Below are 144,179 nucleotides of genomic sequence, written 5' to 3' on the forward strand. Positions count from 1 at the left end.
TGTTAAATTTGGATGTTCTAGGGGACCTTAAGGATCGATTGACTGCTTATCTATGAGATGTTTTGTATCTCCCATTCAATTAGTATTATGAAACTCGAAACAACCACAGTCGTTCTTGTTCGAATAGGAGATGCATCTTCATCATACATATTGCATTAACATAGGTCATATCAAAAATTTATTGTTTCCACATGAATTCTATAGATTATCATGTCATATAGGTCTACATACTGGGGGCATAGGTGAAAAAATCCTAAAAATCATAAAATGTCTTGGACAAAATCCTAAAAATAAAAAATTCACAAAATCGGAAACTAAAAAATCAAAGCAAGAAAGCATAAACCATCCATCAAACTAAATCAACAATAGACAAACTCTCAAAGTCTACAATAAAACTCATCACATGTCTTGTTAATAAGTCTATCAAGTTCTATCAAACATCAACATGTCTTATACAAGGAAGGGTACACACGAAACTAGATAGGTTGGTCTTATACGAGGTCCTTACTCTTTGAAACTAGACATTCCTATCAATGATCACAAATCAAAACAATGACATAGATCATTATGGCTGTTGGATTTTGTCTAGTTTGGTCTTATTTACTGTGGTAAAATTGTGCATCTTCGCTTTAGCTTATATATATCCTTCAGTCGCTTTCATGACACCTTGGTTCTCCTTGGAACCCTCATGGCTTGAAACCCATCAACGTCCTAGTCTTAGGGAAATTAACTGGTCAATTTAAATGTCCTAAGAAGTTAAACCAGGTCATCTTTCTGTCGATAGTACCAGGTCATCTAATCTGAGTAAATCACTTGTCTCCTATCCACTACTGAGTTTTACCACTAAATAAACAAATAAATCAAGAACACTGAAAAATAATCACTGAAAATTGTTTGAGCTCTAATTGAAATTTTCTTTGAATGTTGTCTTTTAATTTGGTTTTTGATTATTATTCCCTATGAGTAACTTGAGGAAGAATATCTTGACCAAGAGGAGCAAGGACTAGGGGCATAATACTTTTCTTTGTTTTCCACTTGTAGGAATAATTCCGATGATCTGGAAACATCTCATAAGCTGGGTGTCTGTGATAAGTTCCATCACATCAAGGTGAAATCACCACACATACCTTGACTCCATTTTTTTGTATGCTATAGGGAGGTTGGAATCATTTCCTTGTCTGTTTCGAATAAATTTCTTTATTATGCAATCTGGATACATGCTTAATATGTCCTGGGATATGAACGATACAAGGGTCATTGCGAACAAGATAATCAACATTGTATATAATAAGGAAGGAACTTTTCTTTGTCTAGTGTGTTCGCATGCAGGTAACATTCAGGTCATCCTTGCTCTTTATGCCTTGATGCTTATGTTGGCTTGGTATATTAAAAATGATATGACATTCAGGTCATCTTGGTTCTTCATGCCTTGATGCTTATGTTTATTTCTGACAATGTAAAATGCTCAGTGATGATAAAAAGAAAATTAAAATACATTGACTCAATCCTAGTTTGTATACGCATTTATTTTCAATCATACTATTGCATGAAAAACAAAAAAAAATATAATTTACATTCTTATCTCATAATTGTTATCATTTATTCCATATGAAAAAGAAATAAAAACATTCATATTCATCTGCATTGCATACATACATACTAAAAAGAAATGCATTCATATAGAACAAAAGCATATAGAATAATAAATCATCTCATATAGCTCAACACAAGAACAATAAGATCAAATCAAGGACTCATATATATCTCTCATAAAAAATATCAATGTCAAAAGGGCAAAAATGATATCAACTATCATATACAATGTCTATCTAAGCAAGAAATACATCGAGTACAAAAATGGGGTACAAAATCTGGGAGACATCTCAAAAAAATCTAACTCTCTACCTCTCCCTCATCACCTAGAGGAGGAGGTGGTGGCTGCTAAATAGGGGCATCATCCTATCTAGGCTCCCTATCTCCCTATGATCGAGCCATATACTATGAATAAAGAACAACCCTCCTATCTACTGGCACCACTGCACTATAAGCTACCACATAATATGTGGTCGCGCCCACAAAAGAATATGCAAATCATAGTAAAACCTTTCCTGGGAATTGGGCATTCCAATAGGTGACCAATATCTCTCTCTTGTAGACGTTCATTTACTTGTCAAACCAGGGGACGTATACTTTAAATGGCGCAGCAAAATATATGCACTAGGAACTCATTTTGGTCAAAACTTAGCAGAAATACATACTGGAAAGAAATTCTACCTATGCTACAGGAAGGTAATGCAAAGCTCTTTAACTCAACTATGATTTGATTAAAATAGAAATCATGGTAACTACAACTGAAACACAAACTATGAACTGGCCTTATGCTGTAGGAACAGGCACAGTGATGGATTCCTTGTGCTGCAGGAGCAATGTAAAGCTGAGTTTGTATAAAAACTTTAAAGATGAAAACAAACTGAAGCTTAATAGAAAAGAACAACTAACTAACTAGCTACAGATACCTACTAAGTGGGCCCCCTTAGCAAGCATCTCCTGATTACGCAGATGCTAAACTCAGAACTTCATTGAACTTTATTCATAAAAATAGAATGATATACATTGTTTTGTTGATATGGAAACTGACAACAAATTCTGTCTTTTATTATCATATTGATTCTTACATGATAACTACTATTCTGATTCTATCTTACTCTATCTATCATCTCCTCTCTTTTCTCTCGCGCAGGAGAGAGCTTTATTTAAAAACAGGAGAGCAACTAACTAACTAACTCCATCAAAGAAAGACGTGGGAGTAAAATATATCCCCGAGTCAAGGAACAAACTTCATAAAGAAATTTATGCATTCAACCCGATCCAGAGAGAAAATCTAGCGCTCCACTCTTTCCCAATTAACTACCATTAAAATTCTTTCCCATGGTTCGATCAAAGAGTCCTTGTCGAAGCTCCCTCGAAGTCATGCAGGAAATGGACTTTACTGCAAGGCCGAGATCAGCTGCACTTGACTTGATCATTCTTCAACAACCTGCAAAACAAAAGGTAACAGGCAACAGAAAAAGGCGTATGGCACATACACGATATCTATTCATTAATCACACATTTAAATCTACTTCATCATTCAAAAACTGTATACGATATACCAGTCATTTTAAGGAGTCAATGGGGCAATAAATGCAATCAAGTCAACATAATGAGCTGCAGAAATATAAAAGTATCTTGCTATAGGATATCCCAAAAAGGTTTCAACAAAGTCTGAACATCCATGAAATAACAAAAGTAAAGGCATTTAAAAGTTTATCATAACATCCAAATTATGAGCATATTTTAAGCTCATCACTGCCCCCTACTTAGTCCAATGCTGGTCCTCCAGCATTAACTTTCCTGGTGCTTTCTCTGAAGTTTGTGGTTGCTGCATGACTTTGAAATGGATTTTTAAACTTGTAATAAAATCCTCTGAAATCCTGGCATTTTTCATACCTTTGGTCTTCTAATTCATTGTTAAGATTTGTATCCTGGTGAGGATAAAGTGGCCACATTAGCACAGGGGATCTGAATGTTAGCGGCAACCACAGTTCAAATATTGTTTGAAGTCCCAATTGAATATATCTGCTGGTTCATTTGAGAGCTGCTGTGAAATTTAGGGGACCATGTGGTTCTGATTTTCTTAACCCAACAGTTGATCTCTCCCATCTTTTCTCACTTCTGATGAATGCCAATTTCCAAAATGAATATTGTTGTGCCTGGAATTCATCATATACTTGTTTTCTGATATCAAATATTTTCTCTCTTGCTGAAACATTATTAATACCATATGTCAGATCAAACCAATCTTTCAACATTACATGGGGGTTTGAACTTTGAGAACGTAATGGAACAGGCTCTATTTTCTCAGCTTCCTCATATGTTTCCCACTGCCTGCCATAATTCGCCTCATTTGCTACCCATGACAAATGCTCTCAAATGAATATCACCAATATATGGAAGAGGATTCCATTATGTTTTAAATGGTATTAAAAAGCCATGCAAATAGAATTCACACAAGGAATTCCTTAACCAGTTAGGGGCTGCCTGGTATGCTTCATAGAATTCCTTGGCAGTATGAATTATAGGATCTTGGTTTCTGGAAATTCTCATCAATTGGAACCATAAAAACTGTTCTTTAAGGCACAGAGCATAAACTCTGGGTGGTGGTCTACATTCCATAATCTGACCAGTTACTTTTAACATTTCGTCCATTTTTGCTTTCAACTCAGCAATTTCCTGCTTCTGACTTTCAATTTTCTTTTTCAATTTCTTCTTTTCTATTCCCCATAGACTTTGTTGCATGTCAGTCTGGGCTATGTATCGGAAAGTCAGGGTTTGCAATGTAACTGTTTCCCAATTAGCTTTAACATATTCCCGAAACTCAATTAAAAACGTTCTCTTATACACAACAATGGCTTTACAAATTGCAGGGTGGAATACAACTTCACTAGGCACATTCAATTGTTCAGTCTGTTCTTGCTCTTGCTGCAAGATAAATTCTTCTTGTTGCTGCGGTGGAGAAGTTTGTGCTTCCTCCGAAAATTGCATAGCAGCAGTAGCCAAATTATCAAGATTTGGTAACCCTTGCTCATTATGCCTTGTTTCTTTTGTCTCAACTTGTTCCTCTTCAGGAACGAACGAACTCTAGGTAGCATTCTTGGACATATTCTAAGAAACATTAAATTCAGACTCAACAGACCCTTCTAAAATTACAATCACCTCTGGTTGCAGTAAAACAGGGGAGGTTTTAGATTGTTTCCTTGCGGAAACCCTTATTGGTACTGATGCGGCTGCAGGAGGTGTTCTGGTAGCTTTCCTCTTCCTTGTTTGTTCAGAGGGCTTTGCCCTACCAGAGGATGACGGTGAACTAGTAATAGCAACAAGTGTTGCTGCAAGAGAAACAGCTACAGGGGAAGGTGCTGCAGGAGAAGGGCATTGCCTTTTCTGAAAATGAGGGTCAGATTTTGGGGACCCTTCTGCCTTTGTTTTTCCCTTCTCTCTCCTAGTGGCAGACCTAGTTTGTACCCTAGTAGAGGATTCAGGTGCGAAAGTTGCAGGACCAGGTGCTACAGGAGTAGATGACCCCTGCCCTGTTTTGCTTGTAGATGCAATTTCTTTCTTCTTTTTCTGAGGTCGTGGGGTAAGTACCCTAGGGGGTTGTGGGATTTGCAAACTCTTTTGGGCAACAAATTGTTGCCAGGAGAGAGGTGAGACATCCCTCAAAAAGCACTCAATCAGTAATTTAATAAGGCCATGATGAGCGACAGAATTATCTTTCCCCTGTTGAGTTCCGTGGGCACTTTGTTCTAAAAATTTTAACAAGAAATTTGGAACATTTATAACTAACCCATGCCTCATATGGCTCAATAATTTAAAATAATGAGAATGCAGATAGGAAAAACGGCCTTCACAGGTTAAATACCTGATTATGTAAGTAGCATACTCTGAATAAGGAGGAGGCAATGATACGCGCTTGCATCCCTCTTGGAAACTTCCAGAGGTCCATCAGTAGGTATTGAAAACTCAGCCCTTGCAGCTGTAGCGTCTGAAGAAAAGTTTTCTCCAATGGCTGGAAGCCCAGTTACTTCAGCAATTCTGTTTTCGGTTGCAACAACCGTTAGACCCCATACGATGGCTCTCCCTTCAGAAAGGGTTCTCAAAAATTCTCCAGTAGTCTTTTCATCAAAATCATTTAAGCTCAAGAAATAATTTAACCACCCACAGAGGCTGAATGCGTGGACTATTTGCAGATTTTGCAATAACATTTCATGAGCTACAGGCTCATGTCGCACCAACTGACCACCCATGTTTGTAGTTTTCCTTTAGCTGAACTCAATTCCTTGCTGAAGATTCAAATTCTCTGTTTCCCTTTCTGCTCTGGGTTTTCTTCTTTCGTGCCGTTACATTTCTTTCTTTTTCCAAAAATAAACTTTTTGAACTAGCAGTCTTAATTGTAATTATGCAATAAAGAAGGACATGCGATCATATTTGGAAAGTACCAAAAAAGTATTAAAGAAAGATTATTTTGTAGTTATGGCAGCGGCGAAAAGACAGATTTTAACAGATGGATTACCCCGCCCCCTTCTTAAAGGATGACATGTGTCCTCATATGTCGTAAAGAATAGGTAGAGAGTTAGGTAATAATGACCGGTACATGCATAGCAGTAAATGAATAGAATGAAATAAATCAAATATGCGATAAGAAAAGATATGGCGTACCTTTGATAATTGCACGTACGTGTGAAGAAAGATGACGACATCTGCATGAATTGACAAGTGAGAAATATATCTTAATTAAGGTTGATGTAGATGGATGACGTGGATGGGTGAGATGGGCGGATGAAATGAATGGATGGAATAGATGGACGGAAGATAAAGAAGTGAAATGGGGGCGATAATTGAGAATGGAGAAAAAGGGGTTTCCTTTTTAAAAGAAAACCTTTATTATGAGCATGCTTGTTTTGAAAATTACGGTAACGCTGTAGGAGAAAGGCTAAAGCCTTCGAGTGCAGGAAGAGTAGCAGGAGGAACCTGAACGAACTGCTACATGAATTCTTCCTTGGAGACTAGTTTGTGGTACAACCGGAGTCGGTGGCCATTCACTAGCAATTTGAAGCGGACTGGGTCTATTGTTACCAGCTGTATAGCTCCATTGTCAAACACATTTTCAACTTCATAGGGTCCAAGCCAGCATGTTGTGAGCTTACCTTGGTTTTCTTGATATCTGGAATCATATAACAGAGCCCAATCTCCAGCAGAAAATTTCCTGGTTTTAATGTGCTGATCATGCCATTTTTCCTTTGCTGTTGGATTCCTTCTATATGCTACAGGGCGGCTTTTCTCATTTCGTCCAAAGCATTTAGCTGAAGAAGATGGTCCTTCTGTGCTTCAGATATGTCTATATTGAGTTCAAGAGTTGTCCTCAAAGTTTTGTGTTCAAATTCTATGGGTAACATGGTTGTTTTCCCATAAAACAGCTCAAAAGGTGTAAACCCAGTTGTTGTTTTCCATGTAGTTCTATAAGCCCAAACTGCTTCAGGAAGTCTATTGCTCCAATTTTTTCTATGGAGCTACACTATCTTTGTGAGGATCACCTCAATTTCTCTGTTTGTTACCTTTGCCTGACCATTGGCTTGAGGGTGATAAGGGCTGGACTTCCTATGTTTGATTTTATAGTCATTCATTAGTGCAGTGATCAGATTTAACATAAACTGAGCTCCTTGATCAGTTACAAGCTCTCTGGGAACTCCAAACCTTGTGAAAATTTGTTCATACAGAAACTCAGCAACTTTGTTATCTCGGGCATGAGTCATAGCTGTTACCTCAACCCATTTTGTTACATAGTCCGTGCAAACTAGAATGTATGACTTTCCATTTGATGGTGGATCAATTGGCCCTACAAAATCCATCCCCCATTTATCAAAAGGGGTGACTATTATCTACAGATATAGTGGCATTTCATCAGACTTAGTTGGTCTTCCCATACACTGGCATCTATCACATTTTCTTGTATAAGCCACAACATCCTTATGTAATGTTGGCCAGTAGTATCCTGTTGTAAGAACTTTCATTGATGTTCTTTTTGTTGCAAAATGTCATCCACATGGTTCATCATGGCAAGCATGCAATATGTCATAAGTTTCATCTTCTCTTACACATCTTCGCATTACTTGATCAGGTCTAGTATAGAACAAACTATTTGCAATCCAGGAAAAGTTAAAACTTTTCTCTATTAACAATTTCTTTTCTTTTGGAGAAAAGTGGTCTGGTTTTTTGTTTGCTGCTAGATAATTGGCAATGTCTGCATACCAGGGTATATGTGCAGCGATGGAAAACAAGTGTTCATCTGGGAACCTATCATCAATGATTTCATGTTCAACAGGTGCAGCTGAATGAAGTCTTGATAAAAAGTCAGCTACAACATTGGCTCTCCCTGGTTTGTCAATTATGGAAATGTCAAATTCTTGTAACAATAGGAGCCAACGTGCCAACCTACCAGAGATGGCAGGTTTGTTCATCAGATACTTGATTGCTGCATGGTCAGTATGGATGAATATCTAATAACCTGTGATATAATGCCTAAATTTATTCAAAGCATACACTACTGCAAGCAACTCCTTTTCTGTGACAGTATAGTTGAACTCAGGACCTTGAAGGTTCTTGCTGATAAAGTAAATAGCATGTTCAACTGAATTTTCTTTTTGATTCAGAACTGCTCCTATGCCAAAGTCAGAGGCATCAGCATGTATGTGAAAAGGCAAATTCTATTTTGGACCTTGAAGAATAGGGGCTTTAGTAAGCAAGTCCTTTAGTTGTAGGAAGGATTTTTCACAGGCCTCTGTCCACTCAAATTGGGAATCTTTTGTTAACAAAGCATAAAGTGGACTGGCAATTTTACTGAAATCTTTTATAAACCTTCTATAATACCCTGCATGACCAAGAAAACTTCTGACATCTTTCTGTTTTGCAGGAGTTTGTAAATTCTAAATTACTTCAATTTTAGTAGGGTTGACCTGAATTCCATTCTTTGAAACATGATGACCTAGAACAATACCTTCTTCCATCATTAGAAAACACTTCTCACTGTTTAGAGACAAATTTTGCTCTCTACACCTTTTCAATACTTTTTCTAAATTAACTAGTGTTTCTTCAAATGTGACTCCATAGGCAGTGAAATCATCCATGTAAATCTCCATACATTCATGAGATATATCAGCAAAGATACTAATTACTGCTCTTTGAAATGTTGCTGGCGCATTGCATAGGCCAAAAGGAAAGATCGAATAAGCAAATGTTCCCCATGGACAGGTAAAAATGGTCTTATCTTGATCTTCAGGGGCAATTTTTATCTGATTGTACCCACTGTAACCATCCAAAAAGGAAAAATATCTTTTGCCAGACAGTGAGTCTAGTACTTGATCTATAAAAGGTAGTGGAAAGTGATCTTTTTTAGTGGCACTGTTCAATTCTCTGTAATCTACACATACTCTCCATTTTCCACCTTTCTTGGGGACAATAACTAATGGAGAAACCCATTGATTGTCAGAGATTGGATAAATAAAACCAGCATCAATGAACTTTTGAAACTCACTTTTAACTATTTCTCTAAGTGCTGGATTTACTCTTCTTTGAAGTTGTCTAATTGGTGAACAATCTTCTTTGATATATATCCTATGAGTACAAACTCGAGGATCTATTCCTTGCATGTCCCCATATTCCCATGCAAAAGCTTTATGCTGTTCTTGTAGCATTTTTAATAGGTCAGCCTGTTGAGACTGTGACAGCTTGTTATTGATGTTCAAACAATGACCTTGAGACAATTCTATCTGCTCCATGAGATTACTCATAGACTCTACTGGTAATGTTTGTATCTCTTGTGGAAGCAAATTGTGAAAAATTGCTGGAAGTTTAGGCAGTGAATTTTCAGAATCTGGTTGCTGCAGGAAACATTGTAAATGAGTTGGATCAGATGAACTACCCATATCAGAGTTGTACTGTAGAATTTGAAACAGCAAGGCATCTTCACTCTGAAGTTGTGAGAATGGGTCATTTTGAATCATCATTAATTGAGCCAAAGAATTGGCTTCTTCAATTTCCTCCCCCACATCTGGCCAAACAGGTTGGGACAAATTTGGCTGAGGTCTAGCAGGCGGATACAAAGCCAATTTCTTTGTGGACTGCCCATCAGAAATGGTCATATCTCCAGAACGGCATCCTATAAAAGCATCAGCAGTTGCTAACCATGGTCTACCAAGAATTACAAGATATCCTCCTAAAGTTGTCTTAGCTGATAATATTGTGAAATCAGTAGAATACTCCCAAGATTCAAGAATGACAATTACATCTTCTACTATCCCATCAGGTTTAACTGTGGAGCTGTCTGCAAGCTGCAGAACTGTGGGTGTAGATCTAATGTTTAAAATGTTCAGGGAGTCCATAGTATGTTTTGTCATGACATTAATGGCAACACCTAAATCAATCAAAACATTTTTTACAACTTGGCCATTTACATTTATTTGCACTACAGGACTTCCAGGGTCAATATACTTTGGAATAACTACATTTCCCAACATTATATCAGCCAATTTTCCTAGTACATGAATTGTTTGAGGATCCTTTTTCTTTCATCCAGGCTTCTTCAAACAGGCTTCTTTAATAGCTTTTCCAAAAATAGGAATATCTTTAATAACCTGAAATAAAAGAATTTGAATCTGCACATTCTTGAGCTGATCCAGAATGTCAAAAGTGGGTTCTTCCATGGGTTTATATGCAGTACTTTGCAACCTCTGAGGAAAAGGTGGGTTGTCTTGATTTTGCAGAACAGGCTCTTTAGGAACTGTATCAGTTATGGGCATGTGCTCAGTAGGAACAACAGGTGCAGTAGATTCTTCATGGGAAGAGTCTGATATTTCAGTAATTAGAGGCAGTTTTGGAGCAGGTAAAGTAGTTCCAGATCTCAAATGGATGTCATTAACGTTTAAGGCATAAGCTTGATATTGGTTGGCTTCAACAAGATACGCAGGTTGTTGCTGCTGCTGTTGCTTATTATTGGGATTGGGCAATGGCTGGGCAAGCATAGGTGTTTGTTTTGGAGGTCCAGGATTTGTGGCAGTTACTGTAGGAGGTGACATAAGGGCCTGTGGTTGTGGCTGTGGAAGCTACAGGAATCCAGAGGACTGGTTTTTCCATTGCTGAGGGCCTCGCCATTGAGAATTTTGTTGCCAATTTCCTGAAGGTGGGGTCCATTGCCCTTGTGGCTGCTGCCATCCTCCTTGAGGGGATTGCCATTTCTGATTCTGATAACTAGGCCAATTTGGTTGAGGTGGATTCCAGGGTGGTGGTGGTCCATATGCATGTTGCCATTGGTTATTATAGCCAGAATAAGAATTACCAAAAGTTAAAGGGTCTTGAGGCATACCTTGTCTTTGGGCCCATGGTCTCCTTTGTGCAACAAAGAACACTTGATCATCATCTCCTTCTACTGGCTTGAAGTCAGTAGGTAGCTATTTAGCTTCCAAATTAGCCACCATCTTGCATCTGCAGTATGGACAAAACTCAGCCAAAACTGCGTCAGCCTCCTCATGTTTCTTTCGAGCTTGCATAGTGTCCAGTTGTGTAGCCATATTATTAATGATGTCCTGCTTGAAGTCAGATAGCAAATTTGTTATCTCCATTCGGGAAAATCCACCAGAAGAAGACTTCCCTATTGTAGCATGATGACCTCGACCTTTCTTAACTATTGCTCGAGAGTAGTTAAGACATATTTTCTTTATATCATCCCAAGGTAGCTGGGTTATATCACCTCCCCCTATCAGGTCCAGGGCATCTATACAAACATCACTGATACCCCTTAGAAACAGTATTTTTTGAGAGTCCTCGTTGAGAGTATGGTTTGAGTTCCTCTTTAGTGAAAACAAGAATCTAGAAATATAATCTTCCAGACTTTCATCGTCCTTCTGCTAAATTCGAAATATGTCATCACTTTTGCTGGCACTCTTACAATATTCCTCATACTTTTCAAGGAATTTCATCTGCATGACCTCCCAACTATCGACGACACCACTTCCCAGACTCATGAACCATCTGAGAGCTCCTTCCTTCAAGGTGGAAGGAAATAACTTTAGTTTATGAGCGTCTGTGTTGTAGTCATAACTGTGACAGAGGACATCAAATTCAAACAGAAAGGTTTTTGGGTCCTTTGTGACCAGGCCATAAAAATTTGGAAGCAAAGAAGAGGGAATGTTTTTAAGATTGTCAGTATCTCCCTGGGGAACAATGGGAAACTCAAATGCAGGAGGTGGATTATGAGGTGGATTATTTGCCATGTTTGGTTGCTGGAATAACAGAGCGAATGGATTTTCCTCAGGTTCATTGTCAGCTGGGTCAAATGGTAGTTCAATAAATAGATTTTCAGGGAGGAACCTTCCTAGGGTGTCTCTTCTTCTTCTATGCATGCAATATGATAAATAGTGGCTTGACAGATCTAGAAAATTTTACTAACAGGCTAAACTAATACTAAAAATGACTTATGATAAACTCCTAGCTAGACGCCATCCTCGGCAATAAATGTATACGATATACCAGTCATTTTAGGGAGTCAATGGGGCAATAAATGCAATCAAGTCAACACAATGAGCTGCAGGAATATAAAAGTATCTTGCTACAAGATATCCCAAAAAGGTTTCAACAAAGTCTGAACATCCATGAAATAACAAAAGTAAAGGCATTTAAAAGTTTATCATAACATCCAAATTATGAGCATATTTTAAGCTCATCAATATGTCGCCCTACTCATCTAGTATACAACCTCACATTGGAGGTTGTCATGCTCTCCTCTCATACCCTGCAGCTACTGATCTCTCTGTGATCCATCAATCTCGCTCCACTATTTGAGTCTATGCAACTCCCAACTGTGTCTGGAGAGTCGTCACTCTCCCTCTCAGTGTCCAGATCATATCCACTGGCATCTGCTCCTAAGGTATCGCCTCCTCTCCTCCCTTAGCTAGCTCTTCTCTCCATTGTTGCACTTGTCAAGGGGATGCTATCTCTCCCATCTCCCCCTCACCACCAATATCACCTCTAGTCTCTACACTCAAAGCACTCACTCCCTCACCTCCAACTGCACCTAATGAGCCACCCTCTCCTCTCGTGCTCTATTGCCCAGTCACTGGTGCCCTACTGCTACTCACACTAGGATCACCTCCTATCCACCTCGGTGGATCTACTCTCCATCCCTGGGCCTAAACCCATCCCTGTACCTGAACTGGTCCCTGTGCCTGCACTGGTGCATCCTCTCCACCCTCATCGATCTGAGGTTCTCGCTCTCCTAGGTCTATGAACCGCAGGAATGGATGTCTCAAAGAATCATCTCTGTACTCTGGGGTTACCCCTGCATCAGCAATATCCTCTAAGTAATCCCAACGCTGTGGTTGGAGGGCTATCATCTCCTATACTGCTAGAGAATAGGATAACTTTAGACCCCATCCCTTCCTCTCCTCATCTCCAAACCAAGTGTACACAATAAACTCCTGAGATATCACCTGTACTCGCCCGTACTACCTCATCACCTGACTAACAAAAAACTACTCGATCATTGTCTGTGATCTCCCAATGAGTGGACATGTCATGAACATCAATCTCCGCTCATGCCTCTAGTCATCCCACTCCTCTAACCCCCTATACGGCCTCTAGACAACTGCAATCAGATCATCAAGCTAACGTCTCTAGTAACTTTTCTTGCGCAACTGGGGCTTCGTCAAGTAACCTGTATATCAGCACACAATAGGCTGATGTGCCTCCCTTGAATCATCCACCACTAGCCTCCAGACTGGGATATTCTCTCATGCCCATATCTGTAAAACAAGCACTCCTACAGCCATGCTCTTCGCATCTTGATATGTAATCTCATGCATCTCATAGTACATGTGTGCCAACAAGAAAGATTCCCGACCTAATCTCCTAGGCTAAGCCACTAGCATCTCCAAAATCCTACCCCAACCACACAAAAATCCCTATTGACATCTGTCTGGAATAACAGAACATACTATCAACCCAACCAGCATACAAACAACGATAAATCTCCCTCCATATCTACTCATCAAGTCATCCCATGAAATAGATCGGACTATCAAGCTGTCATCCTGGAAGACCCTGTGTAATGTTATGATCCCCACCTGTGGAGATGCATCATAGTCTACTTTGTTCCCTGAAAATGGAATCCTCAGAATCCTATATACATCATCGGGATTAATAGTGATCTCCTCGATAGGCAAGTGAAATATGCTATGCTCAGAGTGAAACCTCTCTACTAATGCAATCAGTAATTCGTGATTCACACGAATATCTAGCATCTTCAATAAGTGTACAAAACCACATGCCTCAATATCAGCCCTGTGATCTTATGAGAGTTGTCTAACTAATCTAATGGTCAGTGGATAGGTACACGGAAAGTGTATGTCCGGCAAGATAACCTACAAAATTGAACAAAAAATCATCAATACGCCATAAAAATTGAGTGAGAAAGTTGTCAAAAGTGCCCATGAATTCAACTACTCCATCACAAAAATCAAAATTTCAAGTTTCAATGCTAAAAAAGGTTCACTATTTTTCATACAAGTAAACATAGAAGAGAAGCAAATCATACGAGTAAAGCCCATGAACAATACGAGTAAACTCTATGATACAAGTCATTACACAATGCAGAATGACTAAACATGCCCTGATACACATGCTCGTACGACCTAAGGGTACCTCCTGAACGACAAAATAAATGACTTTAAACGAGTAAATACTATTTAGCAGTTACTCGTACGACAAACCCTACATGGTCGAACGATGAAACGACTGACAACAAGTTCAAAATGAAATTCAAACGAGAAATTCATAAAAAAAATCACAAAATTGAAAATTTAATCAGCTCAAGATTGATCACTTAGTGCAGGGGGATAGTTTCAAGGTCGATTATGTCATCTTTGCAGCTCGAATCAATGTGTATGCTGAGGAATTGCCATTTTGCTCCAGAGAAGGTTTTTGAATTTTAAACTTTGAAAATTGAAAATGAAATGAAAATGACACTTTTCAGCCCTTATATAGAAAACCCTAATTTTTCAATTTGCTCCGATGGATGTGAAAAACTCTTATCATCTCATTTAGTTATTATTTTTTACAAGATGTTTTGAAAAACTTTGATCACCTATATAAAGATTCAATCTCTCTCCAAAGCCAATACATTTAAGTTTTTGGAACTTGAAAAATGATCTGATTAGATCATATCTCTTTTCCAAAAGAAATTACTCCTCCTTAATCAACTTGTATCTCTAGTTTGTATAGCCATTTGCAGGAAGGATAAGATCTTCATTGCATCACCATTCAAAAAGATGTAATTTTAAATAATAGTGTTTGTACAACTATGTGTTTGAAATTTTGTGAGTTTACTGATCTTCTCAAGAACATTGGCATGTCAAACATGTGGATTATATTGTGTTTCTTGTATCAAGTCATGGAAGCCTTGAATTCTACATAGCCTCACTCTCAAACCTAAAGACATACTGTGGTAAATGTTGGAGTCGTATTTTGGACTCCCATCATACATTGCACATCATTGGAGAGTCAGGAAGCCCTATGTAATATATGACCTTCTTTCTCTGCATGTGGATATGTGGCGGGCCATCAGGGAAGTAAATTTTTTCACTCGTAGGGATGTATAGAATCACAACGTGTCTTGTAGGGCCTACCACATAATAAACAAAAAGATAGCCATCCAAAAAACAAAGGTTGAAAGGCCGACCACTGTAAAAATATTTTAACTAAAGAAGCTTAAAGAATATTTTAGTAAAAGAAAATATCACACAACCTGTTCTAGCCTTACTTGATTTTGGTAAACTTTTCCAAGTGGAATGTGATACTAGTGGGTTTATTGTAGGTGTTATCCTAAGCAAGTAAGGGAACCAAATTTCTTACTATAGTGAGAACATAATGATGCCAAAAAGAAATATTCTTCATATGACAAATAGTTTTATGCTCTTGCCCAAGCCTTGAAGAAGTGGAGGCATTATTTAATGCCTAAAGAATTTATATTATATACTGATACCATGCCTTACAATTTATTACTAAACAAAATAAATTAAATCAAAGCAATGGTATTGGATTGAGTTTTAGAGTTTTTTAGATTTGATATCAAGCATACAAATGGACAAATGAACTAAGTTGTAGATCCATTAAGTAAGAGAAATATAATTATGCAATAATCTAAATTAAATATGTTAGGATTTGATGCCTTGAAAGACATGCACAAAGAGGATTAAAATTTCATAGAGGCTAATGTAGCATGTGTAGAACCTATAAGTAAAGATATAAGTCCATGGGCGGACTACATGCTTCAATAAGGACTATTGTTCAAGGGTAGAAAACCATGAATTTGTAAATGTTCAATGAGATAGAATTTGTTTAAAGAAAAACATAGTGGTAGTTTGGCAGGACATTTTTGGAAAAACAAGTCACTTTATCAATTGGGTTCATACTATTTTTGACATTAAATGCAAGTTGATGTGAAAATATTTGTTCAAAGATACAAGATATGCCAACATACTAAAGGATGAATTCAAAATATAGGACTATTTTAGCCCTTTCCTATTCCCAATAGGCCATGGGATTCAACCAATATCGATTTAGTTGATGGATTTTTTGCAATGACTCCATATTTGTTTTAGTTGATAAAGTGACTTTTTGTTTTAGTTGATGGAGTTTTTGTTTTAGTTGATGGATTTTTTGAAATGTGACATTTATATCTTGTGCTAAAACAAGTGACGCAACTCATGCTTCTACCCTATTTTTTAAGGAAGTAGTAATATTGCTTGGAATTCATAGAAGTATTGTTTCTAATAAAGAATAATTTTGGAGGACTCTTGAGAAAATGTTGGGAGAAAATCTTATTTTTACTTCAACCTACTGCCCTTAGATAAATAGGAAAGCTAAGGTGGTCAATAGAAGCCTTGAAAACATAATGAGAAGATTGGTAAGTTAATATCCTAAACAATGGGATCAAGTACTTGCACAAGAATGATTTTCTTAATGTGATTCACCAAACAAAAGAATGAATTCTAATCCATTTCGAATTATGTATGGAATGCATTGAAGAGGTGTTTATGAGTTATGAAACTTGGGTAAACAAGAGATTAGAAGTGTTGATGGAGAATATTTTATAATAGTTATGCAATAATTGCATGAGAAAGTCAAACAAGAACTTCAAGACAACACAAACAAGTACAAGAAAAGAGAAGATTTGAAGAGGAAAAGGGTAAATTTTGAAGTTGAAGATTTGGTTTTCACACATTTTGTTGGCAAGAGACACTGCATGTATGTTCAAATGATGTCATTGATGGAAATTGGAGTTAGTTATCCAATCTATAGTTAACTTTTTTATCATTCCAGAAGATTGATGGAGTATTGGTGAGGTCTGGTGAGAAGAAGAGGACATTCGGCAAAGTGTACAGCATTTTGGTTCGTAGATCATTTTGGTTGAGTATTTTTTGTTTCGAATCTTGAAGATGCATTGTGGACATGTAATATGTCTTATTCTAGGTTTGTGGCCTCTGGTGTTGATTTTTGTGTAAGTTGGAAGATCCAGTAGATAGGTTTTTGGTGAGAATAGTGTTTGTTAGCAGTAACGTGTGGAAATTTATTATGTGGATCTTGCGGATCAATTTTGGTGAGTGCTTGTCTATATGAGGATGATGAGTCGATATGTGGGAAGCATTTGGATAACCTGTTTTGGTCCGCATGGTTGTTTTGATTGGATTGAGCTGACTTGTTTAGACGTTTCAACTTTTGTGCCATGTTCTTGAAGCAGATAGAAAGAAGACCTAAATTGTTGATGCGGACATATAAGATCGATTTATATGAGAATTTTTTACGTCAGTGATTGTGTGGAAGGTGTGTATGATCTATTTAGCGCAATTTCACATGTGCAAAGTGGAGGTTTGTGCTTCGGTATGATGCATAATATCATTACAGATTAGTGTTACAGAGTTGAGTAAGATAATGTAGTTTGTGCTTAACTAGAACTTTTTGGCATTTGTAGATCCTTCTTATCAGTTTAGACATTCCAATTATTATTTGTAATCATTTTGTAAGGCAGTGTGACTGAATGCATGTGCATTCCCCCTATGCAATATTATTATACTTCTAACAAGGTATATTAATATTATGGGTTTAAATCCCACCATGTTTTTTCCCTTAACTAGGTTTCCATGTAAAAATCTTGGTGTTATGATGTTGCTAATCTTTTCTTTATGTTTTTGCACTTTCCTTTTTCTCATATGTATTAAATGGTTCAAAGTTTAGGTTAACAAAGTCAAAAATTGTAGAACACTAATTCACCCCCCCCCTTTCAATGTTCCTTGATTCCAACAATTGGTATCAGAGCCTAGTTCCTCAGAAGAAGCCTAATAGCTTGAGCTCGATCCAGTAAAGTGAATCAATGGATTCTGGTAATCTTAGACAACAACTATTTGTTGCTCTTGAGGATCTTGATCATGTATGTTGATGTTGTGATACAAGATGAGAACCAACAAGTGAAAACAAATATTAAATATGTTGAGGAATACATTAAAACATTGAAAGGCCAATTGAACAAGTCAAGGGAAAAGAGAAAGCAACTTGTTGATAAGCTAAAAGAGAAAGAAAGTCAAATCATTGATGACGAAGCCTTGAAGGAAAAGATAGAAGAATGTGGAAGACTTTCTGGAGTTAATATAGTCTAGAAAAATGAGATGGAAGCTATTGTGATGCGATTGACAAAGGAGATTGAAGAAGGAAGAAAAAAGAGGAGATGCTTGCTCAATCCCTGGAAGACAAATCTAAAGAATGCTACTAACTTGAGGATGAGAATGGATAGTTGAAGAATGACCTACAAGATACAAGAGAGCGTGAGGAAGACCTTGGAAAGAAAGTCTCACTTCTCAAATTTGATCTTGATGCTGCAAATGAGTATAAGGAGAAGTTTCAGATCAGTTGAACTAAGCTAGATGAGATGCTTGCAAGTCAAAATAATCCAAATGTCACACAAGGTTTAGGATTTGAGAAAGGTGAAAGCTCCAAGTCAGCATATAAGAAGAACAACTCAAGAAGGCCTTTGGTAAGGTAGCCTAATGCTCATAAATTCAATAGTAACTATTTTGTTTGTAATAAATTTGTTCATATGGCTAGTCAATACAAAATAGGATGAATAATAATGGTCCATATTTTACCAGTCAATGTTTCAAATGTAACAAATAGGGGACTCATAAGTCAAATGAATGAAGATGTGTGATGAATAAGCTTTGGAATAGGAGAAATTTTAGATGCTATGAATGTGATATGTTTGGACATGTTGCTAAATGATGTAGAACAAGAAGAAAATAGATGAATTTCATACCTATGCAAGGAAATATTGTTTTCTATGCTTCCAACAAATCCGGTTACATTCCTAAGTATTGCAGAAGCATAATGCGAATAGGAGAGGTCCGGAAGATAAGAACAAGAATGTTAGGCCAGATGATAAGGGTAAAGAAAAAATTGATGAGATCAAAAACAACATGAAGAATAAATGGGTTAAGAAGAGTGATTCAGAGGCAAGAAGTGGGTCCGCATCTGATTCCCGTCCTGGAACTCCATCCGATAACTAAACCTAGGCATCCAACCTTGGGGGAGTTTTCATGCAAATATTACAAACCCCCCTATTTGAGGTCTGTATTTGATTTTGGTAGGTTGAAAAACTGTATTTGATGATTGCAGATCTTATTGATGGATTTCTAGAAGAATTCAAGTAGATTTGAAGGTTCGTAGAAGATTTTTGTGGAATGCAGTATCTGAAAGAATTAGGACAAAGTGCATTTATTACAGTGAAGAATTGGGTATGCGAAGGATAAAAAGTGATTTTATTACTTCATTTCTCACTTTGTGATTAAAGAGAAGAAGTTTGAAGAGCTCTACAAAGAAGACTATTAGGAGAGATCAAGTGCTAAACTGATTTCCAAAGCATTCTCAAGCTATTTGGCAAGAAACCCTATTTGGTGACAAAGGAATTTATCGATGAAACCCCTTTTGGTTGAAGTTTGAAGTTTGAAATTTAAATTTGTAAGAATGGCTGCATCTGGTACTGTGACCCCTCTTTTCGTTAGCATCACTGAGCATGCCCATCCAAATTTGATAAATCAACCATTCATTTCCATGGAAGACAACCCGAAGAGTGCATTCTCATCGGTGCCCTACGAAGTCTTGCATATTGAAGACATAAGGGTTTACATGCAATATCCGATCAAAGAATTGGGAAGCTTGCAGATGTTGAATCTGTATAATAATCAGCTATCTGATAAGAGTTTAATATTTAAACCTGAATTCAGGGATCTAGAAAGAAAGGGTTTTGTGCAGTTCACTAGATTTCCAATGTTGTATGAACCTAAATGGATCTGATACATACTGAGTTGTATGAATGATGAATTCATGTGGATAGATAAACCACAAAATATCATAGTCTGATTCAAGCTATGATAGGGTTGTGCTCATCCGGTGAGCTGTCATCATTTAAGGCTGCAAAGAATGATATTGTGACCAATGCAACCGGTTCAAAATTTGATAAATGGGCAATGAATATTGATGACATCTTCAAGAATGATATCAGGTTTGCATCAATAAAAATTGGTTATAAAATTTATTATTCCAACAAAATAAACTCTATCTCTGGTACTGCAGTATATGTTGCATATGAAATGAGAGAAAACAAGAATTATGACTTGTGTGAGCTGGTCCGGAGTGAGCTTCTAAAAAATTTGAAGAAAATAAAGGAAAGAAAGAAGCATTTGTTCAAATACATAACACTAATAATGTGCATATTTTTCTACTTTATGAATGAGGTTCCGGGTGTTGAGAAAGTGCAGTGGGAATTTGATAGACCAGTAGGAGTGTGGATCTAGGAGTACCTATATAGGTTCAGTGACTCCAAAGCCTAGAATGCAAATATATGGGGCTTTTTTAAGAATTTTCAGTAGGAGATGCATGAGAGGGAGAGAATCACTAAGACTATTGTGGAGAAATACCAGGATACTATCTTCTTTATGGTAGATGCTGATCAATGTTTGATGGAAGTAGTGAAGCCCTAAACAATATGGATTTTACCAATGGGATATGAATTAGAAGAACAAATTTTGGAATTACATGCACAACATTTGTTGAGCCAACTAGTGGACCCCAATAAGGAGAGGTTCAGAACATACAAGGAGCAGAACCTAAAACTAGACCAGTAGTTCAAGAAGCCAATGATTGAAAAGAAGGTCCGAAATGAGGTTGAGGCTCTTGCAGAGAGCATGGGGATAATGAAGGAATATGTCCAAAAAGATAGAGAGAAGAACATTCTCTCTCAAGAGAAGATTGTGAAGGAGTATAAAATGGAAGCACCCAAGCCAAAGCCTAGAAAAACTAGAAGTGTTTCTCCTTCCTCTCGTCCTACTAAGCCTACAAGCCAACCCAAGCCATCAGTCAAGACAACCAGTAGAAGTGATAAGAAAAGGAAATTAGTCAAATTTATGACTATTTATGAAGAGGAGACTGAATCGAATGAGGTCGTGAAAAAGGTGAAGGGAAAAGTTGCTAAGGTCTCAAAGATCTCTAAAGACAAGCCATCTGATAGACCTAAAATAGGTAAGAAATTAGAATTTGAGTTTGATGAGGCAATAAAATCAAATAAATTCACTATTGTACCTTCTGTAACATTAGATTAAATTGTTAATGAGGTAGTAAAGAATGGTAATTTGAAGCCACTATCTGAGTGGTATGAAAATTTGGATGAGAATGGGAAGATAACTTTAGAGGAAGAAATTATAGAATACATGAATGTATATAGAAAATCTTTGATTGAATTAATGACTCTAATCCCAAAGAGCATATATAATTTTTTGGTAATGAGAAGAGAAACAGCTAAAGTGGAAGAAAAAAGATTGAGAGAGTATGTTTTGGTACAAATTTGTCTGGTAATAGCTAAGGAAGATATATCTAGAATCCTTAAGCTAGCTAAGCCTAAGTTTTAGAGTAAAACTAGGATAAATACGATAGTGATTGGAAAAATTGAAGAGGTTGTAAAGGATACAGAGACAATTTTGAGGAAATTTTTTCTTGAGAACTAGTATGAAGTTGTTCCTGAGAAAAACTAGGATGATTCAGAAGATAATAAGATAAAAGATGATATTCCTTCTATTCCAAGAAGTATAGGTTGACAATCCTGGTGATGTAAGTGTTCTGGTAGATCAGTCAATGGGTGACACTACCTCCATTTCAGATGTGTAGATAGTTGATCAAGGAAAGGATAATGCTCTGGAAAAGGTCATAATTGAGTATACTATAGGAGATAAGGGTGAAAAAGATGCAAGGGAAGAAGATACGAATAATGGAAAGGATCATAATCCTCCGGTCACTGAAGTGCATGTAAAAGAAATTGAAACAGAGAAGAGTGTAGAGAAGGCGGAAGTTGAGGTCAAGAAGGAAACAATTTCGGAAGCAAGAGACACTGCAAAAGAAGTGAATGGAAAACAAATTGTTGATGACCCAAAATTTGTGCAAGGCTCGATTAACCTTTACACTTTGTCCCCAATTAAGAAGCTTCAGTTAGCATCTTTCCCACAGAGGATAAAATGTTACTAACCCTAACAACCAGTGTCTTGGAGAGGTCAATGCACTCATTTCAACAATATCTATCTGACACCCCATCCCATCAATTAAAAAGATAAAATCAATTTTGTAGATTAACATTTTGAGTCCTTTGAGAAGTTATCTAAGGAGAAGGTGCAAAATGAGTTCAATGCAAAAAGGCTCTGAAGATTGAAGAAAATGATTGCAAAAGATAGAGCCACATTAGGCACTTGTATAAAGAATATGCAAGATGTTCTATCTGAAGGTGGAAACTTTGTATAAATCATCCTTATCATAGTCCAAGTTCACTGAGGACATTGAGAAAAATTTTAAGGTGCATGAGGATGAGCTAGAATGAATATCTCAGTTGGTTAATCCTTTGTTAATATCATTGAGCAGTCATGAAAATCAGGTGATATCATTACTTGAGAAAATCAGAAGCTTGAATCATGACTAAGAGAAGATAATGGGCAGGGTTGGAGAATTTAGGAGTCTCATTACTCCTAAGTTGGATATTATGCTTAGTGCTCTTAAAGATACTCAAGATGCTCTGGAAAACAATGATCCAATAGACCTTAAGACAACAAAAGCCCAAGCTTATATTTTTAGTGTGCTTATAACCATTTTAGAGAATATACAGAAGGGTTGGGAAAATCACTTGAACACATTGAAGAACACCTATGCAAATATCTTCAAGTTTTTGTGAGTTAAGTCTGCGTGTACATATGTATATAGTATTTTTTACTTGAATTTTTGGTTTCTGGGACCCTACCTTCGCTATTGATGTCAAAGGGGTCGTGTAGAGTAGTGAAAAATGTTGATTATAAGGGGAGTTCTTTGGAATCTAGAGATTAGATTTTTGGTCGCAGAGGGTACAGTACTTTGGTTTTGGTCTGACACTTAGTCATTTTTCACTAAGTGTTGCCATCAATGCCAAAGGGGGAGATTGTTGATAAGAGACACTACATGTATGTTTATATGTTGTCATTGATGGCAACTAGAGTCATTTATCCAATCCACAGTTCATGTTTTGATCATTTTGTAAGATTGATTGAGTATTGGTGAGGTCTAGTGAGAGGAATAGGACATTTGACATAGTGTACAGTATTTTTGTTGGCAGATCATTTTGGTTGAGTATTTTGTGTTCTGTATCTCGAATATGCATTATGGACATGTAATATGCCTTATTCCAAGTTTGTGGCCTTCAGTGCTGAGTTTTGTGTAAACTGGAAGATCTAATAGAGAGGTTTTTGGTAAGAACAATGTTTATCAGTAGTAACGTATGGAAATTTATCATGCGGATCTTGCGGATCAATTTTGGTGAGTGTTTGTGTGTTTGAGGATGATGAGCCAATATGTGGCAAGTATGTGGACAACCTATTTTGGTCCACATGGTTGTTTTGATTGGATTGATCAGACTTGTATACACGTTTCATCTTTTATGTTGTGTTCTTGAAGCAGACAGTAAGAACACCTAAATTGTTGTTGCGGATATATAAGCGATTTATATGAGAATTTTTGCCATCGGTGATTGTGTGGAAGGTTTGTATGATTGATTGAGCACAGTTTCACATGTGCAAGGTGATGTTTTGTGCTCTGGTATGACACAAAATATTAGAGCAGAGTAGTGTTGCAAAGTTGAGTAAGATAATGTATTTTGTGCTTAACTGGAACTATTTTTGGTATTTGTAGATGTTTTTTATCAATTCATACATTCCAATTATTATTTGTAATCATTTTGTATGGTAGTGAGCCTTCCGGGTTGTAAGCCTTATTGTAATTTAGTAGTGAGATCTAGGCAGTGTTCCTAAATGCATGTGCATTCCCCCTATGTAATATTATTATACTTCTAACAAGGTATATTAATATTGTGGGTTTGAATGTCATCATTTTTTTTTCCTTAACCGGGTTTCCACGTAAAAATCTTGGTGTTATGGTGTTCTTGACCCTTGCTTTATGTTTCTACACTTTAGTTTTTCTCATATGCATTAAGTGGTTGAAAGTTTAGGTTAACAAAGTTAAAAATTACAGAACACTGATTCACTCCCCCTCTCAGTGTTTGTTTATTCCAACATATTTAAGAAAAGAAATATTTCATAAGAAGGAATACAACGAGAAAAAATTTAAAAAAATTGATCCTTGTAAAATCTTGAGGAAGTTTTCTTAAATGCCAATGAAATAATGCTTCCAAATGACATTGGAATTTTTCATATATTCAATTTTTTATATTTTCATCCCTTCATCAGGGGAGTATGTTTAAGAAGTGCACTTAAAATTGATGATGATTACATTCTAAATTGGAAACATCAACTACCTAATAAACAACTAGTTGAGAATGAATCTATCCTAGATAGAAAGGTGGTGAAGAAAACAAAAAATAAAGAGTATCTTCAGTGATTGGTCAAGTGGAGAGATCATCGATTTGAAGATGTTGCATGGATGATACCTAGAGATATAACAAACCATGGTAATAACATTGAAAAGCTCATGGATAGGATCTAATGAACAAATGTAGGTGCATCACTTATGAGTGCACTTTATTCTAATCATAATTGTTAAAATGGTTCTAGATAATTATAGATCCATACACATAGACAACAATATGTTATTAATCTCTTGATGAACCAACAAATAAGCCATTTTATTTGTTTTAAGCTATGTATAGAAGGATTAGTTTTGATTTGAACAATATTTTCAGCTTGAGTTTGTTTTCTTGTAATATATAAGACCAAGATTTATTTGCAACATCAAAATAGGGAGAGTTTCTATGCAACATGAATAAATTATTATTTATAAAATATAATCAAGTCATACTTTCAGAGATTTGTTGTGTTATTGATTTATTTTAGATGTTGATATGTTAGTTTTTGAAAGCTAGTTTTGTAATAGAATTTGGTGCACCATTTTTGTATCGATATATTAGTTTCTAAAGGTTATAGATGAGATGTTATTAGTTCCTGTCTTTCAAGGAACTATTGTCGAGGGCATTCATTATCTTTCCAATAGTTCCTATTATCTCCTCCCAATCACATTGCAGATATAAAATGTTTAGTTCCTGGAGTTTCTTATTTTGCAATGTTTAAGTTGTTTGATTTAAACAATTTTTAACTGAAATGCATAAATGAATGAATTATATGGCTTCTCATTGGATTAAGTTTTTAGAGCGATATACTTGCCTTCACATGGAAGGAGGCGGGCTTTGGCTGGTGCATGCAGGGCTGGAATGTTTGGCATTCTGTAGATGGTGGCATTCTGTAGATGGCGGAGATGGAGACAGTGCAGAGCCCAATGCAAGAAGAACTGTAAAGCAGGGCCGTCAAAACAGGACAAGCAGTTGGCATTTGGGGCTGAGGCGATACGACATGGAGATGAGTCTGCAAACAGATGGCTATCGAGGCTTTCCTTTCGGGCATGCAGGCCAGAGCAACTGTTGTTGCGTCGGTGGGAGATGGTAATGTAAAATAATATTTATAAACACATGATGTCGTCTTTTATTAGCATTGGCATTTACGACTACACCTGTAGCTTTGGCGGGGTTTTGTGGTGATGAAAAAGGGTTGTAGACAGATGGCTCTTAGGGTTCGGCCAATAACGTGGCTTGCTTTTTGCTATGTCAAGACTACGCTCAAGTCTAATTCCCAATTTGGCAGGGATATGTGCTCGGGTGTTAACCATAGTCTGCAAGGTGGGAGCATTGGCAGCCTGTAGATGGTCGATGGGGAGGCAATGCAGAGCCCAATGCAAGAGAACGCTTGGATACAAAGGAAAGGGGTAAAAACTAGATCTCGGTTAGAATTTGTTGCACACAGTTGGCATTTACGGCTGCACACGTGCTACATGGAGGTGCAGAACGGTAGCTTTGGTGGGGTTTTGTCGCGAGGAACAAAGGCTGTAGACAGATGGCTCTTAGAGTTTCTGTTTTCTGCATGCCAGAGGACCCTTTGCTACGCTGGTGGCAGATGACAATGAAAAAATATTAATAAACGCAGGATGCAAAAATTTTAGCATTAAGCTGTTCTGGAGCATGCCTTGGCCTTTTTACCTTCAGTAATTCTTAAGCGAAATATGCTCTGTTCTGGTATTTACGGAAGCAAAATTTGCCCTTTCCTAAATCTGTTTCAATACTTCTTTAGGGCAGGATATACAATCTGTAATCTTTCAAACAGACCAGCATATGCAATGTCTACCCAGTTTTATGTAGCACTTCACAGTTATCAAACAATAAATACAAGAATTATAAGTCCACATTTATCGTTCAATGCAAACTCGAATAAACATATTGCTTACCACACCGAATTCACCCAAAAATAATGGCCCATTAGAAAATTTTCCTAGAGCATTTTTCAAATAGTCAAGAGTGGGCGATGCCATGGTTGAGGAAACAAAAGGTCAACTGACCCATTAGATTCCTTATCATATACGCAACCAAGAACATCCTATAAATTTTTCGTTGTCATTATCTCTTTTGCAAATAAATATTCTTCTTACCTGTTGCTCTACTACCTCGTTTTCTGGTTTGATCAATGCCATGAAGACGGTTTTTTGAAAAGTTTCTGAATATTTGAGTAGTTCATTTGCAGCGTCCTTTTTCTCAGCCTCTTGAATGATTCCAATGAATATCACTGTTTAAAATTCAGGTGGGAAACTTCTAAAAGTAATAAAAGGAATTTCTTGTAAGATCAGTAGAGTCGGAGTTCTACATCTCCCCTGTCTCCGTAAAATTGAATTAAATTTCTATTGTTTTACTTCTTAAGACTTTCTTAGTCATTTAGATATGGTGATTTACTTTCTAAAAATGGATGAATTAGTTACCATGAATTTTCTTACAGTTCACGTAGTATTTAAAATATTGTTGTTGGAATGGCTGTATGTTTTGATCTTTTAGAAAAGATTTTCCCAAAATTTCTTTCCACTTGCAAATTACTTTCACAATTTATTTAGTTCACATAAGCTTCCACAGCTATGCACAGAGGAGGTAATCTCGGGGTCTGTCTACAGTCAATCTATTAGTTTTAATGATCGAGTCAGCAGAAAGAATTGATTCAAACTAAACCAGATAATTAGATTAGATAGCATGAGTTCGTGAATCAACTATTATCGGCTTGAATTTTTTCAAATAAAAAAAGAGAGAGGGACCTCTCAACTACTAGTAGTACTGGCTATTGGTGTAGGTCATTCATCAATTAGTGATTCAAAATGGGTGGGTTTGCAGGCTATCTAAGCCGTTGAATATGTAGTAGTAGAGGTAGGACCACCAAATTCCTATTTCATATTGACTAGCCAAGTACGAGAACCAATGGTACTTGTGCTTATGGATGAGAGTCTCGGGATTTCCCTCCCCCAATATCGACTTGAACAATGGTAGAGTACCTTTAAGGATCAGGGTAGTATATATTTTTTTCCATGCACTTCACTAAAATATGTTATTATGCTACTAGTAATTTACTAATTCATTGATTCTCACCCAGACAGAAAAAATGACTCACAAATCTTATTAGAGTCTAAAAGATGGATTAGTTAAATGGTAAAGCCAAGTTAAATGGTAAAACCAACATACATGTTGGAGCAGTGACTATAATGTTCGAAGTTCTTCAAATATAATCTTCCATTTAGAAGTAAAACAAGTACCCATGATGTATTGCCTCCAAAATGTATGTTTCATAGATGCATCCAATAAAATCTTGGGAATGGAATAGAGCCATTCCCATGACCTAGAAAAGGCTTATGGTTCATGGATGAAGTGTTTGGGGGTTTCGCAGTGGTATACATCCCCGTTTAACATAGTACACTCTCTCTTTATAGTTTGCCTAACTTCTTAGACATTATAAATGTATAACAAGTGTAGTGCATGAAATAGGAGTCTTCAGAAACCAAATTGATCATGATTGTGGAATGAAAGGGAATACAAATGACAAGGTTTTCAAAAAAAATAAGAAGGTTTAATAATAATTTTAATAATCTGAATCTCCCATTATATAGTTATTATATAGTTACAATAGTTGAAATAAACCATGAAAATTACCTGAGTTTGATCTCCCAGATTGACAACTATAAAAGGCAAATTACCCGCTTCAATGTAAACGCATTCCATCTTTGTTGGATGTAAATTACAATTGTAAGCACCACAACAGTAACTAGAATAGCAACGTCCCCAAACTTCGAATAAAAATCTAAGCTAGGATCTGCAAATTCAAAGTCATGTTCAAAGTAAGGATTGAACACTGGGTACCTTAAGTAGTCATATAAGTGAGGTAGAAGGCACAAAACAGTGACAACAATGTCATATAGTTTCCTTAGTGGTCTGCAATCACTTGCCAAAGAACATTGCTAGCAATTGGAGGAAGCAAGAAAAAATCTTGCATCAAACTTACATACTCCTTAACCTCAGCTTCCCATTCATGCTACTTGTGCATGTTGCCTTTCTAGTCTAGATAGGTAGAAGACTGAATCGGGCATTGACTGACTTTCATAGTATGCACAATGAACACAATCAAACATGAATAGATGCACAAATGTCAAGGGCTCACTTGTCACTTGGGTTGTATTCCCAAGCATCCACTTTCAGAAATGCCATTGTGCCCCTGTTTTCTTCCCCTCTTAAGTACCTGTAATTTAAGCATTGGTTGATAGTTAGAACTTGATTATCGCAGTTCTAGAGAATCATGTACACCCAGTTTTTACAAAAAAAATTAAATGTTGTTCGGTAGTATTTTGTGCATTCTTTTCGTGACAAGACATGTAGTCTCTGTCTCTTGCTGAATTCACAACATTCATTGTACAATGGCCAATATTAGCAGGTAGTGGCCTACATAACAAAGAGCTACAAAAAAAACACAGAACATAATTTCAATAGTCTCATAAGGTAGAGGCACACATGAATGCTATAGAATCGAAGCTCCCACACACATTTAAAAAATGATACAGTCCCATAGCACATGACTGCAAATCAATGGAACACTATCATCCTTATGGATATGGAGATCTCCTTCAACTTCATCCCTTCTAGGTGCTACAGTCCAAGAAGCATCGTTACAAATCCACAACCATCTTTGCAACACTGGGCAGGAACTATGCTGCCCTGCAACCCTTGTTCACATTACTTTGGTTGCACTAAAAATATAATTTTTTTGATGCTACAAACAAGGCTTGGTTTGATATGTTAAAATAAAAATCACTCAAGCCAAAAATATTCTTCAAGTCATACTACTTTTAGACATACCTCAGAAAAAATAAATTTGGCTTATTGGTTTGTTCATTTAGAAATTATTAATGGATTGATACTTGTATGTATGGATCTACAAATATGTAGAACCCTTTTAATAATAATAATTTAAATAAAGTGCACTCATAATGGATGTGCTTGCATTAGATTAACAAGGAACCAAATATTAGCTCATGGGGTCTTATCCATGAGGTTTTCAATGTTGTAACTATGCTTTATATATATTGACACAGCCATGATTCAGAGGGTCCTCAAAGACAACAATCCAGATCATGCAAAAAGAGTAACACAATAGAAATAATCAAAATTAACCTAGAAAATAAAAAATTAGACATCTGCATCATCATATATTCATCATAGAACATCTGGTAACATCTGGGTTACATGCAAGCTAATATGCCTAGTTACAGACTACATCCCAGAATACAATCCATTTAGACTTCCAAGAGGTATCTAAATTATAGATCATACATCCTTTTCCTTGGAAAAATTCCTCTCCCCCCAAATGATTGAATACAACTACATATATACCATCCAGAACACATCTGGGTCGGCCACAAAAGATTGCATTCTCCAAGATAGGAAAAATGAAACATGTAGAATAGGTCAGCACCAAAACATGAAGATCTCATCTGCCAAGAACAAACATGAAGTGTGGACCTCATAGGGAGGTTGGCCAAGAACCCAAGAACATAGTGTGTGGTGGCAAATTGATCCGCAATCCAATAAATTGCTTTGCATGAGGATAAATCTCTAATATATAGACGATAAGATCAAAACTACTCCAGAACTAAGAACAAACACTCTAGAAGTAATAACTTGTTGGAAAAGAATCTGATTGAACTGGAAATTTTGAATGATGAGAAAGAAAAAGATTGGAAGCCAAGATCTGATTCGCAACAAAAAAGAAACAACTAATAGAACATAGAACATGAAAACTACAACATAGAACTAAACAAGAACAAAACTAAAAGCAAATATATTTTTTTGGTCGATGCAAGATTTCTCATTGATCGGGGATGCTCCCGCATCAGACACCCTAGGTAGAAAAAGATGTTCCATGAGAGGAACTCATTAACATGAAAAAGGATGCAGGATATAGATCCCATGCTCACTTTTGATCCAAAAATCTTCTTTGTCTACAAACTTCTTTCTAACCTCTCCCAGAACCTCGGCCAAATTCTCTAACTTATGTTTCTCTTCATCTATGTTTCCTTGCTTCATACCTACACACTGTCTCTGACTACTTCTCTCTTTCTTTTGAAAATTTGATTTATTTTTTCCACAAGATTTCATCTGGTCTACCATAATCACCTTAACCTTACTGCCATTTGGTACCACCTTTCTATCAGACCTATCCACTAGATCCTTCTACAAATCCATGCCACCATTCGATGTAACCTCTACAACTTGCTTCTTAGTACTCTATCTCTTCATAAGACTCAAGTTCCTCATCTCTTTCTCTTTCAAAGATGCCAAAGTAAACTTCTACCAATCCTTCTCAATAGTGACCAGGTTCTTCCTACAATCATAAATAGCTCCTCTATCAAACTACCAAGGTCTACCCAGCAATAGCCAAGACATCACACAAGAATTCATCTCTAAAAGGACCAATACTAAAGTTCACCAAGCACTGCTCTTTCATCACTACCATATCATCATCTTTTAATCAACCCACCATGTAAGGAAAAGGATGCTTAGGCCTCTTCAAACCAATTTTCTTCACCATCTCCTCTGATACTAGATTATCAGTACTTCCACTATCTACAATAACCTTACAGTAGTTACCACTTGATTTGCAAACAGTCCAGAAAAGATCCTTTCTCTGAGTAGGTCTGGTTCTTTCTTCGCTCTGCTCCATCAAGACTCTTCTAAACATAAGGGGGTGTCCTTGCTCTGGTTCTATCAATTTCTCACTACAACTCTAGTTTTTGGATCTCCACATGCTAAGAAATTCCTTACGTTAACCTTGTTACCTTGAGGACATTCATAAGCTCTATGTCTGGTTATCCCACACTTGAAACATGTACCCAAGAACTCCTTACCACTACCTCATTTCCTTTGTGTCTTCTTCTCTAGTTATTTACTCCATTTATATTTTAGTTTTTCAATAGTCTGCTTCTCCATACTACCACTCATCTGCCCTCTATCCACTGCATGTCTCTCCCTTTCCCTAAGGTTATTTTTTTGTCTTCTTTTCACTTTATCTTTAGCCTTCAAAGCATATTGACAAGCCTTCTCAACTATAGAAATCTTTAGCATACTCATTTCATCCTGGTTATTAAATCAAAGTCCATTTATGTATCTAGCCACCTTTTCCCTATCCATCCCTCGATGATTGGATTAGATCATCACCTTGGATAATTATTCAGTATACTCCTTCACACTCATATCCTTCTACTTCAAGTTCTGCAACCTTTTGAATAATTCCAATTCATAGTCTCCTGGAATGAATTTAGCCTTCAATCTTGCAACCATTTGCCTCCACCAAGTGATTTTCATCTCACAATTCTCCCCTCTATCTGTCTACAACTCTTTCCACCATAAAGTAGCATGCCCTTTCAACTTAGTTTATGCTAACTAGACCCTCCATGGGTCTTTAAAATCTTCAAATTCAAAGTAGTCCTCCAACTCTCCAATCCAAACTATCAAGTCTTCCGAATTCAACAAACCTAAAAAAGTTAGAAACCTCAACTTTATAAATTTTACTCACTTGTGCCATTGCTTTAAGAAATCTTTCTTCTCCCTCATATGTCGGTCCTTCAACCTCTTTAGCCTCAAGTTCTTCTCCTACCTCTTCATATAAATCCCCTGATTTTGGATTCCTCTGCAAACTAGCCAACGCGTTTCGGATCTCATTCCTCATCTGATTCTTAAAATTATCCATCATTTGCTCTACCCTCTGAGGGTTCATCCTTCTTAGTAGCATCTCCTCCTTTTCTTTAGTGCAACTGCCTTAGCTCAAAGATCTGACTATAAAGTCCCAATTGTCTCACACTCGGAGATCTTGAACACACTTGCACCCTGCCTCAACTCGATGATTTGTTCACCCAAAAGAATGCCTCAAGCTTCACAACCAACTCTGATACCATCTGACATAGCCATGATCCGAATGGTCATCAAAGACAACAATCTAGATAATGCAGCAAGAGTAATCCAACAGATACAATCATAATTAACATAGAAAATACAAAATCAAACATCTGCATCATCATATATTCATCATAGAACATCCAATAACATTCGGGTTACAAGCAGGCTAGCATGCCCAGTTACATACTACATCCCATGAACACAATCCATGAGGACCTCCAAGAGGTATCCACATTATAGATCATACATCCTTTTCCTTAGACAACTTCCTCTCCCCTCAAATGATCAAATACAACTATATATATACCATCTCAAACACATCTGGGTTGGCCACAAAAGATTACATTCTCCAAGACAGGAAAAATGAAATATGTAGAATAGGTCAGCACCAAAACGTGAAGATCTCATCTGCCAAGAATAAACATTAAGTGTGGACCACATAGGGAGATTAGCCAAGGGCCCAATAACACTATGTGTGGTGCCAAATTGATCCGCAATCCAAGAAATCAGTCTACACAAGGATAAATCTCCAACATAGATGATAAGCTCCAAATTACTCTGTAACCAATAACAAACACTCTAGAAGTGATGACTTGTTAGAAAAGAATCGAAATAAACAAGAAATCTAGAATGATGAGTAAGAACAAGCCTAGATGACAAAAATATGATCCGCAACGAAAAAGAAACAACTACCAGAACACAAAAACTGCAACATAGAAGGACAAGAACAAAACTAAAAGCAAATATTTTTTTTGGGTCAATGCAAGATTTCTCATTGACCAGGGATGTTGCTACATCATATATGCAGGTTACATAGAAGTAGAATCTTCAAATGGGTGCTTTCCACTTGACCATGTATTGAAGATACTCTTTATTTTTGGTTTTCTTCACTACCTTTTTATATGGGATAGAGTCTATCTCCTTTGGTTATTTTTTAGGCAGTTTATGTTCCCAATTTATAATCTAATCATCATCTAGTTTAGGTACGTTTATTAAGTCTACTTTCACCATTAAGGGATACCAACCTGAAATATGAATATAGGAGAAATTCTAGTAACATATGAAAGAATTTTTTATTTGGAATTTAATGAAAACTTCCTCAAGGTTTTACAAGATCCAATATTTTTCAATTTCATCTTGGTGTATTCCTTCTTAGGAAATATTTCTTTTCTTAAATTCATTAAACAAAAACCATTTTTAAACTTTACCTCTTTACTCTTCAAATATTCTCTTTTCTTGTATTTGCTTGTGTTGTCTTCAAGGCTTTGTTTAACTGTCTCATGTAATTCTTACATAATTGTTACAAAATCTTCTCCATGAACACTTATCATCTCTTGTTTACCCAAGTTTATCAACTCATAAATACCTCATGGATGCATGCCAACACAATCTGAAATGGACTAGAATCTATATTTTTGTTGTGTGAATCATTGTAAGCAATTTCTCCTTGTGTGTGTACTTTATCCCATTGTTTGGGATATTCAGTTACCAGGATTATAAAGATGTTGCCAAGGCTTCTATTGACCACCTTAGTTTGGCCATCTATTTTTGGGTGCCAAATTGAGTTAAAATAAGATTAGTTCCCAACATTTTCCAAAAGGTCCTTCAAAAGTAACCAACAAACTTAGTATCCTTATTAGAAATATTACTTCTAGGAAGTCCATGCAATCTTTCTACTTCCTTGAAAAAAAAGTTGGCAATGTTTGTTGCATCACTTGTTTTAGTGCATGTTATAAATTGTGCCATTTTGGAGAATCTATCAACTACAACTACTAATCATCCATTACCTTCTAGGTCTTCGATATTCTAATTATAAAATATATACTATTACCTTTTTTTGGTTTGGTGGAGGCTTTCTTTGTCCCTTTTGGGTCTTTCCTCCTATTCATTTTTGGGGGTTTCTAATGTTGGTATTTTGGTATGGTTTTGTCATTGATGTCAACACCTACTAACACTTACCAACTCTGGCACTTTGGAGAATCGGCAACATTCACCGGCAAGCAAGTGACTTATGCACAGTCACCAGTATATGGTACACCAACATGATATAATGATCACCGACACTTGGAATAGCATCGAAAACACATGATTATGTCAAAGACATCTTTTTGACACTTTTTCTTAAAGATTGGTTTATTGGAATATTTGTATTTGCATATTTGCTATTACCGGAAAATAGGTCCAGGTTATACACCGGCAGGTTTATCTTTTCCAGATCAGCATGGCACACTTTGGAGATGATTAATTATTGTTGTAAATGCATTAAGCTGACATGTTCAATCGGTTATTGCATCGGATATTGTTTTGTTTATAAAATATTTTTATTGTAATATCTTGTAGAGCCGACCTACTAAAATTCATCCTAGGTTATGGTATAAATGTAAGATCTTATTTGTAAGATCGAATGTGGAATGCGAAAAAGAATTGTGTGAAGGTATATGCGAAGATAAGCAGAGCTATACACGTAGACATCATTTGAAGATTGAAGGAGGTTTTTGTGAAGACAAACAAAACTACACCAGTACTGAATCCAACATGCAAGATGCTAATTTATGTAGTAAATTCATATTGGATTTAACCATCCAACTGTAAGTCAGTGTGACTTCCCATTTGTGATTGAGCAGTGAGCTCTAGGCGCTTGGCCTTTCTGCATGTGCAGACCCCATTTGTATACACTTACTATCTGCAGTAGTATCATCTGATTCTAGGTAAGGTTTCCCACCGTGGTTTTTCCCCTTACAGGGTTTCCACGTACAAATATTGGTGTTATGTGTTGTGGATGAATTTATCTTTCTGTTTCATGCATTAATCCTTATCGGTATTGCAATTAACTAATAAAATTGTCTACTGGCATAAAAGGTTAGGTCACTAGTATTGTGCAATAAAGATGTTTTAAGTTATTTTGGATTAAATTATTAGACAAATGATTCACCCCCCCCCCCCCCTCTCAATTGTCCCCGGGACCTAACAATTGGTATCAGAGCTGAGTCATCTTTTTGTAGAAGTTTAACAGCTTGAGGAGATCCAATGTCTAGCAACTATTTCAGGAAAGACAGTCCTAAACTTGATGGAACCAACTATGGGATATGGAAGATCAGGATGGAGACATATCTGAATTGCATTGGAAAGGACATCTGGGATGTAACAGAGAATGGCTATAATGCTCCTACTATAAGTCAGCCTAATCCACCAAATCTGACTAAAGATGAAGAGAATGATTGCAAGGAAAGAGAAGCACTCTTAAGTGCTCTATCGGATCAGCAAATCATGGGATTATCAGATAGGTCTACTGCTAAAGCTATTTGGGATCACCTGGAAACACTGAATGAAGGGAATTCCACAGTCAAAATTGCAAAACTTGAAAGCTTCTGGGTTAGGTATGAAAGTCTGAAAATGGAAGAGGATGAAAGAATTTCTACTTTTATGGAAAGAGTAAGTGAAATTGTTTTGGGTATTAAATGTTGTGGAGGAACATTAAGTGAAGATGAAATTATTTCAAAAGTTTTAAGAGGATTGCCACCGGCATATAAAATGAAAGTTACTACAATAAATGAACTAGGGATACATTGATTGGAAAACTATCAACCTTTGAAATTGAGGAATTCGGTCCTGTTGCTACTATAAAAATAGACTTGGCTTTTAAGGCATCAACATCATCTGCATCATCATTTGACAAATCTGATTGGAAAGCTTTTTATGCAAGAGAACTTGAAGAAAGTAGGAGAGAAAATGAAGAACTTGAAGAACTTGAAGCACTATTTGCAAGAAAAATGCCTAAAGGTCTAGTTGGAAGTAAGTACGAAGGTAAAGCACCCTTTAAATGTTTTAACTGCAATAAGATTGGTCATATGGCTTCAAGATGCCCTGATAGACATGCTAGGTTAAGAGAAGAAGCTAGAAGGACATACAAACCTAACCCTAAATATCAGAGATACAAATTCAAGAAGAATAAAGACAAATCTTGCTATCTTGCTAATGAAGGAGTCACTGATGATTCTGGTGAGGATCCGATAGACAATGGATGAGTTTTTGTTGCTATAACAAAAGATCAACCGGCACCTACCGTTCAACCAGTAGAACAAGCCTTGGCAGCTAGAATTGAAACTAAGGATGAATGGATTATTGATTCAGGATTCTCACATCACATGATTGGTGACAAAAGTAAATTCTTAACTTTTCAAGAGTATATGGAGGTCTAGTAAGATTTGGAGATGATAAAGCTTGTTTAATCAAAGGTAAGGGTACAATATCTCTTAATGGTAAGCATAATACTGACAATGTTTACTATGTTGAAGGTTTAAAGCATAATCTTTTGAGTGTTGGTCAATTAGTTGAAAAAGGATTTCAGTTATAGTTCAAAAATGGTAAATGCAAAATTATGACCAGAACTGGTTTGGAAATTGCAACCGGTAATCAAACTAGAGGTAATATCTTTCATTTGAATAATAGTAAAAAGACATGCTTGATTGCACATATTGATGAAAGTTGGCGATGGCATAAGAGACTCTATCATGTAAATTTTGATTGCATGGTAAAGATCAGTACTATTAAGGTAGTCAGAGATTTACCTAAGATTGTTAAGCCTCACAATGCGGTATGTAAGGAATGTCAATTTGGAAAACAAGCTAGAGCTACTTTTAAAAGTATTCCAGAAAAATCAAATAATGTTGTTGACTTAATTCATACTGACTTATGTGGTCCAGCTAGAACTAAAAGTTTACAAGGTGATAGATATTTCATGCTAATCATTGATGACTATTCTAGAATGTGTTGGGTTACCTTTCTCAGAGAAAAATCAGAAGCACTTGGAAAATTCAAACTATTCAAAGCAATGGTAGAAAATGAAACCAATAAGAAAATCAAATGTCTAAGATCAGATCAAGGAGGTGAGTTTACATCTAAGGAATTTAATACTTTCTGTGAAGTGAATGGAATCAGAAGATAGCTATCAGCACCCCGGACACCACAGCAGAATGGAGTTGTAGAAAGAAAGAACAGAACTATCTTGGATGCAGCAAAAGTATGTTGTCTAAATCAAATCTACCACATGTATATTGGAGAGAAGCAGTAAGTTCAGCAGTCTATACATTCAACAAAGTTCACATCAAAGGTGAAACCGGTAAGACCCCTCGTGAACTATGGTTTGGCATTACTCCTACTCTTAAATATTTCAGAATTTTTGGAAGTAAATGCTATATTAGAAGAGATGAGTATATTGGAAAATTTGACCCTAGAAGTGATGAAGGAATATTTCTTGGTTATTCATCTAAGAGCAAAGCATACAAATGTTTTAACAAAAGATTGTAGAAAATTGTTGAAAGCATAAATGTAAAGATTGATGAACAATTCATAGGAACTTCAAGGTATATGGATTTTGAACTGGCAATAGAAATTCTGACAAATGAATCTACATTGAACCCACCGGCACAAAATGAAGATCCAGTTACACCGGTATCATCTAAAAATTCCACAATAACTAAGGAACAACAGCAAACAAAGACACCCCAGTATGTAAGATTGAATCATTCTAAAGATCAGATAATTGGAAACAAATATAGAGGAGTTATGACAAGAGGAAGATTGGCAAATGAAGAGGTATGTCTTATTTCTCAAATTGAACTAGCATCAGTTAATGAGGCATGTGAAGATAAATTTTGGATTAAAGCTATGGAAGAAGAATTAGAACAGATTGAGAAGAATAACACTTGGACATTAGTTCCCCGGCCTAAAGATAAAAAGGTTATTGGAACCAAATGAGTATTTAGAAACAAACTTAATGAAGATGGTAAAGTAATCAGAAATAAAGAAAGACTAGTGTGTAAGGGATATTCTCAAAAGGAAGGAATTGATTATAATGAAACCTTTGCACCGGTAGCTAGAATTGAGGCAGTTAGATTATTCTTTGCTTTTGCAGCTCACAAGAACTACAAAGTATATCAGATGGATATTAAATGTGCATTTTTGAATGGAATTCTTGAAGAAGAGGTTTACATTGAACAACCTGATGGATTTTCTTTAACAGAAGACAAAGATATGGTCTGTAGGTTAAGGAAAGCTTTGTATGGGTTGAAGCAAGCTCTAAGAGCTTGTATGCAAGATTAGATAAGTATCTTTTGAAGATTGGTTTTTCTAAGGAAATGCAGACAGTAATTTATACTATAAAGTGACTAATGATGGCATCTTGGTTATATAAGTTTTTGTTGATGATATAATCTTTGGAGGAGAAGATGGATTATGTAAAGATTTTTCTATCAAAATGCAGCAAGAATTTGAAATGTCTATGATTGGAGAAATAAAAAAAAATTTAGGATTGCAGATTTCACAGACTAATAAAGATATATTCTTGAGTCAAACTAAGTACTTAAAAGAACTACAAAAGAAATTTGGGATGGAGAACTCTAAACCGATAAGCACACCTATGACTACAAATGACAAATTATCACTAAGAGATGAGTCAACACCTACTAATCAAACTAGGTACAAATCTATGATAGGAGGTTTACTGTATTTAACACAAACAAGACCACATATTATGAATGCAATATGTATTGTTTCAAGATTTCAAAGTAATCCTAGAGAAAATCATGAATCAGTAGTGAAAAGGATTTTCTGATACTTACAAGGCACTACAGATCTTGGCTTATGGTATCCTAGAGATGAAAACTTTGAATTATGTCCATACACAGATGCAAATTGGGCAGGAGATGTAGACGACAGAAAAAGCACCACTGGCAGAGCATTTTTTCTTGGAAATAGATTAATTTCTTGGTTGAGTAAGAAACAAAGTTGCACATCTTTATCAACAGCAGAATCAGAATATGTTGCAGCAACAACAAACTGTACACAGGTATTATGGCTTAAACAAATGTTAAAGGACATAAAGGTAAATTGCAAGGAACCTATAACTATCTATTGTGATAACACTGCAACAATTGATATATCCAAGAATCTGGCACTACATTCTAAAACTAAACATGTTTCTATCAAATTGAACTTTCTGAAAGAAAATGTTGAAGCAAAAGAACTCAAAATGGTTTATGTGAATACTAAAGAGCAGATTGTAGATATTTTCACTAAACCTCTACCTACGGAGACTTTTGAATATCTAAGAGATCAGCTTGGGGTCATACCCTCACCGGTAGATACTTGGATAGTTGATGTTTATCATCAACCAACAAAACTAATAGAAGAAATCTTTTACTCCAGCTTTTGATGAGGAAGCTACTTCTCAGGGGGAGTAGCTGGTATAGTAAATTGATTGGTATTATATCTGAAAATGGTTTTTATATTGCTTTGGCATTTGATGTCAAAGGGGGAAAGATGGATATGGAAAAACATATAGTAAACACATGTTACTCCTAGGGGGAGAGATTTCTAGGGGGAGATTGTTACTTTGGAAGAGATTGATTAATCTCTATGATCTTTTTGGGAGATTGTTGGTTTTTGGTATTTGGCATTTCTGTTTTGGCACTTTGATGGTTTTTCCATCTTGTATTTCCATCAATGCCAAAGGGAGAGATTGTTGGTATTTTGGTATGGTTTTGTCATTGATGTCAACACCTACTAACACTTATCTACTCTAGCACTTTGGAGAATCAGCAACATTCATCGGCAAGCAAGTGACTTATGCACAACCACCGATATATGGTACACCGGCAAGATATAATGATCACTGGCACTTGGAATAGCATGGAAAACACATGATTATGTCGAAGACATCTTTTTGACACTTTGTCTTAAAGATTGGTTTATTGGAATATTTGTATTTGCATATTTGCTATTACCGGCAAATAGGTCCAGGCTATACATTGGCAGGTTTATCTTTTCCAGATCAGCATGGCATGCTTTGGAGATGATTAATTATTGTTGTAAATGCATTAAGCCAACATGTTCAATCGGTTATTGCATCAGATATTATTTTTTTTATAAAATATTTTTTATTGTAATATCTTGTAGAGCCGACCTACTAAAATTGGTCCTAGGTTATGGTATAAATGTAAGATCTTATTTGTAAGATCGAATGTGGAATACGAAAAAGAATTGTGTGAAGGTATATGCGAAGATAAGCAGAGCTATACATGCAGACATCATTTGAAGATTGAAGGAGGTTTTTGTGAAGACAGGAAGAACTACACCGGTACTGAATCCAGCATGCAAGATGCTAATTTATGCAGTACATTCATATTGGATTTAACCATCCAACTATAAGTCAGTGTGACTTCCCTTTTGTGATTGAGCAGTGTGCTCTAGGCGCTTGGCCTTTCAACATGTGCAGATCCCATTTGTATACACTTACTATCTGTAGTAGTATCATCTGATTGTGGGTAAGGTTTCCCACCATGGTTTTTCCCCTTACAGGGTTTCCACGTACAAATATTGGTGTTATGTGTTGTGGATGAATTTATCTTTCTGTTTCATGCATTAATCCTTAGCGGTATTGCAATTAACTGATAAAACTGTCTACCGGCATAAAAGGCTAGTTCACCGATATTGTGCATTAAAGTTATTTTAAGTTATTTTGGATTAAATTATTAGACAGCTGATTCACACCCCCCCCTCTCAGTTGCCCCCAGGACCTAACATCTAATTCTATTTTATTCATCTTCTTAGACCCTTTTCAACTCTGTTTGTTGTTGCTAATTTTTAGGGGTACATTCTAGCTATCTACTTTTCCTATTTTTGGCTAAAGGATGCTTCTAGCTTTGGGGATGCACTTGGCCTTCTTACAGCCCATGAATTTTAGGTTTTCTTTATTTTCAAGTAAGATTGTTTCCCTCTTCTCTTTGTCTATTTCCATGGATCTCCTATGGTGGTGGAGTCTTCTTCTATTGAGGAAAAAAAAAAACTGGTGGCTAAGGATAGTGTTTGTCTCTTTCTAATCCTTTCCTCATCTTTAACGATTTGTACTAAGTTTATGGCAGACCTTATGGAGGTAGAGATTTGCCTTGTTGGAGAGGTGAGAATCTATTTTGTGAGGTCTTATCTTGTCTTTGGTTGCTTGGATGCAGGTTTGGATCATGTGTGGTTGTTAATCCTAATTATTTATTCCCCTATTGATCCTACTAGGTGGGTATCTCTTCTATTGAGGTGGAGAGGGGCTTTGCGGGATAGGTAAGGACTTAATGTTTAAAGCCCTTTTATTACTATTGTAGGATGGTTTTAGGAGCCATTTTAGAACCCAATGTATAGGTTTGAGGATCCTAAAAAAACCTTATGTTCCTCTTTTTCCTTCTTGTTTGGGAGGTTTAGTTCTTTCCAACTAGATTCTTATGTATTAACTTTAGATGTTTGGAAGTTAAGGTTATGCAAGAATTTTTAAAACCCATTCTTAAGGTTAAGGGAAGCCTAGAAAAAACCCTTTCCTCATGATTTTCTAAGTAGTTTGGTCTAATGGTTTTGACCTTAATTTTTATAGCTAGTTCTTTAATGATTTTGGTTGTTGTGGTTGGTTTTGGGTTATCTTCTAGTGGTCTTTGTTTGATCTTGTTGCAACATTCTATTAGTGTGTTATGGTTCCATAATTGAAAACTGGGGGTTTAAGGTCCCTTTAAAAAACCTATTGTACAAGGTTTTGGGTCCCCCTCAAAACTTGATTTTCCCTTAATCAAAAACATTTTTCTTGAAATGAGTTGTAGAAAGAGTTGGCAGAGACTAAGGTTCCAGAGCTTCATCTACATCAAACAAAAGAATTTATATTAAAAATGGGAGATGGGTAGCTCAAATAGTCTATATCTCAATAAACTGCCTTCATCTAACGGACAATATTATTGACAAAAATATTTTAGTTTCAATAATAGATTGTTGTCAATTAGAATGAACAAGAGGAGGGTATTAATAGAAGCATCATATCAAAGCTATGAATTGCTTTACTTACTCCATTTCCAAACTTCATCACTGTATTGTTTGTTTTTGGGGTTTCAATTAGACTTTATTGTGACCAATATATTGTTTTGATTATACACATATAATTTTCTAAGCACCATGTTTCTCTTCTATTTAATAGAAATGATAGAAAATTTAGAAATGCAATTCTTAGGAGCTTAAGAGTAACATGCTTCTTCCACTACATATCGCCTCCTCAATTGGAAGAGGAGAATTCATGAAGTTCTTTATGGAGGACAAGTTGTTGATGTGATTCTTTGGGGGAAAAGGGTTGTTTGTATTAGTTTACTTCTTGGTGGTGGCAGTATGTGGTACTTCTTGAAATAATTAGGATATATTTTTATTTCTATCATTTGATTAGAGCTTCCTTTGATCATCATTCTCTTGTTTGTCTAGGCAAAAACTGCTAGTATTATCTAAAGGCCACTTTCAGACTCTTCCTAATTTAACACACTCAGTAGAAATGATGACTTGAGGAGCCGCTAGACTATGTGTGCAAATTTATTATGTCTTGTAAGTTGCACATGATTTCAATGCTGGGAAAAATATAGAGCTTTTTGTAAAGGTGGCTTCCATTCTCTTACTTTCTCATATTTGTTTATATGTTTTATTTTTTGTCTCATTGATCCTACATTATACAATAATTATGAGGATCATGCGGATAGCCATGCAAAAAGAGCAGTTATGATAATTGTAAAGAAAATAGTAGAACAATGACATATTTTAAAATGTAGGTTTTGACCTGATATTGGTTGTAATATTATATTTTTCTTTTTGGGTTTGCTATTTTTGAAGACTTCTTATTCTATGATGCATTGATCAAATATTGTGATTGCTAGCCTTTATATCGGTTACTATAACCTCATGGGTCTAGTTTTTATCATGTAATGCTTTCCATTTGAATGCATTATATGGTTTTCATCTTTATTGAAAAGAAAGTGACATATTTCCATCAAATAATAAAACTAACTTTGATAATGTGACCAAATCTTTTGAATTCAACATGTGTAAAGAAATTAAATTCTATTGTATACGAGAATGGAGAACATTAAAATATACAAATTTTTAAAGTTTGAACTTAAGTTTCTAATGATTTGTTTATTTTCAAAGAAAAAGTCTCATAAAGTAGAACACACATGCAAAAATATTTTTAAAAACTGAAACAAAATCCTACATATAAATATTTTTACAAATACTAATATTCTATCTAAAATTTCTCTAAATGTTTATTTCAAGTGCATATAATATTATGATAAAACTATAAGTTTCTATTTTTGGTATTTTTTACCCTCATTACCTTTCACTCATCCTCCATACAAAACCTAAAGAAAGTGAATTAAATATTCAAAATGTTAGAGAACTACCATATTCGTGAAGGCATCAATTAGTGCAACTATGGTTATTGAAATAATTTGGTTGCCTTTGTTGATTTATCTATCTATAATGTTCTTGAGCCCCATGCCATGAGGAGATTATCTAAAATACATATGTATTGAAATTTACGTGGTACCATTTATGGAAAAATTATTTATTAAATGAGGCTCATTTATATGATTCTTATTTCTCATTTACATGTATTGTCCAAGTAAAATCTTCAATAGAACATAGCATATGTTACAATGTTAAGGATATCTAAAAGTCTATTTTAAAGCACAAGTCGGCGAAAGAAAATATAATCTACTTCTTTTGAGAGCTTCCTACTCCATAGTAAGGATATCTATAAGTAATGATTTCCTTGTTTTAACATTCAATTGTGGGACCCATATTCATACACTTTGAAGTAAATATAAAAATTCTTCAACATATAAGATTAGTAGAATACAATTAAAAATATGAAAAAAATGCAAAACAAAAACTATAGGTGATTATTGTTTAAAAGCTCTCACAATAATGTATTCTCCATTTCCAAACAATTTCTTTTAGAGACATATCTCCCATTAAATTAGATTCTTCATTGATTTTTTTTCACTCATCGCATTCAGATTCTCATCATAGAGCCCATTCAAAGTCTCATCGCAAAGCTCAAATTTAGCAAGAACCATCATTTATTCCTATAAAAAATATGTTCTTTTTAGACTTAGTGCTACCAATATAATTTATATGTGGAGGAAGATGGTGTGCCTCTATCCAAATCTTCCTTAAGAAATCAAATTCCATCACTTTATGCTCCCCAAAGGAATATATGTGTCCAAATTCAGCCACAAAAGATAATGAAGGATATTCTAGCAACTTAAATCCCTGCAACACTTTCCATTATTTCAGAGTCATTGGATTGAATTGATAAGTCCGATGAAGAATTCACATAGATGATCACTACATGAAATATCCCATGAATATAATAACTCGCCACCCAACTTGTGGGGTCTTGGATTACAAGAAGAAGCTCCCATTTGTCTTAGGGCACATCATAAATTATTGCTTGCCTTTCTTGAGCAACATAAACCAGTACTTTAGGTGAGGCACAACATGCATTTTAGTTGTGAAGTTCACGAATAGGATTTTTTTCTCCTTTTCTTCATCTAGAAGACATAAAATTAAAAACTATAATAGATGTAATTGGCTCATTTTCATATATCATACTAATCACAATTAATTTGTAATTGACCCATAAGAAGTGAAAATAGTTTGTATACTAAAATTTAGAGTGTATAGAAGTTCTTCTAGCCATTGAGATGTTGACTGGATCATAGATTGTTACTCTATTACAACCATCAAATTGGTCCAATAAACATACAAGTTTATCAAGTAATCTTAACCTAATTATTTCTTTGTATAGTTTGTTACTTTCTATAATTGTGTTCAATTTTTTCCACACCTTAGCTTATTATGAAAAACATAGGGCACACTTAGAAAAATTTCTCCCACTGTATCTTTTGGTAACCTTTGAAAGCGGTCCATCAACTCTAGAATTCGATTACTACATGGGAGCTTTGTCAGATGTCAAACAAAATGATTTATTGTCTTGTCATAGTTAATAGAATAATACAATAATTATAATCTAATAAGGATGTTCAAATAATAACTCAAACATATTTAAAAAATTTATTATTGTAATATACTAATATGAAATATGGAATATGTTAATTTATAAAATTTGTTGTAAGAATATTGATAGATATATTAGGGGTAGAGTTCAATTTAAAATTAGTAATAAATTGATAATAAATACATATTTTGTATTCAAATATATATCCAAAATTATTTATATATGTATTATGTTAAGTTTTGTTTTCAAATATTATACACAACCTTAGGCACAAATTTAATAGACTTTTCTAGTTCAATTTAATCAAATACTAATATTATTATTGTATCAATATGATATTGATATTATATTTGTATCAATGTGACGTGATTATTATGATTATTAAAAAATTTAATTATAACATAAAAAAGCTTATCTACAAAATTTGGTGATTAAATTAGGATATTAGAGGTTGTCAAGCTTGGCGTTGTACCCCTACTTTAAATACACTAATAATTGATACCAATAAAATAAATTATGACAAAGTAGACTGATTAAAAGATGACACAAGCCAACCTACAAATTTAGGGGTCAAAGCTATTACATTTATGTTTGAGCGTAAGGCCCCTCCTAGATCTAGTTGATGTGACACCTGTGATAGGCTCATCAAGTGAGCCAGGTGAGGATGCTGAGCTAGTTTTAGGATGATATGCATGTTAGTTGCCTAGTGCGACACTGTGATGCCACTCTTGAGTAAGTTAATTTATTTTGTGTTGGGATTGACCGGTTACCTATTTTTTTATGATGAATGTGATTGATATATTTGATGCTAGATCAATTATGGTTTCATTTCGTATGTAGATGATCATTGTGGATGTGGACACTATATGATTTCAATGATAGACATTATGTGATTTGATGATGTATACCTTGATGTGTAGAGATATTTGTTATTTCCTTACTTCATGATAACTTGCATTAGTGTTATTTGAGTAGGATTGTACCATTATGGTTCATAGTGAGGCCAATTCCCTAGGGGAACAATATAAATTTTGGAATGCTAATTCGCTTATATTAATAGATTTATTTGTCAAACCTTAAATGAGGAATTAACTAGAGCTAGACATTAAATGAATGTTCTCATGTTAATGTATTGATTGATAACATAGACCACACTTGGAAAAAAAAAATTATTCCCCTTTTAAGGTATCTTATAGTGAGCTTACCTAGGGTTTATTGGTGGCACTACATTGAGACTGATATTTTACTTTTTTCATCCTTATTTCAAAAATTTCAAAATTACATTGAAGCATATAATTTGAATTTGTCAAAAGTTAGAAAAGAAACATTTTATTTGAGTTAGGTGTATCAAAAGGACATATAGTGTACTCAAGACTAAGTTTTACCTTCTTTTGGGGGTGGATGTTTTATGTAAATATCTTACAATTTATAGGCTAAAGTTTGTGATAGTCATGAAATCCCTGACCATGTTGCTTCTAGTATTAGAGAAGGGCCAGTTTGATTTTTCCATTTGTTGTTGTCATGTGTCCATAATATTCATTGAATGCCAATTATTATTATAATTACGACAGGTGGTGTATAGAAATTGAAATATCTAAAAGTTAAATGTTGCAAGTTTATTAAAAAGATGAGCTCCCATTTTGTCATAAGTGGGGAGGGTGTTGGAAAAGGTTGTTGAATCTATCTTTACACATGCTAGTTGTATTTTCTTGAATGTCTATAAGAATTTTTCAACAAATCGATTTTGTGCAGTTGCAAATTTTGCATACATGTAATTCCAATTACAATATCTGAAAAAGTTCCCTCTTCTATTATGTTTTGCTAGATGTGCATATCATGTATTACCTATGTTTTTTACCATCACCCCACTTGCCTAATTATATTTGTGGTAGCGAGTGCAAGGCATAGTCACCAAAAATATGATGGGAAAGCCTTGTTTTGCATTTTGATGGCCCAAACAGGCTTCTCGTTGTGAAACGATTGTTTCTAAGTTGCCTGCCCATTTCAATCTGCAGCCAAGGAGTTTATGCAAAAAATATTTTCAACATTTTGGGATTTTCACCATCTACTCCATCCGTTTAGGCTTTTACTTGTCACTTGGATAGGTTAGCAATTTGTTTTCAATGCATATGGATTAAAAAAATTTAAATAGTAGCGTTTCACATGTGTTGATTTTATCTATGGTTAAAAAGTAGTATTGAAGCTAATATAAAGTTAATCAATTAGTTTATTTATATGAGTTTATTTATGTAAAATATTTATTGTCTCTTTAGCCTTTTGAATTTTGAGTTTTTTTAATTTTTATTTTTTTTAATAATTTAATTTTTATAGAAAATTTATTTAATGGTCGAGTGACTCTCGCAGCATGATCTTGTATCCCCCGGCCTTTTTTTGTGAATATGTACTTTAATATTTCTTATTAATAGAGAAGGTCTATTCATCAAAAAAAAATATTATTAAATTTTGTATATTAAATAATTATAAAATCAATATTAATATACTATTTCTTATGTGTAACCTTTTCAATTTGTGTTTCTCGTTGCATTGTCGTTGCTATCACATTTCACGTTTTTTGTTTCTGGTAACATAGGTGCATGGATTACTTTATCTTTTTTATAGTTAAATATCAAGGGTCACTTTCTCTAGCTTTTGGAGGATGGGAGGATATGGTTTTCTGTGGTAGCTAAGAGCCACTTAAAAATTTGCAAATTGCATACAGTTTTCCATTTTTAAAAACTACGGTGAATTGTTTATATGGTCGACGTTAGGAGTTAAAGAATTGTTGTCATTTCTATTTTGAGTGGTCATCGTATAGTCCCAACTTTTTTTCATGCCTACAAATTGACCCCACCCTTCATTTGTTTTTCTCATCACCCTTCACCATTCACTCACTTCCATTGAAGCAAAGGGAAAAATATGTTCAACCAAGATTAACTTTACCCTTGCATTTGCTTTGGTTTCTATAGATTACCTTGGAATCCATCCAAATTGTGTTGTTAATCACTGATCTTGTCCAATTTTGGAGCACAATTTTATGTTTTTCTTGAGTTTTAGGCTTTCATCTCGTAATCTAACTAGTTGTTGCATGCTTGTTTTTTGACTATGTTAATATCCAACTAGAGAACTTAAAATTACTAGATCTGGCTTGGAATGTGTGAATAAATTGAAATTTTTTGGCAATGCAAAGAAAACAAGATTTCTTGGTGACAACCGGAAACAATAGACAAATTTTGTAGTTTATTGACAACCAGAAGTTGTTTGACAATGCGACGCATTTTTTTGGTGGGGGTTACCGACCTAAAGATATCCTCTCGACTAATAATAGCATTGTTAGTAGACACCAGTAGTATTGTGCTTTGTTTAGGAAATTATACTCATCGGTTTTGGATTTCTTGTGTTAATTCAAGAGATGAAAATATCAAGATAGTGGGAGGTACTTCATAATCATACTATTTGGATCAAACTGCATAAAAAGTTACAAAGTTAACCAATTTTTTTTAAAATAATTTTAAATTTAATGTGCAAGATATCATCTATTAAAATAGATACAATATATATTTTCTATTGTAATTTATCTTTAGTTAGAAGAAAATAACCATATATCTGCAATCTAACTAGCATAGCCATGTTTATAAAAATGTATTTAAAATGTGTTAAGAGATACCCTTCTTAATATTCTTACTCTACTTATACATAAAAAAATAATTTAGAAATAAACACCTTAATAAGGATATCTCTTAGTGTATTTTAGATAGATTTTTTCAAAAATAGGTATGGTAGTAGCATCTATAATTGTATAAAGTTAACAAAATTAGTTTAATGATTCACTCTTTTTTAGAATATTAAAAAAACAATAAATTTATAAAGCATAATATTTGAATTATAAATGTGTAATGCCATAAATTACTATGCATAAGGACACAACACAAACATATCTAATATGCACAATCTTAACTAAGTTACTATTTTTTTTGGATTATACACTTACTATATCATTTAATAAAAAAATTATGTTAATAATGAATCAATTTATAATAATAAATTACTATATCTAATCTTACCCAAGTTTCTCTCACGTCTTTCCACAATGTATTTCCCTCAAATTAAATACGTATTCCTACAAGATGTCTATACAAATAGATGGACATAATAAGACTAAACTAATGGTTCATTATACGATCATCAACATATGATTCATCCTTACATTAGATAGATCAACTAGATGGTAATTTATAATTGAATTTGTAAGGAGGGATAGAGTGTTCACATTATTGAAAAGGAATAATTAATTTCAAAACAAGTCTTATAATGGTGGGACTTAAGGGGCGGACCTATTGCTTGGGGGCTCACCTATGATGGTCTTTACTATGTACATGAATAGAGGCTTCATGGTTTGACTCAAACACTTGAAATATCATATACTAGATTGGTCAATTCTCACAATAATTTATCACAATCATTCATTAATTTGTTCTCATTATGTCTTATCCATACTAAGGATAAACTGTATTTCAAGGATGGGTATCAACATAAGACACACACCTCAAATTTCCAAGGATATCCTACCTAAATAATTTTATAAAATAAATTTTTCTTAAGTTAGGAATAGTATTGATATTAATAATGACACTCATGTTAATTGATCTTAGAATTAATAACAATACTACTTGGCACAATAATCTATTTCAATGTTTCTTAATTTATGTGGTAAGTCAATTATCTACACAACCAACTTGAAATAGTTTTTCTAATAGACATAAGATTAAATCAATATAAATATTTTTTGATTTATCATTACCAAAATCTGGTTTAAATATAATTATTTTTAAGAATATAATCTTTTGAATTTTAATTTTTTTAAATAAATTAATTTCATCCTACAAAATAAGTATAGGTATAGCTTATGAATGAATTTGGTAAAACATTGAAGTACAAAAATTCTTAAAAGTATAAATGCTCAAAGAGGCACATCAAAAGTATCATTTAATTTTATGTGATTCTAGAATAATTCTAACATAAGAGATATCTCTTAGTCTTGTCAGCCAAGGGACACCATACAAGGGAATTTTCTTAATAATTATTTCCTAAATTCAATTATTATTTGGAATAATATGTGATTACAAATGGGTCTTAATTAGCCTAGCTCTAGTCTTATATTCACATGACTCATGCAAATGCGATTTATCAGCAATACGACACTACTCCCAATCATAGGAATATTTAATGAGTTAATGAGTTTTCAATGAGACCAAAATTAATCGCAACACATCGATATTCTAAAAAATAGATTTTCAAATATGTGGAAGGTACTAGGATTCGGCAAGATGATATCCCAAGAAATTAATTGGGCAAAAAAATTAGAAGGAAAAGAAGTGAAGAAAGAGAATGATGTTTATTTTCATATATGGTATTATGGTACTACCCAATGGTTAGACCCCTATTTGTTTTTGTTTTTTTTTTTGGATATTTTGAATTCCGAAATGAAATTATTTCAAATTGGTGAGTTTAATTTTTTTTTTGTCTATTTATTTTGTTCATGAGGTTATTTTTGTGAATAATATTTTGAAAGAATGTAGTACCCCTCCTCGCTCAGCTTCTATTGTATATTTTGAGCTACTTCAGTGACTGTTGTGTGGAACATTATTGTATTTTGATTCGGATATTATGCGATGTTATTTCATTCTTTATCTAGATTTATGGTGTATGATTTTATGCTATATTTCAGTGCTTATGATTAATGTTATTTTATGGATCATTATCATAGACTGACACTTTTCCCTTCTATTGCGATGCGTTATTTATATGTTGTGTGTTTGCAAGTGTATTGGGATGCGAGGGGATGATTTTCCTTCACTCACTCCGGTGAGACATGGAACGTCACGATTCTCCTTTATCGGTGTGTTTACCATGTCTGTATGTATATTGTTTTTATGCACGTGTGGTTCTTTGGTGCAGGACATTGCAGGTACTAGTACCAGGTAGATACGGGGTATTGACTCCACCTGGTTTCACAGGTCTAAGCATGTCGTATATATCCAATGGGAGTGGAGGAGATAGTTGTTGTACCCTAGCTTGACCGCAGTTACACTCGTGTGAGTGTTGTCAATCAGTTGTGTTTCCCCGTCTGGCTGTTATGCGTGTCATGGTGCCTTGGTTTGGTCATTTGAGAGTAGTCATTTGATCTGTCTTGGTTTTGCGAGTTTCCGTTTATTTAAATGGTTATTTAATTTAAATGGATGATGCTATCTTGTTTTGGCGTACTCATTTAATTAATATGCTCTGTGATTATTGTTTTATTTAAATTAATGATTGCTAGATTAAATGGTTAAATGGCTTAATTTATTGTGTAAAGTTGCATTGATATTTTTGTGAAATAAATAAATTGCCTAGCCATTTAAAAAAAAAGGTAAAATGCTTATGTTGAAGGAAATATTTATGGAAAAAGAAATTAATAAAAGCTTTCCTTTTTGTTTTTTCTTTTTCATTTTAATTGTTGGAAAGAATTATTATTTTTGGGAAAGAAATAAATTTGATTGCCTTTTAGTTTTAAAATATTTAAATTTGATTGGATGAAAAAACTTTAACCTAGAAGCTTGGGTTAAAAGATATTTTGGGTATCCATTCTAGGGATTCACGGCAGGAGAAGAAGAGAATTTTGGAGAGAAAATTCTAAAAAAACTTCCTAGAGGAACTGAAAATTCGACTTGGCTACAAGACTGGTTGTTCTTCATCTCTTTGCTCGCTAATTGCTTCAAGGTTGGAGGTTTCCTTCTTGTTTTGAATTTGTTTTGTAATTTTCAATTTGCTTCCCGTGCATGGAAATTTATACAATCTTCTTGTAGATGTTTGTGAAATGATTGAAATGGAAGAATTAGTGTTTATTTCTACTGGTTTTGTGAAATATACATCATATGGTTGCATTCAGGAAAGAAATAGTTCATTTCTCTATCTATTGTGTGTTTTGTTCTTGGAAATCAATTTATTGATTTACCTCTTCTTTGAGAAGAAAGAATTTTAGATTGGGCTTGTTGGGTGAATCCTTGTTTCTATTTTGTCATGATTTGGCTAGCTATTCTTTCTAGTGTGTTTATTTCACCATTTACCTTGTTGGTAAACTCTTCCTTGGAATTTTGGAAATTGGCACTGTATGTGTGTGCCTGTGAAATAATTCTAGAAATGGAATGTTTGAGGTGGTAAGTGTTACCAGTTCGAAGTGGTAAGTGCCACCGGTTCAAAGTGGTAAGTGTGACCGGTTCGAAGTGGTAAGTGTTACTAGTTCGAAGTGATAAGTGCGACCGGTTCGAAGTGGTAAGTGTTACTAGTTTGAAGTGGTAAGTGCCACCGGTTTGAAGTGGTAAGTGTGACTGGTTCGAAGTGGTAAGTGTGACTGGTTTGAAGTGGTAAGTGTTACCGGTTTGAAGTGGTAAGTGCCACCAGTTTGAAGTGGTAAGTGTGACCGGTTCAAAGTGGTAAGTGCTACCCATTCGAAGTGGTAAGTGTTACCGATTCGAAGTGGTAAGTGTCACCGGTTGGGAGTGGTAAGTGTGACCGGTTGGAAGTGGTAAGTGTTACTAGTTGGTAGTGGTAGTGTTACCGGTTGGTAGTGGAAGTGTTACTAATGGTAGTAGCACTACTGGTAAGTGGTGTCTCTTGCCCCGGCAGCAGTACAACCACAGGTTGGTTGACCCCCACTTAGCTTTGAGCCCTCACCGATCTCCAACCCGGTTTGTGTTAAGAACTTAAATTTTATTAATGAAATGTTTAAAGTGGTATTGTGTGATGTAATGTGATTTTCATGTGAATTTTATTATGTGGTTAATGAATTTATCAATGAAAATTGAAGGCATGAATTAGAGATTCAAATGGGTAGATTTGGATTATTGATTTGGAAATTGATTGGATGTGACTACTGGAAAGGAGTGTTTATTTAATTTTCAATCAATGATGTTGTAAGTGTTTATGATGCTAATATTTTCAAAGATTGTCTGAGTGCGGATTTGATGTATTTTGCTATCCTTGCAAGTGTGTATTGTGATATTTTGGTCTGTGGTTCAGTCATCCTGTGGTGGTGTAATTGGTACCTTTGACCAAGTGATATATGTTGGCTCCGTTGTCTTAACCATGTAGTGACTTTGCCTTATGGTTAGTTAAGAGTCAGTATGTCCTTGTTTGACCACTTGTTTTCTGATAGTGGTGTTATGGCTATCTGCTTCACCATAGGGTCCTCGGGGAGTGACCATGCTTGTGTAGTGTCCTTTGAGAGAGTGGCTTTCGCTTGGGGGTTGCACCCAAAGTGGTAGGCATTACGACCCAACGAAAGTCAGATAATAACTGGTAATCTAATGAAATGATTAGGTGGGTAGTATCATAACATTAATAAAGATAAATGTACCTCATGCATAGGTGAGTGCTAGTACAGGGCTCATAATGTTGCGAGAAGGCCTGGAATGGCAAACCAACCACCTTGTCTTCATGAAAGGCTAGTAGGGTCCGCATGAGACTTAGTTGGAGCCAGAGGTTTGGGAGAGGTTACCAGGATAGAGAGTCGGGACCTATGAGGGCCTACCAGGGTAACCATCTTAAGCTATGCGATGACACTCTCTCATTTGGTTCACTTGTGTTTGTGAAGTTGAGTCACCTAGATTCTTGTGGAGTCTTATTGTGCTTTCATGGAGTCATATTGGTTTTTTGACCATGTCACGCTTATGATTGTTTAAGGGTCCTTAGCTATCTCCTTGCACGGTGGGGTGATTCCATTTGGGAATTACATGGTCAGGTGGTAGTGCCACTTCCCATCGGCTGTTCAGATTTGTGTCTTCATGCGAGGATTGGCTTCACAGGTGTTCTTGTGATTCGTGACTCATGCTTCATCTCATGTTTTGGAGATTATTGGTATTTGTAGACCTATGTGGTCATTGTATCATTGTAATATTTATCTTATGTAACCTTGTAACTGGATGAGATCTATCCTTATATGTTTATTGAGAAGCTATGTATTGAAAGAGCAATGTAATCCCATGTTTGGATATTTTTATCAAGTTTCCTTGATGATGTTAGTAAATACTGATTGAAGTGGAAATTATGTTGTATCCTTTCAATCTTTCTATGATGAATCTTTATTTGCTTATGGCTTCTTGAGATCATTGGGTTAATGATGCATATGTGGATTTATGATGTTGTGAAAATTATTCTTGATGTTAATTCTTCATTGGTAACCCTTAAGGAATTCTGGTGTAAGTGTTTCACTTGTGTTATCGTGCATGTTTTGTAAATGCACTTATGATGTTTATACTTTTTTTTTTTTTTAAATTGTTTCACCCTTGTTATGGGTTTTCCTTCGGGGTTCCTGGCAGTGCTTTACATAGAATTACTAGTTACTATGGAATGGATATTATCTATTGCTAATGTTATAAAGGAATTGGTCACAAATACTATCGCCTTATGAAACAAATAGTAGAAGTCAGACCATCTTCATATGTTAAACTTATTACATTCTTTCTTACAATCATTTTACATGATACATCATATTTATTCATATTTTTGCACCATTTCATTAGCTCGTGAAAGCATAGAAGATGCATGTGAACTATTTCATGTGATGCATCAAAGAGAGATGGTCTCATAGATGAAAACGATTATAGGAAGAACAAAATGGATATGCTAGTCAAAAAAATCACAAGAAAATAGAAATAGCATAATGGATTTTTTTGTTTTTATTTTTTTTTAAAAAGAAGATATTACATAGAGTTAGAATATAGCATATATTTAAATAAAACTAATAAAATAAAATTAGAGATTATAATATATATTTTTATCTAGAATTCTAACTAATCAAAGAACAATATAATTAAAACTCACATTAGTTGCAGAATATTATTGCTCTAGCTTCTCTAAGTAATGTAAAAGTATATATATAAATTTCACTGCAACAAAAACTGTGGTTATATTTATTTTTTTATTGAGGAACTTCAAGTATTGTTTGCAACAATTTGTGTTATAACATATTTCATTAGTTTATTTATTTTGCATAATGCCAGGAATTGAGATACAAAGTCTATGGATGGCATGAAGACACTTGTCCATCTAGACCACAAATGATAAATAAGAGTTCCTGTCTTTTGAAATGAAAAGAAATAATATTATATTGAATTTTCTTGAGAATTATATGATGCTTCAACGGTGGCTTAATAGAAATGGTTGTTGTTTCTTGGTTGATTTTGTCCAGATCTATACCCAATTTCTGGCCCATCTTAAAAGAAGACCATATTTAGCAATCTGCGAGAATAAATGCAATAAATTTCCCATTTCATAATATGTCATATAAAAATGTATATTTCCACTAATTAGAAAATAAACAAAACTCACTTTTAGGAAATATTTTAGTTCATCCTTTATCCAGTAAAACTCTTCTCGATGTAGAAACAAATTTGAATATCATAGTTTTTTTTTTCAATGTCTTCCGTTTAAACTTATTTATTTTATTTATTTTCTATCCAATCTTTTCATTTTCAATTTAGTTGGGCTTCTTAGTGTTGGATGATTTGGATTATGAAGTGGTTCTGAAAGTGGTGATGGCAACACTCTACTTTTCTAATTTTTTTTAGTGGGAGTGGGAATGTTAGTAGTAGAACTATCTTTATCCTAAGAAGTACTTAATAAAAACTAGAATATTTGAGCTTGAAAGTTGTTAAATGATGAAAAGAGTTTGCAATGCTCTAATACCTACAAATTACAATGAATTATTATTATAAAAATATAATTTTGGATAAATAGGGTTAACTATCAAATAAAAATATAATTTTGGATAAATAGGGTTAACTATCAAATTTATCTCTTAGTGTGAAAATAATATTGATATCAAAATTTCTTACATTTTTAAATAATATAATGACATTGAAAATAATATATTTACTTGCAATAATCTTCATTTTGAAGAGAATCATAGAACCCATATTTATTTTAGAAATTATTTTGAATAATAAAATATTTATTTATTTTTATTTCAATGCCATTTCTAACTTAATATAAGGGATCCACAACAACAACAAAAAAAAAAAAAAACTTCAAATGAATTTAATTTTTAGTATTTTTCACTATAAAGATATACCAATTTTACTAAATTTTATTATATATCTAATACCAAATTTATTATATTTCATTTTAAATTTATTACTACAAAATAAAGTTAAACAACTCTAAGTTTTTGTTTGCATAAGTTGTTTGTAGACTCTTAGTAATAATGCAAATAAATTAAAATATGGGTTAAAATAAAAGATATTTTAAGTCTCATGATTAAAAAAAAGTGTACAACATAGTAATGGGTGTGATTTTATTTCTCATGATGTCTTTTAGTTTTATTTTCAATAATATGAATTCTTTCTAACTTTCATCAATATTTAATAGTCTTATAAACAAACTTTTTATTTCTTTACGAATACAATTTTGTATGATTTTAATTTTTTAATAAACTTCTAACATCTGTAATGTGTTTTAATTATGGTGTCTTTTGATCATGACTACAAATAGCATTATTAAAGTCAATTCAGTGATCTTATCTAAAAAATGCAAACATGTTGTATATCATTTCAAAAATTATAAATTCAATGTAATGAATTAAACTATCTAAAATTATGATCTTTGTCTAATAAAATGATTTACAATTTTAGAGATAAAAGTACCATCCTTAGATAAAGGAGAAACAACACAAATAATGAATCGATTAGGACATGTAATACTGATAAAAATATAGGGAGACATTTTTCATGTATGCACATTTCAACCATACTTGATTGAATGCTCTTCACCACAGTGATATCATACATTATAGATTGAAGTTATAATGAAGAGAAAGTGTATACATTGGTATATAAATATGTGGATTACATTATAGATTAAAGTTACAATGAAGAGAAATTGTATACATTGGTATATAAATATGTGGATTACCATTGAATATAATAAATGTAGAGGAATATCTCATTGTAGATAATGGAAGGAGTGATGATGAATAATTTTGGTTTCCATGTCATGAGAATATAATTGAGAGGATGCTTTTGACCCTATTAGTAGATTTTATTACTAGATTTGACATTGTAAATATTGCAATAGACTTTTATCTTCTAATAGATTTCTTTCTCTATCTATAGACAAGAATCCATGGTCACTCTTCAATTATGAATAACATGTTTCTTCTTTTAATAATGTGGGTGTGAGAAAGGGAATATCAAAATTTATCAATTTCACGTTAATAACCATAATATATACTTGAGAGAAATTTTCTAAGCTTATTGATCATTTTGCATTGAAAATATTTAAATAAGATTTTATGATTTAATAATTTTTTTTTCATTACATTGATAATGATATCAATAAATTATGATATGTTAGTATTCTAGAAAATTTAGAGATAAAAATTACATTCCAACTTTTTCAATGTTAAAATGAGAACTAAACTCATTAATAGGTTAAAAAAATTCTCTCAATTATATACTTGTTGATTTAGAAAAAAACAAAGAAATATGATAGTATTTCTAGTTACATTTGGCATGTGCTTCACGAACAACCTATGGATTTATATATAAGAATATAAATAAAATTTGTTAGATGATAAAAGAATATATTTCAATCCTTACAACAAAATGATAGGAACTAATTGCAATTCTTCCATCATCTATGATATAATCTCCATCTACCTTGAAAGTATTTAATATAATATAGATCTTTTAAGACCAACATATCCATTATTAATGTCTCATACATTTTCTCCCCATTACATACAATGAATAATAACTTAAATGTACATTTTTATTGACTCCTATTCATATAAAAAAGATAATAGTTTTAGGTTTAAAGTGGTAAACCATTTTGTTGGACAAAGAATCATAATTTTAGATAATCTTATTCATAACATTTAAATTTTTTGTTAATGTTATTATTGTGTCAGTTTGATGACACTTTGGTTTGTGTACCTCCTATTCTATTCAAATTTTGATACTATTTTTGGCCTAGGTGCCATTTTGATCTTGACATGGTCTACTTGGTTATTTGTTTTTATTTGTAATGGAGACCTTTTTTTTGGCTTAATTTGTAAAAAGAATTCAATTTTCTATTTTAAAAATGATTCATCTATTGTTTGCATTTTTTAGGGAAGACTATTTAAAATAATATATATTCTTTAGAGTCATTATCAATAAAAATTATAATATATTATAAATGAGGAAGAATATTGAGAATCATTAACTTTGTAGGTTCATTTCAACAAAATATAACTCATCTATTAATATTATTTTACATAATTCGAAGTCAAGCTTGAAATTAAACCTTATTATCTAGAGATATTATACATAATAACAAGACATTAGAATCAAGTACACATAAAAAACATAATTTGTATAATTTATTTAAAAAATTAAATTAAAAAAAAACCATAAACATAAAATATTTATGACATTTTTCAAATTAAACAGAATTAAAATGAAATAAACAATACAAATCAAATTAAATATATTTATCACCATTACGCTATCTAATGTTCTATTACATCCCATAATACAATTTATGTTGTATCTGAAACAAAATTATTAATAATAAAAAAAAATTAATAAATAAATAAACAGACACATGAATATTCAGGTGATAAATGAAATACATAAACTATTTATTTTAAAATTTATTCAATACCAAATTTACTTTTAATTAAAATTACTCACTTGTTAACCCTAATGCAAAGACATTCTGTTCAATTGAAGGAAAAGCACAATGAAAACTGCTTACCATTTGTTTTTAATTAGATCATCAGCAAAATACTCCAATGGCGTCAACCTCCATTAAACGTATCTGTACACTCACTCGATTGAATTCTTACATTATCTCATTATTTATATTGCAAGAAACCAACATTTATGAAGACACGTAGGGTGCTGCCGTGTTGAGATTTGCAGAAATATGAAGACAAGTTACAAAATACAAATGCCACTTATAAATCTGTATATGCCATCTTTCTGCATAGCTGAATTAAACCCACGTAGAGCTTCATTTTAGTTCACAAATCTTTATCGACATGTTTAGATTTTAGTTAGTTTAGTTGATCCGAATTAACGAAACATGATGTTGAATCGAGACTATTTTCTCTGATTTCTAATATTAGATTTCTTACAAATTCACCAGAGAAAATGTGAAGTTATAAGGGATTGAGATTGAGGTTAAAATATAAGATTTAAGTTAGATTTTTTTGTTTGTTTTATTATTCTTGTATGTAAATAGAGTATATTGTTTCTAATGTAATATTCATATGAATAAAATATTTTTAAACTATTTATATGAGTGTTGTAGGGGCTATTTGAAAATGGGTCACATCCAAATGAAAGAGAGATTGGTCATCAAGAGGGTCAAGTGTTTAAAGGTAAAGTACAAAAAAATAAAATTGGAGGCCTTAGTTAAAACAATATTTGGTCTGTTAAATGTTTAATATGGTATCACAATGTAGTTTAGCAAAGCCAAGATAACCTATTACCCTTGAGCATTTGCACTGTGGCTCAAGGGAGGGTGTTGGGAAATGGGTGACACCTGAATGAAAAATGGATAACTCACCAAGAATGTCCATAGCTCGATGGTAGAACACCCTAGCTACGAATGGGATGTCCTAGGTTTGAATATTAGCTAGCCCATGAAAGTTGTACAAGAGTATAGTAACTTTAAAGCACCTATGCAATCATCATTCTTCTTGCCTATGATTTTTTCTAAATTTTGGAGCTCTCCTAACCAATGTAAATACAAACACTCCTACCCACTATTTGATTTTGAATCATTTTACATAATTTTAGTTTGTGTATATGAAGAACAACAATGAAGAGAGGTGAAGGGTAGGAGATTTAGGTAGTTAGAGATTGACTTATGTAGGACTAACATATTGTTTTAATATTTTTGTGGTCTAAAAACACCAAGTTTTGAGGGATTTCAAGTAGAGGGAGCCATTAGAAGAGGGGAGATAAAGAACAAAAAAAAATACCAAAGCACTTTGCATGTGAAGAAAGGAGATATTTATAGGTTGAAATAGAAAAAAAAGGAAGACAATTGTCACTTTTAAAAATCTATATTGTAACCTCTCATATCAAAAAAGGAGCTCATGTGAAATAAACAAAATATTTAAGTGTAATTAAAGAATAAAAAGGAAGAAATACTAGAGGTGGGCCTTAGTTAAATGTAAACATTTTACTATTTTATGAATGCTTCTAGAGCACACGAATGGTAGAGGTGAAATAGAAGAACTTAAACTTTTATCTATGCCTATAGTTTGAGATAGATATATATAAAAACATGTAATTCAATTTCTATAAATGAAACAATATTTCTATTCAAAATTCCTCCCTTTTGCTATACTTGTGTGCAAGATTATGACTTTCAACGTTTATCATGAACTATTCCATGCTATATGATTATAGTTATGTGTGCATGTGGTTTCATGTTAAAATTATTATTCGTGTGTGTATGTGGGGTCGGGCGGGGGGGGGTGGAATATGTGTGTGTGTGTGTGTGTGTGTGTGTTATATTTAGCGATTAACTTACAATATAGTCTAAATGTGAGCCCCAAGCAATAGGTCTAGGTTCTTATAGTGTTATTTTTAGTATGTAAATCTTATATCATTACTTATATAATGTGATCCTATCATGTGATAAATTTTATCCCTCTATAATTTCACACTCATTTTGCATTCACTTTGGTGGTTCTCCTTCATGCCCCTAATTCATGTTTAATTGTGCTCAACCCATGACTATTTTTGGAAGCCCAACATAATTCCAAGATCATTGACCTTGATTTTGGCTCAAAAAGTTAGGAATATGGAGCCTAGTGCAATAGACATCCTAGACTAGATGGTACCTAGCATCCTAGTCCATACATTCCATGCCCAAATTTGAAATCCTAATAGTCAAAATTTTGGTTAGCAGGAAAGTGATCCATGATGTTCACCTTCTTTGAAATTTAAACCTAAGAAGGTGTAAGTTTTGTATAAATACATCTCCCTCCCTCATTTCAACATCTATCTCTAAGAAATCACTCTCCTATTACTCCAATTGAGCATTTCAATTAGGAGGCAGATGAGGAGAAATCTAAAGTCAAGCATTCAAGCATTCATGTTTAGTAATCGTGATCAAGTTATGTGTTGCTCCATGAATGAATCCATGCATTAATACCTATCAATTAAAATCAATATTTGTGCAAGGATTCAATGTAAGGAGTTTCATATCAAGATCATTTGTCAGTTTGAGATTTTCCTTAAATTTTTTAGCCTTTGTCTAATAAGGGATAAGCTATCTTTCATCCAACATTGTTGTAGTCGAAGTGAAAATAATTACCTAGTGTTACTTAGGGAAGTCCATTTATAGCACAACATTTCCCCCCTTTTTCGTATGCAAGCTATAGATCCGATCAAAAAAAGTAGCAGAATTGTAAATAGCAACAAATACATAATATTTCATATTTCAAATGGATGAAAACACTAGGTCTATATTTATTTTCATACATGATCGACCTTTTTGACTGCATTGTGAAAGGAATGATTTATAGAAAATCCTAATTTAGAATCCAAAGTTTCAGTAGACATAAACACTTTTAGGTCTAGCGTGCTTAGCACAATCGACCAACACTTTCTGACTCATATTATAGTGATAGGATCCTTATTTTATCTTATTTATAGATTTTTAGTTTTGTGTTATCTTTTTGATCTATTTTTATTTTTAAATGTTGAATCTTGTCAATTTCCTTACATTTTACCTAGTTCTTGCATCTTCAATTCAGTCATATCTAATCATATTCAATCACATTCAAAGGGAACAATTGATCACAATTCTTAGCTTTCCAATAAGACTAAATTTTAGTCTAATTTGTTGTTCCTTAATGAAAGTTTGGAAATAGTGAATGAATAAGTCCCTAGTTTGCATTCGTAGGCTAGAGGTCCTCCATTTTCACACAATCAGTTTGTCAAAACTAGTACTTGCCATGATTTCTTATCAAATTCTTTTTGTAGATGAACATCTATGAGATGTCTTGTTATAATTCCATTGACAATAGAGGTGAGATGAAACAAAAGAAAATTGTTTTAAATCTGATAATGCCACTCTCGATACTTGTCAACAACTATCATCTAAATAAAGATTTCATTTAATACATTATTTGTCATTTACACTGATATCTACAATCAAAAAATCTTTTAAATTTGGTAATGTTTTTCTTATAGATTCAGTATTGATATGTGTCGTCAATGTTGTAATCTAACTTTGACACTAATTGTCAAAATTGGAGAGCCTGTAAATATTTGTTCCATTATAAAATTTATGGATCAAAATATTTAAATAGATAATATGTGTAAAAAAATATAATTGAATATGAAAAATCTTTTAAGATGTGAGATTAAAATGTAGTTTAATTTATACCAGTCCACGCTAGTGATGATATCATTCTCCCACTACATGTCAAAGCACTACACAACTTGGTACATTTGTAAAATATTGTTTTGATCACAACAACGTATCCAACCAAATTTTCTCTTTCTATCACCTATAGCATCTAAACCAATAAGGATCCAAAGATAATGTGAACTAGTGGCTTTTTAAATTTTGTGTTTTATAGACTTGTGAAATATTTTGTTTATGTTTCAATAAAATTGTTATAGTTATAATATTTCTAAGTTGACTTTTATTTCATTATATATAACCTTTTTTAAAAAAAATATAAAATTATAATTTCTTAAACATAGATTGATAACAGTGATATCTAGGTTGCACATGTTTTTTATTACATATTTTATTTATTATTTTTTAATGTGGAATTAATTATAATTTTAAAATAATTTTATTCCAAACACATAACTTGTTGAATATATCTAAATTACTATTTTTTAAAACAAATAAATCCATATGTAGTGTATAGATTATTTTTAAATTTTTCTATTTTTTATGTTTTCATGTTTATGGAACAAAGACCTTGATGTTCGATAAAAACTTAATTTGCTAGAAAATAAAATCAATTTTTTTATCAACTTAAGTATTTAAAAAATTCTATTTTTAAAAAATAATTACGCTAAAGAATTTAATCCTATAAATTATCATATTATGTTTATTTTATTTATTAATCCAACCGAAAGTTTCAAACATTAAATTTTGAGAAAAATTGAAGGACCAAGGTAGAAATACCCATCCAATGACCTTCCTTACAAGGATCTTCATTCTATTTATAAAGGCCCTTTGATTAAAGTTGCATTAGTTCAAAGGTTCCTTCAAATGAAGGTTCTTTAGATGACTTAAAAAATATTAAAATATTTCATGTATAAATAAAACACCATGAATTATTTATATTTAAAAGAATAAATATTATATTAGTGAACTTTTTGTAATTTTCAAGTGAATAATATTTTGTAAATGAAATTTGTGCATAGAGGAGGTGAAGGAAAATAAAAGAACAAGGAAAAATAAAATCATGTTCCTATTCAACATAAAAGGAAAATAAATTATATGAGGGATACAAAATGTTTCAAAGAGAAAGAAATTTTGTATTTTAAATTTTTTTTATTTTAATTTAAATATAAAATGGTATAAATAGTTTATATATTTCAAATTTTATTGAAAAATTCTATATAGTTAAATTTATTTTAAAATAAGTGTTACAAGTTATTTATATTTATCATAAAATTGAACTAGGAAATAAACAAAAATAATTAAAAAAATTAAAAAATTCAATCTAACATTCTATTAGAGGTGTACTAAAATAACTACCACAAGAGAATAATATAATATGAAGTATGCTTAAAATACTCAATAATAAGTAAACATATTGACTTCAAAACCTGTTTGACTCTTAATAAAAAAACTAAGCATAACAAAACTAATCAAAACTAAGCATAGCAAGTCATTTTGAGGGAGAAAACCTCCAAATATCTCAAACAAGAATATAATTCACAATCTAATAATTAAATAAGAATCACCACCTCCTATATATATAGCCTAATTATGTATAAGAAATCACCAAAACCATCTTAAACAACAACATTTAAGATTTAGGCCAACCTAAATAACTAAACAATAATAATATGACTTAAATAAAAGTGACTACTCATCAAATTATGCATAATATAAGAATTAAGTGTGTTGTATGTCAAGCTCTTTACAGAATTCTATCCTCAATGCTAAGATCAAGTGTGGATTTTTTTAAATGAAATTTCCAGCAAGCCCATGTGGCATCTTCAATTAGTAAACTTTTCCATTGAGTAAATACTTAGTGTTCCAATCCTCAACTTCTTTGTTCATGTTTGAAGAATGAAATCTAGTTACAATATGATTCTTTCTTATTTTTATAGCTTTTTTTAAATGAAATTTCCAGCAAGCCCATGTGGCATCTTCAATTAGTAAACTTTTCCATTGAGTAAATACTTAGTGTTCCAATCCTCAACTTCTTTGTTCATGTTTAATATGATTCTTTCTTATTTTTATAGCTTTGGTAATATTATTTATGTAGGTAAACTATGACCAATCACTTTATTTAAATAGGAAACATTAAAAATTACATGTATCTATGTTTTTGGAGGTAACTCAAATTCATAGGAAATACTTCCTATCTTTTGCACAATTGGGTTGGATCGTAATATTTTTTGGATTTTTTTTTTTTTTTCATTTTGTTATAAGACTACAATCTCAATAAAACCTATTCCCCAATTTAAACTCATTTCTCTATGGTGTTGGTCGGTCTCTTACTTCATTTGATTTTGTGTCATGGCCAAATTCTCCTTGAGTCTTGAAAGTACTTATTATTGATGATGAATATGTTCATCCAAAGATTGAACTCTTTGGTTCACCCTCAATTGTATTGTTATTGATGCATGAGTGCCATAATTAGAGACTTTTTTTATAAACTATGGAAGGAAGTGTTATCTAACCATATTCTTAGTGGTTACTAATCTACCCACTTAGACTTATCTAAAATGAAACAACTTAAAAACACATACTAACAACATTATTTTTTCCATCCAATTGAGGATGGTATGAAGAGATATGGGCCAATTGAATACACAAACAAAATAATATTATTCAACAAAATTCCCTAGTAAATATGGTATCACAGTCAATTAGAATAACATTAGGCATATACAATATAGCTTATGTATATTCTCTAAAATATATTTTTTCATTATATTTGTTATAAAAGGATAAGATAATATAATAAAATGTGAATATTTAGTCAGAAAATCCATAACTTTCATGATGACATTCTTAATTTTAGATCTTGGAATCCTTGTGATGAAATCCATGTAGACCTCTTTTTAGTTATGGCTAGGAAAACTAAGGGTTGCAAAAGGCCAGGTGTTTTAATTATCTCACCTTTATTTCTTTGTGAAACCAAAAAAAAAATTACAAATTTTTTAATATCTCATTTTAGCTCTTCTCAAGATAAGTCCTTCTTGATTCAATGATATGTTCTTAAAAATATTGAATCGCCACCAACTAGAGAATCATCAATCTCCATGAGAATATTTTTCTTGCAAGTGGTTTTTGCATAGGTATAATTACTATTTATATAAAAAAATTATTTTCCTTCCAACAAAATGTAACTAAACTATTAAGATCATTTTGTAATTGTTGATTGATATTATTTGGAGCAACATTACTTTTTCACTTTAGTTTGGATTTTTCTACCTAATATGATTAAAATATTAAAATGACAAATAATAATACTTCATCTTTTTCATCCTTACAAATAAAGAATCTATCACAATAGTTTCCTTTACTTTCTATTATAAATCTCAAAGTCATATAACCAAACATCTCAGTGGCCCATTTTTGTTCCTTTTTAAAAGATAATATTTGTTCAAAAAAATATCATAAAATTTCCTAACTTTGTAGTGTCTCTCCCTTTGATATGGTCTCCACTGTTAAATTATTACATTAAAAAAGCTCGTATTTCCTTCTTATAAATGGATTTGGGTTGATTATTACTCTTTAGTTGGTGACTCTCAAAAGTAATCACCAACTCTCCTCAATGATAATTACTCTTATACCATCATATGAAGCATCATAATCTGTAATTAAATTCTTTGTGACGTGAAGATTGGTACACATAAAATCCTTCAATCTCTCAAATATTGTATTAGCTAACTAATTATGTTGAAAATAATCCTTCTTAAATATAATTGTGAGGGTTACTTCTATATGGCCAAAGTTTGTCAAGAATCTTTAATAATGTCTAGCCAATCCATGTAAGCCCTTTATTCATTAAATGGTTTTGGAAATAGGTCATTTTATGATTGGATTGATTTTTATATGACCAATATTTACTCCTTCATCCAAAGGTGTTTCCTAAGAACTCCCCCTCTTTGAGACCAAAATCATACTTGGAAGCATTAACATAGAAGTGGTGATCTTTAAAAGCTTTTAATTCTTGATATACACATTTCAAAAGTTCTTCCAATCTATTGTTATAATTTAATACATCATCAAATGATATTAATAGAAAATTCCTCAAAATTTTCTTAAATATGGAGTTCATCAAAATTTAAAATGTACATAAAGTGCATTAGTGTGACAAAATAACATCATAAAAAAACTCATAATAATCCTCACTATTCCTAAATTTTGTCTTTTTAATATCCTCTTTAATAACTTGATCTGAGATATATCCTTTTCAAAAATAAGTTCCATTTAATTCTCCTAATAAACAATCAATCCTTGGAGTAAGAAATTTATTTTTGATGGTGTAAATGTTGAGAAATTTGTAGATTGAGCACATGCGCCTTGAGTTTGAGCATTCTAATGCACCCTCACCATGCATGAACTGAGCACTCTAGCTATGCTTGATAATACTTGTTTCTAACATCTCATGAACAATATTTTTTATCACCATTTTTTGTATATATTTATCCTACAAGGTTTGATGTTGGCTAACTAGCTCCCTCAAACTAGTTGTATCGAATGGTCAAGATCCATCTTAGGAGGTATTCATTTATGAATATCTCCAAAAAAAACTAAGTAATGATCTATAATTGCTTGTAAATTTGGATGGATAGGAGCACTTGATCAAGAGGCTTCTAATAAAATTCATTTGCCCATGAATCTATCAACTTCTTTCTTAAGAAACGTTTCTAGTTAATGAGGACTTTCAAATATATACTAGTTCATTTCTTAACATGGATACTCATTCCAAAATGTTTGAAAGTCATAACCATGTTTTTCATTTGGTTTTAGGCTTAGAAAAGGCATAGTAACCCAACCTTTAGCCTTGGACCTACAAGTACAAGACCATAATAAAAGTGAGAGAAAAAATTAACTATAACAACACCGATGGTCTGATTTTTTTTTTGATTTTTTTTTTTGAAATTAAAACCCATTAGAGATGATGATGCCTAGTTTTCAAATATATAATTTTTTATTGTTGGATTTTTTTCTTTCTTTTTTAATTAATTTCTAAGGAAACTATTTCGTAAACTTGAAATGTTAGGTGTTCAATTTTTCTAGTAACTCTTTATTTTTTTTATTTTAATTTAATATATGTAATCCATTTAAATATACAAAAAAAATTACATAATGAAAAATAAATAAATTAAAAAAGGATTATTCTAGATCAAATTATTCTTTCCAAAAATGAAGTGTTTTAATATACATCAATAGAGATGAATAAAAAATAGATATTTAGAAAATATCCTCATCTCGTTGAGTATAATACATAAATTTTCTAGAAAGGGGTTAGAAAAATACTCCCTTTTTAACTCAAATTATGTTTATTGGACACGTGCATGGTATGGTCTTAAAAGAATGACCTTTCAAAAAGTTATTTTTGTACAAACCTATTCAAACCTAATTTGTATCATCTGGGTACTAAAATAAACTACATATTTCTAGACTCTATATTTTATATTTTATATTATTAAAAAAAATTCAAATTCTATTTCAAGAGGTTCAAAATTTTTAGTCCAACTACGAAAAACTTTGATTTTTACGAAAAAAAATTGACTTTTTGGGCAAAAAGTGGACACAACTTCTTGGGTGGACCCTCTATTAAAAACATAATTCACAATTTGACAATCAAATAAGACTCAATACCTTTGATATATACCCTACTTATGCATAATATATTGCATAGGACAACTTAAATAATAACATGTAAGTTTTAGATTAATCTAAATAACTAAATAATGATAACAAACATTTAAGAGTTAAGGTAGCTACAAGTTGACTACTCATAACCATATGCATACTCAAAGATTAAAAGTGTACCTATAGGTCATAACCCCAAATGAAAAGTATATATAATATTTTACTAATAGTGTAAGAATCTATTAATATAAATATTTAAATATAGAAGCATTTGTCATACATGGAAAATATAACCAAGAGTAAACTAGCATTGAATGTGACTAAAACACTCACCCATGAGAGGAAAATTATGAGATATTTTAATAAATAGGTTTAGTAAATAGTATGGCCAAATCATATAGCCAAATAATATTGTGCTAAGATACCATTAATGAGAATCACAATTATTATACTGTAATAAAATATATAGATAAAACTATATAATAAAGAGAAAAATAATATATTTTTTTGTTTTTTTGGGTAAGGGTGGGGAGGGGGGTGGTTAATGCACAAGATTTTTGATGAGTGTGGAGTGGATCATATATTAGATATTCTTGGTATGAGATTTGTGAGATCATTTCTCATCAAAAAGGGAAAACGGGGAGGGGCATGTCATGCCTAAATTTTAGGGCAAAGACTACAACAAGATTTTTTTTTCTCACTTTACGAACTAACAACACTTTGGACATCCCACAAAATTTTCTAGGGAAATATTATATCATAGAAGGTGATCAACACTATTACACCTTTAAATTATGAAACCTTTACTTTATTACTATGATTCTAAAGGAGTCGATTAACTCTATACACATTCAAATTTAAATATTCTTCCCTTTATCAAAGTTTTTCTTTCTTCTTCTGGTTTCCTAATTAAGTTATAGCTCTTTTGTTTTATCAAATACCAAAAGTACTAAAAAAGAGATGATAGTATCAATTTCTTATTACAAATCAGTATCGTTCATTTGAATTAAGAAATTTTAATCAGGGGTAGGGTTTTAGCCAAATGTTTCAATTTATAGATTACATATGTAGTCTTAGCCCACCATTGGCTAGCTAAACCATCTTCAAATTTCATTTATCTTATCTATCTATTCCTTAGTCTCTTTATGACCCTCTTAGACATAAATTCTATATGCACTATATTGTGAAACCACTTAAGATCTCTTAAAGATAGTGGCAAACATGATCCAACCCTTTTTATTCTAATTAATGACTATTATCATATTCTTCATATTGGAAATTTTAAGTTGCTTTACTTTATTACTTGACATTAGTTATTTATCTCATCTTCAAATATACTTTACTTTTTTCATTAACATACGAGTAATCTAGCCCATGTTTAATATATTTCTATGACACTCCATGTCAATTTTCTTGTTCCTTTAAGTGACTTTTAGTTGTGTACAAATATTTCAAGCATTTCTCTTATTATCCTAAGTTCTAGGGTTAATTGGTTTAGTCCAATACGTTAAATGACTAACCTTACCACAATTGCCTAATCATTTATATTAATGAGAAATACTATTATGCATACCATGTTTGTTAAGTCCTTTGTATACCAAATTTATTAAGGTTAAACTTTTGGAGTAGTTATTTGGACCCTTCATGAAGTAAATACATTCTTAACTACAAGGGTTATTACACTAGCTTTCTATTGAGTTGTATTGCTATAATTGTTCATACATACTCTTATAATTTTAGTCGGAGGAGGAAATAATTGTATTATCTTATACATGTTCATCTCTTAAATAAGTTGCAATGCGAGATTATTTTGATCATTGTACTCATCTTGTTAAGAGTGGGAATATACTTTAATGTGAGGGATACAAAAAAATTATTCTAATTTAAATTTATTACCATAGTAGTATGAACATTCACTGATCACTTGTAGAATATTTTAATTATTAAATAAGATGAATTTTATTATTTCAGTATTAAGGATCCAATGAAAAGGTTATCCATATGGAAAGCCTATTTTGCTACACTTTAAAATGAGCACTATTTAAAAGTGTATGTAGAGACACCCCAATGTCAATAGGACCTTGGTCTATTGGTGAATTTGAATGGCTCCCAATGAGCCCACCATGTATCAAGTCTTGTTAAGTGCAAAGGCTCTAACATCATAAGGGGTGAGGCAAGGATATGTTGGCTTCCTTGAAATTTCAGGTCCTATAACCCTACAAACCTTGTGTTCTTCCATTTTTTTTAGCACATAGTTCTCAATTGTACTATTTCAAGTCACTTTTATTTCTAGGGTTTTGTATTTAATTCACATTAGCATTAGAGATATATTGAATTAAATAAAATATTTAGTATTATGCAGCCTAGTTTTAATTGCCAATGACGGTGGTCGTATTGGACAATTAGACACTAGGGATGTGTATCTTTCCCAATTATTCTATTCATGTCAATATGCCCTTCAGAAAAAATATGTTTGAGTTTCTATCCTTTCTAAGGTTTTTGTATTATTCATGTTAGTGCTCCCTAAAGAGACAATGTTTGGCACCCATAAATTATTCTAATAAGTGTTATTGTATTGTATACATCTTCTTTAGCCAAGTATATATGAGTTCTTGTAGACATGAATGAACCAATTGGACATGTTCGGAAAGGAACAAAGGTATATTAGAAGACATAATGCTTAATATAGCCGACTTTATAAATTTTGATATTTATTTAAGTGAAGGGATCTCAGAAGAACATTAGAGAAAGCTTGGTTTTAGACATGGATGAACCAATTGGACATGTTCAGAAAGGAACAAAGGTATATTAGAAGATACGGTGCTTAGTATAACACATTTTAGAAATTTTAATATTGATTTAAGTGAAGGGATCTCGGAATAGCATTAGAGATGGATCAAGGATTGAATAAAAGTATTCAGTATGATGCAACCTATCTTGAATTGTCAATGATAATGGTTGTATTGGATAGTTGGAGGCTAAGGATGTACATCTTTACCAATTGCACTATTCATTTAATTATGCCCTTCAAAAATAAATGTTTTTATTTCTTTTCTTTCTAAGGTTTTGTATTTCATTTGCATTAGCATTCCCTAAAGGGACAATGCTTGGCACCCATAAATTATTCTAAAAAGTGCTATTGTATTCCAAATATCCTCTCTATCCAGGTCTATACGAGTTCTTGCAAGCATGGATGAACCAATTGGACAAGTTAAGAAAATAATAGAGGTATATTACAAGACATGGCACTTAATATAACCCATTTTATAAAATTTGATATTGAATTAAGTGACTAGATCTTAGAATAGCATTAGAGATAGATTGCATTGAATGAAAGTATTTTGTATGATGCAACTTATTTTTAGTTGTCAATGATAGTGGTTGTATTGGACAATTTGAGGCTCGGCATCTATAGCTTTCTCAATTGTCTTATTTATTTCATTATGCCCTTCAAAAAAAATATGTTTGATTTGCTTTCATTTCAAGGGTTTTGCATTTAATTTGCATTACCACTCCCTGAAGGGACAATACTTGGCACCCATATGTTATTCTCATAAGTGTTATTATATCACAAATATCTTATTTAGCCAAATCTATACGAGTTCTTGTAGACATGGATGAACCAATTGGACATGTTCAAAAAAGAACAAAGGTATATTAGAAGACACGTTGCTTAATATAACCCATTTTTTATAAATTTTGATATTGATTTAAATGAAGAGATCTCAAAATATCTTTAGATATAGATTGGATTGAATAAAAGTATTTTGTATGATGGAACCTAGTTTGAATTGCAAATGATAATGGTTGTATTGGATGGTTGGAGGCTAGGGATGTACAACTTTCCCAATTGCACTATTCATTTAATTATGCCTTACAAAAAAAATATGTTTGAGTTACTTTCCTTTCTAAGGTTTTGCATTTAATTTGCATTAGCACTCCGTGAAGGGACAATTCTTGGCACCCATATGTTATTCTAATAAATTATATTGTATTACAAATATTTTCTTTAGCTAGGTCTATACGAGTTCCTACAGACATGGATGAACCAATTGGACAAGTTGATAAAATAACAGAGGTATATTACAAGACATCATGCTTAATATAATCCATTTTATAAAATTTGATATTGATTTAAGTGAAGGGATCTTAGAATAGCCTTAGATATAGATTGCATTGAATGAAAGTATTTTGTATGATGCAACTTATTTTTAGTTGTCAATGATAGTGGTTGTATTGGATAGTTAGAGGTTAGGGATTTATAGCGTTCCCAATTGTACTATTTATTTCATTATGCCCTTAAAAAAAAATACATTTGAGTTGCTTTCCTTTCTAGGGTTTTTCATTTAATTTGCATTAGAACTCCTTGAAGGAACAATGCTTCATACCCATATGTTATTCTCATAAGTGCTATTATATTTAAAATATCTCATTTAGCTAAATCTATATGAGTTCTTGTAGACATGAATGAACCAATTGGACATGTTCAAAAAATTAAAAATGGTATATTAGAAGACACAATGTTTGATATAATCCATTTTATAAATTTTGTATTGATTTAAGTGAAGGGACCTCAAAATAGCATTATAGAGATTGGATTAAATAAAAGTATTTAAATGTTTGATACAACCTAGTTTTAATTACCAATGATAGTGGTTGTATTGGATAGTTGGAAGCTAGGGATTTACAACTTTCCCAATTGTACTAGTCATTTCATTATGCCCTTCAAAAATAATATGTTTAAGTTGTTTTCATTTCTAGGGTTTTGTATTTAATTCACATTAGCACTCCCTAAAGTGACAATTCTTGACATCCATATGTTATTCTAGTAAGTGTTATTGTATTACAAATATCTTTTTAAAGCCAAGTCTATACGAGTTCTTGTAGACATGGATGGACCGATAGGAAAAGTTCAAAAAAGAATAGTAGTGTACTAGAAGATATGGTGCTTAATATAACCCATTTTATAAATTTAATATTGATTTAAGTGAAGGGATCTTAGAATGGAATTAGAGATAAATTGGATTGAATAAAAGTATTTTGTATTATCCAACCTAGTACCAATGATAGATATTGTTAAGTTATATTTTTGGCATTTTATCTTGGTGTCTATGAACTAATAAAAACAATACATGTTTTATGGATTGTAACTTCTTCTACTTCTAGAGTTATTGAATACTTCCTCTCCTGTGAACATGTGTAGTGTAGCACAAAGCATATATGCATATAATAATTATGGATATGGCCTAGATTTTTAATCCATATTTGAGCATTATATTCGGACAGGTTATTCAAATAGCTTTGGATATGGTACCACATCATCTAGTACCATATCTGATTTAGGGTTTATAAAAACAATCAAAAATATTAAATTAACAAAATAATAATAAACATAAAAAAATGGTTTATCTTTCGCACACATATAAAAATCATTAAAGGTACAAATGTAAACTAAAATATAAAAGAGAAAACATTTATTAAATAATATTTTAACATTTCTATTCTAATGTGGTGTACCTTTTAAATAATTGAATATATGTATATTTTTATAATTTTTGTAACTAGTTGTATCTGCATCAAGGGATCTTGAATTTTTTTTGTATTTGTAGATACTATTTCCATTTCTATGCAACTCTGCTACTAATATCTAAATAGGCACAAATGAAAGTCTCCAGATAGTAGCATTTTTATCTATCTAAGATTTTCTAATTTTTAAGCATTCTCAGTGTATAAACCCATTAGAAATAAATCCATCATTTCAAGTATCCCTCAACTCAAACCCTAGATTAACAAATCTATAGAAAAAAGAAAAAATCTACTGACATAATTAGATGGTCTAACAATGTACCTATCAGTTAAAGTTATAGAATTGTTTGCACAACTTAAGTCACACAAAAAACTAGAAACAAAATTTTTTTAAGAAAAAAATATAATTCTACTAACATAAATAGTTTTTTTAACAACATTGTTAAAAATATTTGCTTTGTAATTTCATTTGGGTTTTTGATAAATTACAGACTCCTCTTTTTTGTATCCTAATTTTTGTTTTAATATAATGGGTGTTGGCCCTTCTAGTTATTTAATGATTACAAAAAAATGTAGCTACTAGCTACAACTATAGAATTGTTGGCACAAGTTAAATCACACAAAAAATTGAAAAAGTGGTTTTTTTTAAGTAGACATTGAGAAATAGAAAAACTATATGGAGAAGATCACAAGTGCAATATTTTTCGCATAATTATAGCATTTCTATTGAGTGCATAAGAATGAATATATTGATTGAGAAGATAAAGAAATGAATATAGGGCAGGGCAAGGAAACTTAAAGAACTATTAGTTTTGCACTTGGCAATCCATAATTAGTGTTAATATTAAACTACTTAATTCATCTTCAATGTGTGTACTCACAATATGATCATCCTAAGAATTAGTGTGGATATCTCACTACCTAATTCATCTTCAATTCCTATAATCACAAGATGATCATCCTAATAATGTAGCTCAAACTTTAAGCTAGGGATCTTGCATAATGAACATGGTTTTTCACCTTGTACCAAATATTTTGTAGTCTAAATTTTGAGGTAAATGTCTTAAATAGATATAACAAAAAACAATTTGATTTTGAACCATATCCTAAAGGTGCCAAATCTTACATCAACAATTAAAGTTATTGACAATTATGTTTTTATGTGATTGATGACTATTCTGATCTATAATCTTAAAGGCTTTGATTCAACTTATAGATTCCCAACAGGACTTTGAGTTACAACTAGGAAAACTATGCACCTAAAATTCATAATTTTATCATTTCAACTAAAAATATGCTAAAACAATTCACTACCTTATTTGACACTAAATGTTTGAATGCACCAATTTCAAGAAAATAGTATTATGGGTAGTTTGTGTTAAAAGAACTAGAAATTGCTTTATCATATTAGTAGGGATCAACTGATTTTCACCCAATTCTTTGTTTTCACATTAGGAAAGAAATGGCTTAAGTACATCACTAAAGTTTGATCTACCATGAAACAACTATTCCCTACATTGAAATTTTCCTTGTATTTCTTAAATGTTTTACAAATAGAACAAATATCCTATTTTTGACAAAAGACAAGTACTCTCATTGGATCGCAACTCTTGTTTATTATATTTTAATTCATTAGATGTATCATGCAAAGTTCTTAAATCACCCTCACAAGCTCGAGCCAATCTCATATTACAAATCCATAGGATGAGTTTAAAGAAGAATGAGGTGCGATGTACCCATACTTTCAAATTGTATTACCCCAATTACTCATGTGATATTTTTATTCTATTTTTTAGCTCTCAGATGATATGAGAGATGGAGGCACTAGAGAAAAATATTAGTTGCCACTATGGAGGACTTGATAGACAAAACAACAAGGGCAAGTTATTATACGTAGGCACTTAATGGGCTTCATCTTTTACCAGTTGGCCATATGGGATCCTGCTACTAAGTATTGCACCATGTTGGTCTAAAAAGCATTGCAGTGCCGAAGGTTTTCTACAAATGTTCTTGAGTGAATACCAATTTAATAATATAATTCCTTATTATTTCTCACAAAAGGTGTACCTCCATTTTCATGGCACATTTGTAAAAATGTCTTGTTCAAATTTGAAGCAAAAGTTTGCATGAAAAAGTGTATTGCCTCACTCTATATCAGAGTTCTACATAAATTTGTAAATATTATTAATTTATTATTACACAAACCAATGCTCTAAAATTGTGAACATATTGTAGATAGGTAGATCTCTATTTAACACAAACATTTATTTTATATTTTCTTGTACACATTATGGGAAAATATGCATAAAAGAAGATTCATTTTATGTTACATATAATTATCATAATTATATTCAAAACAGATTTAGACACTTATTTTTTCTTTTATGAATATGTCCATCTGTATCCCTACAAAGCACATATATCTATAAGAAATCTAGATGTTTAGACATGAATAAGGGTGTTTGCTCCATGTTCATATGCTCCACATCAATAATATCTCTCTCACCATAAATTTATTGTGCACGTGCATTATCAATTCTATCTATCATGGGTATATACATGTGTCTATTTCTATATGTTGAAAATATGTAGCAAAAATTTCTAGACTTATAATTTTATTGCACCTCAAACATAATTGAGTTTATGTGTATATTGTGATGTGCTTATAACATCTATATATATTATTGGAACAATAAATGTGTACATTTAAATAGATTGATATTGAAAAAAAATGAAAACATGTTTAGATTGTCTATTTAAATCTATTATGATAACTCCTAATATGTTGAAATAAACGTAGAAATATTCATTCCTAATATGTTCAAATAAACCTGGGAATATTCATTTTCTTTGTACACCGTCTATTTATTAATATTTATCCACTTACTGCCTTGGTTTTATATAAAAATATATTAATTGTTTATCCAGGAACAAATGTAAAGATACACTGCATTTCATAAAACACACAAACTTTCAGCCAATTGGTTATTGTGCGTTATTAAGAAATATGTTCTTATGCAATTTATTTTCCACACATTATTATGGCCTAAATTTGGGATCAAGAAATGAATAAAAACATAAGGTCCATTCCACTGTAATTATTCAAGCATTAAATTATTGTATTTTTTAAAGCTAGAAGGATTAGCTAACAAAAAGGAGTTTGGATTGGCTAACATTTAATTAGTCTGATTATTGCAATTTGAACAAACATGTTCTTTCCTTATTACCAAGTGAGAGTTGATTTCTTTACTTAGTTTCAAATGTTACAACTAATAATATTTAATGCAAAACCTCAACAATTAATATTTCTTATATCCCATACAAACAAGAGCTGCAAGCATCGAAGTTCCTACTCAGCAGTGGCAGGAAGTGTGGTTGTTTGGTGTGGTGGAGTAGTACTAAGATTGAATGGATTTTTATTTTGATTTAATCATAAGTCAAATTTCGGATAATTATAAATGCAACTATCGAATCATTGGGAAAGAAGAAAGCATATATCAGCATATGCAATATTTGTGGATTTCCTCACTATTGATCTTTTTTGTGAGCTTCCTCGTTGTTTTGCGCTTTTGCATTTGAAAACCTGCAAAATTAACAACATGACTATTAGCACAGTCAAAACATTTATCTTTGGTGAGACCCTCCTCCTTGCTTTGAAAGAAATAAGTTAGATTTGCAATTAGTTTATAAGATGAGAAAATAGGTTAGTGAAAGCCAAAATGCTTCCATGATTACCATTTCCAATGTCATTGTAGGCATTTTGAAAAAGCAGGACCATATACTTGTGATGATACCAGGCCATTTTTATTTAAAGGAAAGCAATTAGTAGTCAATTTTGAATGTCGTTTTTTTTTTCGAAAAATACCAATAATCTCAAGTCATAGACTGGCAGAATCACAACTCCGATACCATTTAAGTATTCCTACCTAAGAATAATACAAAATTTAATAAAAAAATATTTCAGCTCAAAAAAAAATTGAAAATAATTTTATTTTTTAAGAAAACCAAAAAATTACTTCCACTCTACTATACTGCATTGAGCAAATTGTCATAGCACATTGCAGTGTGAAAGTTAAAGAGATTGCAAGGTTCAAAGTGTCAATCGCAAATGGGTATTCTTTGGCCGACAAAAAGGAAATTTGATAGTTACAAGTAGTGTTGGATGGGCAGACTATAATCCATTACTTTTATCGCATTCTACTTGGGGGAGCTCAGATGGTTTTGGGCATCAAATGGTTACATTCGATGGGAGAGTTCTGATAGAACCCTCAAATGATGACACTTAGATTTGTAGAACAAGGATGAAAGGTCATCAAGCGGGTTATAGATGCTTCAATACAATAGGTATCGACTTATCAAATAGAGAAGCATTTGAGATGGGATCAAGTCATACAAATGGCAACTATCTTTGCCATTAAAAGGTTACCTCTAGGTACCAATGACTTAGGGGTGGATTATAGTCCTCCAAATATCCAAATTTGGTTGAGTAATTATGCTTTTGTTTTTTAGGATATGCCTCCAAGACTTCCACCAAACAAGGGATTCCAACACACTATTGAGTTGGAAGCAGGGATAAGGTTTATCACTGTGACTCAAACTGTCATCCTTGTAATGTTCTCTTTCGTTAGATCGAGGGTTTCTAGTTCACTCAATTAAATTTAATGATAGCACAGAAGGTAATCCAAGAAAATTATAAGATATTGTTAATGTAATTTAGACTATCAGACACCTTCTTATTAACTGGTAAACATGAACAATTCATAAACAAATCTATAGATATAAAATGCACAGGGAACAAATAAAGGTCAAAAATTGTAGTGTTAACAGTATTTTATAGTATTTTGATCTTTATTTATTCTTTGAGGTTTTGGAGTCAAATACCAACCCAGCGATGAACTACATTAATAGGTTACTACCATAAAACCCTCATTTATTGAAAATATATTAAGTTCAAATTAGAAACTTAATGATATATTGATGCTGGTAGTGTATGGAAGAGATACATTTAGCAATGGATACAACTTATAAATCCCAAACTTACCAGTTTACCCACTAAGAAATGGTAATACAAATTCAGATTTTTTACATAACGAAACCCACTCACAAATTGTTTGAAAGTGTCGATACAACAAAATGCACTGAACTATGACAGATTTGCATTCTCTACAACTGCCTCACAAATTGTCTGAAAGTGTCGATACAACAGAACGCACTGAATTATGACTGATTTGCATTCTCTACAACTGCCTCGTGTTTCTATGACTTTATATCATTGTCCCAACTACGAACAGGAGGTGTAGGGCGATAGTATGTGTTGTTTGAATGATTCACAAAGTCTGCAGCATTATTAATAAGGTCAGGCCTGCACAAATCTGCCAACCAGATCTGTACTTGGGGTTTGGCACACAGTCAAAATGCAATATCAGGCCCACAATAGTTGGAGCAGCTTTAAAAATATCCAGTGATTTTAATAGTGTCCCTGTGTTGTATGTGGCGTTCATATCAAGCCTTGAAAATTGATAATCAGGCTCTAAACAAAAAAAGGAAATACTTGAAATTTCTAGTTGCTAGGGTTTGGCTGATAATGTACCCTATATGTTTTAAATTTTACTTCCTCAATGTAGCACTCAGCTAGGGTAACTCAGATCTAGCTCTAAATGATGTCTAAAATCGAAAAAATGTTACATTTTATCAAGACTTTGCAATTGGGCCTTCTATTTATTTTTCCAGAGAATGCATCATTCACGGCATGTTATGATTTTTATGTATATTACCACAGATTTATTAAAACAGACCGAGGGGCTTAGGTTAAAATGTGGACCCTGGTCTTGTCTTACTTTTCCTCTTCAAGGGGGTGCTCTAGTGTTTGATGGGCAGGGAGAAGAGGTAGGTGCAGACATACCTTACCACGAGTCAACCGGGAAGGTCGTTGGACTCCCCCTTCTTGGTGTGTTAAATATTAACACTTATGGTAGGTGCAGACATCCCTTACGACGAGTCAACCAGGAAGGTCGTTGGACTCCCCCCCCTCTTGGTGTGTTAAAAATTAACACTGATGGTTCTTCTCGGGGGAACCCTGGGCATGCTGGTATTGGTGAAATTGGGCGGGATAGTTATGGTGATTCAGTTATTTTCACACACATTCCTAGAGAGTGGAATGGTGTCGCTAATTGTTTAGCCAAATGGGCCTCAGATCATATGCAGGGATGGAATTGCCTCTGAATATAGTTTTTAGGCTAGATCAGCTAGTGGACAATGATAGGGCTTTCTAGTCCTTTCTTCTCGTCTCTCTGTTTGTATCTCTTTTGTGATTGAATAAATTTTTACCCCTCTTTTAGTAAAAATTAATAAACCTTAATAAATAATAATAATCATATTAATAATGATTATTATTATACAATTATTAACAGTTTTTTATTAAATATTCCATATTTTAACCCTTTGTTCAATAGCTGAAAATTCGAGTCATACATAAACTTATCATGACAAACCCAAAAAAAAATAGCAATTTCCCTTTAAGGGCAATGTTTTTATGATGACCACCACAACCATTGATTATTATTATTATTATTATATTATTTTAGTTACTGGGATATAAACAGAACACTTAAGAATTTCTAGGGCTCAGAACTTGGATTTATGACCAACTTTTCTTTCACGCTGACGCTGTCGATTTCCCAGTGCAATGAACACAAATTTTTTAATATTTTAAAATCTTATCATGAAAAACCCACTAAGGGATATTATTTGATGAGATGATATCTCATAAAGTCTTGAGAGTTTTATTATGGGGCCTTTGTGAATAATTAAAAAAAGTCAGGACATTTGTAGCACATTTGTCTAGCCATTGGGACTCAAGTGAGTAAGAATAAAGATAGTGCAGAGACTATCATACTTAGTAATAGTAGATGCAGGAGATACTACAACAATAAAGAGGAATACAAATTTGCATATCTGACCGAATAACATAATGAAGAATTTTAAGATGGTATGTGTTATGTTCTATCTCAAATGAGTAAGAATTTTACAAGCAGAAAGGCTTGGTATCAGAAGTGGAGGGAAACAAAGAAAGTGCAGAGACTATCATACATAGTAATAGCAGATGCAGGAGATACAGGAAATAAGGACACGTTTCATTGATGTTAACAAGGTGGGAGAAAAGTGAAATATGGGATATTCTATATGTTCTGGGATTACTTAAAGTAAAATAAATTATTACATATTTGGGTTCATAATCTAAATCATATGCTATTATGTTGATTTTTAATGGTGATTTGCTTGTAACTTGTGATAATTGTGTGTCAGCCATTAGAGTTTATAATTTGTATCTACATATATTGGCAACATTGGCGCTAAGTATGGTCTTTATAGAAAATACCAATTGCGAGAGTCATCTTTGGCATCTCTTGGTAAATGTGACCTATGTAGTATATGCATTACCACCCATTAAAATCAGATCAAATGTATGGGAAAAAAAAGAAGCTTCAACAACCATAGTATGCTCTATCAGGTCTAATTGAATTCATTTCATGAACAATTGGGTCTTTACAATGTTGGGAATTTTATTTCTAGAGGTAGCATTTGAGCATGCAGGCTGATTGAGTTTGGGGATTTTATTTCTAGAGGTAGCATTTGAGCATGCAGGCTGATTGAGTTTAGTCAAGAAGACAAAGGGAACTTCTTAATTTTCTTGAAAATGCAGATTTTGCTAAAGGAAAGGACAAATTTCAAAGAAAAAAAAAAAACCAAATACCTCTATCAACACCCTTACTATGAAGAAAAACTGAAAAATTATGTCAGTAGAATAGAATTTAGGTTTTCACTATTATGAAAGTTAACCATGAACAATGGAGTTGGTATCAATACTCACATTTTTAAGACAACAGATGGCAAGAAAATTAATATAGATGAACTCAAAGCACTACTTGCACTGATAAGCCTATATCTCTGAATGTGAAGAATCCTTGGTTATTGCAAAAGTTATGATGATTTGAATTGTCTTGAAATTAAATTCTATTGATAGATGATTTAGGCTCAAAATAACAATATATTATCATTTTAAACCTGAAAATAAGTCTCAAGAGCCATTTGAATGCATTAAATGATGCACTACAAAATGGATTATGATCCCTAGAATTGTATCTTTGATGTCCATATTTCTTTATATGTGATATCTTGGTGCTAATGAGTTTCTCTGCCAAAGGGGCCTGTAATTTCTGTGATAATGTTAGGGGGTGTTTGTGATATATTGTTTGCAAAGAATAATGACAGAATTGTAGGAATTCTCTGAGCAGGTTATTCTAGACAAGCTAGAGGAGAAGTGATTGTAGATGTATTTTTTGGATCGTATAATCCGGATAAAATCATCTCAGAGATTGTTTATTGTTCCTCTGACCAGTGTTTAGATTATCCTATAAACACCACAGATATTTTGTAGCATCACAAAATGAGAGTTCATGGTTAACAAAATTGATTTCGAGACATATTCGATAACACTGGCTTGTTAGAGAAATCCTAAAAACAAATTCAGAAGTCTTATTTTTTTATTTTTTGTTTTATGCTAGATCCTCAAGTTTCTGAAAATATATATCCAATTTGAAAACATCAATGAAATTGAAATAAAATTCAAACAGCATCTCGAGTTCTGTCATACTATATGCTATAAAGACACTGGCATATGGTCCTTGTTGACAAACATGGACATGAGACATTACATAGATGATGTGCAACACTCTACTTTTCTTGCAGTAAATATGTAATTTCCCTACTGCATTGTTTATTTAAATATTTTCATTTTGAGAAACACATGTATATCAGATTAAGAACTTCTTGCAACAAGGTAGAAAATATGAAATCCTTCTTGCAATTAGCTACAAAAAGTAAAATGCAATAAATGACCCAAGAATCCCAAAAGAATTAGAAGGCATAGTACGAAATTGTAGAAATACTGAACTCACGCAAACATTTCATAAAAACATTAACATACGTGGAGCTATGTCTGGAGAAGACTTTCGTTACCTGTTGAAAGCAGAAACAAAACAATATTCTTATAATTGCAAGCTGGAAGAACATTAAGCCAAATTATTAGTGTAAATAACACTGATGTTGTGAAACATTTCTTCCTATCCATTTGCATGTTGAGGAACCGAACATATATCATTATTATATACAAAGTACCTAAACAGTTTGACTTCAAGAATGCAAGAGGCATGTAGAGACTTCATAACTCCACATTCTCTCAACATTTGTCACTTCTAAGCAAGTATACAAGATGTCAAAACCCTGTCAAGCAAAACCCTGTCAAGCAAGTATGCAAGATGTCAAAGCCTTGTCTAGGCATGTGGATTATTAACCAATTCCATCTGATCCTTGAAAACCCCATATCCCTGCAATGCACTGACAGAGCTATTTTTTTTTGTCGACCATATTTTCCTAGCGACTGTGCTCTGTCAAAGTTCAGTTTTGGCAGCTCCAGTACTTGCCTCTGCAGCGATGCATTCTCTCCTGTTGAGAACTGTGGGAACCCCTGCAGACCGCCAACAAAACCAATAGTTAAACGTCACAAAATTTGTCAAGAATATTTTTCTTAACTAATATGCAAGTTTAACGATGCTGAACATTAGCAAATGCAAATATATATGAGAATAATGATTTTTTATTGGTTCACTGCCATCACTTTAATCACCAGTTAATGAAAGAGGCCTCCATTATAGTCCCTGCCGATAGGAACTAATATCCAACCTAATAAATATAGTGATTTACATGCCAATGGAAGAAAGTTGTTTTTCTCTCCGAATAAGCTTGAAATTCTTACAATGATTTTTTTTCCATGATAGAAGGGCTACAGGTGCAAGAGCACCCGGGATAACAAGTAATCAACATCGCTCAAAAATATTTATCATTTTATTTTGTTTTAGTTTTCTGTTTTGGTTGCCATTTCTCTGTTTGGTTAGCTGTGATAAGCAAGTCAAAATAAAACCAAATCTTGCAACCTTTGCCAATATTACGTGTATAGAGTTGTGTTTAAAGGAGAACAAGTTTACGGTAAAGAAGAATGAAATATGAAATGAAAGAAAAACAAATACAACTATTGAATTATGTAGAGAAGCCATTCCGTGAGAGGAATAGATTTGTCCGACTAAGAAACATTTGAACCAATGCAGATTGATAAATGTAAAGGTGATTTAGGTAAAGCTGATCAGTCTAAGAGCCAAATTAATTGGGAATGTGAAGCTCAACGGGCATATGATCATTCACCTTCTCAATTGTTTGTTTCACAGCTAAATATCATTCTATAAATATCTGTGTGCAGTCATGTATGATGTATGATTGATATTGATTAATAGATAATTCTCCCTACTTTCCGGTGGATGTAGCAAGTTATGGTGAACCACGTAATTCACTAAGTATTGTACTGTGTTTTTTTAATTGTTTTCATTTTAGTTTAGTTGTTTATATGGCTTTCTCTACTCATTTAATTTTACAATTGGTATTAGAGCTTAGGTAAAGTTATTAAGCAAAATGAATTTGAAAAAGATGAGACCTATGATGGTGAAAGCTACCAAGAGGACAAAATTGTGAGGTTAAAGAAGGAGAATTTATTACTCACGGATCTATTGTATTTTATGAAGGATTCCTTGGTAAGAATTTTGGAAGTTGAGACTATGTCAAGTCTATAGGAAAAAGAATTGATGGAAAGGTTAAATGGACCAAAAGTAAATCTTGGTATTTTTGAAGATATATCGATTGACAGGCATCTTGAGCTTAAAAATCTTGTAACAGCTCTAGAAAATAATTATACTATTTCAAAAGCCAAATTATTGGCTCTTCCAGAAGATCTACAAAACACTCTCTTGAGAGAATCTGAAGTTCAAGTCAAGCTGAAGAATGTGGAGAAGCTGAAGAATGTGGAGAAACAATTGACAGATAAAGATAATTTCTCAAAGAAATTATCCACTAAATATATAGAGGTGGACCATAAGTTACGTGAGATTTTGGTTGTTCATTTGGATGAACCAAAGGCAAATGCAAATAATTTTATCTTTGACTTTGAGGAGAAGCAAGAAAGTAAGAATCTCACGATCGCTATGGTTTTAGAGGTGTTTGGGCATCCTCAGGAATTTGCTGTTCAATCAACTATTGAGTTTCCCTCCCCAGATGAAGAGGATGCAGTTAGGAGTGTTGCTCAGGAGGATGCAATCTAGAACGTTGCCCAGGAGGAGCAAAGTTATGGCCCTAGGAGCCTTGACAATGATAGTAAGACTGTTTCTATAGAAGGAAATGAGGAAACAAAATAACTTGCTAGAAAATTTGATGGCCAGGATGTGACAAACAGAAAAGTGGAAGAGAAAAGAGTTAAAACCCAAAAACATAATAATATGACGATGGGAAAGAATCGGATGGCCAGTATTACTAACAACTTGCCCGTGATGAAAGATGGAATTTTAGAATATAGTCTAAAAGACGTCATTAAAGTAGAGTCGATGAACCATTTTTTTGTATATGATAGAGCATGTCAAGTGGTCGAGGGCCATGGGCAGGCAATATCCCATAAATTCTTTTTCGTCTAGAAGTATCATTGTTGTGCACGGTGTTTATTGATTGGAGAAAATTCTTAACAATAAAGGGCACATGCCAGACGATGGAAGGAAGACTATATATTTTATTGTGCCCAATATTTCTACAAACAATTCAAGTGCAAAAATGAGCTACGGAGAAATAAGTAGCATAAACTATGAGAGCAGTATAGTCGGCATGAGCAGAGGCTCTCTGTCACTTATTTCCCTAATTGGGGATTGAGTCAGCAATAAATTCTCTTACTGTTTTCCAAGGTCTTAAACTTGTTAGCAATAGTTTTAACTGTTAGCGCAGGCAGAAAATAACAATCTGGAATCTCTGTTAGCAGCAGATAGAAAAAAGAATGGAAAGATTGGCAATCTGAATATAATTTATATTCAAATAAAAAAATTGTACCTTCAAAATAAAATAAACAAGCAGATATAAAGAGGAGGCAAAAACAGTTGTAAACTGTTATACAAAACTGTCGGAACAGAAAAACCTAATAAATAAACTAATGAAAAACTAATCTAAATAAAACTAAACCCGTGAAGAGATATTAACATCCCCCCCTTAAACTGAAGGGGTTAAGCCAAGCATTTCTCTGAACTTCTCAAACTTTTCTCTGCCCAAAGCCTTGGTAAGAATATCTGCTGGTTGATCTGCAGTGGGGCAATATTTAAGGTATATGGTGCCATCTTTCACATAATGTCGAATCAAATGAAACTTTGTATTGATGTGTTTGGTGCGATCATGAAATACTAGATTTTTAGCCATTTTGATAGCAGATTGATTGTCAATGAAGAGTGGAGTTGACAAAATTTGTGGTGTCTGCAAGTCTTCAAGAATTCTTCAAAACCATAAGATTTCCCGAGTTTCTTCAAAGGCGGCCATATATTCAACTTTGGAAGAAGAGGTGGCTGGAACAAATTGCATTTTAGATCTCCAAGAGATGACAACAGATCCAAGATACATTAAATACCTGGATGTAGATTTTCCATCTGTGGAATCACCTGCATAATCGGAATTGGAATAGCCAACCAAAGAAAATTGGTTTGTCTTGGAGTATTTGAGCCCATAGTGTTGAGTACCTTGCAAATAGCAAAGAATGCGCTTGGCAGCTAACCAATGAGTTTCTCTAGGTTGTTGCATAAACCTTGAAAGAACTCCAACAGCAAAAGAAATATTCGGATGGGTAGTTGTAGCATAAATCAAACTACCAACTAGTTTCCTATAGATAATTACATCAACCAATGCTGAAGGGTAATCTGAAGAGAGCTTAAGATTTTGCTCCATAGGAGTACTAAGGGGTTTACAATCAGCCATGCCAAACTTATGCAAAAGTTCACCAATATATTTTTGTTGGGTGATAAAAATAAAATGAGGTGTTGGAGTTACCTCAATACCCAAATAGTAATGAAGATGGCCCAAATCAGTCATATCAAAACCTCGCTTCAGTTGTTCTTTCACATTTTGAATATTATTCTCATCAGGACCAGTGATAAATAAATCATCCACATAAACAAAAAGATAGACAATAATCTTATCAAGTTTTTTAACAAAAAGTGTGGCATCATCAAATTCAAAATGCTGGAAATTCAACTTTAAGAGATACTCGGTAAGTTTTTCATACCAGGCTCGAGGAGCTTGTTTCAAACCATATAATGATTTGACAAGCTTGCATACCTGATGTTCTTTTCCATTGATTGCATACCCATCTGGTTGAGTCATATAAACTAATTCTTTGAGATCACCATTTAAGAATGTTGTTTTAACATCCATTTGGTGAATTTTCCACCCATATTGAGCTACAAGGGCCAACAAAGCACGAATGGTGGTCCATTTTGCTGTAGGTGCAAAGGTTTCATCATAATCTATGCCCTCCTTTTGAGCATAACCTTTGGCAACAAGTTAGGCTTTGTGTTTGTCAAGTGTACCATCTGCTTTATATTTATTCCTAAAAATCCACTTGCAGCCAATAGGTTTACAACCAAGTGGAGGATCAACCAACTACCATGTGCCATTTTTCAAAAGAGCATCATACTCATCTTGCATAGCTTTCCTCCATACTGTAATATTTTTGGCTTCATTATAGGATGATGGTTCAGAGTCAATTATGAGATTGAGTTCACCAATGGTCTCCAGGTTATCTGCACTATTGGTTTGAGCTTGGAGCCTTGCTTTGTAAGAGCTTCTTGTACCTGTTTTACCTATTTCATCAGGTCTTAAATCTTTCAATGTTTGTTGGACTTGTTTTTCCCACTTATGAGAAGACTTTGGTTGCACAAAAGATGTGACCATTTCATTACTAGATGTTGTATTAGTGGTTAATAGTTCAGAGAGTTCAAGCTCATCATGATGGGCTTCTTCTTGGTCATTTATTGATGGAGCAACATGAATTAGATCACTTGGAGATATAGATTCTATATGTGGAATCTCACAAGAGTTTTCTATCAAAGGAGAAAAATTTGTAATTGTATCAAGCTATTTGAATTTACAGTCATCATTTTCAGCAATGTTGGAGGTTTCAACAAATACAACATCACATGCAATAAAGAAATTTTTGTTGACTTCATCATACAACCGATATGCTTTGGAAGATTCTGAATAACCAAGAAAAATACACTTAGTACTGTGATGTTGTAACTTACTTCTTTTGTCCTTGGGAATTAAAGCATAGCAAGTGGAACCAAAAATGCAAAGATGTCGAACAGAAGGAGGATATCCAAACCACACTTCATATGGAATAGATTGGTGTAATGCAGATGATGGAGATCTATTACGAAGATAAACTGCAGTTCTTGTTGCTTCAGCCTAAAAATGTAATTTGATTCTTTTAAAATATAACATTGCACGAACCATATTCATGATAGTTCTATTCATTCGTTCAACAACACCATTTTATTGAGGAGTACCTAGAGCAGTAAGATGATGTTGGATCCCATTTTGACGTAGATAGTCCTCGAAAACTAGAGAAGTAAATTCTCCACCATTATCTATTCGAAGAGTACCAATTTGAGATTGAGCTTGTTTTTCAATCATAACACGAAACCTTTTAAAAATTTCAAAAGCTTTTGATTTTTTCTGCATGAAACAAATCCAAGTCATGCGACTATAATCATCAATAAACAACATGAAATACTTAGATCCTCCCACAGAATTTACTGGTAAAGGCCCACATAAATCAGAATGAATAAGCTGCAATTTTCTTTGTGCTCTCCAAGTGGAGCGAGGAAAAGAATTTCTATGATGCTTAGTAAGAATACATGCTTCACATTTTTCAATTATTTTAGGCAAAACAGGTAAGCCATCAACACCATTATTTTGCAAGATATGAATGTTATCATAACCAATATGCCCAGGTCTTGCATGCCATAAAAGAACACGAGATAGACTACCTTCTTCAATAAGATATGCAATTTTTTTAGAAAAAGAAGTGCCATTTAGTTTTAATAAATTCCCATCCTCACATCCAGTGAATACAACTTGATTATTTGATTGTTTTCTAACAACATCTTGCCCATCTTTTAACAGAATAGAGTAGCCTTGTTGTCGAATCAATACTAGTGATAACAAATTAGGTTGCAATTGAGGAATAAACAATACATCATGAAGCACAAAGTCTGGAAGATTAGGAAACTTAAATCGAACAGTTCCTTTTCCAATAGGTTTGAGATTTGATTTATCAACTAAATAAATTGGACCACATGCACTTTCATGAAATTCCTCAAAGTAATCATGCCGAAATGTCATATGTTGTGTGGCTCCAGTAGCTAAGATCCAAGAATCATACCATGAGGAATTAGATGCAAAGTCAAAAATAGAAAGCACATATTGATCACCATCACTATCACAAGCAAATTAGGCTGCTCCTTGAATTTTATCATCTGAATGTTTATCATCATTATAAAATTTTGTTTTATCTTTTTGCTTAAAAGTATGTTCGATAAAACTTTCTATCTTATCCCATGACAACTTGCATTCATGTGCTTCATGACTTCCTTTTCTACCACATCTTTTACAATATAAATGTTGCCTATCATTTTGATTATCAATTTTCCTCCATTGACCTCTACCTTTGCCTCTATCATTATAACCTCCTCTTGAAGAGCTCTTAATTAGAGGTTTTTCTTGGTGAGCAAAACAAACATTTTCATTAGTATTATCTATTTTCCTTCCAAAAGCTTTTTCACGTTCAGCCAACTTTTCAACCAATAAATCAAAAGTAATGGTTTTCAATTGGTTACTTGCTTGAAGGGACTCTAGATAAGTAGAATGTGTTGGAAGGAGTGCCTTAATAAAAGCAGTGAGATAAATATCAACTTTCCCACTAGTAGCATTAACATCTTGTTTTATGGCTCTAATTTCAAAAGCCAAACTCATAACATCACCATTTTTTAATTCAAGATTGAACAATTTTAATTGTAACTGAATAAATTCTAATTCTGAATGAGAATCAAATATTTTTTTTAAATTGTCAAGGGCTTCCCAAGAAAATTTGCATCCTTGTATATGACGATATACATCTCCATTAACTGAATCTCTTATCAAAGCCAAGGCTTTTGAATTTTTATAATTCCAAATTTCTTTTTCTTTAACATCTGTTTGTTCTGTAGGTTGGGTATCTCCATCACATATTTTATACCATAAATCATTAAAAATTAATGTATTCTCCACTTTTCTATGACATTCCAACCAAGTATATTTTCCAGTTTATATTTCCCCAATCAATGAAACAATAGACTACATTGTAAATTGAAAATAAATGTATATAGAATTTGCACAGTTTACAAATTTATAGGATTGCTCAAAATCTCTTGCCAAACTTTACCAAACATAACAATATTTAAAATTCTTGTACAAATAAATAAATTGATTTCACCTGAATCAATTTTTGTTTCTGTATTTTGATTCTATAGAAAGCTACAATCTTCAAATGCTTCACATAAAAATATAATCCAAACTCCAAAGCTCTGATACCACTGTTAGCCCAGGCAGAAAATAACAATCTGGAATCTTTGTTAGCAGCAGATAGAAAAAGAATGGAAAGAATGGCAATCTGAATATAATTTGTATTCAAATAAAAAAACCGTACCTTCAAAATAAAATAAACAAGCAGATATAAAGAGGAGGCAAAAACAGTTGTAAACTGTTATACAAAACTGTCGGAACAGAAAAACCTAATAAATACACTAATGAAAAATTAATCTAAATAAAACTAAACCCGTGAAGAGATATTAACATTAACTTCATGCATTTCATGCATCAAAGAACTCAGTGTGCTTCCTCTCTATAAATTACATAGCTGAGGTGATAGTTTCTCACCGTAATCTTTGCTTGCGGTAGTCTATCTTCATTTTTTCATGCATTTTCATTAATAATGCATTAGTAGTTAAATTCATTGTAATCAATGTATTGTTATTGCTTTCAGTTAATAAAAAAATTTAGTCATTCTTCTGTAGATGCTCTGTTCTTTTAATTTCTGCAAGTTTATTTTCTTCTTCCATGCTTGATCTTCATTATATGTAGGTTCAATCAGAATTTCACATGGTATCAGAGCTAGGTTGTTGTGAAAGAGATATAAATTTTTATTTTTTGCAGGTATTGAAGATTAGATCTGCTACAAAGAATGGAATTTCCAGCCTCTTCTCTTCTCATGCCATACAACTATTTCGAATGGAGGCCAAAGATTTTGTTTGGACTCAGAAGTAGAGGCTTGTATCGAATCATTATGGCAACAGAGGTTGAACCAAATTCTACAGTTGAAAAATATAAATATTTCAATAGAATGGATGAGACCTATAGTCTCTTATGCTTATCCATGTCTCTAGAATTGATGTTTCATGTTGAAGAATGCAAAAATCCAAATGAAGTTTGGACCACATTGGAGACTCTTTTTGGAAAGCAAGATGAGATGTAGGGTCACATTCTTGAAAATGAGCTAAATTAATTAGATGAAAAGAGTTTTGAAAACATTCAAGACTTCTTCACAAAGTTCAAGGCCTTATTACTCCAATTGAAAGGATGCGGAATCGACAAATCCAAGGAAGAAAGCAAATTAATTGTTTATATTCTGTCAAAATTTGGTCCAGAATATGTAGTATTTATCTCAACCTTTCACATAATCAGTCTTACAACATGAGCAACTTGAAAGATTCTCTCACTCGATGTCTTTATTGAGTCATTAATACATGAGCAAGATAAGCTAATAAAGATGGGCACATTGAAAAATTCTAAAGCTCAGGCACTTGTTGTGTAAGCAAGTGGGAAGAACAATTCGAAGTCAAATCAGCAATCAAAAGGCAAAGGGAAGAAAGATCCAGATCTGAAAAAGGAAGGAAACACCAAGCCTTCAAATGGATCTACAAGCTCAAAGGAAAAGAAGGATAAAAAGGGCAAATCAAAGTGCAAATATTGCAAACCGTGGTTACCATCCAGAATCATCATGCATCAAAAAGACCATTGATCTCATGGTGCAAACACTTCAGAAGAATAATCTTGGTAATCTTATTCCAGAAAATGCCAAGAAGTTCTTGGAAATGATGAAGTTAACAGAGATAAGATTTTTCTTTAATCTTGAAACAAATAAAACATTATCAATACTTGTTTTACCTGGGGTTAAAACATGTAAAGGAGCTTTTCCAACTCCTTCAATGTGTAATTGTTAATCATCTCCCAAGGATCTTTGATCATCTGATGAGAATGGTTGGTGAGAAGCTTCTCAAGGTTCTTAATAATCTTCGATTTTTTCATATTGGAAGATGAATATAAGTTGATCTGGTCCTCTTTTAAGGATGGAAAGTACTCTGGCAAATCAAGATTTGAAATTGCTACTTTGTCACCCCCCTCTTTTTAATTGCACAAATATTTGGAATTTGAAAATAGCTTCGAAGGTTTGTTTCTTCTGGTGGATGGTTTTCCATGGGAAAATCTTTACCATTGACAACCTAAAGAAATGGGGTTTGTAGTTCATGAACAAGTGTGTGTTGTGTGAGGAGGAGGAAGAGAGTATAAATCATATCATGTTTCAATATCCTTTCACCTATAATATCAGGAAAAAAATTACCAGTATGTTCTTAGTTTCTTGGGTTTGTAATAAGGATCCTAAAGGGAGAACTTCTAGTTAGACTCCTCCATTGGCTCATCCCTTCGTTAAGGAACTTCAGTGGAAGTCCTTCTTCCATATGGGGTGGAGCTTATGGAAAGAACACAACATAATATTAAGAGACATGAAATGCAGCTACAATTCTTTAGCCATCTCCATAATTAACAACATCAAAGAAAATATGGAATGCTTTGTGAAGAACAAACACTCTCACTTGCTCTCTTCCTTGGATTGGAAAATTGTTGGAACTTGGTATGGAAATACAATTAAATGGTCCCCCCTTCCCTTCAATATTGGTTCATTTAAATTGAGTTTTGATAGCTCGTCAAGAGGCAACCCAGGTTTGGAAGGTGGGGGCGGGGTCATAAGGTACTAAAGTCGTAAAATGATTCTATCCTATGTGGATAACCTTGGAGTTCAAACCTCAATCTTTGTAGAGGTGGTTGTTTTCTACAATGTAATTGTGATTGAAAAGGATATTGGATTTGAAATAATCATCATTGTAGGTGATTCAAATAACACCATAATGATGTTTAAAAAGAAAGCAAGGCCAAATTATAAATCAAGATACCTCATCTCCAAATGTCTTGATCTTCTCCCTGTAATAATCCATGTTAGAATTAATCACACACAGTGGAAAGGTAATAAGTAGATGGAAAAGATGGCTAATCTTATCCCTTTTTCCAATCAGATTAAAATAAAAATGGATTTGCATGAAGTAACTACTAATATGAACATGCCACTATCCTGGCTGACATAAGTCCTAATGATGTAGAGTAATCCTAAGATAGCCTTTATACTTCTTGTCATAGGCACCTTATTGACCAATCATTTATTGTTTTCACCAAGAAAGGAGTCAGCCAATGATAGCATCTTGTTTGTTGATGGCCTTAGATGGATCATTAATTTTATCTGCTAGAGCAAGGGAATCAAGCTTAAGGGTAGAGTCACCGGGGATGAAGGAAGGGAGGCATGAAGGGAACTTTCTTAGTAGAATTTGCTGGAGACCATTTCAAACTTGTGGTTGAGGAAGAATCAGAGTCCTTGGAAGCCCCTTCCTCTTCCTCCTCAGAGTCCACTAAATTAATTTTCTTAGAAGGGAGAGTAGGGGATTTTTCCATTTGGACACATGAAGAGGGTTGAGCCAAGTAGGGACTTATTTAATCTTGTAAAATAGTTGAATATAGCTAAGAAAAAGATCATCAAGATAGAAGCTATGGCTAAGGTGGAGGCTCATGGTGATGGTTGGGCTATGGAATAAAAATATGAGGGTTTGGATCACAACCAATGATATGATAGAGAAACTTGAAAATTGGGTGTTCATGGAGGAAAAACTCAAAGATATCATTGCAAATATCAAACTAAGGGATGAGAGGAAGGATATTGAAAAATTGAAGGAAACCATGAGGCCCTAAAAAGTAAAGTTGAGGATATGACTACCCTAAGCAAATATAAGGAAATTAAATACTCTGCCTCTCCGCATATCATTCAAAAGGAGATTAAAAGGAGGAAGGCAAAGAGAAAGTAACATCTAAAACATCCTACAACTAAGTTGGACCCCATCACCTCCATTGTTAAGGTTATTATAGATTTTCTTGTTATGTTCTCTAGAGAAGACTCCAACAAAAAGTAAAGTTAAAGTGTTATGCCATGAATTGCAAGCTAATAGTACCCCCACTCAGTGGACCATTAATTTGTGTTTGTGGTGGGTGGTTGGTTGTCTGCTTTTTTTTGTTTAGTTGTGTAGTGGTTCTATTATGGTTGTATACCAGTTTTTTGTGTATTTTGGGTTTTTGTCTTTTGTTTGGCACACACACCTCATGCGCCCCAGGTAGTTTCTTTTTAGCAGTTATGTAAAAGGTTTGAGCTTATCCTACCTTAATCAATCAAAATGATTGTCTCTTAATTTCTTTACTGCATCTCTCAAGTTGTCAAGATTTTGAATGTATTTAGAGGCATTCCACATTCACATGATAGAAGAGGACATTTCACACTAGCATCATCAATCATGCTAAAAAATTTACCTATCACACTACATCATGTTAAAAAGTTTACCTAACACACTACATCATGTTAAAAAGTTTACCAGACACACTATAGTTGAGAAGGGGGCTACCAAAAAAAAACCGCATTAACCATCACCCTTCCTTTTAAATTTTATGCACACATTTCTTCTTTTTAAAGTATTATTCTTCAAAATGACATAGACAATTGTAATTATATAAAAATATTCTTAAATTTATTAAGCTAATCTTGTTAGAGTTTTAAAGTTAATGGAGATGAGATCTTTCTTTACTACATTCTCACCTTTATTAATAAGATGATTTGAAATAATACTAACTTTTGACAGATGCTCTGATCAATCCATTCATAAATTATCTAATTAATTTTTGAGAATGTGTTTCTCGCATCATTCTTGTGCTAAAAAATTATAGTGATTGCATCTCAAGCCTCTATTAGTGTGGCTGCATTCTATAGATTTTATATCAATGTACCACCAATATAAAATTTTGTCAAAACTAGTTCTTGGCTATCAAATTATTTTTGTAGATGAAAATATATGGGATGTGTTGTTATAGTTACATTTAAAATAGAGGTGAAATTCATCAAAAGAAAATTATTTTTAATGTGATAATGCCACTCTCGATACTTTTCATCACCTTGATGGGAAGAGGAAAAGGAGAGACAAAGAATAAAGAACAAAGATGAAACAAAGAAAATAGAACGAACTAAATATATCATATTTTCATTTATATCTTGAATCATACAAAGCTCTAAATTCATATAACCCAAAATATAGAACTATAGACAATATTTAACTACAAAAATTTATAAATAAAGTTGCCACTCTTTCTTCTCCTTATAGAGATTGAAAATAGACACCCCTACTGTGATGGCCCCTGCTACTACATCAATAAAAATTCAATATATTCTTCTTTTCTTCAATCTCATACATTCACAAAAATCTACCCTTGCTCACTGTATAAGCCCAAGGAAAAGGGAGGCCAAAAAAAAAACATTAAATTACATTCAATATATATTTAAAGATGCATGGTATGAGGATCAAAATAAGTAAAGTTTGCAGTCCAAATTTCATTTCAATTTGTCCTATCTACTACAAATGGTGATAAATTTGGGGTGGAAATATTAAAAATTAAAAGACATGAAATGATGGGCATAATAGTTAACTACGAGAAAAGGAGGAGGGGATTAATGTTGGTAGTTGTGATTCACTTCAATACTCCCCCTTAATAAAAACTGTTGTTTTTGGTACTTGAATTGTTTATTTGATGAATAAAACTTTCTTTTCACAGTCCCTTGGTGAAAATTTCTACAAATTGATTTTCAAACTTGCAATATTCCAAGAATATTTCTTCATTGTAGATAAACTTCCTAACAAAATGATACCTTATGTCTATATAATTGCTTTTTTTATACAGAACTAAATTCATTGACAATGTTAAAGCTAAGTTATTGTCACAATATATCTGTGTTGCCTCTTGTTTTTCATGCTTTAGTTCTTTCAACATTATTCTCATTTAAACAACTTGACGTGTTGTTCCTATAGTTGTTACATACTTCACTTCAACTGATGAAAGAGTAACAATCAGTTATTTCTTTGAAGCTCATGATACTACACCTAATCCAAAATGAAAAATATAGCTAGCAAAAAGTTTCTCTCATATATACTTCCTACACAATCACTATCAATGTATTTGAAATCACTTGACCTTGAATACATAATTTCATAGTTTCTTGTTCCACTAAAATATTTCAAAATTATTTTCTCAACTTGCCAATGCAAAACTTTTGGAGACTCTATGAACCTTAAAATGAGACTAATGCAAACATTTTATCCAGCTTTATGATTGTTTAGTACTTGAGACTAATAATAAGTTTTTTATATAAAGTTGAATTTACTTTAGCTCATTTCTCATCTTTTCTCAATTTCAAACCTATCACAATTGGTGTTGGGGCTGATTTTCAATTCATCATGTTAAAACTCTTCAAGTTATAATTTGCATACTTGGATTGTGAAATGAATATACCTTTATCTTATTGACTTCAATGCCAAGAAAGTACATCATTAAACTCAAATTAGTCATTGCAAATTCCTTTTTATAGCTAATTTGAACATGTCAATTTATAAATCACCCATTAATATCAAGTAATCAACATATAAACCTAATATCAATGTCCTCATGGCATATAAATGGGCTATGGATGCAAATGTCTGAGCATTGTAGTCTAGTCTAGGTTGTTGTGAATAAACTTTTGCTACAAGCCTTGCTTTGTGTTTTTGGACATCGCCATTTGCATCCAATTTTGTTTTGTTAAACCACTTCACTACTGTGACTTCTTTTCCTTGTGGAAGACTCACTAACTCCCATGTTTGATTCTTTTCTACAACATCTATTTATTTACCCATATTTCTTCTTTCATAGCATCTTCAAAATGAATTGGATCGTCTACAAGTGAATATAAAGAAAATAGAGCAGTCAAGCTTACATTGTTTTCACTTTCATTTTTCTCATAAACGCTTCTTAAATTTTTTATTTTTTGTCTCCTCAGTCTTGTTGGTGTGAGGTTTGCCATGTCACTTGAACTTATTGAACATGGACTTGCTGGTCTAACACCAAGGGTAACAATTGAGGATGGTGTTTGTTGCATATTTGGTAGAGTATTTGTTTGAGTGTGTGGGGTTGTCCTTAAACTTGATGAAGGTGTCATTTGGTCACTTGGTTGACCTTGAATGGATGTGGAGGGAGTCACATTTGGAGGAATACCCGCGAGTACAAAGTCTTCATTTTCTTCTTGTGGTAAGTTAGCTACAATATTGATTGCTTTATCCAAAGTTCCCTCCCATGCTTCATCTTCTACAAATTGCACATCTCTATTGATTATTACCTTTTCCCTGATTAGATTGTATAACTTGTAAGCCTTTCATTCATCACTATATCCCAAAAATATACATTTTTCTCCTTTTTTGTCTAACTTTCCTCTCAATTCATCTGGAAAATGTGCATTTGCCATATATCCAAATATCCTCATGTGAGAAAGAATATGTTTTCTTCCACTTCATACTTCTTCTGAAATAATGTTCTTTAGACTTTTTGTTCAACTCAACCCAATTGTGCATGCTACAGCTTCAACCCAATATTCATTTAACAAATATTTTTCTTTCAACATGCTTCTTGCCATTTTCATTATGGCTATATTTTTCCTTTCAACTACACTTATCATTTTGTTTAGGTGTGTACCTTGTTGTTAATTTCTTGTGAAATCCATGGTTCTTGCAAAATCTTAGGAAATCATTTGAAATATATTCATCACTTCTATCATTTCTCAATGCTTTAATATGATGTCCACTTTTCTTTTCAACAAGAGCCTTGAATTGAGGAAAGTAATCAAAAACTTCATTTTGTATGTCTTAGAAAATAGGCCCATGTTTTACCTATATAGTCATCTATGAATGTCAAGAAGTAGTAACTTCCACCAATTGATGTTGTTTGCAAGGGTCCACACAAATTTGAATGCATAATCCCCAAAGGTGCATTTGCCCTTACTGACTATCCTACTAGAAATTACTCCCTATCTTTCTTTCCCAAGATGCATCCTTCACATAGTTTTTCTATAAGTGGAAAACCCTTTATCATGCCTTTTCTATGAAGTGGGTTTAGACCTTAAAAGTTGAGATGCCCAGAACTTAGACGCCATAACCAATTTTCATTTTTTATTTATGCTTAAAAGATTGTTTGTGTGACTGCTACAACTTTTTCTTCATACACTTGTGGGTTCATTGAGGGGTGTTCTTGAGAAAACTTTACCATCAAATCGTGTTTTATGTTTAGGGGAAACATTCTGTTGTTTGTCATTTGGACCTTTGCAATAAGATAATTATATAGAAATTTATCTAGGATTGTGCATTGTCTATTTTTTAAAAAGACTCTATACCCCTTTTGAACAAGTTGTCTAATGCTCATTAGATTATGTTTTAAACATGGAACAAAATACACATCTGAAATATACTTTTTATCCCACTTTTTGGCTAGAATATTGACACTTCCTTTGCCCAAAACTGAAACTTTATTATCGTTTCCCAATGTAACATCTAATTTTACATTTTCAACAAACTCCCATTAATCTTGTGAACAAAACAATATCTTCATAGTGATTGTCTAATAGTCATAATTTTTGCCATTAAATTTAAGGATTTGTGGATTTGTCAAGCTCGTGCTTGAATCTGCCATGGTTGACTTTGAATAACCTTTCTAACTGTGAATTCGCATAGCCAAAATACAGAATTGCAGACAATATTTGACTGCACATATTTATAAACAGAGCTACTGCTACTACAGTAATAAATCTTCAATCTGTTATTCTTTTCGTCAATCTCATACACACAAAAAACTACCCCTGCTCACTGTATAAGCCTAGCAAAAAGGGAGGCAAAAAAAACACTAAATTACATTCAAATAAGTACATTTTGCAGTCCAAATTTCATTTCAATCTGTAGCCAAGACATGAGAGTTGACCACAAGAGAAAGAGAATAGATCCGGAGGGGATTAACTCCAACACACTTGTCATCTAAATAAAGATTTAATTTAACACATTGTTTGTCATTTGCAATGATATCTATAATTAAATAATCTTTTTACCTTCCTTTAAGATTTAGTAATGATATCTACAATTAAATAATCTTTTTATCTTCCTTTAAGTGCAATCAATATTGTAATCTATCTTTGATACCCATGATTAAAAATGAAGAGCCTGAGCAGATTTGTTCCATTGTAAATTTTATGGATTCAAAGATCTTAATTAGATAATATATGTAAAAAGATAATTAAATATGAAAAATGTTTTCAGATGTGCGATTAAATTATATTTTAATTTTTATCAGTCCACGCTATTGATGATATCTTTCTCCCAGGTGTATGTCGAAGCACTGCACAGCACGGTACTGAAAAAGATCCATATAATATATATCACTCCTGAAAACTATTATGTTGATGACTCCCTTACGATGATTGAACATAATTAGATATAATATATACCTCCTGAAAACTATTATGTTGACGATTCCTTTACTACGATTGAACACGTAATTGTTCCAAAATATGTCTCGATTCAACATCATATTGGGTGAATTCGAAGAACTAAACTGACATGTAAATCTAACCAATCTATAAGTGGCATGCCTGTTTTGTAACTTGGCTTCATTCTTCTGCAAATCAATACACGGCAGCACCATACGTGTCCTCCTAAATGTTGGTGTATTGCAGTATAAATGGTGTGATTATGTAAGAAGTTGATCAAGTGAGTTAACATATATCTTTAATGGAGATTCATTCTATTGGAATGTTTTCTTTCCATCCATTCCCCCTCTGATGATCTAATTAAAAACAGACAGACGGTAAGCCTTTTTTCTGAGTTTTTTATTCAATTGCGTTTTATTATTCTTGAATATAGTGTAATATACAAAATATGATTAATGAGTGAGTAATTTTACCTTCCTCTCCCCTAATTTTACTTCCTCCTTTATCTTTACAATTTATGATTAATGAGTGAGTGTTTTAATTTTGTGGGTATGCAAGTAGTTGTGTGGGTTAATTTTTATAGGTGTGTATTTAAATTACTAGGATCATTTTGTAATTGTTGATTAAGTTATTTGCAGCAACATCATTTTGTCACTTTACTTTGGCTTTTGCTATCTAAGATGCTTATAATATTAATGTGTCATATAATAATATTTCATCTTTTCCATCATTCTCAATAATGCATCCATCACAATGCTTTCCTTCCCTTTCTTATATAAAATCTCAAAGTAATATAGCCTAACATCTTTGTGACCCATTTTCATTTGTCTTCAAAAGTTAATATTTCATCATTCTTAACTTTGAAGTCTCTCTCCCTTAGATATGGCCTCCATTATTGAATTATAACATTAAAAATAGCAAGTATTTCCTTCTTATGAATGGATTTAGGTTGATTCTTACCCATTATTTGATGACTCTCAAAAGTAATTTCCAACTCTCCTACATGATAACTACTCATATACCATCACATGAATCATCATCCTCCATAATAAAATCCTTTGTCAAATATAGAGTAGTACACATAGCATCACTGAATCACTTTATTGTTGTATTAGCTAACTAACTCCACTAAAAGTAATCCTCCTTAAATGGAATTATGAGGGTTACTTCTATATGACCATAGTTTCTCATGAATCTTAAATAGCATCTAGTCAATCTAAGGAAAACCTTCAATATTTGAATAGATTTTGGAATAGGTCATTATATTATAGCCTTAATTTTTTTATGATCAACCTTTACTCATTTATTTGAAGTTGTGTCCTAATTACTCCACCTCTTTGAGACTAAAATCATACTTAGGAAGCATTTAAATAGATGTCGTGATCTTTAACAGCTTGTAATCCTTGATATATGCATGTGCTAATTATTCATCCAAATATCCTGTTATAAATTAATACATCATCAAAGGACATTAATACAAACTTCCTCATAGAATTCTTAAAGATGGAGTTCATCAAATTTTGAAATGTAAATAAAGTACATTAGTATGACAAAATAACATCATAAAAAACACATATTAATCCTCATGAATCCTAAATGTTTTCTTGAGAATATTGTCTTCAATAACGTGATCTAAGATATATCTTTAGAAAAAAAGCCCCATTCGAGTCTCCTAGTAAATTATCAATGCTTGGAATAAGAATTTTATCTTTGATGGTGTACATGTTGAGAATTTTGTACCTTGAGCACATACACCTTGAATTTGATCCTTCTTATACACCATCACTATGTGCATGTAGTGAGCACTCTAACTATGCTTGACAATAGCTTCCTTTAACATCTTATGAACAATACTTTTTATCATAAATTTATATGTGTACTAGTACCTATAAGGTTTGATATTGGGTGGTTGGTTCCCTAGCACTAGTTGTATGGAATTATCACAATCCATCTTAGAAGGTATTCCTTTAGGCATAGCTCAAAAACTAGTAAGTGATGATCTATAATCGCTTGTAAATTTGAATGGATGGGAGCACTTAATCAAGAGGCTTCTAATAATTATTTTTTTTTCATGAATCTATTAGCTCCTTTCTTAAGGAACTTTTGTATTTGATGAGAACTTCCAAATAAGTACCAATTCATTTTTTAATATGAGTACTCATTTTAAAGTTGGTACTCATTCCAAAAATGTTTGCAAACATAACCATGTCTTTCATTTGGTTTTAGGCTTAGAAAAGGCATAGTAATCCAACCCTTATCCTTCGTCCTAAAAGTAAGACTATCTTAAAAGCAAGAGAAAAAAATGATTTTAGCAATATGGCTAGTTCAATTTCTTTTTTAGAATTTTCTTTTGAAATTGAAACCCATTATATATGATGATGCCTAATTTTCAAATATATAATTTTTTCTTGTTTCATTTTTTATCTCTTCTTTTAAATTAATGTCAAGGAAAATATTCCATAAACTTTAAATGTTAGTTGCTCATATTTTTTAAAAACTATTCAATTTTTTAAGTTTATTTTAAAAGTATATATATACCATTAATATATACAGATTTTTAACATAAAGAAAAATAGATAAATCAAAAAATGATTGTTGTAGCTCAAATTATGCTTTCCAAACGTGAAGGGTTTTAAGAAATAGCAATAAAAACCAATAATTTGTTTTTAAAAAATAGATATTTAGAAAAAATATTAAAAAATATTTACATCAATGTTAAGTCTAATACACATATTTTTTGAAAAGTTATTAGAAAAATACTTCTTTTTTTGGTCAAATTATGCTTATTACACACATGCATGGTATGGTCTTAAAAACACAACCTTTAAAAAAGTAACTTTTGTACAAGCTTGTACAAAACTAATTTGTAAGTTTTGGATAGTAGAATAAAGTAAATATTTGAAACTAGACTCAAAATTTTATGTTTAATATTATTTGAATTTTTCTTGAAATATGTGTTGGTGCTTCAAATTTTTAGTCTAACTATGACAAACTTTGACTTTTAGGAAAAACACTTCAACATTTTGGCCAAGAAATGGACCCAACTTTCACTAACCCTCTATCAAGAACACAATTCACAATTTGATAATATAATAAGTCTCAATACCTCCCATATATAGCTTGCGTATGCCTAAAATATTGCATAGACCAACTTAAATAATAACATATAAGCTTTAGATTGTTCTAAATAACTAAATAATGATAATGCACATCTAAGAGTTGAAGTAGCCATAAGTTGACTACTCATAACCATATGCATACTCTAAGATTAAGAGTGTAGCAAAAGGCCATAACCCCAAATGACAAGCCTATAAACTATTTATCTAAGAATTTAAGGATAATCATATGAATATTGAAATATAGAAACATTTGTCATACATGGAGAACATAAACTAAGAGTAAACTAGTATTACATGTGACCAAAACACTCATCCATGAGAGACAATTTATGAGGAAATTTGATAAATAGGTCTAGTGAAATATCATAGCCAAATCCCATTTTGCTAAGATACCATTAATTGAGAATCATAAGACTTAAACTATATTAAAATGTGTGGATAAAAATATTTAAAATAAAGAGAAAAATAATGGGGAAAATATTTATTTGGGTTAATGCACAAGAATGTTAATTTGTGGATTTATGTGAATTTGATCTTGCATTAGATATTATTGATAGGAATATAATGAGTTTTTTCTCACAAATAAGGGCTAAGTAATAGGAGAATGTCAGGCCCAAATTTTAGGGAAAATATTATTGGGAGATTTTATTTTTTGCCCGTTTTACTTACTAACAACTCTTTGGGCATCCTATGAAATTTTTTAGGGCAAGAATATATCACAAAATGTGATCTTAGATCTTTAAATTATTAAACCCTTAATTAATTAATATGATTCTAAAAGGGGTTAGTTGACTCTATAAACATTCAAATTTAAATCTTCTTCCCTTCATCAAAGTTTTTCTTTCTCCTTCAAGTTCCCTAATTTAGTTATATCCCTTCTATTTTGTCAAATACTAAAAGTACAAAAAATGAGAGGATAGAATCAACTTTATATTATGAATTAGTATGGCTCATTCAAATTAAAATATTTTGTTTAGGGGTAGGGTTTTAGCGAAATGTTTAAATTTATAAATTACATATGTAGTATTAGCCCTCTATTGGTTAACTGGATCATCTTCAAATTCCATTTATCATGTCTATCTTTATGACCCTCTTAGAAATAAATTTATTATGCATTGTATTGTGAAACCACTTAAGATATCTTAATATATTGTGATGGACATGATCCAACCCATTTTATTCTACCTAATGATTATTATCATAATATTGATATTATCAATATTAAGTTGTGGAAGTCCATTACTCGACATTAACTATATATCTTAGATTCAAATATGCTTTACTTTTTTCCTTTACATATAAGTAATCTAGTCCATATCAACTTCCTTCTTCCTTTAAATAATTGTTAGTTGTGTACAAATCTTTCAAGCATCTCTTATTATCCTAGGTTCTAGGGTTAATTAGTTTAGTCCAATACATTAAATTACTAACCTTACCATGATTTCTAGATCATTTAAATTAATGATAAATTCTATTGAGCATTCTATAATTGTTGTTTCGTTTTCCTATAAGCATTTGTTAAGTCCTCCTTGTACCAAATTTATTAAGTTTAAACCTTTGGAGTAGTTATTTGAAACCTTCATGAAGTAAATCCCTTCTTACCTAAAAGAGAACTTCTTACATTATTTTTCTATCAAGTTCCCTTGCAATGATTTTCCATACATACCGCTATAATTTCAATTGGATTATCATATACAAGTGCATCTCTCAAATAAATTGTGACATGAGAAAATTTGGCCACCGTACTCATCTTGTGAGGAGTCAACATATAGTAAAATAAAAGAGATATACATATTTTAATTATAATTCAAATTTATTACTCAAGTAGTATGTACATTCACTGATCACCTATAGTATTTTAATTATTAATTAAGATAAAATTTATTAAATTAGTACTAAGTATCAAATGAAAAGATTATCCATATAGATAATCCCTTTTTCTTTGCATGATCTCAACACAATTTTCTTCCCCTTCCAATTTAATTTAATTTATATGATTAATGCCCAATTCTTATATATTACACCAAATTCCAATTGTATTCAAACTCATGAGGTTCTCTTGTTCTATTCTCTGCCTTTCTTGTGATTGTGGTAGACTAAACATGAAATAACTCTCATTAAAAATTGGAATTGAATTAGCATGTAATATAAACTGAGTTTCTTTCATTTATTTCTTCAGATCAAGAATTACATGCAGGGAATGCACCCTTCACAATTATAGTTGAGAATTTTCTTGATCCACCCATGATCAAACAATCTTACACAAAAGATTGGAGGAATAATGTACTTTCTTTAATGCAGTTACATCATAGCAACCTTGGTTATATTATACAATGCAAGGACAATCTTACTGGAGTTTGTGTAACATTAAATAGTGAGAGAGATTTCATTTCATATGAAATGCATGAGTTAGAAAGTATACCTAACCCTCATATGTATGTTACTTTCAATGAAAATTTTATGCCACCAAGGATTCAACCATAATTTTGTGTGTAAATTGTTAGGATTTTTTTCAACTACACCCAGACTGTGTCTTGAAACAGGGTCCAGCTCTTCAAATTAATTGGGAATATATGTTGCAACAGGAAAGCATAACTGAAAATGTACCTTATAAAATGCACCTCCAAGGATTTCCCAAGAAATGTAGACCCAATATTTTCAATTATTTGTTGTGATTTATTTTGAGGCAACGTGTGACATGGGTACATGTCTAACACCACAAGATATTACTAAATTTCTTTCAGTTATAATCAATGGTTTGAGAGGAATATTGGAAAGGCATTTCCAAACTTATATAAGACCTATTCATCATCCAGTGCTTATTGATTTCTACAAGGAGCTTACTGGAATTCAGCAAAGTCAGGTTTCTGGAGGAATGTCTTTGAGTGAAGCCTTATTAATGCATGACAATTGGTTGGAGGAGAGAGGAGTTAAAAATACCAAATTTTTCATTGTGACCTAGTCTGACTAGGATTTTGAGATAGCTGCATTTAATTATGGATGCAACGTCAACTCAGGCAACACATGTTACATGTAATCTCATTTTTCAACACTAAATACTCACTTGTTTATTCACAGTGCATCGATGCATTATCAATGATCCATTTATTCTTTCAGCGACTACCAAGGTAGGTCACCTATGATTATGTTATTTATTATATTTGTATTTCTTATATGTTTTGTGCAAATTGTCTCGATCATCCTAAGGAACATGTGCTAGTCTCATGGAACAAATCCATAGGATGAGTTTAAAGAAGAATGAGGCATGACATAGCCATACTCTTATACTATATTACCCTCAATTTTTAATGTGATGTTTTTATTCTCTTTTGTAGCTATGAGATGATCTAGAATTTTTGGAGATGCTAGAGTAGAATATTGGTTGCCACTACAAAGGTCTTGATAGATAGAACAACAGGGGTGAGTTAGAATACACAAGAACTTAATGGGTATCAATTTTTACTACTGGCCATGTGGGATCATGCTACAAAGTCTTGCACCATAGTGGTCTACAAAGAATTGTAGTGCTGAAAGTTTTCTACAAATGTTCTTGAGTGAATACCAGTTTAATAAAATTATTCCTTATTAAGCTCACAAAAGGCATAGCTCCATTTTCATAGTGCATGTGAAAAAATGCCTTGTTCAAATTTGAAGCAAAATTTTGTATGGAAAAGTGTATTGCCACACTCTATAATAGGGTTTCACAAAGATTAATAAATATTATTTATTTATTAATATAAAAACCAATTCTCTAAAATTATGAACATATTTAAGGTGAGTAGATAAAATTCTTGTACTTTTGTGCACACATTTATGGGAAAATATGAGTAAAGCTAGATTTGTTTTATGTTATATATAATTACAATAATTATATTCAAACTAAATTTCTACTCTAATTTTTTCTTTTATGAATATATCGATATGCTTCCCCATAAAGTATTTATATCTATATGAAATATGTATGTATAGGCATGAATAAGTGTGCTTGCTCCATATTCAGGTGCCCCAGACATAAACATTAAAATAATTCCTAGCATAAAATTACTATGCAGGTAAATTATTAACTTTATCTACCATGGGTATATACATATATGCCTTTGTATGTTGAAAATATGCAGCTAAAATTTCTAGATTTATACTTTTATTGCACTTAGAATACACTTGAGTTTATGCTTATATTATCATGTGATTATAGTATCTATGTATAAATATATGTTCTTTGAATAGTAATATATAATTTATTTTACACCGTAATTACTCAAGAATTAAATTATTGTATTTGTTTCAAGCTAGAAGGATTGGCTAGTTTTATTATTGTAATTTGAACAAACATGTTCTTTCCTTATTACCAAGTAAGAGTTGATTTCTTTAATTAGTTTAAAATATTAAAATTAATGTCCTTTTAATGCAAAACCTCAAAAATCAATAACTCTTATATCCCATAGAAATATCAAGCCTAATAAATATAGTGTTTGCATGCTAATGGAGGAAACTTGGTCTCCTATCTGAATAAGCTTGAAACTCTTACAATGCTTCTTTTTCCATGATAAAAGGGATACAACCTTTTCCTTTCTATGATTTGTTTTTACAACAAACCTTCAAGGGAAATAAAACAATTCATATTTTAACCATGGAATATCAAACTATTGATACTATTTTCCAACCAAAATTCAAATAAAAACATGCTATTATGAACATCTTTCTCTCCATCCTACCATGAAATGATATCATCAAGACATAGGTGAATCCAAACATACACCCAAGGAAGGAAAACCACCTTTATTACCATGGTTCTCAATAAAATCACAATACTCAAAATGTAACACTTTCATCCCTTTTAAATGACCCCAATATCTTAACCCAACATAAATTTTCTTTTCCAACATAAGGACATAGGATAAAGCATATTTTCCAAACCAACTAAACATGTAAGTGAAGATAAAACTAGTGTCTCCACAAGCTATGCATTTTGATCACCATCTCCATACACAAGAACTCCTTCCTTTTCCCAACTCTTTCTCATCTCCTCTCAAGACAACAAGATTTTCTCCAAAAGGATAAGTGGGTAACATCCAACTCCTCCTTCACAAACAAGATATAAAGGAGTTTCAACTTGAAAGCCTTGGATGGGAAGGTGTGGAGTATACTCCAAGCAATTAATGAGGTTATTTTCCTCATTAAAGAGGGGGACAAGCATTTAGACACACCCTTAATCTTTCTGCTCCCACCATCACCTCAAAACTCATCACTCTCAATTATGAGGAATTTTGAGATGTTAAGTTTTATCATAGGGGCATTTAAATACATGCCCATGTCGTCGCTACCTAAAAGGTATAAACCCTAATGATATATTTTTGCACTCTAACCAAATTAATTGACCAAACAACTCTCTTTGAAAATCCCATCTAGGTGTCCATCCAAAATTTAAACTTATCTAGGGGTTCCCAAACCCTAACCCCACTTACACTCATAAGACTCAATTAAATTCCCTCACAAACAAAAAAAAATAGCCATTATAAATAAAACTTGAAAACCTTAGTCTCCCAACCCATTAACTCTATTTATTTATAAGCCCAAAACTAATCAAATTTATATCCTCATGAAGAAGTCTTTTCAACTCTCTCAATTTTTCTCCCTTCTCATATCGGCATCATTATTTTCCTATAGATTACCAACATGACCATAAGCAAAAATACTATATCACATTAATTACAAGTTGAGTATCCTAACTCAAACTATACAAAAATTAATTTATAATTTTAATTTGTATACCAAAAATTACAAGTGCATAACACCTTCATGGTAGTGACAATAAATCATAATGTCAAAATGGAATACAATAATATTGTCACACAATCAAATTATTTATAACCCACAATATATCTAATCATTTATTTAGTGAATGTATCTATCAAATTAGGGTTGTTTTAACCATATGCAAGGTGGGAACCATATGCAAGGTGGGGCCTTACAAATAAATCTTTGAATTCATGACCTAACCTCATCATGTCATTCTTACATTATTAAATTATCTTTGTAGGAGTTAATGTTTCTACTACTATGCCATTTGTATTTGAAATCAAGACTTGAGAAATATCTTAAACTCATCAAAAAAGTTACATATTTTCTAGATATTCTCCAACTCTTGGAGCACTGAAACCCAGTGGTTTTTGGCAAGGTTTCTATTTACCCAATTCTTGGGATTTCATCATTATTTCTTTTGACCATATAATGGATTGTGATGATATTCTTGTTGGAGAAATATTTCCAAGCTAGGATCATGAATGCAAACACTTCCACACAAAGAGAGAGAGGATAGATTCACCAAGAAATGATGTATTGAGTTGAGATATCTACAAATGTACAATGTCTTTTCCTAAATAGGGAAGAGGCTAGAGAATGGAAAGTGTAGGAAATGTCATGTGTCTCAATAGGATGCTAGGAAAAGTAGAGTAGGTAAAGTACAACTGCCTAATGTAAGTATCTATGAACCTAGGATATATAAAATACAAAATATCAAAATAAATATGCCTAAGTTGAACTTAAGCACCATAAATAGGTAAAACCTATTTACTCCAACACTTCCCCTTAGGTGTAACTTAGGGGAAAAAATGCAAAATACAACATGATATGATGATGCAATATGGATTTCAACTAGTAGTCCATTTTAGGTACCCATGCACAATGCAAATGCAACTAATCTCTTAAAAACGAAGAAAAGGATAAACCTCATGGGAAAAAACTCATCTCTAAAAAGGAGATATACAAATCATGTAGTGATAAATGGAGGTCTCCATAATAGCAACATCCATCACAAAAGTACAATGATACAACCACCCTTCCAATGAAAGAAAAGATAAAGAAACCATTGCCTGCATAATGAAGTATCCTCAAAATCATTGAAGCATGTTAGAAACCAAAAGACATGTTTGTGCTAACAAACACTACATCTCCCCCTGGGAAGATGAAAATATAATAGGGCATGTAGAAAAAAATTCATATCCATGATGGCATGAGAAGGAAGAAGTCTCACAAATGAGATCTCTAAAGAAAAGTCAAATGCCTCCAAGAGTATCTCACCGTGACTAGGAAGATCTTCAATCAAGGAAGAACCAATAGATGAAGGATACTCAAGAACATCCTCCAAAGTGAAATCTATAAAAAGAAGTGGTACATCCTTGTTGATGTAATTTATGTCTCATGTAATTACTCTTTACTTAAGCTGACTTAGGATAATGTATATATAGTAATTTTCATATGAGACACTTAAGGAATTGCATATCTAGGGATATGGTTGTAGGAGAAATTCCACCTTTGGTGGGTGGTCCACCTTTAGTGGAATTATCTACTATCTCTCCTACCTACTCCTACCTACCCTTGTATCTCATTGAGCCACATGTCATGATTGTGAGCTCTCTCATTCCCTATAGACTTGGCTTTATAAGAAGGCTCATTTATATTTTATACATAAATCTAGTTGTTGATCCAAATAGGCATTTTGCATCTTTGTAGGAATATAGTTTATTCTTGTCTATTTTGTTCTCTCTTGCTTTTGTGCTATTCATTGGCCTCTAGATCATGGGTTGCTATAAACAAATTATGACATGGTATTAGAGCCTATAGGGTTCCATGGATAGTCATTTCAAAAAAATTTGATGCAATTTGGAGTTTAATATTGTGGAGCATTCTATTGTAGGTTAATATTGGAGCTTGTTGGGTCAAATCTAAGGTCACGATTGGATTGAGGAGGTTTGAAAAAGTCAAAATTACCTTTTTTTCATCCAAATTTGACACCGGAGGCCAAATCTAGAGCCATTTGAAGGTGGAGGGTGGCTATGTGTCCTAGGAGTGATCTTCAAATGTTTAGCACTTTGACCAAAATCCAACATCGTCATCACACTCAGAAGACACAAAAACGTCGCAATTGCATGTTCATTCGTCAAAATCAGATCTCATCACCTTGAGGTGAAAAATTTTACCCTCCCCAATCGTACAGACCTCACTGTTACAGGTCTAATTTTTTAAATATTTTATTTTCTATTTTTTAATTTTTTAAGAAATGTTTTTTTTTAAATAATATAAAAATTTATTTTAAACCAGGAGGGAAGGGGGAGCATTTTCTTTCCAAAAAAATTTGAAAGTATTTTTGGGTACCATATGGTACTGCATATGTAGACTGCATAGTGGTACCATCGGGCACCACCTGCGCAAGCCTCTACGTAGTGGTACCATGTGGTACCACCTACGTAAGGGGTGCATGGAGGACCATTTTTTTTAATAAATTTTTTGAAGTTTTTAATAAATAATGAAAAATTTAATGTTTTTAATAAAAAGTTTTTAATGTTTTTTTTTAATTATTGTTTTTTACATAAAAATTTAATTTATATTGTTTAAAAATAAAAATAAAAAAGTTATGTTTTTCTTAATTATATTTTTTAATAAAGTTTTTATTGAAAATTTTTAAAAAGTGTGTATTCCTTTTCTGTATTTCTAATAAAAAAATTTTAGAAAACAAAAACAAATCAATTTTTCTTTATTAATTTTTAATAAATTTTTTTCGTCTTGGGTTTTAATAACATTTTTTAAGTCTTTAAAAAACATTTTTTTCATAAATAAGCAAAATTAGAAACAATTTTTTTCTTGTCCATCTATCATACCTTTATTGCAATGTTCTCCAACCGACAACCAAGGGGGGAATAGTTTCCTCCTACATTTTTCTTGGTGATATTCCAATCAGAGGCATCTTCATCAACATTCTTTTACAAGGCATCTTTTGTAATGCTCGCCAAAATACCCTAGAGAAATATGGCTAACAAACATGCAAGTAGAGAAATTTTTTTTTTAAACATCTACTAATCCAACATAAACAACTGTGGTGGTGGGAAAAGCAAGACCGAGCGACTAGGACCTATTCCCACTTTTGCCAACAAATTGGGAATATGAAAGAGCCTAGGGAGATATCTCACTTTGGCTACTTCTTGTGAGAAAGAGAGAGCCAAGGATTACCTCTTAGGGTTTCTATTCCTCTTGTTGCAAATGATGAGAAAAACTAGGGTTTGAATGATCAATTAGATTAGGAGATAAAGAATGAAGCACAAATGAACTTCAAATTGAACAAACTTGCAAATCTAAAACTGAGATACTGAAAGCATGAAAGGGAGAGGATTATGGATGTGTACCTGATGCTACAAATTAAACAAAACTGACCTCGACCAAGGTGCCACACCATGGTCCTATTTCTGTAGATAGGAGGCTACGACTAAGACATTGCAAACTAGAGGTCCTAAGTTTGCAACCTGTCAAATTTGACTGCAAAATGGAGGTACCAGGGCACTACGCACCTGTCCTAGGTAGGGCCAGGGCACCACACCCCTATCCTTAATAGATTTATGGACTTCTAAGACTTCTAAGTGGTTTTGATGCCTTTTTTACATCTGAAACTGCCTCCGGATGCCTATTTTTGTGCCTACAACTGAAAAGGGGAGGTTTGGGTGGCTATATAGACTTTTCCCTTAGTCAAACCCCTATTTTGGTGATTTCCACCTCCACAAATAGTTAATAATATACTGAAAATGTGTGTGCTAGAACCTTGTGTGTATGCAAGATCCTAAATGATAAGAAACTAGAGCTACCCTACGCATGAGAGTAAACCCTAAATGTAAATGTGAATGTAAATAACAATGCTTCAAACCAAATATGCTAAATGATCTAACACATGAATGTAAACATGCAAATTGATGCAAAGAATCTCATACAAAGACATGAAATCATACTAATCCCCAAGGGAGAGATATTGCCACTAGATCTCCTATTATTCTTCAATGTCTTCAAGGCTCCTAATTGATGATGAATGATTGAAGAATGCTCAATGAATGTTGTTGAATGTTGTTGAAGACTCCACATAGGCTTCTCTTTCACTACATAGAAGGCTCCTTATGCTCCAAAAACCTGCTCTTAGAATCTTAGATCCGATAGATCTTAGTTCCCTTCAAATGAAGCAAGAAAGCTCTTGTGTATGAAACCCTAGATATTAATTTTGACTTAATTCCACCTTTATGATAACCTAGGAATTGAATTTACCGCCAACCTTTTTGGGCGAAGCATTATAATATCATAGAATTGTGCTCCCAAAATTTTGGGAAAAAAGTCGAGGATTGTTGCAGGAACACACATGGTCCGACCAACTTTTCATCGAATTTTCAGGGCCATTAGATATAATGATATTAGAGAGAATCCCAAAGTTCCTGTTGATTTCAAGGTGTTTTGATATGCAGAATCGAGCCCTAAAGGTCAAAATAGGACATAATTAGGGTTTATGATTAAATAATTTATTGGAGGAATAAAATAAAAAGGAGCACACTTAGGGTAAAGGGCCCAATTTTATAATGTATGAAGTGATCAAATATGACTTTAGATTTAATTAAATTCTTAAAGGGAAATTAGAAATGCAAGATGCAAGACACACTAAGGTGGGTGCTAACCTAAGTGTGAAATTGTACCACCCTAGCAAGGGTGTATAATTTATGACACTACATTTAGCCCCCACTTTACTGGTCATATGACACTACGTTCATATGCAAGCTAAAGTAAAGAAAAGTAAACATTCATGAAAAAGGATATATCCACAAGTTGTCAGATGAAGCCCCCCAGCGGTATCTGCAGTACACAGTTAGGATCCGCACCCTACAAAAACACATGTTAGATAAAATCACAAAATCACCTAAATGCTTACTAAGGAAGGTGATAAAAATTTGAGGGTAGCTATATGCCCCCCCTATTTCGGCTTGCTAACTTTAGTGAGTTGAAACAGGGTATCATATTTACCACATCGAATTGTGAAACAAGATTGATGACAAATGCTCACAAAAAGATTTGATACAAAATCAAAATTTAATGGAGAATCATTTGGTAAGAAAGAGAACTAAACCTCAATTCCAACACTACAAAGAGTGTGAGGATTTCAGAGCTCTCTAACACAAGATGAAAGATTTAAATGGAGACAAATACAAAGAGAAGGAAGAAGAGATAGAAAGCATGAATACACACTTTGGTGATCCATGAGAAGAGAAAAGGAACTATGGACATCTCACCCCTAAAACTAGGTGATCCATGGAGAGAAGGACATGGAAAAATAGCCCCCGGAGTCTATTTGGGTGATCCGTGTAAGGGAGGAGAGTGAGAACACCATTAGTTCCACTCAATATCATGCATCTGTGTGCAAGTAGAACAAGGATACCTACCTTAGACACCAAGAAGATATCCATTATGCAACAATGTCATAATTCCAAGCAAGAGAGGGAATACTCTTCAAGAAAGGATAAGATAGTTGAAAAGAGATATCTTGTTATATAAGTGTAAAGGAGATCCTTCGAGGAGAAGAGATCTTTTTTCCAAAGACATCTACCTTCAAGAGGACTTGTCTTAGATAAATATAACATCTTCTAGAATGAATGAATTCAAGAGTTTTGAAAAGAGTAGAGGATTGCGATGACATCAAAGAGAGAATATTTATAACAACTCTCTTCTAAAAGAAGGCAAGTGATCCTCATCAGAGATATGCACATGCACAAAATAGAAGGGTTTATTATAAAATATACTACTCGATGGAGAAAAGAAATTGATGAATGATCAAAGACTTCCAACACCAAGGAGGAGGTTCCAATTAAGGATATGTACTTAAGATCCCCATTAGGAATGCTTGTTCCAATATGACAGAAGGAATTCAAATATGAATACACCTCTACAATCAATAAGAAATCCTTATAGAAGACACTACTTCACAAAGGGGAAATTTTTAATCTCAAGAAGGAGATGTTTGAAATCACTCTTGCCCCCTATATATATAGGGACAAGAGATGGGATATAAATAGGCTATTATGTTTCGTCCAAAAGTATGATTTCATGTGAAATTGTACCATCATGAATGACAATGAGCCCCCAGTAAGTGAGCTACCAATGTTACATAATGATGAGCAACATAATAGCCATTAATTTTATTTAAAGACATGATATATTGAATTAGGTATTTGAATTTGACATGTTAAATGCTCTACTATAAGTGAGATTAAAAACATGTATAAGATGATGAATGTTAAAAAGTCTTTAGAAAGAGAGAAGTTTATAGGAGAATAATAGGCCACTAAGTCATACTTCTCTTGCACACAAGAAATCTTAGGAGAGGGATACATGTAATTCATTAGAGTCTTATTCCTAGAAAAAGGATTTTTAGAATGAGTAGAAGATAAAATATCATAAGTGGGATTAGAAATCTCTTGAGGTTCATAAAGAGATTTGTTCATCACCAAGATTTCCTTATGAGGTGGATGAGTGTTGAAAGAAGTAAAAGATGATTTAATTGAGGTGAGGTTATCATCACTACTAAATATAGCATTTACATTGAGAGATGGTATTTTAGATGCATTGGTGGGATTAGAAGGATTATATCCAAGTCCAAATGAAGCTTCATGTGTATCTTTAATTCATTGTTCATTTTCACCATAACCATTGCCATCAAAGCCACTCTTAGCTAAAATGTGAAAACCAAGACCATAAAGGGATGCCAAATCAGAAGGAGATGGTGATGCCTCATAGGTCTCAGTGCTATGTGAATTAAAAGAAGGATTTGAAGAATCATTTGAATTAGAAGCAGCCACAAAGTAGTTACTTAGTTGTTTCGATAAAGTAGGTTTATCTTTAGGTTCCTCCTTATATTTCTCCTTCTCAGTCTTAGATCCCTTACAAGGTACCCTATATTCTCCTATAAAAGTAGGGGTAAAGTTTAGAGATCCCCAGTCATTATATACGAGCACTTCTTTTGGAGAAAAGATAGCTTTGGGAGGAGATTCCGATTGAGTAGAATAATTAGGGGTACTAGAAGGAACAACATCATTGGAGGGAATGGATGTATTTGAAGAAGTAGGGGGATTAGGAGAAGAATGGGAAGTAGTTGAACAAGAAGTTCCAGATTTTAATAGTTCTTGAAATTTGGTATCAGCTAATAAGGTGTATGTTGTATTGTTATAAATGAACTTGACTTGCCTATGGAAAGTTGAGGGGACAGCTTGCATGCTATGAATCCAAGGTCTCCCCAATAAAAGGTTATATGTCAAATTACTAGGCATAACATGGATTGGTGTAGGTAACACAATAGGACCTACCTTAATAGGAAAGGTTATGACACCTAGACATTGTTTAGCAACATTATTGAATCCTCGAATAGTAAGAGAAGAAGGTTCGATGAGAGCACAATCCACTTTAATCTTATCCAATAATTCCACACCACAAACATTAAGGTTGGATCCATTGTCCATAAGGGTTCATCTTATAGCAATATCATGGATAATAAACACAATCATAAGAGGATCATATTGATTTTGGATTTCAAGAGAAGGTAACTCATCTTGTGTGAATACAATTTTGAGCTTTGGATTTTTTGTAGGATCAATCAATGTGGACATGTTATTAGGTGTCACTGCAGGTGGGACATCTAAGTTTTTCAAAGCATCTTGTAACATCCCATGATAAGAAGGTGAAGTTTGAACCAAATCCCAAATAGAAATATTAGAAGGGGTGGCCTTAAGTTGTTCAATGAGATCATACTCCTTGCTAAGATTTCATATGTGAGGTGCTTGTGGAAGAATATGTTGAGAGAGAGGAAATGAAGCTGGGATAATTGGAGGAGGACTAGGTTGCCTATTATTTATTATGTTGTAGATATGAGCAACCTCATTATAGCTCTCTCGAGTCAGTTTCTTAGCATACTCATAAGGGCTCTTAGTAGGATAACCTCCTTGCATAGTAATAATAGGTTTCTTAGGAGTGAAAAAAGAATCATTAGCATAACTACCTTGAACTACTAAGATAGGATTACATGGGGAATTTTGAGAGGGATAAATACCTTGAACTATGAAGAGGGTTTTATTAGGTGTTTCATTCACATGTATCAAATTGATTGAGGATGGTTTAGTAATATCAAAGGTGTCCTGAGAAGAATAATGAACAAGATTGTTGGAAGAATTGTTTATAGTCTCTTCTTGCACTAAAATGTTATCATGGATAAGACCAATTTTAGTAGGAATACTAGGGGTAGGCATTGATGTTTTAGAAGAAAGAATATTAATAGGAAAGGTCATATCATCCTCTATCATCAAAGGATCTACATGGGGAATAAACTCTCTAGGAGAAGGATCAATATTACTCTTTAAAGTCTCACCTTTGAGAGGGAGATCTTTGAAAAATATGTTAACCATCTTATCTTGAACTAGGGTATCCTTATGAGTAGAACCAATTTGAGGAGAGGGGATGCTTTATTTTTAGAAGGAGAATAATTGAGATTCATGGAAGGTGAAATTATATCAAGGGAGTTATCAATCATGATTTCATCCTCTTTGGCTAGGGTTCTCTCATGAGGGAGAGAATCATCAACACCTTCTTCTACTGGTTCATCCCAAATAGTGAGGTCATTAGAAAAAGTATTATAAATATCTTGCACAAAGATGTCCTTATTGTTATTGCCAATTTCGGGAGAAGGGATAACATTGTTCATTAATTCTTCATCCTTAGGAAGGAGAGCATCAATACATGTTTTTACATCATATTCTTGCCTCAAAATGTGCTCAATAGGATATTTAGGGGAGAGAGAATTAAGGAAAATTATTATGATTTCATCTTCTTTTTCTAAGGCATCTTTACGGGTAAGACAAACTTTAGGAGAAGGGAAAGAATTTCTCATCAATGCATCAAATGCATCATCTCTAGTGGGAATTTTGTTGAAATCAAAAGAAGAAATGGCATCACTATAAAAAGTAGGGACAATACCATCTTCTTGCACAAAATGAACCTCATGAGGGGAGTACTCTTTAGGAGGGAGATTAACATCTTTCTCCAAAGATTCATTCTTAGGAAGGAGATCTTCAGAATTAGTGCTCATAACCTCTTGTTGTACTAACATGCCCCCATTAATAATACAAAATTTAGGATAAGATAAGTCGATGTCCATAAATACCTTTTCACTAAGAGAGGCATAATATAAGTAAGGTAAGGTAACATTAATAAAAGTGTTTATGATATCATCCTCTTCCTCTAAGATAGCTAGATGGGAAGGGCATATTTTAGAAGAATTGTCAAGATCACTATTCAAATCTTCATCTTTAGAGCATGGGAGAGTTTTGAAGGGGTTGGTAACAACTCTTTTAGGCACTAAAATGTTGTTGTAGATAGGAAGAGGTTCTTTAAGAGATGGAAAAATTGAAACAAGGGAAGCTAACCCATTATCACATTTAGGAAATGAATGCATCATGACAAAAAAATTCCTCATTCAAATGATGACATATGCAAAATAGAAGGAAATGTTCAATTTTAACCAATGAAACAAATCTAAATGTTTATTTAGAAAATGAAATTTATGAGTAAAATGTGTTCCTAAATCAAATCTGAAATTAATTATCCAATTTAAGCTAGCCACAAGTTCAATTTTGAATTGAAAAATTAGGGTTTTAACAAAATTAATCTCTAAATTTTGAAATTTGCAAGGAATTGAAACTTGTAAATGTAAATTTGAATTTGAAATAGAAAAAACACTTGGATATGAGAATATAAATCAGAATTAAAGAAGGTTGGATTCACGTCGGGTTCACCAAAATGTGGGGGCAGGAAAAGTGAGACCGGGTGACTAGGACCTAATCCCACTTTTGCCAACACATTGGGAATATGAAAGAGCCTAGGGAGATAACTCACTTTGGATACTTCTTGTGAGAAAGAGAGAGACAAGGATTACCTCTTAGGGTTTCTATACCTCTTGTTGCAAATGATGAGAAAAACTAGGGTTTGAATGATCAACTAGATTAGGAGATAAAGAATGAAGCACAAATGAACTTAAAACTAAACAAACTTGCAGATCTAAAACTAAGATATTGAAAGCATGAAAGGGAGAGGATTCTAGATTTGTACCTGATGCTGCAAATCAAACAAAACTGACCTAGACCAGGGTTCCACGCCACTGTCCTATTTTTGCAGACAGGAGGCTGCAACTGAGACACTGCAAATTGGAGGTCTTGAGACTACATCCTATCAAATTTGACTGCAAAATGGAGGGACCAGGGTGCCACACCCATATCTTTGACATATTTCCGCACTTCTGAGACTTCTGAGTGGTTTTGATGCCTTTTCCAAATCTGAAACTGCCTCTGGATGCCTATTCATGTACCTGTAGCTGAAAAGGGAAGGTTTGGGTGGCTATAGAGGGTTTTTCCTTAGTCAAACCCCTATGTTGGTGATTTCCACCTCCACAAATAGCTGATAATATACTATGTGTGCTAGAACCTTGTGTGTATGCAAGATCCTAAATGATAAGAAACTAGAGCTACCCTACGCATGAGAGTAAACCCTAAATGTAAATGTGCATGTAAATAACAATGCTTCAAACCAAATATGCTAAATTATCTAAAGAACGAATGTAAATATGCAAATTGATGTAAAGAAGCTCATACAAAGACATGAAAATAACATGAAATTATACCAATCCCCAAGGGAGAGATATTGCCACTAGATCTCCTATTATTCTTCAATGTCTTCAAGGCTCCAAATTGATGATGAATGCTTGACAAATTCTTGATGAATATTGTTGAATGTTGTTGAAGACTCCAAATAGGCTTCTCTTTCACTACATAGAAGGCTCCTTATGCTCCAAAAACCTGCTCTTAGATTATTAGATCTAATAGATCTTAGTTCCCTTCAAATGAAGAAAGAGAGCTCTTATGTATGAAACCCTAGATATTAATTTCAAATTAATTACACCTTTAGGCTAACCTAGGAATTAAATTTCCCACCAATATTTTGGGGTTAAGTATTATAATATCATAGAGTTGTGCTCTCGAAATTTTAGGAAAAAAGTCGAGGACCGTGGCGGGAATGCACATGATTCGACCAACTTTTCACTGAATTTTCAGGGCCATTAGATATGATGATATTAGAGAGAATCCTAAAGTTACATATGATTTCGAGGTGTTTTGATATGCAGAATCAGGCCTTAAAGGTCGAAATATGACATAATTAGGGTTTATGATTAAATGATTTATTGGAGGAATAAAATAAAAAGGGGTACACTTAGGGTAAAGGGCCCAATTTTATAATGTATGAAGTGATGAAATATGACTTTAGATTTAATTTAATTAATTAATTAAATGCTTAAAGGAAAATTAGAAATGCAAGATACAAGACACACTAAGGCGGGTGCTAACCTAGGTGTGAAATTGTACCACCCTAGCAAGGGTGTAAGATTTTTCGACACTACAACAACACATTACTCATTATGAAAATATCCAATCATCTACTAAATACACATCTAATCCATCAATATAAATAAATGAACATGATATGCAAGTAGAAATATAATCAATTCAACATAACACTTTCCCTAGGGTATCTCAATGCCATTACTTAAATATTATAACTCAACATCACAATATTTAACTTAATCTAATGTAATAATTTGGTTTTGGCCTCAATGAGGGGGAATGAGCGAGTAGGCTACAGAGGGAAAGATAGGGTTTCATCGGTCAAATACCCTGGAGATGGTGATGAGGATGGCGACACAGATGGTGGGGGAGAGGATACCTTGTGTTTTGTTCCTGCCTCTTGTGGTTGGTTGTGTGAGACTGATTTTTCCCTAGGCTTGTTTGTGGATGCGGGTTAGTGTGTTGGGAGTAGCTCCTTTGGTAGCTGGAGTTCTCGTTTGGGGATGCCCATCCCCCCGTGTGTTGATCTTGCTTTTTCGGTTGTCTAAGCCTTTTGGGTTCTTTATGACAGGAGGCATTTTTTGCTCTACTTTGTGAGGTTGGGGGTGCATTTCTGGTCTATGCTGGGAGTGGAGGGGTTGTCTTGGCCGCCTCTCTAGTGTTCATTTGGGGCATTTTCTTGTCACCTTCCATTTTTGTGCTCTCTTGGCGTGGAGGGGAGGTTTGGGATTTAGGTGTTTCATCCAAGGCTTGGTTCTTATATGGGTTTGGTGTGCACAAAGGGGTGTGCACAAAGGGGTGTTGTTCTCTGTCAAGGCCTGGTGGTCTCTTCTGTAGTGGTTTTTATTGGTGATATTATCATGTCTTCTGATGGGTTCTTCCCTTTCTAGGTCTTTGTCCATATTGGGCTATGGATGTCTATGGGTGATGGATGACTATTGTTTGTATGGCTTTGTGATCGTTTAGGGGTTTTTATTCTTTCTCATTTTCCCTCTCTATTTTCTCTCTTATGGGTCATGTGCTGGGGTTTCTATTGATGTGATCCCAACTCCTATTTAGGTGGAGTTGTCTCTCACTTTTCTTCCTGACAGCAGATGCAGGGAGTTTTCTCGGATGGTTGTCTTCCTTAGTGATTGATCTGATCTCCTTTTTTCATGGTTATGGGATCCATCCTAAAACCTAGAGATTTGGTTTTAGGAAGCATGCTAAAACCCTATGGGGTGGATTTCTTTGGTCTTGAGTTATTTATGATAGCCCCTATTTTCTTGTTTCAGTAGAAGGTTAAGGGAGCCTTTTTAAAACCCTTATTTTTCATGGTTTTGGGAACTGATATTTTTTCCGCTTGTTTGGTTTATCCTGGTTCCCCTTTTGATGAGGATTTTTTATTCCTATCTTCCCTGGCTCCATGGCTTGGTTTATTATGCTTTTATAGTTTTATCTTGGGGTTTCTTCGGTTAGTCCTATTGAGGTGGACCTATCTTCTATGTAGGTGGAGATGGAGATGGCTAGAGGAAACCTTTCTCCTATTGAGGTGGAGTCGAATGTTGTTGGTTACGAGGCCTATTTCTATCTCTAAAGGTATTGGGTGTTGTTTTAAGACCCTATCACATTGTGGGGATCTCTTAAAACCCTCTCTCAAGGTTAAGGGAGCCTAGAAAAACTCTTGGTTTTTTGTTTTGGACAGGCTGGATGCTGGCAATTTTCAAGGGCCCAATTTGCCCAGTTTTTGTTTTTGGTTAGGCTCAGGTTTTGTTGCTAGTGAGATGGAAGTTTTGTTACACATTAAGGGAGCCTGGGAATACCTTGATGTTTGGCTAGGGGTGCCAAATAAACCCTTGTTTTATGTTTCTCAGACCTATAAGGTGGTTCATATCTGCTATTGTTGTCAGCCTGGTTTGTATTGTCTTTCTTTTGTGTTTGGTTGGCGGTTGTTTTGTTTTGGTTGCTCTATCCTGCAGCCTCTGGTGCCATGAGAGTTGTAATGTTTATTCCTTTTTAGATGACTATGTCTTTGTTGTTGGTTAGCTCTGTTGTATCTTTTTACAACGTCCTTTTGTAGGTTCTGGATCCATGAAATATCCGAGGGTTTCAGGGCCCTTCAAAACCTATTGTACAGGGATTTTGGTCCCCTCAAAACCTATTTATCCTAATCAAAAACATTTAACACAATCTATTCTACTCAAGCATAACTTCTAATCATTTAATTTTTAACCCATGGAGAATAGTATTTTACTTCTCCATCATGAATGTAACCTAACAAATCCCATTAGTCCATTTAAGGTTCATTTTAAAGCACCAATGCCAAGTGTTCCTAATCCCTTTTATTTACCATTAATTCATCATAAGTCATACTACCTACAACATGCTTATTTCTTTTATTTTCTAGAATGATCATGCATACATCATATTACCAATACATATTCTTAACCAAGAGGTAAGCACAACTAAGATGTAGCCAACTTTCTCAATTAGGTACACATAATTCAATTCATCCAATACAACCAAATGACATCCTTATTAGGCCATAATTCCAATTTCTTATTCCATTCAGTTCATATCCAAGTTACATAAGAAACCCAACAATGATTACAACCATAAGTTCTAACACATGATAGAGTTACAAGATCTTATTACATCAAATACATAGCTTACACAATAATTACATCTTTCTTTCAATTTAGCAATTAAAAATGCTATAAGAATCATGATACATAAATTTGCTACAAGAATCGTTCCATAAGTCGAACAAACAAGAATCCAATCAATGCTCAAACATCCAACGAAGAACATCCCAATGGAAGAAGGCATCAAACCACCTAACCAGGGATAACTTTAAGAAGGCACCCCCTTGGCAAAATTGTAAAACCCTAGCGAATCAGGCATTATTTTGGGGGGAAAATTTTCATATTGATGGCGAATTGTTTTTTCAAAGTAGGAAAAAAAATTAATTTTTATTGCCGATTTTTGTCTAGGGTACGAAAATTACATAAAATTCTAGTGAATAATACCTTGTTTTGTGGGGAAAATATATATTGTAGGAGGTGAATATTTTTCCGTTTAAAGGAACATATATATAAGTGTATGGGCGAAAAATTTTACTCTGAAGGAAAAATTATTTAAGTGTATTGGCAATTTTTATCCACTGCTTGAAAATTATTTAATTTGTTTGGCTAATATTTTATTATTATTGGCGATTTCATGAATTCATTTCCATTAATAGACAAGGCACATCACATCAGTACATCACATTGAGTCTAGAATCTGCATGATGTATCGATAAGTGCAGCCTCTTTGACACGGGACACGTACCTAAAATCCATCAATGATTTTAAATTGTTTGATGATCGTAGATCAATGGCTGAAGTTTTATTTTGGGCCAAATTTCTAAAGAGAACGTAGTTCTCCATAAAGTGCCCGGAATGGAATTGGATTCAATAGACACGTATCAAATGTCACGGTCGATAATGTTGGTCATTTAATATATATGTCTAGTCACTAACTGCAATACACTTTGTCCCCACAACTTCCAATATGGTATTTGGTACTGGTTTATAGTTGTTTCCAATTTCGCACACTAGTGCAATTATGAGAAAGATTTGCAGAGATATACGATATCTGCTTCTTTCATCTTCAATTAGCCTTGGGTACATAAATTGTTGGAGCTCATGGTATTTAAATTTTTCCTCTGGTTTAGGTCTATTGGCTCAGGCTGTATAATTTGGTATTTTGATTCTCAATATGGACACTCCTATCTACTTGAGAAGCATTTATGCAGAGGACCAGAGGGCCTTTTTGGGCTTCGTTAAAGACCCAACCCTTCAATCAATCTGTAAGGAGGTTGGGATGTTCACTAATGACGCTGTGAGAATGGTAATGGGCAAAGAGTTTCTACGTAATGAAACGGTATGTGCAGGATCATGGTGTACCAAAACAGGCCCTTAAGTGGCAATGAAATTTCACAAAATCAGAGTTATGCAACTTGACATGTAAATTGAATTTAGTTTCTAAGCTAATAGTTATTGAATTTAAAATATGTAAAAAGAGAATCTATATAAAATTGAATTTAGTTTCTAAGATACTAGTTATTTTTTGGAAAAATAAAATCCTATGTGATGAAAATTTCAAATTTCAATGCAATGCTACTAAAATTTCAGGAAAAAGATAAGAAGTAGACATATGTCTGACCACCATAATCACAATCAAATCATAATATTTTTTATAATATTTATATATAGGTATTAGACTCATGTCCGAATGTGACACATATTTTTTTATAATTTTTTATAAAGTAAATAATTATTTATGAATTTTTTACTACATCTTTTTCAGAAATTCAAAAACTCCTACATTTGACCACCTTAACTTGTTCAAAACCTTATTAAATTCAATTTTTTTATAATTTTCCCCTATAATAGATGCAACATAGGATGTGATGCATGTTTCGAATTCAAAAAATGTTATATCGTTTGAAAGTTAAGAGTGTTTTTCAATCAGTCTATCAATCAGGACTTTTGTCAGAATTCAATTAGAAAATAAATAATTATTATTTATTAAAGTTGAAATAAGACAAGCCTTATATTGTTGGAAAGCTTAGAATATCCTTAAAAAACCCTTTTCGTTTTATCATTTTTGGCTATAAAAAAAGTTGTCAGCCACCAATGTAAAGTCTAGAAAATCAAGGAATACTAAAAAACACATTTTTTCAGTTGACTTTCTAGGCTTGTCACTTCCAAGCCAAATCCCAAAGCAAACCCAAGCCAAAATTTCAAATTTGAAATTTGTAGAACAAAAATCGGATATCCAGTACAATCGGATATCTGATTATATCGGACATCCAATTTTAATAAGTAAATTCAGTAACTAAATTTGCACATAATTAATCTATTATTTATTAATATACAATATATTAATTTATAAATAAATTAGTATATGATATTAGGGAGAGAGAGAAGGGGGGACTAGGAGAGAGAGATATTAGGGGAGAGAGAGAGACAGAGAGAGAGACAGAGACATAGAGAGAGAGAGAGATAGAGAGATTATGGGAGAGGGAGAGGGAGAGAGAGAGATGGAGAGAGAGAGAGAGAGAGAAAGAGAGAGAGGGGGGAGGGGAAAGGGAGAGAGAGATAGAGATATTAGGGGAGATGGAGAGAGAGAGAGAGAGAGAGAGAGAGAGAGAGAGATTATGGGAGAGGGGGAGAGATAGAGAGAGATAGAGAGATTAGGGGAGAGGGAGAGAGAGATATATTAGGGGAGAGAGAGAGAGGGAGGGGGAATATAAGAGATTAGGGGGGAGAGAGAGAGATAGAGGGGGGAAAGGAGAGAGAGAGATTAGGGAGGAGAGGGGGAGGGGGGAGAGAGAGAGGGAGGGGGAAGGGAGAGAGATGGAGATAGACAGAGGAAGGGGGAAGGGGTCATATTGTGTCCTATGACCCCTTAGGACACCATATGACCCCTTACGTGTCCAATTTTTGTAAGCAATATTGGCACTACTTGTTATATTATAGTAATCATTCATCTTGCCATCTTATGACACACTATGACCCCTTATGACACTATATGGTGTCTTTAGGGGTCATATGGTGTCCTAAGGGGTCGTAGGACACAATATGACCCCTTAGGACACCATACAACCCATAACGGTCATATATTGTCCTTAGGGGTCATATGGCATCCCATGACCCCTTAGGACACCATATGACTCCTTGCGATACCAAATTGTGTCATTATGGGTCATATTGTGTCCTAAGGGGTCATATTATGTCATATGACCCCTTTAAGACACCATATGACCCCTTAGGACACAATATGATCCTTTACGACTCTATACGGTGTCGTTATGGGTCATATGACCCCTTATGACACTATATCATGTCATTAGGGGTCATATGGTGTCCTAAGGGGTCATTTGATACCATATGACCTGTAAGGACAACATATGACCCCTTATGACACTATTTTGGGTCGTTATGGGTCCTATGGTGTCCTAACGGGTCATATTGTGCCCTAGACCCCTTAGGACACCATATGACCCCTTATGACACCAAATTGTGTCATTATGAGTCATATTATGTCATATGACCCTTTTAAGACACCATATGACCCCTTAGGACACAATATCACCCTTTATAACTCTATACAATGTCGTTATGGGTCATATAACCCCTTATAACACCGTATGGTGTCGTTAGGGGTCATATGGTGTCCTAAGGGGTCATGAGATACCATATGAGCCCTAAGGACAACATATGACCCCTTATGACACCATATTAGGTCATTATGGGTCCTATGGTGTCCTAAGGGGTCATATTATGTCTTATGACCCCTTAGGACACCATATGACCCCTTATCACCAAATTATGTCTTTATGGATCATATTATGTCCTAAGGGATCATATGACCACTTTAAGACACCATGTGACCCCTTAGGACATAATATGACCCTAAACGACTCTATACGGTGTTGTTATGGGCCATATGACACCATATGGTGTTGTTAGGGGTCGTATAGTGTCCTAAGGGGTCATGTGATACCATATAACCCCTAAGGACAACATATGACCCCTTATGATACCATATTGGGTTATTATGGGTCCTATGGTGTTCTAAGGGGTCATATTGTGCCCTACAACCCCTTAGGACACAATATGACCCCTTACGACACCAAATTGTGTCATTATGGGTCATATTGTGTCATATGATCCCTTTAAGACACCATATGACCCCTTAGGACACAATATGATCCTTTACAACTTTATACGGTGTTGTTATCGGTCATATAACCCTTTATGACCCCTTTATGACACACTATGGTGTCGTTAGGGGTTATATGGTGTCCTAAGGGGTCATGGGATACCATATGACCCCTAAGGACAACATATGACCCCTTATGACACCATATGGTGTCGTTAGGGGTTATATGGTATCCTAAGGGGTCATGGGATACCATATGACCCCTAAGGACAACATATGACCCCTTATGACACCATATGGTGTCGTTAGGGGTTATATGGTATCCTAAGGGGTCATGGGATACCATATGACCCCTAAGGACAACATATGACCCCTTATGACACCATACTGGGTTGTTAAGGTTCCTGTGGTGTCCTAAGGGGTCATATTATATCCTGCAACCGCTTAGGACAACATATGACCCCTTAAACACCAAATTGTGTCATTATGGGTTATATTATGTCCTAAGGGGTTATTTTGTGTCATATGACCCCTTTAAGATACCATATGATGCCTTAGGACACAATATGACCCCTTAAGACACAATATGACCCTTTACGACTCTATATGATGTTGTTATGGGTCATATGACACCATATGATGTCGTAAGGGGTCGTATGGTGTCCTAAGGGGTCATGGGATACCATATGATCTCTAAGAATAACATATGACCCCTTATGACACTATATTGGGTCGTTATGGGTCGTATGGTGTCATAAGGGGTCATATTGTGTCCTACGACTCTTTAGGACACCATATGAATCTTTACAACACCAAATTGTGTCTTTATAAATCACATTGTGTCCTAAGGGGTCATATTGTGTCCTAAGGGGTCATATTGTGTCATATGACCCCTTTAAGACATCATATGACCTCTTAGGACACAATATTACCCTTTACGATTCTATACAGTGTCGTTATGGGTCATATGACCCCTTATGAGACCATCTAGTTTCATTAGGGGTCATATGGTGTCCTAAGGGGTCATGGAATACCATATGACCCCTAAAGACAACATATGACTCCTTACGGCACTAGATTGGGTTGTTATGGGTCCTATGGTGTCCTAAGACATTGTATTGTGTCCTACAACCCCTTACAATACCAAATTGTGTCATTATGGGTCATATTGTGTCCTAAGGGGTGATATTGTGTCATATGACCCCTTTAAGACACCATATGACCCTTTATGACAAAATATGACCCTTTACAACTCTATACAGTGTTGTTATGGGTCATATGACCCCTTATGACACCATATGGTGTCCTAAGGGGTCATGGGATACCATATGACCCCTAAGGACAACATATGACCCCTTATGACACCATATTGGGTCGTTATGGGTTCTATGGTTTCCTAAGGGGTCATATTTTCTCCTACGACCCCTTAGGACACCATATGACCCCTTACAACACCAAATTGTGTCATTATTGGTCATATTGTGTCGTAAGGGGTCATATTGTGTCATATGACTCCTTTAAGAAACCATATGACCCCATATGACACCATATTGGGTTGTTATGGGTCCTAAGGGGTCATATGACCCCTCTCCCCTAATGTCTCTCTCCCTCTCCCCTAGTCTCTATCTCTCTCCATCTCCCCTAATCTCTCTCTCTCCCCCTCTCACCTAATCTTTCTCTCTCTCTCTCCCACTTTCTCCTAATTTGTCGCTCTCCCTCTCCCCTAATCTCTCTCCTCCTCCCCCTCTCTCCCCTAATATCCCTCTCTCTACCCATCTTCCCTAATCTTTCTCTCTCTCCCCCTTTGCCCTAATCTTTGTCTCCCTCTCCCCTAATATCTTTGTCTGTCCCCTAATCTCTCTCTCCCCCTACCCCCTCCCTCCTCTTTCCCCTAACCTCTCTCTCTCTCCCTCCCCTAATCTCTCTCTCTCTCTCTCTCTCTCTCTCTCTCTCTCTCTCTCTCTCTCTCTCTCTCTCTCTCTCTCTCTCTCTCTCTCTCTCTCTCTCTCTCTCTCTCTCTCTCTCTCTCTCTCTCTCTCTCTCTCTCTCTCTCCCCTAATATATCTCTCTCTCCCTCTCCCTTAATCTATCTCTCTAAAATATGAGTACTGAAATCGGATATCCAATTTTTGCCACTGTTATTAATGTGGCAACAGTGAAAAAAAAGGCGGCAATGGGAATTAGTTTTGGGACCCCAAATTTATGCATTAAAATCGGATATCCAATTATATCAGATATCTGATTTTTGTAAATAAAAAAGAGCCTTGTGGGCCATTATGTGGATTCCAATGGCCCACATTCTTCACATTATAGTTTATGTCGACAATCACAGATTTTCAGACAAGTTGAGACAAATTTGTGCTTTTGAGAGATTCTTAAAGTCAAATCTTACATTATCAATCATTTAGGAGCATCATTATGGAGGTAAATGGGGAGTAGTAGTCATCGGAAGTCTAAATGCAAAATAAATCTTTCAAATGACCAAGGTATGTTAAATATTGCTAATGTTACTTCAAGTGAAGAGGAAATTGAATTTGAAAATGTTGAACAAGTTATTGAAAATGAAAATGTAGATTTTGAAAGTGAAAATGTTGAACATGTTGAAAATGTTGAAAGTGATAATGAAAATTCTCAACATGATGTGAGAATGGAATGTGAAAATTTGGGAGTTGGGAATGAAGGTATCCATAATTTTGGTGTAAATATGAATTTTTTTGACATTGAAGGTGAAAATGTAGAAGATTTTGGCATAAGAGGTGAACATGTGGAAAATTTGACATTGGAGGTGAAAATGTGGAAAACTTTGACATTGAAGGTGGAATTGCTCAACCAAGTGAATAATATGTAACACCTAATTATTTCAGAAATGAAGACCCTCTCATGGATGAAAGACAAATTCCAAATCCAAGACCTTCAAGAACCCCAAAATGGTTACTTGAAATTGATGAGAACATTATTGCGAATCTTGAAGCCAAGAGGTCAAGAAAAACCATTTGATTGTGGGCTACACAACTTTTCAACCAAAATTTTAGCAATAAGACATTGCTCGAGCAATGCCAACTTTTTGTTCACTTGCTAAATATGATAAAGATGAAACCATTGCTAAACAAATTGATGATTCGTATGAACAAGAATTTGGAGAGAAATTCTATTATTGCCAAAAATCTATTTGATTCTCTCAATTCTATTGGAAATAATACCAAGGAAAGAGATAAGAGAGTCGCTCGAAGAATTATTACAACCTCCTTAGTAAGCCATCAATTGAGGAACGCTTTTCAAATTATACAAACTTGTGTTGATTTGAATATAAACCATAAAACTTTGGATAGAGCACTTGCATGAAGATAAAGACTTGACGATCCACTTCAACATTATACATGGGCTTTTGGTGAGAGGCTTCCACATGCCTTATTTTTTTTTATCATGCATTTTATTTCAAACAATGATCATAAAACCTTAACGTTCAAGTTTGTTACTCGTATATTAAGGATGTGTTCAAAATGCAGGTCTATTGATGAACATTTTTTTTGGCAACACAGTTTTTGCATGCACATAGAAGGTACACTCAATATAATTCAAAGGGATGTATTTTTACAACACGGCTTATTATCATGCATTTGATGAGCTTTACAATTTTTGTTATTAGACAACACTTTGACAATTTTTGATGATATAATTATCGCAAAACCTTTATGCTCATGCAGGCCTTTTGATGATATACAACACTATCGCATTATGATTTTTGCATCAACATAGTGGGTCCTCTTGATATAATTTGAAGGGACATATTTTTATGGTATATAATCCCATCTTTTCATTTATTATCATGCATTTTAGTTGAAGTGATTATCATAAAGTATTTATGTTCATACATGGATTTTATGTGTTCACTAATAATTCTTAAAAATATAGGTTCATGCTAGATCATTTGCTAGAAATGACAACATCTACCATCATCTTCAACCATGCAGAGAAATGCAATGAGAAGGGATTTAATCAACATGCATCTTTCTTCAAATTTATGGTTGTAGACTTTGCAGAGAAACTAGTAAGTTTCATAATTATACAATCTTGTACGTCTTAAAAATGGTTCAAATGATCTATTTATAATTTGACAAAATAATTTGTATTAAGTATTATAATTTGTTTCTTATATCACATTCATTCCGCTAAAAAGGTTGCTTATTTTGGTCTTCATTTATATACAGGCTTTGCTCTACGTAAGCTTTTCTCTTAGGACATGAGGATGTCTAATGCAAATGAAGTGGGATGTTGTATTTGTATATGGATGTGAATTGATGTAACTTTGTTATGATGATATACAATGTCCATGAGAAAATTGGTTTAGTTATATTGATGATATACAATGTATCTGTACATGAGTACATTGGTGTAGTTGTATTGATAATGATTAAAATTCATGTTTACATATTCGTTCATGGATGTCACATGCAAGTGAAATGGTAATTATGTGTATAAAATACATGGAAATATTGATGATGATTATGTGTATACAGTGTAATGCTTGTTTATCTATATTTTTTCATTGAATGAGATTGACGGATTTTTCGCCAACTGAAAAAATGTTGCCCTAATAAAACTGTAGGGAAACTTGAAAAACCGAGATAGGCTTTTGTAGGGACCCCTCTCATGGCCCCGTGGGTTCAATTGGATCATTCGTAGGTTCCATGGATTCTGATTTAGGGCCCATAAAATTTTCATAATTTTTAGCACTTAGGGTGCTCAAGGGACGATGTCGGTAGGGTATGACCTAGAGTGCTTGAACGAGTGGGGGGGGGGGGAGAGAATGCATAGGGTAATAATGCCTAACTGGATATGTCAGAACTGAAGGTTCATGATCACGATGAGCAGAACAAGAAATTGGCCACACAACAACATTTGATTGAATGAGACTGACAATTTTTTTGTCAACTGAAAAAATGTTGCCCTAACAAAACCGTAGCGAATCTTGAAAAAACCAAGATAGGCTTTTTTAGGGACCCCTCTCATGGCCCCATAGGTTCAAATGGATCATTCACAAGTACCATGGATTCTGAGTTAGGGCCCGTCAAAGTTTGAGAATTTTTAGCTCTTAGGGTGCTCAAGGGACGACGCCGGTAGGATATGACCTCGAGCGTTTGACCGAGTGGGGGGGGAAAACAAGGGAATACATAGGGTAATACTGCCTAGTTGTACATTTTAGAATAGATGATTCATGATCACGATGAGTAGAATGAGAAATTGGCCACATGACAACATTTGATTGAATGAGACTGACGATATTTGCGCCAACTGAAAAAATGTTGCCCTAATAAAACCATAAGGAATCTTGAAAAACCGAGATAGGATTTTGTAGGGATCCCTCTTGTGGTCTTGTAGGTTCAAACGGACCATTCCTAGGTGCAATGGATTTTGAGTTAGCGCCTGTCAAAGTTTGACAATTTTTAGCACTTAGGATGCTCAAGGGACGACGTCGGTAGGGTATGACCCCGAGCGTTCGACCGAGTCAGGGGGGGAATAGGAGCATGCATAGGGTAATAATGCCTATCTATACATGTCAAAACTAATGGTTCCTAATCACAACGAGAAAAATGAGAAATTATCCACGCGACAACATTTGATTTAATGAGAGTGACGATTTTTTTGCCAACTCAAAAAATGTTGACCTAATAAAACCATAGGGAATCTTCAAAAATCGAGATAGGATTTTGTATGGACCCCTCTCATGGCCTCATGGGTTCAATTGGATTGTTTGCAAGTGCCACAGATTCCAAGTTAGGGCCCATCAAAGTTTGATAATTTTTAGCAGTTAGGGTGCTCAAGGGGCGACACCAGTATGGTATGACCCTGAGCGTTCGACCAATTGGGGGGGGAATAGGAGCATGCATAGGGTAATAATGCCTAATTGGACATCTTGGAACTGACGGTTTGTGATCATGACAAGTAGAACAATAAATTAGCCACACGAGAACATTTGATTGAATGAGACTGACAATTTTTTTGCCAGCGAAAAAAATATCGCTTTAATAAAACCATAGGGAATCCTGAAAAAATGAGATAGGATTTTGTATGACCCCCACTCATGGCCCTGTAGGTTCAAATGGATCATTCGCAGGTGCCACAAATTCTAAGTTAGGGCCCATTAAAGTTTGACAATTTTTAGCACTTAGGGTGGTCAAGGGACAACATCGGTAGGGTATGCCCCAAGTGTTCGACCATGTGGGGGGGGGAATAGGAGCATGCATAGGGTAATAATGCCTAACTAGACATGTCATAACTGATAGTTCATGATTACAATGAGCAGAATGAGAAATTAGCCACATGATGACATTTGATTGAATGAGACAGATGATTTTTTCACCAACTGAAAAAATGTTGCCCTAATAAAAACATAGGGAATCTTGAAAAATAGAGATAGGATTCTGTAGGGGGGCCCTCTCATGGTCCTCTAGGTTCAAATAGATTGTTTGTAGGTGCCATGGATTCTGAGTTAGGGCCCGTCAAATTTTGACATTTTTTAGCACTTAGGGTGCTCAAGGGACGATGTCGGTAGGGTATGACCCCAAGTGTTCGACCGAGTGGGGGGGGGGGGGGGGGGGGGGGGAATAGGAGATTTCATAGGGTAATCATGCTTAACTAGACATGTTGAAACTAATGGTTCATGATCATGATGATCAGAACAAGAAATTGGTCATGCGACAACATTTGATTGAATGAGACTGACGATTTTTTTGCCAACTGAAAAAATGCTGCCCTAATAAAACCGTAGGGTATCTTGAAAAGCCGAGATAGGATTTTGTAGTGACTCCTCTCATGTCCTTGTAGGTTCAAATGGACCATTTATAGTTGCCACAGATTCTGAGTTAGGGCTCATCAAAGTAGGATAATTTTTAGCACTCAGGGTGCTCAAGGGACGACGTCAGTAGGGTATGACCCCGAGCATTTGACCAAGTGGGGGAGGGGGAAATAGGAGCATGCATAGAGAAGGAATGACTAACTAAACATGTCAAAATTGATGGTTTGTGATCACGATGAGAAGATCAAGATCACAACAAGCAGAACAATCTTGAGCAAGTTTGCCAATATGAGTAACCTATGCCTAGACATAACAAATATTGGTCTAGATAACCTTAATACATAAAAAATGATTATATTTCACCTTATTTACATTGAGAATCCATCAAAACATGTGTCTTCCAAATTTGACCTCGTGGAGGCCTAATGAGCAAGGAGGTCATTAAATTTGGTGAAGTTGCCAAAGGCAACCAAATTTAGCACTTATGATTTAGATGAAATGAATTAATATATAATTTGAAGATTATACAAACAACACTTATGATGAAATGAAATGAATTGTATTGTTTATTAAATAACCATTATTAACCATTGTTAATTATTGGATTGAAGATTAAAGTTTAAAATGATAACACCATGCACACATGAGCAACAATTTATATGATCAAATATCAACTTCTATATATATGAAAATGTCAAATGATTACAAGTGTATGTCCATACACAACTATGGCATAAACGCCAACTCAAACAAAATGTATATCTATATATGTGAATGTATGTCCATATACAAAATATACATGCCAACTAGACATGTAAGAATCCCAAAACTATCTATAACATCTAAGCTACTGATGGATCATCAAAATCGATCCTCTTCGCCGCACTGCTCAACTCTTAAGGATCCTGCACAAGAAAAAAAAACCACAATTAAGATTAGTTATATTATATAACTCACATTTGAAATGTTAACATAAAAATGAGCTATAATTGAAATATTCTTGTTTACCTCATCTCCACATTTTCTCTTCGGCTTTGGAGGACTCTTGATGTATGTCTTTGGTAGAGGAGTTATGTTTTCAATATTTCCATACACAACCTACATATGTTCACAAACATGACATTGATACAAGTTAGCATATAATTGTCCCTGATAATAATGAATTATATCTACTCAAAACAAAATAAAATAAACACACATGTACTTGAGGCATATCTTCTTCTTCTTTCTCTTCATCTTTAGGTATAGTGGGTGTAGTCAACAAGGATGTGAAGCCAAGAATTTTTTGTACATATACACAACAAGTATGTGAAACTATCAATCTATGTCTAGATGTGTATAATCATTATAAGTTATTCAAACTATTCATTCAATCATATTTGCATTCAATTACCTTTCCCTTGTCTCCAACTGCACTATCAAATCCCGAATCACACAGCCCCACGCTCGCGCTACTTGAGCCCTACAAGAGTAAAATAAGATATACATGCAAGTTACTACATAATCTAATTAATACCAATATAAATGATGAGCATGTATGTACAATAAAATAAAAATGACTAGGTGCAATAATATATGTATTGTAAAGATATCAAGGCCAAATAAAATGGTCGTCGAGGTTCCCTCCTAGATCTATGTCAACTCCTCCTTTGTCATCAACTATTAAATAGACCATGTAAATAAAAATTGGTACTTAATATTATCGAGATTATAAATATTTATTTAAAATATAGAATGAACTATGAAAATACAAATCTTACCACTACATCATCAATTTATGATGAAGGTGCCTCCTCGCCTCTACCATGCAAGGACCCTCCAAGGTATCCTTCAATCCCTCTCATAATATCTAGTGCATCATGCATCTCATGCACCTCATAATCTATAGTGTGCGCGGGAGGATCAACAGGTTGTCTAACTGGACCCAAGCAAAGGTGCCCACACATGACACAACTATGGGGCACATAAATGTGTGGAGTTGAGGAGGACATGTCAGTGCCATCAGATGCACCGCTACCATCAAAAGTAGGTTGAGCTACTGCCCTAACCTGAGAAACCGAAAGGATACTCAAAGAGTTAGTAGTCGATATGGTTTGTGACATCATGTCATAGATGATATATGGATGTTGCACTAGAGGTGAGGGATCAACAGGAGGAGGGGGGACATATGGGCCCTGGACTACTCTGACTGGCCCAGGTCTATTTTGGGGCATACTTAAACCCACACCCTAGAAACGTTGGATGTTAAAGCAGTTCACATGTTTTCCTAAATTAAACTCAACATACAATTTTATGATGAAGTAGAAGGGAGCATCAAGATTGTTGTTGGTTGGTTTATCAAAACCATCCACCAACGATCCCAAAAAAATTTCACAATATCATCATTTGTGCACCATTTCATAGAATTTTTTGTTTTTTTGGGGTCTACGAGTTGACCAGTGCAGGGATTCACAAACAATGCGACGATAGAAGCTTTGGATATCTCGAGATCCTTGATCTCCTTATAGGACAATCCATCTGCATATTGTTCCCTCATAGAATCTCACCACAAAAGAGCAGCATTGTGCTCCTTAGTGACAGTTTCTATACTCTTTATGATGGATGTGAGGGGATCAAACATTGGGTTCAAGCGAGGGATCCTACGATAAAAATCTAAAATTGCCCTCAATTGGTTCAAATTTTGTGCAATTAAATCCTGAATTAAGGGGGGGTTTGGCAAAGGAGGGTTTTGTGTAGGAGGGTTTGGTTGCGGTTGTGGTTGATCAATGTTTTCACTATTATCCCCCATTTTTAACCTAATTGAATGTAAACAATTGAATTTAGTTAACAAATTTGAACAATTTTGTATTTGATTTAAAAAAACCTAGTTTTCATTAAAAAAATATAATTTGAATGAAAAAACAAATAAACATTAAAAAAATACAAAAATTTGAATGAAAATGATGAAAAACAATAAAAATGCTACCCTTTATTGGATTTTTTTGCAAATTTGGGACACAAAATCGAACTGGATATCGGATTTGCTAGAATTCGCACAGCCCGTGGGTGAAAAATAACCCACGGGCTATCACAGTCCACTTTTATTGTCTCAGAAAATCGAATATCCGATAAAATCCGATATCCAATTTTATCTAATATCCGATTGTTATAGTTAAATTATTTTAAAATAAAATTATATTATATAATATAATAATATATAATATATTATTATATTATATAATATAATATTATATTATATTATGTATTATATAATATATAATATAATCTAATAATATATTATATATTATATATTATATAATATATAATATAAGATAATAATATATTATATAATACGTATTATATAATATATAATATTATATTATATATTATATATATAATATATAATATTAAATATTTATTATATTATGTATTATATATTATATTATATATAATATATAATATAATATAATTATTATATTATGTATTATATATTATATTATATATAATATATAATTTATTTTTTAATTTAAAATTACCTATAAAAATTGGATATCCGATTTTATCAAATATCCAAGTTGCCTAGTTGCTTACCATGCCAAGGTGTATTGACACTCAGGCCAAGCAAAAACTCAACATTTTTTGTGTTTTTAGGCGAGTGGGAAAGGCTATTTTTTTCACATCGCCACTTTTTGGCCCCCCATGATCCTGCACTAACCCGAAAATAGATACCGTGTTAGCACAAATGTTACATCTCGGTTCTTGGTATCTCTTCTAAACCTCGGAGGAGACAAAGTGGATGTGTTGATGATGTTAAGGAAGGTGTTTAAAGAAGACTTCCTTTGAGACAACGTTATGTTTTTCATCTTTGCAGAGGTAGGGGTGGGGATCCCTTGGGCGAATGAATTAACTAAGCTTCTCCTCTCTGACCAAACAGTGGCCAGGCAACCATTTCTTTTGAACCTAAATGTGGAGCAGTTGATGCATCATAGGAAATGGGTGCAGATTGGTAGGGAGTTTCTCCAGAAATGGTTCCTCCTAGATGACTTTCCAGACTACAGTTGGCTTGAAGAGTTCTCACAGCTTATAATGTTTGAATAATTCTACATAGAGGGAGGGCAAGATTCTTAGGGTAAACCATGAATGTGTCCACTTCCTATGCCCTAGTCCTAACCCCCTAGTAGTTTTGTTTTTTTGGCTATTTCCTCATAACCTCACTCATTTTGGCTTTTAATTTTTTGAGGGACTCCGACATGTAAAAATTTTAAATTTACGAAACATATATATTAAAGATAATTTTGCAAATTCCAGTTCATTTCAATTTGCCTCTTATGGATATAAAAATATTTTCTATTTCATTTTATTATTTGTTTCTACCATCATGCAATGGAAAGATACTTAGCATAATCATTGTGTTTTGAAATAGCTTAAATAGTTATTAATTTGTGTGGATATAAGATTTAATTTTCACCAAAAAATAATAGCAGGTCTATTCTAATTTCTTCTCTAAAGTTAAAGAACAAACTCAGTGTCACTTCTGAGATGACCTTTTCTAAAAGATATTTGAAGTGCTTGAAAAAGAAGTATTTGAAAAAACATAATGTCAGGGATTGGCTGCAAGTGATGACATCCAATAAGGATCGCAATGTCTATGAGCTACGTTTTTTTTGTCTATGAGCTACGTTATTTCAATATTTTGTTAAACAATGGAAATAAATTTAATACTGTGATCTTTTTTATGTAATGTTTCTTCCTCTATATTTAATATATATATATAAAAAAATCCAGTTCGTTACAATAATTAATTGTACATTGATTATCATTGATTATAAATATATAAAAAAAGATGTTTATCTCTGTAGCGTTGAAAATTGTATGCACTTGCTAAAGTGGTACAATTTCACACTTGGTTTAGTTCCCGCCTTGGTGCATCTTGCACTTTGCATTGCATTTTCCTTTAGCACTTAATTAATCAAATTAATTAGGTCTAAGGTCCTATTTCATCATCTTCCAGTTGGGCCCTTTCATTAAAGTGTGCCCCTTTCATTTTATTCCTCTAATACATCATTTAATCTAAAACCCTAATTAGGTCCTATTTTGAACTTGGGGGCTTGATTTCGGGGGTCAAAACATCTTGAATTCAGCTGTAACTTTGGGATTTTCTCTAAAATCATCATATCCGATGGCCCTGAAAATTTGGTAAAAAGTTGTCGGGACCATGGCACCCGGAGTGCACATGGTCCCCGACATTTTTCTCAAAATTTTAGGAGTGCAATCCAATCATAAAATAAAGCTTAACCCCAAGAAATTGGCAAGAGATTCAATCTCTAGGTCGGCCAAAAGTTGAAATTAAGACCTAGGGTTTCATATATAAGAGCTCTCTTTCTTCATTTGAAAGGATCGGAATTTTTGGTTTAAGGGACCTTCTATGCAGTGAAAGAGAAGATATTTGAAGACTTCAACAACATTCAACATCCACCCATCAAGCATTCATCAATTTCATTCATCCATTTAGGGCTTTGAAGACATTGAAGAGCAATAAGGGATCACCGACTGAAGATTGGCTTGTACCCCTCCCTTGGGGTTGGGTATGATTTCATGTTGTTTTCATGTCTTTGCATAAGCCTCATTATATCATTTGTATTCATGCTTTAGGTCACTTTGCATCTTGATTTGGAGCATTTACATTATCATTTGCAAGCAATTAGGGTTTACTTTCTAGGTTGCTCTAGTTTGCTTACTTGCATTTTAGGATCTTGCACACACACTACTTTTACAATACAACTTGGCTATTCATGGAGGTGGAAATCACCAAAGTGGGGTTTTGACTAAGGCAAAACCCTATATAGCCACCCACCATACCTTTTCAGATATAAGTGCAGATTTCGGGATTCGGACGACGCCACAAGTTGCAGATCCGGCAGAAAGCAGACAGAAATAGAGCTACACACCAAATTTCAGGGCAAAAGACCGGGACAGGGGCGTGGGGTGCACTGGTCCTACCAGGACAGGGGTGCTAGGCACCTTGGTCCCTAGGACAGGGGCGCTGAGTGCCCTGGTCCCTAGGACAGGGGCGCTGGGTGCCCTGGTCCTTCTGTCAGACAGCAAGTTTCAGCATTTCCGATAGCTTTTCAGGTTGCAAAATAGCAGTTTCAGGAGCAGTATCAGGATAGTGGCGCCTGCACCCCCATCCCAAAAATTTTCACTCAGATTTTAACTCCGGGTACGCATCTGCATTCTTGTCTTGTCCTTGTGTTTAGAGCTTTCCATTGTTTAATCTCAATTCTGCAATCTTGTTATTAGTTCATACTTGCACTTTGGGGTTAGGAATTGAACTTGCATCATTTTATCTTTCAATTACAACAAAGGAATAGAAACCCTAATAGGTAGCTCATGGATCTCTCTTCCACAAAAAGAAGTAGCCAATTGTGTGATACCTCTAGGCTCTTTCGTATTCCACAATGTGTGTCAAAAGGTAGGATTAGGGCATGTTAGCCTAGTCTCGCTTTTTCCCCTACAAATTTTGGTGAACCCAATGTGAATCTTATTATTGCTTTCTCTTGCATTGAATTTGTTAGATCTAGATCTAGATTTAGTGTGTTTCATTTGAGTTTCATTTTCATTTAAAAAAATAAAAAAAATAAAAAAAAAGGGAAAAGAAAGAGTGTGTTTCTTTGTTTCTTTGCATTGTGTGTTTAAGTTTTAGGCAACTTTTATTTCAAAATGTCGGATTTTTATTTGCAAGATGTTCATATTTATGATGATGTATGTAATTATGTTGATCATGAGTATAGCCGAGATGAATTAGATGAGGCTTTAGGTGAGTTTTTGAACCCTAAAGATACCAAACCTTCATTTTACCAAAAACTCATAAACATTGTTACTATGCCATTTCGTTGTGATGAGAAAGATAAGTCGAATGATTCCTATCAACTCTTCCACTAAATCTAGTAACATGGTTGTTTTCAATGATCCCCTCTATGAAGAGATGTCTCCTTTTGAATCAAAAGATAAACCTTTTAATCGATATGATCATGCTTTGTTGGATGATGCTCTTGATGACTTTGTGGCTTTATCGAAATCTTTAGACAAGAACAAAACTTCTAAATTAGTTAACATGATAAACCTGAATGAGCATAATAAGCCTCTCTTTGAAGTCCAAGGTGCTTATCCTTCTCCCACCTTTCAAGTTCCTAAATCACCTCTCCTTACTGTCCAAGGAGGGTATGGTCATGATTCCTTTCTTACTCCGAATAAACCTATCATCACTGTGCAAGGAAGAAAACCTATAAGTCCTTATAGTTATGCCAAGCAATTAACTAGAGAGAGTTATAATGCGGTTGCCCATACTTATAATACTAGAAATAATAGGCAGCCTAATCCTCCTCCTGTTACTCCAGTTTCTCTTCCTAATCCTCAACCAATTCTTCCGCAAGCTCCACGTATTTCACAAGTTCTTGGTAAGGAATATGATCTCGTAGAACAACTTAAAGTTACCCCTGCTAAGATATCCCTTTGGGATTTGATCGAAACTTCTTCCGCTCATCATGGAATGTTACAAGATGCCTTGAAAGATTTGAATGTTCCTCCACCTAATATATCTAGTAATATAGTGTCTTTGGTTAACTCTGTGATGAATCCTAAAGCTCAAATTGTGTTTACTCAAGATGAATTGGCTACTAGTGAAATTCAACATCAATATGATCCCTTGATGATTGTGGTTATCATAAATGACACTGCTATAAGACAAACACTGGTAGATAATGGCTCCAGCCTTAATGTGTGTAGCATTAATCTATTGCATAAGATGAATGTGGATACATCCCTTATTGAGCCTGACTCTCATCCCATTTGAGGCTTTGATAATGTGGCTAAGTCTTCATTAGGTATTATCACCTTACCCCTCACAGTGGGACCTGTTACTTTGCCTACTCCTATCCATGTTATGTTGAGAAATCTAACATACAACTTGTTATTAGGGAGACCTTGGATTCACAGTATGCAAGCTGTCCCCTCTACATTGCATAGACAAGTTAAATTTATTTATAACAATAAGACGTATACCTTGATAGGTGATACTAATTTTCAAGCTTGTTTGCAAACATCCACTTCCAAAGGGAGTTCCTCTAAACCTTCCTCTTCTAGTGATGACTCTTTAAACAAGATACCTATGGATGAATCATCATCCTCTGAAAATCAAAATTCTTTGGATGAGCCTAAACTTTCTGAAGAAGATTCTTCTCAACTTGAATCTACACATGAAAAGGCTTTTGATCCTGAGAAGGTTCTCGCAGAAGATGATTGGGGATCTCTTGATTTTAATCCCACCTTTGTAGGTGAGTATAGGGTTCCTCCTAGAGAGCTTAAAGTTAAAAAGAACGAAGAAACTAAAAATCAATCAATCTTACCTGACCCTATGAACAATAATTTTGTGGCTGCTTCTCAAACTTCTTCTCCTTACACCTCTAATTCTGAAGGATTTGATTCTTTGTCTTATGAAAAACCACATTCTCTTTCTGAAATGGCTAATCGTTATGGTCATGGTTTTCATATATTAGCTAAGTATGGGTATAATGGAAATGGTTGTGGTGCTCACGAACAAGGGATAAAGGTTCCTCTAGGGAATAATCTTTATGATGAGACCTTTGGACTTGGTTATAATCCTTACAAGAGCACTAAAGCTTCTAAGAGATCATGTATTAGTGTTAATGTTATTTCTTCATCTCTACCAATGAGACACCCTGAGTATATTGATGGGGATCCTTCGTGTGCCTATGCTTTGGATGTCTTTCCTACTGATGATGCTTTAGCTGAGTTTTTAGGAGCATATGATACTCTCCCTCGTTATCATCACAATAGGGGATTTCCTTATTGTTTGAACACTGGAGCTTACTTTGGAAGAGAGATTGATAATGATGAGATTGTGGAAAAGTTCCCTCAGTTAAAGGATATTCCTCAACAAAGTAATCTTCTCATAAGTGACACCATTGATGTTAAGATGGATCCTTGCAATGAAGAGAAAGTTATTAAAATTGGAAAGTGTTTGGATGAAGAAGAACAAAAACAATATGCAGATTTATTGCATGAATTCCCTGAGATCTTTGCTTGGACATACTTTGACATGCCTGGTATAGATCCTAAGATTGTTACTCATAATATTGTCTTAGTTCCTGATGCTAAGCTTGTGAAACAAAAGATTCGAAAAATGAATCCTAAGGTAGCTTTGCTTGTTAAGGCTGAGATTGAAAAATTATTGGAGGCTGGATTTATCCACCCTATTGATTATTCCCCATGGATTTCAAATATTGTCACTGTGGCTAAATCAGATAATAAAATAAGAATGTGTACCGACTTTTGAGATTTAAATAAGGCTTCTTTAAAAGATGATTTCCCTCTCCCAAACATTGACATGATAGTTGATTCTACAACGGGACATGCTTTGTTATCCTTCATGGATGGTTTTTTAGGATACAATCAAATTTTCATTGATCCTCAAGATCAATTCAAAACTGCTTTCACCACTCCTTGGGGTACGTTTTGTTGGGTGATGATGCCTTTTGGACTTAAAAACGTGCAACTTATCAACGAGCGATGACCCTTATCTTTCATGATTATATGCATAAGATTTTAGAAGATTATGTTGATGATATTTTAGCCAAATCCATTCTCCGTATAGATCATATTAAGATCCTTTGTCAAATCTTTGAAAGAATTCATAAATATCACATGCGCTCGAATCCCCGAAAATGTGTTTTTGGTGTAGATAGTGGAAAACTATTAGGATTCATAGTTTCGCATCATGGGATTGAGGTGGACACTAAGAAAATAGATGTTATTGTCAACATGCCACCTCCTAGAAATGTGTCTCAACTCAAAAGCTTACAAGGAAAGATTCAAGCTATTTGTAGGTTCATATCTCAACTTGCGGATCATACTTTTCCTTTTACTCAACTTCTCAAAAAGAATATCACTTTTCAATGGAACAAAGATTGTCAGCAAGCATTTGAAGATTTAAAAGTATATTTGGCTAATCCTCCTATCCTTCAACCTGTCGAACCTTCTAAACCCTTTCTTCTTTATATAGCTGCTTCCCCTCATGCTCTCGTAGCATTATTGGCACAACATGATAAAGATGGTAAGGAGTGTCCGATTTATTACATAAGTTATACCTTACTCGATTATGAGACCCAATATTCTGCGATAGAAAGACAATGCTTGGCCTTGGTGTTTGCGACTCAGAAATTGAGACATTATCTTTTAAATTCAAAAGGCCACGTCATGGTAAAGTTTGATCTTTTGAAGCATCTTTTCTCTAAAACTTATTTATCAAGATGCCTAGCTAAGTGGGTTATGATGTTAACTAAATTTGACCTTAAATTTGTTTCACAAAGAGCAATTAAAGGGCAAGTGTTGACCGATCACTTAGTTGAGGCCCCTTTACCTTTCTCCTTCCCTAACCCTGAGTCTTTTCCCGATGACTTCATTCTTTGTATAGGGAAAGATGAAACTTGGGAGTTGTACTTTGATGGCTCTAAGTGTCGTACGGGATCAGGGGTAGGTGTTGTTCTAATTTCTCCTATAAAGAAATCCATTCCCTTATCTTATCATCTCAATTTCCTATGTACCAATAACATTGTTGAGTACAAGGCTCTTATAGCAGGAATAAAGGCAGCCTTGGCTTTGAAT

This window comes from Cryptomeria japonica, chromosome 2 (genome assembly GCF_030272615.1).
Source record: "Cryptomeria japonica chromosome 2, Sugi_1.0, whole genome shotgun sequence".
In the NCBI taxonomy this organism is placed as follows: Eukaryota; Viridiplantae; Streptophyta; class Pinopsida; order Cupressales; family Cupressaceae; genus Cryptomeria; species Cryptomeria japonica.